The sequence below is a fragment of the Vipera berus genome (assembly GCF_964194415.1).
Source record: "Vipera berus genome assembly, chromosome: 1".
NCBI classification, from domain to species: Eukaryota; Metazoa; Chordata; class Lepidosauria; order Squamata; family Viperidae; genus Vipera; species Vipera berus.
The window spans coordinates 133,341,523-133,476,000 of record NC_138202.1 but is presented as its reverse complement, the minus strand read 5'-3'; the positions used below and the strand labels follow the sequence as shown (position 1 = coordinate 133,476,000).

At 40.7% G+C, this 134,478-nt stretch overlaps 6 protein-coding genes across 11 annotated transcripts in view; 3 read left to right on the top strand and 3 right to left on the bottom strand.

Moving 5' to 3' along the window:
- Nucleotides 1-15,118: 15,118 nt before the first annotated feature.
- Nucleotides 15,119-59,435, top strand: ESYT3 (extended synaptotagmin 3; the record flags this gene model as incomplete). The annotated part of the gene is made up of 23 exons (XM_081328074.1): nucleotides 15,119-15,469; nucleotides 22,770-22,811; nucleotides 24,153-24,287; nucleotides 25,391-25,467; nucleotides 33,470-33,536; nucleotides 33,628-33,717; nucleotides 37,128-37,183; nucleotides 38,412-38,532; nucleotides 39,333-39,506; nucleotides 40,495-40,577; nucleotides 41,890-41,938; nucleotides 43,409-43,498; nucleotides 43,805-43,867; nucleotides 44,948-45,016; nucleotides 46,660-46,725; nucleotides 48,246-48,332; nucleotides 49,606-49,755; nucleotides 53,201-53,697; nucleotides 54,954-55,052; nucleotides 55,623-55,754; nucleotides 57,276-57,381; nucleotides 57,693-57,742; nucleotides 58,666-59,435. The coding sequence occupies 23 exons, from the start codon at nucleotides 15,119-15,121 to the stop codon at nucleotides 58,700-58,702; spliced, it is 2,691 nt and encodes an 896-aa protein (XP_081184200.1). The 3' UTR covers nucleotides 58,703-59,435.
- A 147-nt stretch (nucleotides 59,436-59,582) lies between these two features.
- On the bottom strand, nucleotides 59,583-86,843 carry CEP70 (centrosomal protein 70). 3 transcript variants are annotated; one of them, XM_081327980.1, is made up of 17 exons: nucleotides 86,454-86,843; nucleotides 84,014-84,083; nucleotides 83,334-83,430; nucleotides 80,626-80,755; nucleotides 77,235-77,415; nucleotides 76,712-76,881; nucleotides 69,133-69,192; nucleotides 68,511-68,613; nucleotides 67,714-67,802; nucleotides 67,330-67,401; nucleotides 66,817-66,919; nucleotides 64,749-64,913; nucleotides 63,866-64,012; nucleotides 63,403-63,571; nucleotides 61,969-62,083; nucleotides 60,922-61,001; nucleotides 59,583-59,726 (listed from the first exon to the last, which is right to left on the bottom strand). In XM_081327980.1, exons 2-17 carry the CDS (start codon nucleotides 84,020-84,022, stop codon nucleotides 59,665-59,667), a joined length of 1,752 nt encoding a protein of 583 aa, XP_081184106.1. In that variant the 5' UTR covers nucleotides 84,023-84,083; nucleotides 86,454-86,843; the 3' UTR covers nucleotides 59,583-59,664. The 3 variants fall into 3 exon arrangements, with proteins under 3 accessions (XP_081184106.1, XP_081184105.1, XP_081184107.1); XM_081327979.1 differs by having other exon boundaries at nucleotides 86,512-86,843; XM_081327981.1 differs by having other exon boundaries at nucleotides 59,583-59,723; nucleotides 86,512-86,843.
- A 1,442-nt stretch (nucleotides 86,844-88,285) lies between these two features.
- Nucleotides 88,286-101,633, top strand: FAIM (Fas apoptotic inhibitory molecule). Of its 3 annotated transcripts, XM_081328051.1 has the most exons (6): nucleotides 88,286-88,766; nucleotides 93,630-93,753; nucleotides 96,865-97,093; nucleotides 98,369-98,418; nucleotides 99,668-99,696; nucleotides 100,342-100,492. In XM_081328051.1, exons 2-6 carry the CDS (start codon nucleotides 93,643-93,645, stop codon nucleotides 100,352-100,354), a joined length of 432 nt encoding a protein of 143 aa, XP_081184177.1. In that variant the 5' UTR covers nucleotides 88,286-88,766; nucleotides 93,630-93,642; the 3' UTR covers nucleotides 100,355-100,492. The 3 variants fall into 3 exon arrangements, with proteins under 3 accessions (XP_081184177.1, XP_081184175.1, XP_081184176.1); XM_081328049.1 differs by lacking the exon at nucleotides 99,668-99,696 and having other exon boundaries at nucleotides 100,342-101,633; XM_081328050.1 differs by having other exon boundaries at nucleotides 99,668-100,481.
- Nucleotides 101,634-101,711: 78 nt separating this feature from the next.
- Nucleotides 101,712-115,792, bottom strand: PARP9 (poly(ADP-ribose) polymerase family member 9; the record flags this gene model as incomplete). Its single annotated transcript, XM_081327925.1, has 10 exons — nucleotides 101,712-102,091; nucleotides 102,849-103,020; nucleotides 104,041-104,186; nucleotides 105,241-105,603; nucleotides 106,593-106,668; nucleotides 108,991-109,209; nucleotides 109,289-109,519; nucleotides 109,913-110,730; nucleotides 111,480-111,516; nucleotides 115,769-115,792. 10 exons carry the CDS (start codon nucleotides 115,790-115,792, stop codon nucleotides 101,763-101,765), a joined length of 2,415 nt encoding a protein of 804 aa, XP_081184051.1. The 3' UTR covers nucleotides 101,712-101,762.
- Nucleotides 115,793-119,312: 3,520 nt separating this feature from the next.
- On the top strand, nucleotides 119,313-130,013 carry DTX3L (deltex E3 ubiquitin ligase 3L). 2 transcript variants are annotated; one of them, XM_081327910.1, is made up of 5 exons: nucleotides 119,313-119,537; nucleotides 122,263-122,504; nucleotides 123,153-124,871; nucleotides 127,875-128,092; nucleotides 129,455-130,013. In XM_081327910.1, exons 1-5 carry the CDS (start codon nucleotides 119,348-119,350, stop codon nucleotides 129,522-129,524), a joined length of 2,439 nt encoding a protein of 812 aa, XP_081184036.1. In that variant the 5' UTR covers nucleotides 119,313-119,347; the 3' UTR covers nucleotides 129,525-130,013. The 2 variants fall into 2 exon arrangements, with proteins under 2 accessions (XP_081184036.1, XP_081184037.1); XM_081327911.1 differs by lacking the exons at nucleotides 127,875-128,092; nucleotides 129,455-130,013 and adding an exon at nucleotides 125,087-127,514.
- Nucleotides 130,014-131,114: 1,101 nt separating this feature from the next.
- The window catches only part of LOC308668167 (protein mono-ADP-ribosyltransferase PARP14-like), a 38,273-nt gene continuing 34,909 nt past the window's right edge, over nucleotides 131,115-134,478 (bottom strand). Inside the window, exons 16-17 of the mRNA XM_081327867.1 lie at nucleotides 134,332-134,478; nucleotides 131,115-133,001 (exon numbers count right to left, since the gene is read on the bottom strand). The exon at nucleotides 134,332-134,478 is cut by the window's right edge and continues 28 nt beyond it. Of these exons, the coding sequence (XP_081183993.1) occupies nucleotides 132,715-133,001; nucleotides 134,332-134,478 (434 nt within the window). The 3' untranslated portion in view covers nucleotides 131,115-132,714. The remainder of the gene's footprint in view (nucleotides 133,002-134,331) is intronic.

The window sequence follows — 134,478 nt, the reverse complement described above, 5'->3', positions numbered from 1 at the left end:
TGTTAGAATTACATAATTAGGTGAATTGTACTGCTAACTGCAATTAGCCGCTGAAGTATGGGGTTTGTCTTAAACTATAGGATTATAGGAAGAGAAGAAAAATAAACTAACCTGAATAAAAAATAGATTTAAGCCTTTTTAAATTCTAATGAATAATACCCTAAGGCTGTAAATGTAAGATTCAGACCTGCATTCGTTTTTTTGTACATTGCTTAATTTTCACTTTCAGCGAGAGGCGCTTCATTGAGTGCAGAATACATTAAAGTTTATGAAAGTATCCTTCTACATTTGCTGGTGGTGCTATATTTGCAGTTGTCTACTGACAGGCATTAGCCTATGTTTTGAAGTTGCCATCTTCTATTTGATATGGTGTACCTTCTCTTAGGGACACTGAAAATTTGGCAGTTTATTAGTTATATTTGATGAAAAAAATTCAAAGCTTTTCATACTGAAAATCCAAGTATGAGATTTAAGACATTTCAAGGGCTTGTTCTCATATGGACAGGTTGTACCAAAAGTCGGGCTCCATAAATCAGTTGCAATATTTTGTTTTTTCTTTAGAGAAGGAATTACCGAATTTAGGAATATTCAAAAACCATGCATCAAACAAGGATGTGTTTGGAAGAAAATGGTAAATAATTCAAACATTTGATGTAATTTATATAAAAATTGTTTCTGGGGACTGACCTTTGGTTCACCATGTGGTATACACAATCTGTCTAGAGATATATATACACACACATACATCATTCTTCCATATATTGGAAACCATGTTTTCCTAGCAGTGGAATCCAGCCCATAAGAATAGTGTCACTGCACGCACAGTCTTATTGTGCTGAGATAACCCAGGAGTAAACACAGTAAACAGTGGTCTATATTATATGGTGGTTTATCTTACACTATCTACAATATCATACATCAGGAACAATATACATACACATGTTAATACAGCAGGCTCCAACACACAGCAGTTGCAACAAGAAATGGAAGAGAGAACACATCTACGGAGCCTTCCCTTTTATACAAGGCTCTTAAAGAAATACAGACCCTGCTTGCTCTCAAAGAGACACAGATCCTGCTAAGTCATTCCCATCATTACATCAGTGGTTAGCTTTTAAACATTACCTTGACAAATAGTCTTGCTGGCTGAGACCAAGGTGCATCTTGGCCAGCATTTTTGTTTTGTTTTGTTTTCACAGTGACTATGCCCATGGCCATGCTTTGGGTTGCTGTCAAAGAAAATTTTCGACTCTCCTATCTTCTCTCCCTTTTTGTTATTTGGAAATATGGAGTCTTCAGGAGAGAAAGAATCCCTGTCCTGCGGAGGTAGAGATGCCATGGGCTGGAGAGCAGACCATCTCAATAGTGGCAAATATGCTATGGGACACACTCCCAACCAGAAATACAAAGGGCCCCATCCCACCTTTTCATAACGCTGCAAACACCCCACTATTCTAGAGTCAAAATAGCAGGTAGTCTCAAGATACAGTACTAGAAGGCAAGCTAAGAAAGCAAGCTAAGAGCTCTCTTGTTATCTAAGTAGACTTCCAGATTGAAAATGCCTTTATAAAATAAATAGCTAAGCCATTGGCTATTTGGCTATATATAGCCAAAGCCATTCCATCTGCTGGGACCGTTTACTTCCCGGGAAGATGCTCCAAGCTGTGAGGTCACTGCCTGTTTCACCCACAGCTACAGCATATATTGGAAACAACATTTTCCTAGCAACTGAACTGCCCATCAGCCGGTTGTTGAGGATAATGGACTGAGAATGTGTTATTAATGGGGAAATGGCTTAGATTTTAATACCAGTCACAGTTGGTATTTTACAGTCATCGATTTAACTTGCTTTTATTAAGTGCTCGAGTCCCTTTCATTTGACTCTGTATCTGCCACCTGACTGATGAGCAACAGCTTCTCTTTTAAAAGAAATAACCAGCTGCTTTATGCCTCTTTGAAAGTGGTTCCTCAGCAATATGTGGAGACTTCTTCCTTTGCCTTCCCCATCCAACTAATTTTGAAAGAGTCGCTGTTCTTTTTCCTCTGCTGCCTCCTCCAGCTTCTGTTCACTCTGCTAGAATTAAAGCAAATAGTCTGGCCCTCTAGCTAGAAAGTTTCTCCAACTGTGAAGTATTATGGATTTATTAGGGCAGGGGTGTCAAACTCGATTTCACTGAGGGCCGCATCAGCATTGCAGTTGCCCTCAGGGGGCCGGGTGGGTATGGCCAGGGTGGGCGTGGCCTACTGGGTGGGCGTGGCTAGAGTGCATATGGCCTACTGGGTGGGCGTGGCCAGCTCTACATTGTTCACATCAAGGGTGCCTATGGGGGCCTGGGGAGGAGTGGGACAGATCTGAGGGTCTCTGGCAGGAGGGGGGGTCTCTGGGCCAGGGCCAAGGCAGTGGGGGCCATTCCCTCACTGTTTCCAGGATGGCTTCACGGGCCACATGAAACCACTTCGCGGGCCGGATCCGGCCCCCGGGCCTTGTGTTTGACATGTCTGTATTAGGGCAATGATGAGCTGTTCAAAGCATACAAATTATTCTGAAGCTGTCGCTACCCATTCCTCAGCTTTGACCCTAAAAGTGTTTTTTCACTGGCCAGCACTTAGTCCTCTCATCATCCTGATGTGTTTCAAACGTTTGGAACTGCAGCTGCCCAATATCACAGCTAGCCTATCCCTTCTGAGGACAGCCCTTTAAGTGCATCTGGAGGATAGCAGATGGGGGGACTGTAATTGACTATCGGCCGCGTGGGCTACTTGATTGAATGTTTCTTTCCAGTCTACTAAGTGAACATACAGGCTATAGTTCCAATTTAAAAAGATGTACTTGAATGAACAGGAGTGTGCACAGCAATCGTCTCTCTTTCTGCCTGCCTTTATACTCTAGGCATGTCACAGACCACGGGCTACAAGGGGCCCTATAAGATTGCAAACTTTTAACATTATGTGATTGATACACATTAACTATATTATATTTTTTATGTAGCCCAATATAATTCCTCTTTAGTCTATGGCAGCCCAAGCAAGCCCAAAGGTTGGACACCCATGCTATAGGTTATCTTAAAAAAATCTAAGCAGGAATTTTTCCCCCAGCATGCTATGCCACCATATTGTCCATTGTGGATTTAGCATGACATTGTCAGCCTTATGAGACAAGAAGCACACACAGAACAACCAGCTATATTTTATTGTAAAGCTACATTAATAGAAACTTGCAATTCTGAAAGTGCATTTCTTCCCCCTCTCCCCAGCATCTTTACAGCCAAAAAAACAAAACAAAATGAAGGCAGGTCTCTTCTGAGCTGTTTGCCACATTCCTGCTGCAGGCTCACTTGCCTCTTCTCTGACTTTTGCCTTGGCTGCTGTTCTTCCCCATCTCCTAAGGGCATTCCCACATTACAAGCTTGTTCTGTAACTCTGGCCTTACGAATTGTAACCATGGTTTGTGGGAATCCATTCATCTGTAGTTTATTCAATAAACTATGATTAAATAAAGCATGGGTAGTATTTACAAACCAAAAGAAGGGAGGAGGATTATCACAACTCAAGCGAAAGCCTTTTCTGTGAAATGATTGTGGCTCACAAAGCTTGCCGCTAATGTACATACATGGCTGATTTTTTAAAAAAGCTAGGGCAGATTTGGTTAGTACTTTGACAAGACAACACCAGGAATTCCAAAGGCTGCATGTCAGACTAGGCATTCAAACACCAGAAGGCAAGGGCAAAACAGTTTACACGAAAGGTGGGAACAAAAGTGTTGCACCTCAACATGCAAACCGTATCTTTGTGAATGTACATTGTGCCATCGCATCCATGCATGAAAGGAGTGACGTTTGTGTCACAATGGTGCGACACTGTTTAACTTTTTTGACAAACATATAATCTTGCATGTTGTTCTGTGGTTCTTTGTCAACTGAAATAACCTTTTAAAGGAAGTCTGACATCCAGATGAAAAATTTTGCTTGCTTCTGCTCTCATCACAAGACATTCAAAACCTCATCGTATTCTATTGATTAGGAACTGGCAGTCAGGTTTGTTTTAAGCATCTTAAAAAATAAGTAACTGAAGGCATTTTGTCATCTTGTAGATGGAAGACCAGCCATACCCATAAGAAATAAACTCTGAAGTATATTAATGTGTTAAGTTATTATTGAACACTAGTATGGGAATTCACAGTTATTGCACCAGAAAAAGTTGGGAAGGGAAATAAGCTATGATCCATCCTCCTAAGCAGTTAGCCAGCTCTGTCAGGCTTTGCCTCTCCCCCAGGGATCACCCAATAGCTGCTTTCTTTCTAGAATGGGTTCCCAAATATTTTTGTTTCCATACTTTCCCCACCGCTTTTCTGTTATCCCTTTCTAGGGTGCCTCTTGTTAATGATCTGTAAGCTGCCACACTGAGATTCTTTATTTGTGAAATGGGAGTGTAAGTTATTTAAATAGTAACTAAACAAATAATCCAGTGAACAACCAAAAACGTTGGTTGGTGGGCTAAAGTATGAGGAAGTGAAACCAAGTCCATAGAAAATGAGGCTTAAGGCAAAAGCTTTTCAGATGACCTGTGGTTCATAGCTCAGTATGACTCTAATTTGGCTGCTTTGAGAAACAATTACAAATCTTCAGCTGATTCACAAAAGGCAAATAAAGGACTGGGGTGCCATTTTTAAGACACCAGCTTTAGCTACTACTGGTAAAGTTGGTAGTCATTTTCAGAGCAAAATTCAGAGTGTTTGAACCTTTGAAATCCTGTATGGCTTCGGATTAGTATGCTATCTAGAACAATTGCTCTTGTGGAAATCTGCTGGATGTTAAGATGTATTAAGAAATAAAGAGAATAATTACTCCAGACTGAGATTTTTTTTCCCCAATGTGTCTGTTGGGGGAGGGGTTAATCTCATTTTTAAAATCCCTTCTGTCAGGGATGCTTATCCAGCACTATTTTTAGTATTTTTCTATCTGCATTTAACAATGTTTTTAAAATGTTTTCTAATTTGGGATTTGCAGACGCCTTTTGAGCAAAGATTTTAAATCTATTTTGGTTTGAGTTTTCTTATAACACCATCTTTTATTTTTCTATATAGTTATTACAAAATAAGGATAATATAAAGGACTCTTTGTTTATTAACTAAACCCATTGACCATTCAAGCATTATTTGTTCCTGCACCATTCTTCAGAAACTGGAGTGTTGACTTCTTCAAGTTGATTCATATTAAAATAGTTGTTATATCAGGTGGCCACATCCTATTTGTGCACTTATTATTTCTAAAAATGTATATCTAAAAACCGAATTAAGATGTGAATAAGGTTAAGAAATCTTTTATAAATAATAGCTGCTGCAATTGTAATTCTAACAGTGAACTCTTTTCAAAAAAAATATGTTTTATTAATTTTTTAACATAATCACCTTAATATTCGGTAAACAGTGTGTTGTCAGTTTACATTTAAGAAACATTCACTAACAGTTGATTTCTATAATCTATAATCCACATAATAACTTTACTTGAGTTCCTCTTTTTCCCATAATGTTCTCTTTTACCAACCTTAAGTTAATACAATTCTTGTTGTTTTAATGAAAGATGATGGAGTATAAAGGTTTTCTAATATTTCTACAGATAATAATCACATCAGTATAATATTCCTTTTCTATCTAGTCATTCTGGTTGTCTCATTATAGATCCTGTTTACAGTTCTTGTTTACATTTGTTTTTCCCACAATTTTCAAAACATTCTTACTGGTTAAGATTTTCTCAAAGTTAATTACATTTAAATATTTAAGTCTATTTTTTCTCATGTAAGCCAACCCAATACTTTTACCTATCTTAAGGAATAAATAAAATAAAAGATTCTTTAAGGTAAACAATGCCTTGAAATTCTTTGAAGTACTGCATTTGTCAGAACCATGACATTAAGTTGTCTTTTCCAAATCCAGTATTTCTTGTAACAAATTTTCCACTTGGGTTAAATCATACTTTTTTGTTTTGTTAGGTTCCATCTTTAAGTCTCTATCCTGAAATTTGTATTCAGTTGTCTGTTTTATCTGTTCCTTTTGTTGTTTCCTGGGATTTTTTTTTTTGTTGTAAAGTTAAATTGGAGATGAATTGGTTTATATTTTCAAAGTTATTTTGGATTTCTTTGTGGTTTGAAATTATTGTTATTTGACTTAGTTGCAACATATCATATGTCTCCTCTTGAAAAGTATTTATTTTTCCTTGATAGGTTCTTTCTATAAATCTTTGATTTTCCATGATGACCAAGAATCCAAATTTTCTTTTCTCTGCAAATAGCTTTGGGGTCAGAGTTAAATAGATACTTGTAATCCAGAAAGTTCAAAAAAGTTTTTTTTATTCCCTGAAGTTTGTAAGTCTCACTTTGTCTGCAGCCCAAATTGTTTTCTTTTTTGTCACAGCTGTTCTCTATTGTTAGAGCTTTGAAGGTCACAAGTAGAGATTAGTTTTTTCCAGATTTTGCCAAGTCCTGGATGAAAGCCATAGCTGTTGTAGTCTTTATCCACCACTAGATGTCAGCACTGGTTTATTTTTCAAATTTTCAAAATGAACAAATTGCCTTTAAAATGAGAATCTTAACCATTCAGTAACTTCAAACTTATCCAGATTTAGTTTTATACTCATTTCATTTCATTTCAATACGCTTTGGTCCTCCATAAAAGGTTTAATTCGCTGCTTCCGTTAGTAAAAGGGTGGGGCAAAAATCCCCCTCCTTCACTTTCGGAGGTTTTTTGCTTCTTGGGATTTTTTTTCCTTCAGGAAAGTTGATAAGTAGGATAGAGGAAATCGATGTTCTTACCTAGATTCAAACGCGCTGTTTACAATCAGCTTAAAATAGTGCTTTTGACTTCGGTTGCTTGCAGCTTGGGCTAGACTCTGAAGTTAGGCTAGCCTTTCTCCTGTTGGTTTCTGGAAGGCTTCTCCTGGACTGATCGTGTCAACCGCCATCTCTCTGAGGTCTCCGGGACTTCCTTCCTTCTTTGCCGCCTCTTCGGGGTGGCTTCTGGCCCATTTAGGGTCCCCTAACAGGAAGAAACTCAGCCAAAGGGCATGGAGTCCCAAACCCCTCGACTGCTGCACTGTGCAGTACCGGAAGTTCTAACAGTGAACTTTTATGTAAGCCAATAAACTAGCAACTAAATTGGCACTGAATCAGAACAGGCAGAAAGAAATGTTTGTTCACAAGTGGATAATTGCATGATGCAATTTGCTGTTACCACAGCCAGCAATGTATTGGTAATTTCAAAACATAATTTTGCACATTTATTTTTTATGAAGTGTTTATAATTTGCAAAGATTCCTGCTGGTTAACAATAACAGATGGTATACATGAACATTAAAGTGTCTACAGCAAAAATGTATTTAATTACAAACATTAAAATAAACAATGTAGCAACAAGAACATTCTAATCTAACAGCACAGACAGCATCATCCAGAAGAGCTCTGTTTTCAACAGCTTGCAGTGAGCAAAGCTGGGCTAATATGACTTTTAACAGACAGCCTTTCCAATCCAGGTGCCACTATAAACAAAAATTAGCTTCTCTGGAGCTCATCTTCCTTCACCTAATAAAAGTTTGGAACCTCTTTTGCTTTCCACTGGAATCACAGATCAGACCAGTTAATTCCAGTTGAAATCTTCCTTGCCTTCACTTGTCCATATCAGCAACATAATCCAGTCCAGAGCCATGTCTAAATAATAATAATAATAATAATAATAATAATAATAATAATAATAATAATAATAATAATAATAATAAGAAGAAGAAGAAGAAGAAGAAGAAGAAGAAGAAGAAGAAGAAGAAGAAGAAGAAGAAGAAGAAGAAGTTGGAAGGGACCTTGGAGGTCATCTAGTCCAACCCCCTGCTAAGGCAGGAAACCCTATACCATTTCAGACAAATGGCTGTCCAGTCTCTTCTTAAAAACTTGTGTTGGAGCATTCACCACTTCTGGAGGCAGGTTGTTCCACTGGTTAGTTGTTCTAACTGTCAGGAAGTTTCTCCTTAGTTCTAGGTTGCTTCTCTCCTTGACTAGTTTCCATCCATTGCTTCTTGTCCTGCTTTCAGGTGCTTTGGAGAATAGCTTGGCTCCCTCTTCTTTGTGGCGGCCCCTGAGATATTGGAACACTGCTATCATGTCACCCCTCACCCTTCTCTTCATTAAACTACACATACCCAATTCCAGCAACCGTTCCCTATATGTTTTAGCCTCCAGTCCCCCAATCATCTTTGTTGCTCTTCTCTGTACTCTTTCTAGAGTCTCGACATCTTTTTTACATCGTGGTGACCAAAACTGGATGCAGTATTCCAGGTGTGGCCTTACCAAGGCATTGTAAAGTGGTATTAGTACTTCACGTGATTTTGATTCTATTCCTCTGTTAATGCAGCCTAGCACTGTGTTGGCTTTTTTGGCAGCTGCAGCACACTGCTGGCTCATATTTAAGTGATTGTCCACTAGGACTCCGAGATCCCTCTCACAGTTACTACTGTCGAGCAAGGTACCACCTATACTATACCTGTGCATTTGATTTTTCCTGCCTAAATGCAGAACCTTACTTTTTTCACAATTGAATTTCATTTTGTTAGATAGTGCCCAGTGTTCGAGTCTGTCCAGATCCTCCTGTATCTTAAGCCTATCTTCTGGAGTATTGGCTATTCCTGCCAGCTTGGTGTCATCTGCAAATTTGATGAGTTCCCCATCTATCCCCTCATCCAAATCATTGATGAAGATGTTGAAGAGCACTGGGCCCAGAACAGAGCCCTGGGGCACCCCACTACACACTTCCTTCCATGTAGATGCAGTTTCATTGAGGACCACATGCTGAGTATGGCCTGTCAGCCAGCTACGAATCCATCTGGTGGTGATGCTATCTAACCCACATTTTTCTATCTTATCAAGTAGTAGGTTGTGATCTACTTTATCAAATGCCTTACTGAAATCCAAGTAAATTAAATCTACAGCATTCCTCTGGTCCACTAGTTTTGTCACTTGGTCAAAGAATGCAATAAGGTTTGTCTGGCACGATCTGTTTTTGACAAACCCATGTTGGCTTTTAGTGATAACTTTGTTCACATCAAGGTGTTCGCTGATTTGTTGTTTGATTATCTTTCCCAGAATCTTCCCAGGTATTGAGGTCAGGCTGATAGGTCTGTAGTTTCCTGGATCTGTTTTTCCCCTTTTTTGAAGATGGGAACTACATCAGCTCTCTTCCAGTCCTCTGGTAGTTCCCCAGTGCTCCAGGATCTTTGAAAAATATAGTTCAGTGGTTCTGAGATCACGTCTGCCAGTTCCTTGAGAACCTTGGGGTGTAATCCATCTGGTCCTGGTGATTTGAACTCGTCTAGGCTGGACAGGTGCTCACTTACCATTTTCTTGCCTATCTTAACTTGCGTTTCTATTCTGGTTTTTATGGCACTGGTTTTGGTAGGTTGCACTGTTTTTTCCCTTTGTGTAAAGACAGATGCAAAAAACGAATTAAATAGTTCTGCTTTCTCCCTGTTGCTTGTCACCTTCTTGCCACTTTCCCCCACTAGTGGACCAATCATTTCCTTAACTTTTTTCTTGTTTCTTATATGTTGAAAGAAGCTTTTTTTTTGTTATTTTTGACTTTGGTCGCAAGCCTTAGTTCATTTTGAGCCTTAGCTTCCTTCACTTCATCTTTGCAGGCACGGGCTGTTTGCTGATATTCTGCCTTAGTTACGTGCCCCTCTTTCCACTTCCTATACTTGTCCCTTTTATCTTTCAGTTTGTCAGAGAGTTCTTTATGCAGCCATGCTGGTTTCCTTTGAAAGCTGTTATTTTTCTTCTTTGTTGGTATTGTGCTAGACTGGGCCTTTATTATCTCACTTTTCAAAATTTCCCAAGCTTCTTGAGTTGTTTTCCCCTTTAGGATTTTCATCCATGGAATTCTTCCCAAGGTCTCTCTAAGTTTATTGAAATTAGCTCTTTTAAAGTCCAAGACTCTAGTTTGGCTGTATTCTATTGCTTGTGCTTCCATAATGTTGAATTCCAATATTGCATGATCACTTCCCCCCAAGGTTCCTGTGGCTTTGACACTTTCTATCATTTCATCTCTGTTAGTGAGAATTAAATCCAATATGGCTAATCCCCTAGTTCCCTTCTCTACTTTTTGGGAGAGAAAGTTGTCTGCTAGGTTTGTCAGGAATCTGTTAGATCTTCCACTTGGTGCAGAATTTGTCTCCCAGTTGATATCAGGGTAATTAAAGTCCCCCATTACTATTGTGATGCGCTTCCTACATACCTTAGTTAACTGACTAGCAAAAAGTTCATCTATTTCCTCTGTTTGGTTGGGCGGCCTATAGTATACACCTATGGCAATGTCATTTTTTTCTCCCTTTTATATTGACCCAAATACATTCAAGTTTACAGTTTTCATCATTGTTGTGCTCTATTTCTGTAGAGATAAAGTTATTTCTTATATATAGAGCAACTCCACCTCCTCTTTTGTTTAGTCTATTTCTTTTAAATAATTTAAAACCCTCTAGCTGTGTGTTCCATTTGTGGGTTTCGTCCCACCATGTTTCTGTAATGGCAACAATATCATATCCGCCCTCATTTACCTGAATTTCTAGTTCACCCTGCTTACTGTTCATACTCTGCGCATTGGTGTACAGACATTTGAGTCCTTTATGACTGACCCTGTGTTTACTTGCTACATAACTTGTGTGGTGCCTAAGTTCCCCTAGATCTGATCCTTCTGGTGTTATGCCTTTCCTGCAAGAACCACACTGGGGGGCTGATGGAGAACCTCAGTGAATAAACAACAAAACGCCATCTCTCTTGAGTTCGGCTTTAGTCTGTTTCATCCCACCTAAATCCCAACAGCCTCCAAACATGGGTAAAAGATTATGATCGTATCTCTAACCTCACCTAAAGTGGCAGCACCCATAGGGAAATCATAATTGAATGCACTAAGAATTGGCTAGCTGCTTAAGAAGTACATGTGGTAAACCAAGAAGAGATGAAGTCAGAAATGAACCAATGATGAACGAATGTGGATTGAATACCAACATGCATGATCCATGCAAGATGTTAAGATGGTTTGGTCATATAGAGAGGATTGTAAAACAAAGACATGAAGAGTGAAAGGGTTGAAAGCAACAGCAACCTTTGGTGGGAGATGCGGAAAGGGGAGGCAAGATGGTGGTTACATGTTGCAAATAACATCTTGTCTCTTTTACGTATGCACCAATATTGTACACATATACAAAAGAGATGATCTTTTATTAAATGCATGACTGCCACCTTGGTTGATCTGACTCTCTCTGAAGATGGTGGTGGTAGAATGGAAGGGAAAGAGTGGGAAAGTGAAGGATGGATGGAATTGATGACATCCCAGGCATGCTGGCTGAGGAATTCTGGGAGTTGAAGTGCACAAGTCATAAAAGGGCCAAGTTTGAAGACCCCTGCTTAAAAGGATGAAAAGCAAGAAGGTTAAAGAGCAAAAGGCAGTATATGGAGTGGTATAAGAATTAGTATTTCCTATTTCTTTTTTCCCCCCTACACTCTCAATAACATTGTCTATCCAAAAGGGAAAAGCATGACATGCACTGTTTGTATGCTAGCTCTTTTTAGAAAGATATAAACACAAGTTAATCCAAAAGCCATTTGCCCTATAGCACCATTAAAATATGGAAACCTACCTAGTTATTGTATGCATGGAATGATCTACCGTAATAAAATGCAGGCATTCCAGTTTTGCCAGTTTGCTGAAATGGTTGAGTAAATAATTCAAGTGTACCTTTTCTTTTATTGTATCTAGCACACATTTATTGCTGCCCAAAAATAAATAAGAAGTAGCACCCACAATTAAACTTCCAATATTTACAAATATATTTTAACAATTAGGTTAATGCACCCTGTGCTTCCTTTATAGTCTATATGGGCTGACTACATGAAATAAATAGGGACAGTTACTGTAATCTATCTTTTCTTGCATTTTTTCATTTAAGCACCAGATGGCATTAGGAGCAAAGTAATAAAATACAAAAGTTGGGTTTTTTGTGTGTTTTTTTTTAAATCTAGCATGTTGTTCCAAAGAGAAGTTCTCCCATCTCTTCCTGCATAAGGGAGCCAACAGCCATATTACCATCAAATCCTATAGAACATTGTGGTCTATGAAAGCTACTTCTCTTGCAGTGTAGTTATGGTCTGTCTTCTGTAGTATTCAGCTGTATTTGCATGACACACTGAACCACAACTAGCCACCCACATTATCCTAGTGAATTACACAAGCCTAGTTGCTATGTTTATAGTATGATTCATTGTGACATAGAAATCAAGAAAATCAGGATGAAGACATTTAAGTTAAATTATCTTTTGTTAAGAATATAATCCAGAAACATCAGATTCTTTCAGGAAAGTAAATGGGATTGTATCCCGTTAGTACTTGGAATAGGAGCCTTATCAATAAGTCCCCAGGGTTTAGAACAGACTGAAGGCCATAAAATATTCCAGAAGATGGGAATGGCCAACTACTGCCAACTCCATAGTCAGGTTCATGAGATCAGTAAGAAAACTCAGCTTGAAGATTTTACCTTTGCAGTATTTAACTAGTAACTACCTTTACTTTCACTTTAACTGTGTGAATATTTTGCTGCGTAAAAAAGGCAAGTGACTTAAGGTCATTAATAATAATAATAATATAGTTGGAAGGGACCTTGGAAGTCATCTACTCCAACCCCCTGCTCAGGCAGGAAACCCTATACCATTTCAGACAAATGGCTGTCCAGTCTCTTCCTAAAAACTTCCAGTGTTGGAGCATTCACAGCGTCTGGAGGCAGGTTGTTCCACTGATTAATTGTCCTAACTGTAAGGAAATTTCTCCTTAGTTCTAGGTTGCTTCTCTCCTTGACTAGTTTCCATCCATTGCTTCTTGTCCTGCTCTCAGGTGCTCTGGAGAATAGCTTGACTGCCTCTTCTTTGTGGCAGCCCCTGAGATATTGGAAGACTGCTATCATGTCACCCACTCCTCCTTCTCTTCATTAAACTACACATACCCAATTCCAGCAACCGTTCCTCATATGTTTTAGCCTCCAGTCCCCTAATCATCTTAGGAGAGCTTCATCATGTATTTAAATTCTGCACCTGAGTTTCAGACAGTATTCTAAGCTGCAACCAAACCAATCATGTTTTGGCTTAGTGTTTTGTGCAAACATGTAAAATATGCCATTGCAGGAATTTATAATGCATGCATATAGCTAATATTAAAATGCTCTCAGAATGCTGTGGCTGCAGGTTTGGGATTGACCCAGGAAGAGGGTAACCTACCCAGAAAGATCTGGGCCCAATAGCAGGGAAAGGGCCATTGGAATAACCAGAGGCAGAAGCTACGCTAACAAAATAATCTGAAGGGCCTCATTCCTCCAGAAAATGTGGCTTGGGGTGATTTTGTGTCCCACATAAAATGTTCCACCTGTTTGCTGGTCCAGGACAAGACTTGGTGGGAAGGCAACTTGGAGGCTCATGAATACCTTCAACTGGGATAAACTACTGTTCCAATATAAGAGAATATTTGCCTCTCAGGATTGAACTGTGGAGTCCTTGGCGCCCTCTGAACTTGGTTGCTTGCTTGCAGACATTTTATTACCCAACTAGGTAACATCTTCAGCACGCTGATAATGTAAGCTGCCTGGAATAGCCCCATGCGAGATAGGCAGGAAATTTGACAAACAAATATCTGGTTGGGTAAGAAATGTCTATAAGCAAGCAAACAGCCTCAGAGAGCACCAAGGACTCTCCTAAACTGCTGTAACGGCTCCAGCAATAGGCTTCATAGCACCATCAGGAAGCACAATCGAGTTGCGGAAATGGCTGGGTCTGCCTTTGCAAACTTGTGAAGTACTAATACCACTTTACAATGCTTTGGTAAGGCCACACCTGGAATACTGCATCCAGTTTTGGTCACCACGATGTAAAAAAGATGTTGAGACTCTAGAAAGGGTACAGAGAAGAGCAACAAAGATGATTGGGGGACTGGAGGCTAAAACATATAGGGAACGGTTGCTGGAATTGGGTATGTGTAGTTTAACAAAGAGGGGTGACATGATAGCAGTCTTCCAATATCTCAGGGGCTGCCACAAAGAAGAGGCAGTCAAGCTATTCTCCAAAGCACCCAAAGGCAGGACAAGAAGCAACAGATGGAAACTAATCAAGGAGAGAAGCAACCTAGAACTAAGGAGAAACTTCCTGACAGTTAGAACAATTAACCAGTGGAACAACCTGCCTCCAAAAGTGGTGAATACTCCAACACTGGAAGTTTTTAAGAAGAGACTGGACAGCCATTTGCCTGAAATGGTATAGGGTTTCCTGCCTGAGCAGGGGGTTGGACTAGATGACCTCCAAGGACCCTTCCAACTTCTTCTTCTTCTTCTTCTTCTTCTTCTTTTTCTTCTTCTTCTTATTATTACTATTATTACTATTATTATTATTATTATTATTATTATTATTATTATTATTATTATTATTATTATTATTATTATTATTATTATTATTATTATTATTATTATTATTATTATTATTATTATTGTCCCAAAGGTGCTTTTTCAAGAGGCAACTGGACTTTCTTTGTTTTTCTTTGAAGACGTTTCGCTTCTCATCCAAGAAGAATGACGGGAAGCGAAACGTCTTCAAAGGAAAAAAAAAACAGTCCAGTTGCCTCTTGAAAAAGCACCTTTGGGACGACAACCACGACCTGGATGCCTGAGAACCTCCACAGACAAACCGGCCGAGGCTTTTCCTTTCCGCTTGCGCCGAGGCCCTCTAGGGGGCAACAAAGAGCCTGGCCCGGCCGCTGGGAGAAGGAGAAGGCGGGGCCGAAAATCAGCGGCACACCTGAGCGGGACTTCCCTCGGCCTTGCCGGGGCGGCGCTGAGAGAGGAGGAGGAGGAGGAGGAGGAGGAGGAGGAGAGTCAATGGGCGGCGGCAGCGGCAGCAGCCGCAGCAACAGTAGCAACACCGCGGATGCTCTTCGACGAGCGCTTGGAGCGCCCCGGGCTGCCTGAGGGAGCTGCGTTGAAGGACTGAGCACCTTGCCCGGCCGGCCGGGAGCCGCGTCGTCGTCCTTCGTGGTTTCGCTGGGGCTCCACCTGCCATGCAGCCGGCGGCTGCGGCCGCGGGGCAGGCGGACTCTGCTGCCTCGAGCGCCGCTGAGCTGGAGCCGAGCGAAGACCGACTTTCGCGGTGGGAAGCGAAGCCTCTTCCCCCGCTGCTCCGTGAGCTGAGTGCCTTCGCGGGCCGGGCGGTGCTGTGCCTGGCGCCGGTCTACCTGGCCGGCTACCTGGGGCTCAGTACGATCTGGGTGCTGGTCGGCTTGTTCATCTGGATGTGGTGGAGAAGGAACCGGCGAGAGAAGCAGTCCCGGCTCTTGGCAGCCTTCGGGCTGGCTGAGGATGAGAAGCAAGCGATCAGCCAAGGGATAGCCCTCCAGCAGCTCCCGGCCTGGGTGAGTAGCGCAAAACAGACTTTGGCTCTCACTTTGAGTAGCGCAAAACAGACTTTGGCTCTTACTTTCTGGCCTGAGGAGCTGAGGGGGCTTGCTCTCCAGGGGCAAATGAGCCTCTGGACCTGGTATCTCCAGAAGCTTTCATTGTCTCCCTCTCTGTTGCTTGGTACTGGTATTAAATAGTATCAAGTAGGGAAAACTTACCCCCTCCCACCAAGAAGCCCATGTGACACCTCAGGTTGGGAGACTTGGCAGTGCAATGGTGCTTCTCCATCCTTCTTTTAGGGAGGGGACTTGCCATTCTCCACCGCTGGTTCAGAATTCAGGGGGACAACCTGACAGATAATCAAACACGCATCAAAACCTGTGGAATTATCACAAAACACCTGGCTGTTTTATGCATGTTATTCTTTTATAGCAGGGGTCTTCAAACTTGGCCCTTTTATGAATTGTGGACTTCAACTCCCAGAATTCCTCAGCCAGTGTGCCTGGCTGAGGAATTCTGGGAGTTGAAGTCCACAAGTCATAAAAGGGCCAAGTTTGAAGACCCCTGTTTTATAGTATACCAGCAGTGATAAATATTTCCTTGTGTTATGAACTAGCTAAGGTCATGAGTGGCATAGTCGAATTCTGACTGGGCAGGGCTTCATCCTGATAGTCCATCTGGAGAGAAATACAAAGTCACGGGTGAGATCAAGAACAAAATGAAGCTTGGGCTCTGTGTGACTGGATAAACTATATAGAAGTACAGATTAAGCCTACATTTGCATCAGTTCATATCAGGTATTCTAACAAACACTTTTTAAAACTGCCTTAGGGGTCAAGTCTTTCTGTTTGCTCTGCTCCTCTGTTAAAGGTGAGGAATACTGAGACTGAGTAGGAAATACCTTGTTGTTGTTGTTAGCTGCGAAGTCGTGTCCGACCCATTGCGACCCCATGGACAACGTTCCTCCAGGCCTTCCTGTCCTCTACCATTTTCTGGAGCCCATTTAAGCTCACGCCTACTGCTTCAGTGACTCCCTCCAGCCACCTCATTCTCTGTCGTCCCCTTCTTCTCTTGCCCTCAATCTTTCCCAGCATTAGGCTCTTTCGAGTGAGTCCTTCCTTCTCATTAGGTGGCCAAAGTATTTGAGTTTCAATTTCAGGATCTGGCCTTCTAAAGAGCAGTCAGGGTTGATCTCCTCTAGGACTGACCGGTTTGATCGCCTTGCAGTCCAAGGGACTCGCAGGAGTCTTCTCCAGCACCATAGTTCAAAGGCTTCAATTCTTTGGTGCTCAGCCTTTCTTATGGTCCAACTTTCACTGCCATACATTGCAACTGGGAAGACCATAGCCTTGACTATACGCACTTTTGTTAGCAGGGTGATGTCTCTGCTTTTTAGTGTGCTGTCTAGATTTGCTATTGCTTTGTTCCCCAGGAGCAAGCGTCTTTTAATTTCTTGGCTACAGTCCCCATCTGCAGTGATCTTGGAGCCCAGGAAAATAAAATCTGTCACTACCTCCATTTCTTCCCCATCTATTTGCCAGGAATTGAGAGGGCCGGATGCCATGATCTTGGTTTTCTTAATGTTAAGTTTCAACCCAACTTTTGGACTCTCCTTCTTCACCCGCAACAAGAGGCTCTTCAGTTCCTCTTCACTTTCTGCCATTAGAGTGGTATCAACTGCATATCTTAAAAAGGTAAAGGTAAAGGTGCATGCGTGCTAGTCGTTTCCGACTCTAGGGGCCGGTGCTCATCTCCATTTCAAAGCCAAAGAGCCAGCGCTTGTCCAAGGACGTCTCTGTGGTCATGTGGCCGGCATGACTAGATGCCAAAGGCGCACAGAACGCTGTTACCTTCCCACCGTAGTGGTCCCTATTTTTCTACTTGCATTTTTACGTGCTTTCGAACTGCTAGGTTGGCAGAAGCTGGGACGAGTAACAGGCGCTTACTCTGTTACGCGGCACTCGGGATTTGACCCGCCAAACTGCCGACCTTCTGATCGACAAGCTCAGCATCCTAACCCACTGAGCCACCACGTCCCTTTTGCATATGTTAGGTTGTTAATATTTCTCCCAGCCATCTTAATTCCAACTTTTGATTCATCTAGCCCTGCCTTTCTCATGATGTGCTCTGCATATAAGTTAAATAGGCAGGGTGACAGTATACAGCCTTGCCGGACTCCTTTCCCAATTTTGAACCAATCAGTGGTTCCGTGTCCAGTTCTCACTGTTGCTTCTTGGCCCACATATAGGTTTCTCAGGAGACAAATAAGATGGTCTGGTACTCCCATCTCTTTAAGAACTTGCCACAGTTTGTTGTGATCCACATAATCAAAGGCTTTAGCATAGTCAATGAAGCAGAAGTAGATGTTTTTCTGGAACTCCCTAGCTTTCTCCATGATCCAGCGTATGTTGGCAATTTGATCTCTAGTTCCTCTGCCTCTTCGAAATCCTGCCTGTACTTCTGGTAGTTCTCGATCCACATACTGCTGGAGTCTAGCTTGTAGGATTTTAAGCATAACTTTACTAGCATGTGAAATGAGTGCAATGGTGCGATAGTTTGAACATTCTTTGGCACTGCCTTTCTTTGGAATTGGAATGTAAACTGATCTTTTCCAATCCTGTGGCCACTGTTGAGTTTTCCAAATTTGCTGGCAAATTGAGTGTAGCACTTTTACTGCATTGTCTTTTAAGATTTTGAATAGCTCAGCTGAAATACTGTCACCTCCACTAGCTTTGTTGCTCAGTTTTTTTTTTATTGAAAAGTTTTATCATACATTTTATCTTTGACAGTCCCCCCTACCCCTCCCCTATCCCTCCCTCCTTACCCCTCCCCCCCTCCCCACCCCCCCACCCCGACTTCCCAGAGCTGAGTACAAGGTATAAAAAAGAAAAAAAGAATCATAAACAACCATATGCTAACAACCATAGACTCTAAAATCTATCACTCTCTAGCTCACATAGGATAACTACAAACACTATTAATATAGAATATATGAAAAAAAAACAAAAAAAAAATTTCTCCTTATTCTCCTTATAAATCTCTAGCCAAACTGGGCTATGATCAGAAATAGTTCTTGCACATATCTTCACCTTCTTAATCCTTAAAAAAAAGTCATTAGTCAACAAGCATGACTTGGGACGCGCTAGCTCCAGCCTTGTCCATCTGAACATCCAAAACACCATTCCAATCCCCCATAAAAATAAAAATTTTATAATCCAACTGGGTAAGCTTTGTATGAAATAAACTAAAAAAGTCAACTTGTTGTTGATTAGGAGCATATAATCCAACTAAAAGCATCTTTTTACCTACTAGCAGCAACTCTATCATAACGTATCTTCCATGCTTATCTGCTTCAATTAAGTCCGCTGTTAAAGCACTTTTAAGATAAACAACCACTCCATTTTTCTTATTCATTGCAGAAGCAACAAATTGCGTGCCCAACCTTGAGTTCGATAAATACTTTTGGTCCACAACCCTAATATGCGTTTCTTGCAACCATATAACATCTATCTTGAATTGTTTTAAATATTAAAAAACTTTCTTCCTCTTCTGTGGTGAATTTAGTCCATTAACGTTCCAAGTTAAAAATTTAGTTGCCATGCATATCATCCCAAAGCTCTTGGAGCACTGCTTAAACAGGACTATCTTTTTTAGGCTGTGCTCCTCCCACTACTTGGCTGTAAGTACATTTTGGAAATTCCATAGACTTCTGCTGATCTTGTTCTTTTATTTTTTTTTGATCGTTTTAAAGCAGCACACGTCACCCTCTGCTCTCTAGAATCATCCAAAGAAGTTGTAGCTTGATCTCCTCCAGCACCATTCTCCTCTGTCTGTCCATCTTCAGCCTCTTGGTGTTCTCCTTCTCCAGATCCCTTTGCAGCTTCCAGAAGTGATAGTGGGGTTGCTTTTAAAACGTTATTGTAAAAATCACGCGCCTGCATCACAGTGGTCAAACGGTACCTTTTACCTTCATACATCACCATCAACCCAACTGGAATCTCCCATCTGAACCTTATATCTCGTTGCTTGAGCTCTTGCACTAAAAATGTAAAATCCTTCCTTCTCCTTAAAATCTTTGGAGGAATTTCTTTTAGAACCAAAACTTCTTGATCAGCAATCACGACTTTAGTACCATAAGCAGCTTGAATAACTTCATCTCTAATTTCCCTCTTTACAAAATAAACCACCACATCTCTAGGTAGCTTTCTCTGTCTGGCAATCCATGAATTCACACGAAACACTTTATCCATGCCTCCCTTTATTTCAGATGCTGGCTGACTCAATACTACTTCCAGAGCCTCAGAAATCAGCTGCTTTAGATCTTCCTTAATATTCTCTTTTAAACCTCTGATTCTAACAGCATACTGCATCTGGTAATATTGAGCAAGACTCAATTCTTTGTCCATTTTGTCTCTTAAATCTTCATTTTCCAGTACTTTTGCTTCTAATATGGCATTTTTTTGAGTCAAATCTTCCACTTTTTCATCCAAATCTTCCACACATTCAGCCACTCTATACACTGAAGACAAAATGTCTACCTTCATCACTCTGAACTTCTCTTCCATCCTCTCTTCTATTCTCTCCTCCAATTTCTCCAACTTCTCCTCCATCTTTGCAAATTTATCACCCATTGCTTCCAGAATTACCTGGGCATATTTTCCAAGAGCATCTTGTAAATCCTTCGGTGTCAATACATCAGGAAGAAGCAACGCTTGCAATGATGACTGTTGCACCGGAGAAGTTCCAGCACTCCAAAGAGCTTTTGGAGGAGGTTTAGCCGCCATCTTTACTTTCACTTACTACGCACTTTCACTTTTAAATTTATAAAATCAATTAAGCTAGAAAGCAGCAATAAAAGTCCTCTTCACCTTTTCCTCCTGTACCGCTCTGCCTGCTCCTTTTATTCCATAGTCTTTCCTTCTGGCAGGGGTGGTCGCAAACGCCTGGCTCCGCTCCAGAAATCACGGAGCAGAGACGCTGACCAGCTGGGAGCAGCCCAGGCTACGGGGGAGTTCGATCCTTCAGCCGCCCAAGCTTTAAGCTCAGGCGGCCCCGGAGAACTCAACCCCTACCTGGGGGCTCACCCCCTCCTCTTCTCCCGAGGAGGGGGCTTCAAATCCACCCGAACAGCTGATCGGCGCTGTTTCGGGTGGAAATAACACAGCTGAGCCGCGGGCAGCCCGAAAGGGCTGTCTCCGGCGCCGCGCCGCCACCGGAAGTCTGTTGCTCAGTTTTTCTAAGGCCCACTTCACATTCTAAGGAAATACCTAGAGTACTGTAAATCAGACATGGCTCATCATTTCATTTACTTTGCATTTTTGTTTTGCATTACAAAGCAATCTCGTGTGAATCACTGTACCATTAGAGATGGGTTTCTTTCCTCCTTGCATAGACCAGATACCTGATAAGGTGGAAGTACACTTAATACTAAGATAGGGAACGTGTTTACTCATCAGTGACTTTTGCTTGGTTGATTATATCTTCTCCCATGCAAGCAGACCACAGGTGGTCTCTCCCTCCAAAATTATTGTTGAGGATGTCTGTGGGGTACTGGTCTTGACCTGTAGCATTTGACTGCTTCTTGCAATGGTTCCATCCCTTTAATGACTTTTTTTGCTGAGTAACAGGAAACTCTGGCAGTGAAGAGATTGCCGTTTCTGCTTACACCTGTAATTTTCTCTTGCTTCTGTAACAGATCATGAACAAGAAACTGCCTAGGTTGATTAGAGGCTAACTGTCCATGCAGGCATTCCTATAAAGTAGAGTGGTAATGAAAAATGCCATTTTTTAAAGGGAGACATGGATCTCTAAAACAGGGTGTACCAGTGGTGGGATTCAATTACTGTATTTTTCCATGTATAAGATGCGTTTGGGGATTAATATGCTCAGACTATGCTATATTAACTAGGATCTCTAATTTAGAGAGTGCTTGTACTGTAAGCCAACATACTATTACCATTATGCCTCAACTAAAAAGTATCTGCAGTGTAGGAAGCATACATAATCTTATAACTTTTGGTAATAATACTTTTATTTATGAATTATATTTGTGCTTTCATCATATTTTTAATTTTATTTATTATGTATCAAATTTTAAAGACCTCCACAGAGGGAGCCCTTTCCTTTTCTATAACCAGGGACTTAGTGTGGCATTTTATTCATGAAGTGAATGGAAACTTAGAAGCACAGGGAAATTAATAACATTGATTGTGAAGAACTTCCAATATATGAATATTATTTAGAAAAGTTGTTATTTTTCCCTTTTGTTTTTTTAAAGCTACATAAGTTTGTTTATAATGAGGTATGCTATCTGTGGCACTTAGAAATATTAATTATTATCTAATTGTAATATTTAATACAATTAAAAGCAAAAACATTATCCTCTAATCTTAATTTAGATCAGACTTCCAGTTAATTTTTTTTAAGAATGCATGGCCCTTTTAATTAAGATATTTGATCACAGACTTTAGGAAAAAGCAATTCTACTTACTAGGGTTACCTTAAGATGTAAATACAAAATAGGCCTTTATTGTTGCTCACTTTTTAATAAGTTGCAATGCACAAATTTTATCTGTACAATAAATCTGGTTTACTATGAAGAGTTAGCATAAAGCTAACAAGATGAAATAAATCACTTTATTTCACATTAGCATGAGTGACCAAAATTGAAGGTAAAAAAATCCCAGTATTTAAGTGATCTCCACTCTTAAATGTGTGAGAACTTGGATTGCATGTTAGGGATAATTGTGGGCTTCTATAGATGCCATTGTCGATTCCTGGATAGTTGGTTGACTTACTCCAATTGAGTATTCTCAGAAGAAGAAGCTGTCAGACAGAAGTGTTTTTCAGAAATATTGCTTAATTTACTTTTAACTGGAAGTTTCACAAACTAAATTTTGGGTTTATTTGATTGATTGATTGATTGTTTCTGGAGCAACTAATAATTAACTTCCCATAGAATAAAAAGTAACCCCCTGAACATCAAGATAATAAACAGAAAAACAGAAATTAGTTTGCTTGTATATAAAATGTTGCCTTTTCTAAACGCTATAGCTCTTTCTTTGAGTTGAATTAATCTTGTCTTCCATTTTCAGCATGGAGCTCTGTTTGTAAATGTAATTGTCTCATAATGGATCTAAATCTAAAAATGAACTATATTTTGTAGGGACACTTTTGGTATTGCTATGGAATCATGCTATATAATAGTCCCTTATAATAGTCCTTTGTTAGTCCTATCACTTTACCTGCATCTTGCTTAGTAATTCTCATAATCCATTCAATTTTCACTTGTTTCTTCTTTGCCTTGCTTTACAGGTACACTTCCCAGATGTTGAACGGGTAGAATGGCTGAACAAGGTAAGGCAATGGATATGAAAGGAGCTTTTATCTGATAAGCATAAGGCTGAAATGCTTCTGCTTCAAAGTTTGCTTTGTAACTTGGCTGTTGAATCACCCGTGAATACGCTTGTTTGCTCTAGTTAAGTGGCTGGGGTAAGTTGGGTATCATTTGTATCACGTTCAGGGTTTGCCCTGAAGTTTATTTGATCAGCATTCTCTTCCCGCTGAAGAAAAAAACATTGCCATCTGCCTTTGCCAGGATCCCTCCAAAACAAATTGTGCAGCGATCATTGTTACCAAAACTAACTAGACATAGCATTTATGTTATAATATATGCTCAGCACTGAAAGCTCTTAGGCAGATCTTCGTAAAACTGGTAGTTATTCTATAATCATCTGACTCTTCCTTGCTGGCCCAAATCTACAATATCCTCAGTGTCATTCAAACTACTGTAAACTGACTGGAAAAGTTGTCATCAGCACCAGACTTTGATCTCGTATGACGTATGGAATGAAATGTCCCCATGTCCAAGTAATAAGATTTGCATATTAGATTCGGAGGAAAAGTGAAATATTGAATTACAGGGTCTAATGTTAGGAGTGCATAGCAATAGCGAGAAGAGGGAGAGAGAGAGAGAGCGACTGGCATGAAAATTTTTCAGTACTTTGGGAAATTTTATGCAGCCCAGGGAAATCATGAAGGAATCTAATTCACAACTTAAAGCAGTATTGTCAAACATGTATTTTAAGCTTGAAAATCATTTTTTCTGAATCTTCTAATCTTGTCACAACAATGCAAAATCATAGCTTCCAGTTCTTCAGCTGGTGTTGGCCTTCGTACACATCCAATTCTTCCCAAGAAGCTAGGGTGTTGTGATGTATCTCTGTGTCATAGGTGCGAATCCAAGCAGGGTGGCCTTTTGTAATTGACAGATAGAAACTTTGTCAGTGTGCAGATTTTCTAAGTGTTGTTCAAGATTTTATGAGAGGGTACCTAGTATGCCAATAATCATGGGGTCCACCACCATAATATTTTAGCTTTTATTTTCAGACCTACTTTGTGGTCTTCTTCAATTCTTTTGTCTTCTACTCTACTATCCCCTACTTATTGCCACATCAATTATGCAAGCTTTCTTCTTTTCAGCAGTTAAATCTGGTGTGTAATATGCCGAGACTATCAGTTTGAATTCAAAAATCCCAACAATATTTAACCTGCTTATTTTCATCTAAAGAGTGTGTGTTCTATCACTTGAGAAACATAAAAGACATTTCCAAAATTGGCATTTTGTCTTCAAATAAAAATGGTAAACAATGGTAATGTAGAAGTGGTGATTTTAGCTTTTTGTTGATTTATGAATAGATTGTTGAACAGTTCTGGCCATTTTTTGGAGCAATTATGGAAAAAACATTTAAGGAAATCCTTGAACCAAAAATCAGAGGAAAGAATGAACATCTGAAAACATGTACATTTACTAGAATCCATCTTGGAGATAAGGTAAGGTGATGTCTTTGAAAATGACTGCCACATCCAGACGAGTTTTTTATGAGTGTATTTTCTGTGTTCATTTAGGCTTAAGATAGATCTGGATCCATTTATTAATTTCTGATGATTTGTGATATAATGATTTATGATATTCACTTTATTAATAATAGCTGCAATAAAATGATTCTGTTCAAACCCATTCCTTAAGTTACTCGACTGAAAGATAAAAGTGCAGATAGGGTAATAAAAAATAGATGTTTGTGCAAAAGGATTGTGAACTTTTGTCCATTATATTCAAAATAGGTACTGTATTCTCAGAATCTTTCAGATTGTACTTGGTTGTCCTCAAGATGTTAGTGGTAAAACAATAACAAATAGATGCTGCAACTTTAAAATTTAATTCCTGTTATGGTAGGAGGCAGTACTCTGAACTTTTCTTATGATGTTTTCTCCCACCCTGTTCTGAATATCTAGTTGTTGTCAAGTAGTCTGTATTTATCAGGGTTATCAATGGTTTTTAAAAAAAATCCTCTTTCCATTTATTATTCACTAGTTTTATTAATATAAAAAGAGTAAAGATCCTTTGTTTTGTTATTTTAAAAATGCACAAAATACTATTGAAAGAAAATGTTTTGCATTGTCAATTCAATTACTTAGTTAAGACTTAATTTTGTTCAGTAATCTTAAATTGGAATTGGAATTTCTGTTTTCTTAGGGAGTTTTTAAATTTCGAATTTCTCTCTGTTCAATTCAACAGCTAACATTTCTGGCTGTTTGAATTTTAAAATGCAAAGTTAGTGGCTGCAGTACAGTACAGCCTTTCCTCAAAAGATGCCTCCCAGATGTGTTGGAGAAAAATCTTTGAACTCCCTGGTGACTGGAAATGATACCAGGTTTAGTTGCAATACCTCTGAAGGGTAGCAGATTAGAAAATACTCTGTAATCTTTCTCTCCTGCCCATTGTTTTGTTTTCTTTCTGCAGATTTTTTAAAAATTACAATAGCTCTAGCTTGATGTTTGGCTGTTGTTATATTTGTGCTAAGTTAAATGGGCCTTTCTTATTGATATATTTCTCATTGCTGCATCAGTAATACTATTGCATGCTTTGTTTTCAGTGCCCTAAAATTAAAGGAGTGAAAACCTACACCAAAGAAGTTAATCGAAGACAAGTAATCCTGGACTTGCAGATATGGTAGTATAGAACTGCATTGTTTCCTATGGTTTATCATTGGGAAAGCACAGTGGCGTAGCGTGGGGGGTGCAGGGGGGCCAGCCGCACCGGGCGCAACATCTGGGGGGGTGCATTAGATGCATTTTACTTTAATTACATCAGTATTTTCATAACAAACAATACATGTGCTTAGGGGGTAAGGGTTTCTTTAATCTAGTGGAAGAGACTCGAGTGCTAAAATCCACAGGTTAGGGGGCGCAAATTACTTGCCTTGCCCCGGGTGCTGACAACCCACGCTACGCAACTGGGAAAGCACACAATTGGCTTCCTAATAATCAGTGAACCGTGACTTTTTCTGTGCATCTTGTTGCTAATAGTGATTGCTTTGCTTTTCCTAAAGTGATCAGAATAGAGCTGGAAGGGATCTTGGAGGTCTTCTAGTTTAACCCCCTGCTCAAGCAGGAGACCCTATAGCACTTCAGACAGGTGGCTGTCCAGTCTTTTCTTAAAAAGCTCCAGTGATGAAACATCTACACCTTCTGAAGGCAAACTGTTCCACTGCTTACGGTAGTTGTTTTCACTGTTAGGAAGTTTCCCCTTAATTCCAGCTTGCTTCTCTCCTTGAGTAGTTTCCATCCATTGTTTCTTGTCTTGCCTTCTGGTGCTTTGGAAAACAAGCTGACCCCCTCTTGTTTGTGGCAGCCCCTCAACTACTGGAATACTGCTATCATGTCACCCCTAGTCCTTCTTTTCTCTAGACTGGCCATACCTAATTCCTGCAACCGTTCTTCATACATATTTGTTTCCAGGCCCTTAATCATCTTAGTTCCTCTTCTTTGCATTTTTCCCAAAGTCTCATCATCTTTTTTGTAATGTGGTGACCAAAACTGGACGAGGTATTCCAGGTGTGGTCTTATTAAGGCTTTATAAAATGGTACTAACACTTCGTGTTACTTTGATTCTATGTCTCTATTTATGCAACTAAGGATTGCATAAGCTTTTTTGGCTGCCACCGTACACTGCTGGTTCGTGTTTAAGTGATCTTCCACTAGGACTCTAAGGTCCCCCTCTCAGTTACTATTTTTGAGCCAGATTTCACTCAATCTGTACTTGTGCCTTTGGTTTTTCCTGCTTAGATGTAAAACCTTGCTTTTCTCCACATTAAATTTCATGTGGTTGGATAAGGCCCATTGTCCAAGTCTGTCAAGATTTTTTGGATTCTGAGCTTATCCTCTGGGGTATTGGCTATTCCTGCCAGCTTAGTGTCATCTGCAAATTTGATGAGTTCCCCTTCTATCCTCTCATATAAGACATTTATGAAGTTATTGAAGAGTACTGGGCCTGAGATGAAACCTTGTGGTACCCCACTGCTTACTTCCCTCCATGTAGATGTAGTACCATTAAGGACTACTCATTGAGTATAGTTTGTCAGCCAGTTACAAATCCATCTGGTGGTGAGTCTATCCCACATTTTTCTAGTTTACCAAGAAGTAAGTTGTGGTCTACTTTGTCAAATGCCTACAAATATATTTGATGCTATATGATGCTATAAAAATGAAATAGAGACAACTTATGGTACCACATGGCCTGCAAAGATACATTTAGCATGATGAACATGAGTTTAGAGGGGTGTTTCTCTAAGTGTACAGCATGCAAACAAATGAACAAAGATGAGTGTTTGCTTCAAATGGGGAAACGTAGATTGAGACCATCCAGGAAGGATAATGATTGCAGGCTATATTTATAGGAAAAAATGGGCTGATTGGATGCCTGCAGTTTGTTCAACATAGTCCACGTTTAGCAGAGAATATGCATCTGATTAAACCAAGATGTAATGAATATCTTGAAACAAGAACAGAATCATTTAAAAAAAAATCTTAGGTATGAATATAGCAAAAGTCAGTACTTTTGATGTGGAAAGTTTATTGTGCTTCTGTCTAGAAATAGATTAATGATTGGGCATGTAATTATTAGTAATAAGTAATAATGGTAGTGGCCAATTGCATTTGCCTTGAACTTTGTGCATGTAAGAATCTGTGATATTCTATGTTTATGCCCTTGGGTGCCCTGAATATATAAAAATATAGAACGCAATGAAGCCATGTTTAGCTAAGTACTGCCTGAATGCTTTCAAACCTCCTCTTTATAACATGCATTGTTGACATACTTCAGGAGAGTAATCTATTTGGCTGTAGGAGAAAGCTGGTTTAGCACTGGACAGCTTCTCTTCTGGCTCCTTTTATGAAAAAGTGATATGGGTGTTTTCCCCTGCTTAGAGTTTGAGTGAGAACGTAGTTTTCCATTGCAAATAGACCTGTCTTGTTTGACAGGAATCCACAATCCTGCAGTGATTCACAGAGGATGCCTAGTCAAGGGAAAAGGATTCAAAACCAGCTCATCCAGTTAGGCATCCTGGAGGACACATCTTTGTATGTTGATTGGGAGCAGGTGCTGAGTTCTTCCTCCAGTTCAGAGAAAAAAAGGAGGAGCTATTCAAATCGTCAAGCCACCTTCTTATGCGTTGTCCGGCAATGTGGAAAAAAGTTGCGATATGTTGCGACACGTCACGTGACGTGGCAAGTTTGACACCCGTGCTTTAGACTGTCAGGGATAACAAGATGCATGTTGCTAATAGGAAAATATGGCGGCAACATGACAAACTACCAACATCCTCTTAGAACAGCATTATAGGTCTTTGTTTCTCCATTATTTAGTTTATCGCATTACAATGTTTGCTTATCTTAAGTAGTTTAGATTATGATACAGGCAAGTGCAATATTTATAGCTACCTACAATACATATAAACCTGAGTGTGTTGCTACTTATAATTGACACTCTGTTTGTTTGCTTAATCCCTCAATATTGCCTTGTTCAAATATTGGTGAAAAGTGCCTTCATTACATTCAGTGATCCACAAATTATTATATGGCCACATGATTTATTTCCTTGTTCTCTGTAATGGTAATGTGATCTAATTCTCACTGCTTGAAGATGGAAGATCAAATATGATGGTACTCAGCACATAACTGTCTGTTCAGCGGAATTTACTTTTCATGCAGTCTTATGAAATATGCATGTTTGTTTTGTTGAACCTTTCCTAGAAGAAATTCTTTCTATTATAATGTGGGGTGCATTTCTCCAAGCTTAAGGGTGTGGTTTCTGCAGGCTTGACAGATGTTCCCACCGAATTGTGATTTTCATTGGGAAAGTGAAAATTATTAAATACACAGAGTATAATACTAACAGTTAACAGTGAAAGTTATTTTGCATACTAATAAAAGAGATACAGATATCCTGTCTTTGGAAAAGAATGGAAAAAGTGGGAAGTTTTGCTGCTACGATAATGAAATTAGATGTCTCATTTGAAAGTAGAGTGCTAGCTAGAATTCCTCTATCATGTTTGTCTATTTTCTTATATTTCTTACTCAGAATTCTTGAATTCTAATTTCTTGGATTAAGTGTTAAATTATAATGAAGACATTAAATTTCAGTCAGAGCAGAGCTTGGAGGTTTTCTAGTCCAAACCCCTGCTTAAGCAGGAGACCCTATACCATTAATTAAATATAATTTAATATCCGTTTTTTCCCACCTTACTCACGCTTTGGTTTATTTTTAGCCAGCCAATCAAAGGCTAAGGAAAGATTTATTTATTTAAGAAAATTTGTATGACCGCCCACTGACTCTCAATGACTCTGGCTGGCTTACAAAAAAATAAGAACCCAATATACATACAAACAAAAACAATAATACCCCCCTGCTGTCCCTCTCTGCTTTAGTAGGTTAGGTAGATACAACCAGGAAAACATATCTTGAACATACCTTCAAATATGTTCTTGGCCTGCAAAAGACTTTAAAACCATAGTCTTATATCTAGCAAATGAGGTGGGAACCCAGGTTCATTTCACCGAGGCCTCAATGCCACTTATGCCACTGAAGTATCTCATGCATGTGCCCAGCAGTCTGCCATGTATGACTGCATAATCATGATGTTAGTGGTATGTCTCTTATATTGTAACACAGGAAGTTATTTAAAAAGTAAAAAATCAACATAAATCTAAATGCAGGCACTGGTTTCTGACCAATGTAAGTAGCATGTTATGTGAAACCATTCTCTCCATCCTACTTCATTGGGTAGTTTTGTTTGGCTTATCTTTGTCACTGCGTTTTTTTTTAGTTTTGCCAGCTTTGTTCATTTCTGTCTGCACAGTTTCCCCTGCTCTCTGCACCTGTGTTACTATCTTATCATGTAACCATAGTGAATGTCACATGTCCAGCCATGTTATGGTTTTACTCTGTTTTGTCCTACTAAGTGCGCATGTCTAGAAAAAGTTTTCTCACTTTTATTTTGTATTCTGTCTGATGAGAAGATGTAGTCAGCTAGGAGCTTTTCTTTTGCTTTCCAAGTAAAGTTTTATATACAGTAGAATATGCCTCGGATTTCTTTCTTTGATGTTCACCATGCATCAAATGAACCACGGTTCGTCGCCCTCTGATAGGGAAGTAATTATTTCCCTGACAATCTTCTCCTTTTCCTGCCACTGCTAATTAATCTATTCTGCCCCATCAAGCCATTAAAGCAGGACTGGAAGGCAGAGGTCCAGAGGTGGTTGAAAAGAGTAAGAGGAAAAAGTCCCCTCTGTAAAACTCCACGGCTCGCCACATGTTGAAGTGAAATCGGGCACATTCTCACAGCTTTCCCCAACCTGGCTGTTTATAAATGTATGGATTTTGGTTTTCAGATTGTCAGGCAGCATGGTGTTGCTCAGCTCACATAAATTCATTTTGCATGGTTTGCATGTTGTACAAACCTACCGATTTATACTCTTTTATAACCATTGAATTGTCTCACAAAGGACGAGAGGGAGACCGTAGGCAAAGTTCAGACGTTTATTTAGTTCAGCTCCGGACAGCTGACAGGCAACACAAACCGGCTTTTATAGAGAACTGTCAAAACATTACAACCAATCAGTGAACCGTGCTTTCCCGCCGCTAGGGCGGCAGCCAATAGCCTTGCAGTCTGACAGCTCTGGGGCTGTGTTTTTGGCTGCTAGGGGAATCCTCTCAGCTGAGCGGCCGGCTCAGCTGGAGGACCTGATTGGGGACCGCCGTGCTGACAGCTCCGGCGGCTGTCAGCTGGATCGGTCTTGGCGCGTGCATGTTTGCTCTCGGCAGTTCTTTTGACAGCTGTCACTGTCAATGGCTGCCTGCGGGTTTGCGCGCATGCGTTATTTCTTCCGGCAGCCTTTTGACAGCTGTCAACTGTCAACGGCTGCCGGGTCGGGGTTTCCCTAAGATGTTTGAAGGCTCCCGGGGGTTTGGTATGTATCAACCATGCTTAAAGAAACTTCACCTGGTATGTTGGATAAGCTGCATCACAATCTGATCCAGCATTGGCAAAACGTTTGGTCTAGACTCTAGTGAGACCATTTTAGACATAAACTTAACAGCATTGGGGGAAGGTGCTTTTGAGATAATAAACCAACCTGGGAACTTCCAGATATATGGATTTCAACTCCCAGACCCAACCATGTTAGTAACTTAGTCTCCAGTGGCAGAACTGATGATGTCAGGAGAAATATCTGACCATCTCCATCCTTCCTGTATGGGCCTTTTGACTTAGCACATTTTAAGGTAAGGCAGGGGATGCTGACTTTCTGCCTCATTCTGCACATAGAAAAAGATAGTTGAAAGTTGTGCAATGGGATTAATCAAGCAGAAAACATTACCCTAATCAATGAACTAAGGAGAAAACCATATCCCCACCAAAACTGGCAGGGCAACCTATTTTATATAAACAGGGAACAAATCCCACACTCACTAGTACTGATGATATTACCTACTTGGGTAATGTCCCCAAACAAACAACCAAGTCCAGAGAGCACCAAAGACTCTATAATTATTTATGTTCGTTAGACTTATTTGCACCTTCTTTGTTTGGTTACACAGGCAAACATTATTATTTTTGAAAAATAATCATGTAGTTTCAAAAAAGAAAACAAAATTAGATTTTGCTAATGGACACTGATCACTGAAACATCTTTTACTGTATTGCAAGTACACTTTGGATGGTGTGCTAAAGGAAATTATTACTTCTTGCTGCCTTGGAATAACAAAACAATCTTAAGTAAGGCTTTTTACATTCTAGAAGGCTGTAGGAGCTGAGTAAGCATTCTGTCATCCGGTTAATGCAAAAACAGTTTGACAGCAGAACATGACATCTCTGTTAAACATTTTGATAGCAGAAAGGAACACACAGGAAATGCATATTTAGTTTAAACAGTTCCATGATGTTGTGACATGGGACTAAACTTGACTTAGCTTCTTTCCTGGAAATGCTTCCAATTTTTCACTAAGACATGACAGTGCAATTATTAGCAAAGACTGAAAGTAAAAGTGACTGTAAATAGCTCTGTAACTAGACCAAAACAGAAGAGACCAGGCCAGAAGAGATTTGGAGAAGGCTCTACAGTTCTTGCTATTTATGGGCCTGGCTGTAAGACAATACTACATTTATTACAATGCCTTTGTGTTTTTTGGATTCCCAAATGTTCCTATAACACATTCAAATTTAAATGTTCATACTTGACAAAGATAGAACTGTTTTGTGTGAAGGTTCAGTACGGTTGGGGGACTTGTAACATGGAATTTGTATGGAACAACATATTGGTGATCATATATATATATATATATCGAATCTCAGATAAAGGGTATGACTGACTGATGAGAACATAAGAAGTTCGAAATGATCATCTCAGCCTCCCAAATTCTTTATTAGCAATTTGAATAATTTACACAAATAATGAGCTGTCATAAGTTGACTATATCCTGTGGATAGCCTGCCCTTGGGTTAGGCCAAGCAGGAAAGAAAGAGTTAATTAGCAAGGTGCATTCAAAAGCCTTGACAAATACTTAACACACACACACACACACACACACACACACACACACACATATATATATATATATATATATATATATATATATATATATATATATATATATATATATATTATTTATTTATCCATCTATTTTGCTGTTCAAATGAATTAGTTTTGTTGCCATCAAGCAGCAAGAATATTTATTAGACAACAGTTATTGTTTATCTGCAATATGTTGAAGTCAGCAATATAAACTCATGTGCATGCATACTTGATGTTAGATACAGTTTAAAGATTGGGAACTTTGGTTAACCCCCGAGTGACCTTTCTTAGGTATTTTATGTGTGAACCGCTATTCCTGTTAGAAATTCTCTGCAATATTTAAGCAGCAAGAATAGGAATTATAATTTGCAGAATGCCATTGGAGCCCTATTATTAAGCGGTGTTAATCTTATTTCAGTATAATGCTTGAATCTGAATGAGTCATCATCTTTCTTTGTAATTCCAGAGTGTTTTCTGATTATTGCAATTAGTAAATTCTGTATAGTTTTTCATTAAGGGGTTTTTATGGCAGGAAAAAATAAAAATAATAAGATATTAATGCATGGTATCTTATTACTTAGCAAAAAAGCCAACCAAAGGAGAAAAGTAGATACATTTTCACTGATTCTTGATGTTTGTATGTACGTATGTGTATGTATTTATGCATTCATATATATACTGTATACGTACACAAACATAACATTTATCAAATTTACGAGATTTCCTGAAAGTTACATAGTAATAAAGGAAATTGGGTTAATCTGGCAAATATATTACTTGATATGCCCAAATAAATAATTGAATAAATGTTAAGGTCTTTATTACGCTATGTGTAGCAGAAAAACATTACCATAATAAGAAAATAAAGTACTGTAATAAGTTATCTGCTTCACAAAGCAAATGTGATGTGATATAGTATCTCTGGTCTAAAACTGTATTCATACATGTTCTTATTATGCCTTTTTAATCAGAGTTTATTCTTCATCTCATACTATTACAATACAAGAAATTTCTTTAAAATAATAAGAAAATACAATGATTTGTCTTTTATTTTGTTCTCCCCCCTCCTAATTAATACCCAGCTAATTGAAACACCTTCTCAGTTATATAGGGGATTGTGAAATTCACATGGAGCTCTCCAAGCTTAAAGTAGGAGTGAAAGGACTACAGGTAGGTACAGAACAACTTACGAAACATTTTTCAGATATTTCCTATTTTTTTCCTTCCTGGAAAAAAAATCAACATTATTTTTTTTTTGCAGTTGTATGGAACATTACGAGTAATTCTGGAGCCCCTTCTGACAGATGTACCCTTTTTTGGAGCAGTAACTATGTTTTTTCTACAGAAACCTGTAAGTCAATTCTGATACACCATTATAGAAACAGAAAGAGAACAGCTGGGTTAGACTAACCAGGAGTCTGGTAGCACATTTTCCAGACAACAAATTTTATGAGAAGACTTTTAATTTGTAAGTCAAATTAACAAATTAGCACTCTTCATGTTTTTTTATTTTTTTGCCAATTTAGAAATAGTGTCCTTCCAGGTTAGCACTGCTGATTTACACGTTGGTCTATTATAAAACAAAACATACTGTTTTATAATAGAATTGAGAAACTCCTTATGAAATAAGGAAGATTATTTCTTCTTTCCAAACATCCTTTTAAACAAAGAATACCAAACCAAACAGGAAGATAGCTTTAAAGCATGCCAACTGGATTGTTGCCGAAGGAAGACCAGGAGGCAGCAGGCACAGTTAACAATTTATTTTGGACTCGTGTCCCGGGCGAGGCACCGCCGGGATTCACTCTTATTTATACACGAAACTTTGTAACAAAAAAACAATCAGCTGGCGGTGTTCTCCCTCCACGCGGCGGCAGCCAATCAGGCGAGATCAGCTGTGGCAGCCGCGGCTGTCAACGAGCTGTTGCTGTGGCCAGCTGGCAGCTTTGACAGCTCCGGATGAACTGCGCATGCGCGGCCCAGGCAACCTTGACAGCTGTCAGTGAACTGCGCCTGCGCGGCAGTTTGACAGCTGTCAAAGTCAGCCGCTTGCTGCGCCGGCGGGGGTGAGAGGCGGCAGCCCTTTTGACAGCTGTCAACGGGCTGCCGTGTCTTCCTCACGAACGTGTGAGGAGAATGAACTCGTGTTTCCCTCACGAACGTGTGAGGTGAATAATTAATTTAACAGCCGATATATAACACCAACATACTACCGTTCAGAGATAGTAGTATTTAATAAGTTCGGTTAATTTAACTCCAAATATTTCACTGTAGCTTTTCAAGGAAGTACCCTCCATGATAGCTAGAAATAAAAGTATGAAAACTTTAAGGAATACAATCAGCACTGAAAGAGCAATTTAGAATATTATGTAACCTAGTATAGCCCTTTTTAAAGTAAAATGAAGCCATTTAAAAATAACCCAACATTTAATAGTGTAAGTAAGTATTCAGGTTAACTTTCAAGAACCAAATGGGTTTTCAAGACCCATTTAAATCAATAAACATTAAGCCAAAACACAAGTTCCTTCAGCATGAGTTTCACATATCTGAAACCATTTCTAAAAGGACATATGTGTGCTGCTAGGTTGCCTCAGGGTGAAGATGAGACCGTTCAGGTAAGGCGGACTGCATTACCCCTGCCTCAGTCCATCCCTAACCTATTGAGAAAGTAATTTCTACTCCTATTTTCTTGCTTTGTATTAAAAGAGATTTTGATTTTCTCCATGTAGATGCAAGTAGTGTAAACCAATCTATCTAATGAGTGGATTTCATTCTATCTCATACAACTTCTACTCCTAGTGGTTAGTGTCTCCGCCAAATCCATGGACTATGTTTTCAAGGCTGAACGTTTTAGGTGTCTTTAGTGAAACCATAAAATTTGGGTGCCTCCCTCCCTCCCAAATGTTCAGTACACTGTCACAGCAAACTGCCATACAACTGTAAATTAAAATTGTAAAAGGTAAAGGTAAAGGTTCCCCCGCACATGCGTGCTAGTCATTTCCAGCTCTAGGGGCCGGTGCTCATCTCTGTTTCAAAGCCGAAGAGCCAGCGCTTGTCCGAGGACGACTCCGTGGTCATGTGGCCGGCATGACTAGACGCCAAAGGCGCACGGAACGCTGTTACCTTCCCACCGTAGTGGTCCCTATTTTTCTACTTGCATTTTTACATGCTTTTGAACTGCTAGGTGGGCAGAAGCTAGGACGAGTAACAGGCGCTCACTCTGTTACGCGGCACTCGAGATTCCACACGCCAAACTGCCGACCATCTGATCGACGAGCTCAGCATCCTAACCCACTGAGCCACCGCATCCCTTTAAAATTGTAGTATGGGGGAAAAAAATGTTTCATGTATTTGAACAGTGTCTGGTGAGGGAACTACAGAAGCCAACTAATCTGTAAATCTATCGGTAGTCTATTTCGATTAACATACAGCCTGTGTACCCAAGGTACAGGATGATAAGAAAAAGGCACCATCTGAAACCCTCTATTATCACACCACTATGCATAAGATCACAGCTTTTATATTGTGCTCTAGAGACCTATACATCACTCTGACTTTTCAATTATTTTGTATACAAGGGGAAAAATAGTATTAGTTCCAAAAATTGCTTTGGCTTAAAATTTCTAAGCTTCCTCTCTGCCTCATTGCACTAAAATTAATGTTCACAGTCTTGCATGCTCAAACACCATCTTCACCTATACGCTGTATTTATTTTATTTTTTGTATTTTATTGATTAAATTTCTACATGGCCCATCTCACTTAAGTTACTTTGGGTGCTTTACAGCACAGAATAAAACCATATAAACCCATGAACCAAATTCAAATTGAAAAGAAGAGTTAAGAACAAATTAAAATTTACAAGGAAAAACAAACATCAGTTAAAATTCAGAAGGCTAAAAGCATTGAAAGAGATGCTTTACTGAACTGTAGGATTCGTGGAAGAGGTCTCTGAACCCCTGGTAGTCATCTCCAACCCCATGGAGGAAGCAGGGAAGAAGGTCCTTGCAGTGCTATGTTAATTCAGCACTCAGAATGCATGGTATTCCTAAAACCAGCTATGTGAGTTCTGTCATTAGCAAAGTACATACATCTGACGGACATGTGTCAAGTTTAGAACATTGACACATGCCGATTGTCTCAGCCTTTCATTGCAAGGGCATGAGAAGAATCCAGTCAGAATGACAGGCTCCAGTGAAGGAAATGAACCAAGGTCTTGATGGTGCTTATTCATCTCCTTTGAATGCAAACCATTCAGGTATGTTGCTGCCCTGAGGCTGCCTTGCTAGATGGCTAGTTTTCTTGCTCATGGAACTTGTAGCAGTGGCCAAAATGCCTTTTATAATTGGTGGGTAATAGAAATGACCACACAATTCCTCAAGGCTTGAGTGGTTGACAGTCTGAATTCACTCAGAATGGCCACACAATACTCATCATGCTGAATTAAAATACCATAAACATATCAGATGAATGAAGGATGCTTCATTAGATGCTCTCAAATGTCTGAATCATTTTATTGTATAATTATGGTGATTTTATTATGCTCAATATTCTTGACTTTTTCAATGGCATGCTATAATGCTCTGCATGGAGAAAAGATTGCAGGTTCCTTTCCTGCCATCTCCAATAGGATCTCATGGACCATACGGCTAATTTGATGTAAACAGTCTTCCATGTTCCTGACTTTGACAAATAATTTAAAACCAGTTCTGTTTTCAGTTATTAACCTTGCGTTTTTGTTGTTGGTTTAATTCTTATTGTAGCACTTGGAAATCAATTGGGCAGGGCTAACAAATCTGTTGGATGCTCCAGGCATTAGGTAAGTGCCTCCCTCCAAATGAGTGGGAACAATCTAAATATTAAAGACCCGGTTTAGTGGTTTAGGTGCTGTCATAGGAACCAGGAGACTGTAAGTTCTAGTCCTGCCTTAGGTATGAAAAACCAGCTAGGTGACTTTGGGCCAGTCACACTCAGCCCAGCCCACCTCACAAGGTTATTGTTACAGGGAGAAAGGAGTATTAATTATGTTCACCACCTTGAATTATTTAAAACAACAATACCAAATAAAATATCAAAATGGAGGTTAAATGGAAGAGATGTTATATGGCAATTCTACAACAGGGACAGCTTATTGTGGGTGAGCACAGGACCAATCAAACAGAAGCTATGTCCTTCATAGACATTCTGGCAAGTAGGGATCACACAGAATCTTATACAGTAGATTCTTAGTTTGTTTTGTAATTCTAGTTAGAAATGTCAGGGCCATTTTAGCTATTTGCTTTCTAGTGGGAATTTTTGCTTTCATTGCTACTTTAGCCCCATCAGAACAAAAGTAATGTGTCAATTTGTTAGGGTTAGGAGTTTTGTTGTTTTATATTTACTGATAAAAAAGTAAAAGCTGTTGAAATAAAAGAATTTAATATGAGATGCAAATGGATATACTGGTAGATATACTGCCTGCAAAGTCAGCTGGTGATAAGAGTTCTGGGAGTTGAAAGCCACCATCTTTAAGTTGCCAAGGTTGAAAAACACCGGTATAGTGGTTAAAGCACCAGCCTAGAACCCAGGAGACTGTGAGTTCAAGTCCTGCCTTCAACACAAAGCCAGATGGGGATTGGTCCAGTCCCTCTCTCTTCTAGGAAGAAGACAAGCACAGGCTGCATCTGGAAATCTTGCCAAGAAAACAGCAGGAACTTGTTCAGGCATTTGCCAGTGTCAAGTGGATGTTGAAGGCATTAAATAACTAGCTTGGGCTTATCTGCACCTTGTTTTCTATGTTTTCTTCAGCAGACAAGATATTCTGTCTTAAATGACTTACCTGTCTGTAACAAAGCATCCTAAACTCTCAGGCTGAAAATAAAATTGAGCACGCATCCCTTCTACTCCCCCATCCCTGCATCCCAGATCTCTTGATGGGCAACAGGCATTGGCAGTCTGCTAAGATGGAGTCTACAAATAATACAAGAGTCACAAACTCAGTAGAGCAGTGTGACACACATATACTCTTCCATTTTGTTTTGAATTAAATGTCTCCTTCATTATTTCAGTTTATTGTCAGACTCGCTAATTCAAGATCTCATTGCTTCCCGGCTGGTGTTGCCAAATAGAGTCACCATCCCATTGAAAAAGAACATGAATGTGACTCAGTTGCGGTTTCCAATTCCACGTGTAAGTCTGGGGTCAGAGTTGCTCTTCGTTAGTGAGACGCCTGGCTCAAAATATAGAAAAAAGGATGCTTCTAAAGAGTGAGGCTTACCCCAACTTGTTTGTTCTTTTACACACCTGCAGTACAGTGACACTTAAAGGGGAGATTACAAACTTGCCCCATGTTTGTATTTGAATTAGCACAGCGGAGAGAAAGTTATAGGGCAAAAAATTATCTAATTGTCTTAATTAATAGTCGCTATTTGCCTTTTCATCTCTTTTCAGTCCCTTTCTTTATCCAGAATATCACATAACTTTAAAAAGTTTGGGAAAGCTTCCTTTTGATTAAAAAAAAACCATCCTGATTTGGAGAGAATTTTTGAGCAGACAAAAGCCTGGTGGGAATCAGCTCAGAAGGAATGAAGCTCAGTAAATACGCAGCAGACTTATAATTAGTGCAAGTTTATTTTGGTAAATAATTTTAAAAAGGCATTGTGTGTCTCCCCCTCCTCCTCCAATTCACCAGAGAATCATCAACAGCAAACTTATTGGCTTTTCTTCTTATCCACCACAATAAGAGGCACAAAGAAAGATCGTTAGAGATTGATGTAAGGCTCGTAATAAAAGCAAAATGCAAAATAACAACATAGATTTTTCTAATAAATTTAAATGTTCTGCTGGCAAACCTCATTTAAATTGCTTCTGTGGGTTGTGGTTTGAGACATTCCCCACTTCCCTTTATGATATGTTGATAATACTATATATCAGAGAGATCCCCTGGGGTGAACATTCTACATAATATTTAACAATTATATGTTTTCAAGGGAGTCCTAAGAGTGTATCTTTTAGAAGCCGAAAATCTTGTCCAAAAAGACAACTTCCTTGGGGCAATCAGGGGCAAGTCGGATCCTTATGCTCTCCTTCGAGTCGGTCTGGTGCAACTCCGGAGCAAAACAGTACAAAGAGATCTGAATCCCATCTGGAATGAAATGTTTGAGGTGAAACTTCTCCTTGTTTATTTAGAAACAAAGTGCTGGGGATTATTTGCAATATCACCCACCTCCTGAATCTTATGTAGCAGATTTGAAATGGTACATATCTCAAACAGTGCAAGGGAGAAATGGACAAGGGGGAAAAAAAACAAATTGTTGTGGAGGTTGACTCACATAATGCCAGATCAGGTCCTAATGCTGAAACAGGTCAGTGGTTGGGTCTTGGAGTTTTGCATATATATATATGCCTTCTCCAAATTAAGCCCCACAGAATGTAGGGGAAGTTTTTTTCTCCTTGTGAATAGAGGAATACAGACTATCTGAATGTATTTTTGAAACTAAACATGTTCCAAAAGACTTTTTGTTTCTGTAAATACTTTGAATAAGGAATATAATCAAGTGATTGAGGAAACAGTATTTCAGCAGGAATAGGCAACCAAATACTTTTCAGATATTCTGACTGCAACTCCCAGAATCCCTGAATGTCAGCCATTTTGCTTCATGTCTAAGGGCGTTGTAGTCCTAAGCATCCAAAAGTCATTAAAATATATGTCTTGTTGCCAGCAACAGAAATGGATTAATTACAAACTAATTTACAGGAGTAAACAGTTTACAGGAATAATGGAATACTAATTTACAAAAGGAAAAACCCCCACCCATTTTAAATATTGTCCGCTTTGTCCTGTTGTTCTAAAGAAAGTGAAAGAAAGGCTATTTGAAAGGCTTTTTCATGAAGCTTTTGGAATAACTCTAAGTTCTCTTGAAAAAAGCTTTTCAATTAAACCAGTAAGTATAATAAATTAAAGAATATTTGAAAGTTTTTTGTTGCTGTTTCACCAAGAAGTCTATTTATGCATTAGTGCATGGGTGTCAAACTTGCTGCTTCACGTGATATGTCGCAACGTATTGCGACTTTTTCCCCGCATTGCTGGAGCTGGGGTGGGCATGGCCTCCTAGCTCTTTTGTTACTTAATTTTGCTTTCATTCATTTCAGTTTGTTGTTCATGAAGTACCCGGTCAAGATCTAGAAGTTGATCTTTATGATGAAGATCCAGATAAAGATGATTTTTTGGGCAGGTAAGGAATACAGATTTCCTCTTGTATGTATTTAAAGTTATACTGTGTCTTTTTCTGCCACGTGGCAGCTTAGAGTCAATGGAATTGGTATGGGCATTTCTGTACATTCAGAAACAGCGAATATTTTTGATTTGTGCATAACCTTTCTGAATGCAGGTAGAGTATTGCATGTTTGAATGCTGCTGCTTCCAAAAAAAAGTCATCATAAAGAAGTATAATGTTGGGGATGAATTAATTCCAGCTCATCTTCTGATCTGAGCTTTAAAAGAAGCACAACTTTTGATACAAAAAATATCTATTCCTCCAATGTGTGTTGTACAGTCCCAAGAAAAATTATACCTTTTATTTATCAATATACATGTTGCATATTGAAGTTGAGCCTAAATGGTGCTTTTTCATGTTCTGTTCAAAAAAAGTCACTAAAATATGAGTTGGTTCTGGGCATTTTGTCACTGGCACGTCACCCCAGATTGTTTTATTAGTAAATATGGCACATGCCTATCACCATAACTTGCATGCACATAGCTGTTTTCCACTAAGCCAGTCTTTGCCAGGCATGAAGAATCAGGACCACACATTAGGTTCCGGTTAAGATGATTTATGGTCTACTCCTATACATAAAAATCTAGTCAACTAACAATCAGCACTAAATTGGTTTTACCTAAGAGTTAACAGAATTAAAGGGGAGTCTGGGCTTGGATTGCTTGTTGGAATGTAATGAATTAGGATTGATTTTTTTCTTGACTCTACCCCTGGACCCTGCCTCTTCTTCTCCTACAGTTGTAGAATTTGTAGTGGTTTGTTCCATTGCAATGGAAGAGTCTCTTCTCTTATTAAATATAAATCTTAACAAACCAGAACCTTGCTCAACTTGAATTACTCATGGACTGGGCTGTGGTTTCAAAGAATTCTGACATAGAACATCCAATAGAAATATACAGCGTTACTAGGTTTTGTAAGTGAAGAAACCACTCTACTCTCAGAGAACTCCATGTTTTTCCAGCCTAGGCATATTATATCTATTGAAGAAGAACAATATCAATTATTATTTGTCTACAAAGAGGTTATTTTTTTACAACCTTTATGGTTGCACTAGGCTCAGGATCAAATATCTTCTTTGGGAGCATTCAGTCATTAGAAGCCAGAATATTTCATGGAACTATAGGAGATACCATATTTTTTTTTAAAAAAAGCACAGTTCAGTATAAGGTGCTATAAGCCTCCATAGCACCATATGGTACCTATTCATTATGAAAACAAATACAACTGTCCCAGAGGATTTCCTTTGTGTGACTTTTTATTTTTTTCACAGCTTGGTTATAAACCTTGTAGATGTGATGAAAGACAGAATTGTTGACGAGGTAAGTTTTGTTTTGGCTTAACACGTGTCACAGTAGTTGCTAAAAGGTATGCCTATTTTATGAGTGATCAGCTATAAAAACATTAGGTTTTTACTAAATGTAAATATTAGTAGGACTACTTTTTTCAGGCATTTGAGTTCTCATTGCTGTTACGGGAAATTAGAAATGTATGTATAGGTTGTGAGATAGGAGAGTCTTGTAAAAGCTTCACAGATTAATAGTTTTGTGGTAGCATTGGTTTTCAAGGGAAATTTCATTATACTGAGGGTTTGTGGCACCAACAGGTATGTATGTGTGCAAGTAAACAGATCAAGTGGTGCAAGAATCTTTGCACCATCAAGTAAATGAGTGCACATGTAGTACAATAAGATTACTGATCATATTCTGCTTCTTAAGAGACTAAGTGGATCAATTGAATACTCAGCATTTTGAGAGTATTTAAATGGAGGAGCAATTTGCTTTTGAGTAGAACATGGAGGGGCCAGATAGGTTGCAGCTATCAGCTCTTCAGAGTAGATCAGATCAGGAAACAGACTCCACAGGAACTCTAGGACTATTCTTTTATCAAGACAGGATACAATACAGGTAGTTCTCGACTTACAACTGGTTGCTTAGCAACCATTTGAAATTCTGATTTCCAACAAAAATGCCCATTACAGACAATAAGTTTGCTTAATGACCGTGGGACTTACTTTACAACTGCCATATTCACTTAACAACCACCACAGGAAAGGACATAAAATTGGGCATAGTCATGTGGTGACCTACTTAATAACCAGCACAGCTTACAGCCGTAATGCCAGGCTAAATTATGGTCATGAGTCAAGGACTATCTGTAACAGAATCTTACAGGCCTGATTGTGCTTTAATTGCTCCTCCCTCTTATATCCCATTGAATCAGGAGGAGCCTTTCTAGATCCCATCTTGTTTCCCAGAACGTAAGGAATGTCTTTCAGCTCCCTCCCTCAAGATCCCCAATTCTTTACAGTGGCTGATTGGCTTTCAGGATAAACTAAACAGCACTGCAGAGTTTTGGGGTGAGCTGCAAAACTGAGAAAACATTGAGCGGAGGAGGGGGGGTGGAGGTTGGAACAAGCCCTTTCATAGAATTGCCAAAAAAATTATATTGATGTATCTAAAACGTTGCCAGTCAAACTTGAACAAGACTTTCTAAAAAGGGTGGAGGACTATCCTTTCCTTCTGCAGCATAAAAATAATTTATTTGGGTACTGTCATTGATTGTAAAATTAAGTGCCATCTGTTCTTGTGCCTCAGCAATCATGTTTTTTCCTTTCTAGCTAAACAAATACAGTTAAAAATAACAGGCTTTAAAGTGTATCATCTCAAAGTAGGCCCCATAAAACATCAAGCTAAAGGAGTTCTTCAATTTCTCCTTGAATACAGATCAATATAAAAATACAGTTTTGTGTGTATTTCTGGCACTGATGTGGTTTCTTTCTTTTTGTGAAGTGGTTTCCCTTGAGCAAGATAGCAAGTGGGCATGTCCACTTAAAGCTTGAGTGGTTTTCTCTGGTCACCAATCAAGAGAAACTTAGTGAGGTGAGTGTTTTGTGGGACTTGAGAAGAAATATGTGCTGCAAAACAACTGAAAGAATTCAGAACAAAGAAAGAGCCCAGTATGTCTGCCATCTTGTGTAATTTCTTCTGAGAGCTGTATTTAAACCATCACTGTAGCAGAGTTGCATTGATTGGGAAGGATTTGCATCTTTGTGGAGTTTGGGGTAATATCACACTATTGGGTAATGTTTCTATTACCCTCTAATTATTAGAGGATGGAAGAGGGCCTTGAAATATTTGTAGTGTTCATATGTGTATATTATTTTTTGTGGAATTGTTTGTTTTTAGGATAGGAATGGTCTTGCCACCGGAATGCTCATAGTGTATTTGGACAGTGCTTTAAACCTTCCTGTAAGTAAACACATAAATAAGATTTTCACATATTCTCCCATCACATAAACTTAAATGTATACATGTTTATGTTTTGCTGTTTGTACAAGATGTGATTTGCAGTGGCAAAGCACACCTATATACCTGACATAACTTTTATGCCTTGCTAAGCCAGAATTGGATATAATGCATGACATATATGCCTGGGTAACAAATAACAATATTGTGGGTATAATACAGTTGGAAATTAGGGTTTTAAAAGACAAAGCAGAGAATCAGTGGTATCTCATTAGCAGGACAAGGTAGATGAAAAAGGCTGCAAAGTATTATGAAGTTAACTGATGACATTTTCCCTTTTCTAAGCTTTTCAGAGATTCACCCAGATGTTGCTGATTTATCACTCCCTGCATTCCTAATTACTGATCATGCTACCTGGGACTGCTACTGGTTGTATTTCAGCAACTTCAAGAGAGTCATAAGTTGCCTATTTTGTCCACAATTTATTTAAGTCAGGGGTGTCAAACTGCTGGCCCTTGGGCCAGATGCATCATACCGAAACTCTGCCCAGCCAATTGCCAGGATTGGCAAAAAAGTCGTGATATGTCACAACATGTCACATGACGTTGTGAGTTTGACACCCCTGATTTAAGTGGTCTTGGATCTCCCAACTTATTGACATCAACCACTTGCTGTTTTGTATAATCCAGAATTTTAACTTTGTTTCATTGGTAAATGAACTTTTTTCCTACTAGATGCTTAGCCATGCTAGTTGTTTTCTAGCTGTCTTCTAAGATTATCATTGCTGGCAACATTAGTTCTCCTTTCATTCTGATTAACGTTAGACTGTTTTGGACTGCCCTTCAATTAATTTACTAATTTTGAAGACATATTAAGTTTAAAAAGGAGAAAATAAACTCAAAGCAGCAGAAACTAGAACAGGATCATAAATATACAAAGCCAATCAATCCAGATAAAACAGACCAGATAGAAAATAGTCCTACAAAAATCCTAGGTAAGACATCTGGGGGAAGCAATCCTATACTGTCGTATCACATAATTTTCTGAAACTCCTTTTTCATTCAAAATTCTTTCCTAATGTAGAAAAATCAATTGGAATATTCCAATGGTGAATATGGAGGAAAGAAATACAGAAAAGATAGATATCTCAAGGTAAATGTCTCTTATTTCTGTGTGGGTATTGAACTGAATACATTATGGATTTAACAAATACTAGAAGATTTTTTTAAAAGGGTACTAAATGTAAAAACGGCCAAAGACACGCCCAATGCCAAGATTTGTGTAAAGTTGGAATACAATAGACTAGCCATATGAGTTACAATGGATGTAAAGTTTGGTATAGCATCAGGTGAAGATTTCAATTCTGAGCCAGCCAACCCACTAACTGAAAAATCTAATCTCAGCAACTAGCTAGGCCAGATTATAAGGATCCCTGTGAACAGATGACCTACTTTACCCACCATCATTGGTTAAATGGGGGCTAACTCTCAACTCAGCTAAACTGGGCAGAGCTGTCAGTCTGCTCTCCTCCCTGCTTTTACTAGATGGTCAAGAGGGGCAAGTTGACCTCAGTTGCACCATAAATAGACTGGACATGGGCCCAGGGTAGGCAACCTTGGTTCTTTTATGACTCGTGGACTTCAACTCCCAGAATTCCTGAGCCAGCCATGCTGGCTCAGGAATTCTGAGAGTTGAAGTCCACGAGTCATAAAAGAGCCAAGGTTGCCTACCCTGGGCCCAGCCTTTCTATTTCATACTACATATTTGAAATAAATGTGTAGGTGAAGCACAGCATGTAGAAACAATGTTGAAACAAAGATTAGGCAATCTTTATTTATTTATTGCTATCCATGCTTCCATTATTTTTTACAAATAACTCAAGGCAACAAACCAATCCAACGTATATATGGGGTTTGGCTTTATTTATATCATTTTTCTTTGAACAGTAGTCATCAAAACTCAAGCATAGGGTGAAGTGGAAGGAACCTATGGATGGTTGGGGGCCATTGTGTGAGGATGATTGAGGTGCCAGGTTTTTACTTTTGGTTTTATGGTTTTTTTGTAGTTACATTATTGTTGTAAGCTGCTCAGAGCTGTGTTCTAAGATGGACAGCCATGCAAATATTTTAAATCAATAATATTCAAAATTCAGCAACTGCTTCTCAAATTATGAGATGAATTTAAAATCTTTTGAAGAAATAACACTCATTTTTCTTGTTACTACATTAGGACTAGGCAGGTGATGTTTGTCAGTGCTTCAGCGTCCCATCATTGTAATGCAAATATAACCTGCAATTTAGCCATACACTAATTTCAATTTTCTTTAAGTGTTTTCTTACACTGTCCTCTGGTTTAAGACACAATGCAGTTTCCCTATCCAATTGTGATTTGATCTATGGAATGCAACTTCCATTATCCCCAACCAATCCAGCTATTTTCCAGAATTATTGTGACTGAATGGAGACTCATCTGGCACATCTGATCTGTTCCATATTCAGGAAGAATGATGTATTGGGGTGCATTCAGTATATTTGCAGTGAAAAAACAGCAATATTTGTAATTGTTTTCTATGTGCCAAACACAAATTCTGGCTTTAATTCAAACTTTGCCAAGAATAAATGCTGAATAACATGTAAATACTAAATTTTGATTCATGTTTAGGCTTCTAACCCTTCTTCTGATCTTTTTAAAACAATAGAGTAAATGTTATATCCTTTCTCCCTCTTTTTATTCTCTGGTGAATGTTATCTTGTTATTAATACTGTCTTTTATTTCAAAATTGTAAATTATGGCAGAAGATAGAAAAAGAACCTTCTTCCTTTGTCCTGCTCACAGTGGGCAACAAAACTCACAAGAGCAAGGTAATAGACATCATCATCTTTTTCATAAGGTAAAAAAGAGTTAAAAGAGGTAATTAAAAAAGAGGTAACTAAATTCTGAAAAATTGTTTCAAAAATATCCAAAAAATTTTAAGATTAAAAAAAAAAGGTTGGGGAATCTGAATAGCCCAATAGCCTAAGTAGCATGACCAAAAATGAAGAACACTGCAAGATGGAGTTCAGATCGCTAAAGTTCAAGGCAACAACAACAAAAAAACAGCCCTTGGTGCATACAAATGCTTAGCCCCCACTATGGAGTATCTGGTCCCCCCATGCATTGCTTTAACAAATATCTCCATGTTGGGGTCATTTTTTTTAATCATGAAAAAGCAAAAAACAAACTTTGTAAATAGATGAATAAATCCTCTGAGCCCCTATGTCAGCAACAAGGAGACTGAAAGACCTGTCTGGATTGCCTGGTGGGAGCAGAATCCAACCAGCCCATCAAAATCTCAGCCGTTCTTTGGAAACAAATTATTATTGCTAAAGGGGTGGAAAGGAGACACCCTATTGTTCCACTTTAAATTCAGGATTAATTGATCTGGTCTCAGGATCAACTGTGGCCTTATTAATGGTGTATTTAAACTTTTGCACAAGTGGCAAAGTTATTCCTGTTCCCTCAGGGTCAAAGTAAGCCAGCTTGCTCAGAGCATCATTTACACAAAGATTACTCAATTGTCAGATTTCAGCATGAATATTTAATACAGAATATTTAATACCTCAACTTATGACCACAACTGAGCCCAAAATTTATGTTGCAAAGTGAAACATTTGCTATGTGGCTTTTGCCCCATGTTATGATCTTTCCTGCCAGTTGTTAAGTGAATCACTGCAGTTGTTAAATTAGTAACACAGTTGTCAAGTAAATCTGCCCCCCCCCCCCCCCGATTTTGCTTGTTAGAAGGTCGCAAAAGGTGATCACATCAACCTGGGACACTGCAACTGTCAAAATATGAGTCAGAATATTGCTGCACCGGTTGTAAGTGGTCCTAAGTCATAAGTCACTTTTTTCAGTGCCTTTGTAATTTCAAATGGTCACTAAACAAACTGTTATAAGTCAAAGACTTACCTGTATTCTGTTGTGGATCTGCTAGATAGAAAACAATTCTTTGAATAGCTCTGGTGAAAGAAAATGAAGTGATGGTCAAGGTGATTGATATATAAAGCTTGAGTCATGTCTCCTTTGGGTAGTACAAGTGGTGGCCTTCCAGATGTTGCTGAACTGCAACTGCCAGAATTCCTCCACATAGGCCATACTGGCAGAGACTCAAAGAGTTGTATTTTAGTAAACCTGGGAAGCCAAATGTTCCATCCTGCTAGAGAACAGCTCTGTACACCTAGAACCAGGTCACACTGAACCCAGGAAAACTGAGCTGATGTGAATGCAGAACAGAGCAATTCTAATCCATTTCTAATTAGACAGATTCCTTCGCGAACTGGATTGCAGCCTAAACCTGTTTGATCTAATGTCTCTATGTCAACTCTGGTTTCTTTTTCCTCAGACATGTAATTTCACTAAAGATCCAGCGTGGAGGCAGGCATTCACTTTCTTTGTCCATAGTGCTTCATCTCAGTCTCTTCATTTGGAGGTCAGTTTGTCTTCTCTCCCTAATAAGATTGTGGAACTGGGATTTATACATCTACACTCATGTCCATCACTTGCAGTTATAGCAAGAGAGAAGGAGATTGTTGGGCATGAGTGTGGATTTTCTTTTTCTGTATCTGACCAAAATTTGAGACAGTGCCAGTAGATCTCAAAATAACTGCTTCCAGTGGATTGATTGATTGATTGATTATTTAGTCAGTCAGTCAGTCAGTCAGTTAATCAATCTATGGGGATTGGTGCCCAGTAGGAAAAAAAAACATTTACAGATTAATCATTTGTAGTGAAGTATTAAAAGATATACCTTAATAACCCTGTGACTGATTTGATAGGACATTCCAAAATGTGGACATTCATTTGTCCATTTTGTCTCCTCTTAGTATGCTTTTTTGAGGGGAAAAATACGCATTTATGATGTGTTTGGAAATGTTTTTAATAAGCACATTTCCAGCCAATAATGCAGTCACCCACAGCCATATTCTACAGCAGCAATCCCAAACTTTTTGGCACCAGACACTGGCTTCATGGAAGACAATTTTTCCACGACCTGTGTGTGTGTGTGGGGGGGGGATAGTTTCTCTCACAACCTAGATCCCTTGCTTGCCCACCACTTGCGCAACCTGGTTCCTAACAGGCCATGGACTGGTACTGGTCCACAGCCTGGTGATGGGGACCCCTGTTATACAGGACTTACTATAAATCTGGGTCAGCTATGAAAATATGGATCAATTTTACAAACAACCCAACTTCTATGTATTTTCAAGTGCAGAGTTTGAATCACTTTTGTGAAAATGTAAGTTGCAGCATCTAAAGTACCATGTTGTACTATGGCCCACCCCAGTCTTATTTGGGGAATATTAATTAGTCTTGTTTTTGAAGCTTTTCTTCCAGTGCCTTCAGGCCTTATATTGACTGAATGAGCTGTTAAGTCAGCTTTGAATGCTTTGATAGGTTTCTAGCCGTGCAGATATAATTGATTCTACTCTTATTATTAGAGCTCTCCCATCATGACCATTAGCTTTTCTTCATCCATTAGGAAAGTTAATGTGGTCATTTCCCAAAAAGAGTTTTAAATGGCCCTGTTAATTGGTGAATTTCCTTTCAATATATCTTATCTCAATGCTCCCATGTGAAATGGAGAAATTGCTGCTGATTCGCATAATGGCAGTATACATAATCTGAAAAGGGAAGGTTTAAATCACTGCCAAGAGTTACTTGTCTTGCCTATTTTATACTGCCTTTTGTTTTCCTTGTTCTAGATCAAAGATAAAGAGAAGGAGAATGCCCTTGGAACTTTGGTGATTTCTCTTGCTCGCTTATTAAAGAACCCTGAGATGACACTTGAACAAAATTATCAGTTGGATCATTCTGGTGTGGACAGTTCTGTCAAGCTGAAAATTGTCCTGAGAGTAAGCTTAGCTTTCTTTTATTTTCTCCCCATTGTAATTCTTCCTGTTCTTGTGGGAAATTTTTCTGTGTGTCCCTGAAATTAATATTTTATCCTATGAATTAAGAGATGGTAGTGGCTTTAACATCAGATTTAATATACTAATAATTTGACTAAGTATTTCTCCTAAGTATGATGAGTCTTGGAGAACTATACTGAAACCAAACTTGCATCATATATAGATCTGCATTATCCACGCCAAATGGATTATGCTTCAAAGGTCTCTCTTGATCTTGCCTCTCTATATAAATGTAATGCCATATAAGTGGAATATTTGTTCATAACTAGGGTGGTGGCATGTTAGCAGCTGATAGTTCTTCCCTGGGTCTTATAGAACACTTTACAAATGAAGTTATTTCAGTAACTGATCTTAGTTTTATAAGCAAGCAGTAATTCTGAATACATTTATAGTAATTTTAATTCAAAACAGATTTTTCTGAACCTTGGCTTAATTCGAGATTGATGCAATTGCTGCATTAATTCCTACATGCCTGAATGTTTGTATGCTGAATGTAATTTGTGGACTCTGATTTATATGCTAGGATTTACCATGAGCAAAACTGGACTAAATTACAGTATATCTATAGAGCTATATTTTCTTATAAAGTGACAGATTTCAATGTTTATTAGTGTTTGCATTCCTTCAATGCATGTCATTCTTTTCTATTGCTAATAAATACATATTCCATAAATAGATAGACTGGCTTGAAGAAGAAGCAGCAGAAATTAAAGGAACACTTGAACCTCCTATATTCTCAGCCCCCTTAACATTTTTAAGACTACATTACTGCATGTCTGAAGTTATAATCCTAAAAAGGGTGCCTTAAATCTATTGACCTCCAGAGCCCAAGAAGATGATCATTAGGGGCACCGTAGCGATAAAGTAGAATAGTTGGCTGAAGAGTTTCCAAGTTGGAAAACCTTTTTAAATAAGATGAATGATTAATTTAAAATTGAATTTCTTATTTTGACTACATACACCACCACATTGCTATATTTTAAATTAGAACATTTTCTTTTCCAGGAGATAGATTTTGGACCTTGAAAGAACAGCTATGTAGTTTAGGAGCTGTGGCTTGCACAGTGGTTAGAATGCAGTATTGCAGGCTAGCTCACTGCCAGAGGTTTGACCCTCAGCAGTTCAAGGTTGGCTCAACCTTCCGTCCTTCCAAGATCGGTAAAATAAGGACCCAGATTGTTGGGGGCAATATGCTGATTCTGTAAATTGCTTAGAGAGGGCTGTAAAGCATTGTGAAGTGGTATATAAGTCTATGTACTATTACTATTGTTATTAAGAACATAAGTCTCACAGATTTTCAAAAGAATAATCTTAGGTGGATATGTGATGAATATATTTTCAACATATGATTTGCATTCTTTCCCAAGTGAGCAATTAAACAAGAATTGGTTTGAAGCCAATAACACATATGCACCTGCGTCCAAATTGTTTCTGGGTTTATTTGTATGCTGCAAATTATACAATGGTTTACATTCATATAGCTTTCACACTTAATAAAGTAATTCCTGCTGTTACTTATAATATTCATAAATGGGAAGGATTATAGCAACAATGTTTTCTACCATAATAGAAGAGTTTGTCTTCAGTAAACTAGTATCAAGGCAAAATTCTCTGTAAAAATATCTGATGAAATAATTAAGTATGATACCATCTGCAGGCAAATATCTGCCTGAAGAGATATCTTTTTACTTTAGGCACAGATATTCCACTGAAGTAAAAAAAACATCACCCTTCAATGTAAAGAACAAAAAGCTATATAATTAGTATATAAGATTAAAAAGTAATGGTGTGCTGTGAAGACAACTGTAGCTTTTGTGCAAGTGCAGCAATGAACAGAGAATGACCAGGGATGTTAAGCTGTAAACACAGCATATGCTCTATTTCAGGGGTGTCAAACTCAATTTCATTGAGGGCCGCATCAGCATTGCGGTTGCCCTCAGGGGGCCGGGTGGGCGTGGTCTACTGGGTGGGTGTGGCTAGAGTGCGTATGGCCTACTGGGTGGGCGTGGCCAGCTCTGCATCGTTCACATCAAGGGTGCCTATCGGGGCCTGGGCAGGAGTGGGACAGATCTGAGGGTCTCTGGCAGGAGGAGGGTCTCTGGGCCAGGGCCAAGGCAGTGGGGGCTGTTCCCTCACTGTTTCCAGGATGGCTTCACGGGCCACATGAAACCACTTCACGGGCCGGATCCGGCCCCTGGGCCTTGTGTTTGACATGTCTGCTCTATTTCATATTCATATGTTGGACACTGGAATCCTGCGATTTTTCAATCACTGTGTTCACTGGTGAGGTGAAACCTCTCCTTTTCTAGAATTGGCAGCTAAAGGCCTTCCACTTCTTAGCTAAATTACCCGGAATATGACTAGAAGAAATTCTGCCTTTAGACAAGGATGTGAAGTTTTTTTTCAGGCTGAAAAAACATGGTCCTTGAATGGGGTTTCTGGACTGTATTAACAGTGGATGTTTGTTATGTAGAATAGAATGGGGATGGGGATGGGAACAGAACAGAATAGGAAGGGACCTTGGAGGTCTTCTAGTCCAATCCCCTGCTCAAGCAGGAGAACCTATACCATTTGTCTAGTCTCTTTTTAAAAATCTCCAGTGATGGAGCACCCACAATTTCTGGAGGCAAGCTGTTCCACTGGTTAATTGTCCTCATTGTTAGGAACTTCTCCTTAATTCCAGGTTGCTTCTCTCTTCGATCAGTTTCCAACCATTGTTTCTTGTCCTGCCCCCTGGTGCTTTGGAGAATAACGTGACGCCCTCTTCTTTGTGGCAGCCCCTCAAATACTGGAATACTGCTATCATGTCACCCCTATTTCTTCTTTTCTTTACACTAGCCAAACCCAAGTCCTGCAGCTGTTCTTCATATGTTTTAGTCTCCAGGCCTTTAATCTTCTTAATTGCTCTTCTCTGAACTTTTCCCAAAGTCTCAAAGTTTGTAGTACGGTGACCAAAATTGGTTGCAGTATTTCAGTTGTGGTCTTACTAGGGTTTTATAAAGCGGTACTAGTTCTTCGTGTGATCTTGATTCTATGCCTCTGTGTATACAACGTGTTGGTGTCCCATTTTACGTTATTTATACTTTAGCTTATTGTTTTTATTTTGTTTTTAATTGTTAACTAGTTATGCATTTGAGATGGGTGATGATACTGAATGAATGTATGAATGAATGCATGCATGAATGAGATATATAATGCAATATATTCGTGAGGCCAAATCGGAAACTACATGTTATTTATAATTAACACAATTGCTTACTATGTGTTCAATTTCTCATTTTATCACGCTCAGCATTAACAATTTGGTAGCGGTTTTGAAGGGGTTCTAAAGAGTCTGGTTTTTTAAATAAACAATACGATAATGCTTAACTTCCTTTTTCTGCCTTAGGCTTTGGACTTAGAGGTCCCTGATTCAGAAAACACCAATAATGGGGCTAATGCCTTAAAACAAGTTCCTGCCTCAGCCCCAGAAAAGAATGAAGACCAAAACAAGGCACAGCTGCCACCACCTCGTCCTCCTCCTCCTCCACCACCACCACCAGCAGCATCAGCACCACTACCACCAGTAGAAGTGCCTAAGCCAGTCCAAGGGAACAAAGAATCTGCTGTTCCCGAATGCAGAAATGACAAACAGGAGAGCAATACTAACCCTAATGGAAATGAGACATTGTCAGAGCCCATTGTCATAGAGGCAGTTGCTGGAATCAATGAGCAAGGAGTTACAGGTGGCTTGAACCCCAAATCCTTGACACTTCCAGAGACCACTCGAGTACCCCCAACATTGCCAGCTCTGCAGAGACTCCAGATTGCCCCCAGCCTTGCATCTCTAGGCACAGAAGCCTCTTCAATCATGGATATCACTTGCAGCAATCTGAACCTCAATAAGTAAGTCAGCTGAACATTAGTTGGGCATTCTATTTCACAATTGTATTTGGTAACACAAAACTTGACCTACCTAGCCTAAATACTTACTTCACTCTTCCCTTAATCATTTATAGTATTGCAAATAGGCAGGATGAACTGGGTATACCAGAATATTTGTGCTGAAATTGTAGACATGTGTTATGGAAAAATTGAGGTTCCTAACTATGTCTTGTACAAACTCACAAGTCTCATACGAAAGGCCTTGCATTTCTTAAAATCTGGCCTTTGGATACAACTGGGTAACCTTTTGTTGTTGAAAGCCACACCTTGCGGGTTTTTTGTGAGGAAAGAGCCACAGTGGGTGAAGTTATGACATAAAGTGAATGGGACCATGTGTTATACATGGAAGGAGCTGGTTATTTTGCTTGTGTTTTCTGGGATATAAGTCTTTTATTAAAATTTTCAGGTATTTCCCACCTGAGAATTAGGGAAATGCAATATTGCATTAGAAAAGGGGCTTCAAGAATCACAGACTGCTTATTTCAGGAAGACATCTATATAAATATTACTTTATAATTAAAATTATGGTTCAGTTAGGACGCTGAGCTTGTCGATCAGATCGGCAGTTTGGCGGGTCGAATCCCGAGTGCCGCGTTACAGAGTGAGCGCCTGTTACTCGTCCCAGCTTCTGCCAACCTAGCAGTTAGAAAGCACGTAAAAATGCAAGTAGAAAAACAGGCACCACTACGGTGGGAAGGTAACAGCGTTCCGTGCGCCTTTGGCGTCTAGTCATGCCGGCCACATGACCACGGAGACGTCCTCGGACAACCGCTGGCTCTTCGGCTTTGAAACAGAGATGAACACCGGCCCCTAGAGTTGGAAACGACTAGCACGCATGTGCGGGGGAACCTTTACCTTTTTATAAGAGAATATATAGTTTTTCTTTTAATATTAGTTTGGTTTTGGAGTATACTGTAATACACCAGAGAGAGAAAATGAACTACCACAACTACCAAGAGATATATCTTAGTTGAAATACAGAATGTCTCCTTTGGAAAACAATTTAAAGGCAGTTTAGCTTGTGTACAGTGAAATATACAAGCATCTCTTTCTTTTCTCTGATGGTTTTATTTTTTCCTCTTTGATCTGTTTATAATATTTAAAAAATGTTTAACTCGTCTATGGGATTAGGTTTGGAAGTTTGCCTTTGAAGCAAGCAGGAAGTAGCCGGCTCCTTCAGTCATGAACTTCCTTTAATTAAGTCAATTATCTTGCAGTGGGACACTTTCAGATGTAAGGCCTATGGGAGAGATTCACATCACTGTCCGGTATGCTTCCTTAAGGCAATCTCTCATTGTGTTGGTCAACTCATGCAGGTACAGTAACATTTAGCAATCTATCTCTGTTCATGTTCTGAGAGAAATACCATTCTTTTCAATATTTGGATTCCACATCTTGGGTATAATGGCACTTATTTCACTTAATCTTTGCTTAATGCAGGAGTGTCAAACTCCCAGCTCGCAGGCCAGATGTGTCACGCGGAAGCCGCGCCCACCCCATTGCTGACAGTGGCAAAACAGTCCTGATACGTCGCGCAACGTCACATGACGTCGCGAGTTAGACATGTCTGGCTTAATGGAATGAATATATGCATAGCAGTTTCCCCTTCCAAATTTTACGGATTGGAGGATTCAGAATCTGCAACTATTGTTGGCTGAACGTATTTTAAATTTATATGGTGCTCAGCTCCCAACAATTCTAGGCACTTTACAAATGATTTAAAACATTAAAAACAAGACATTAAAAAAGGCAGGGTTTTTGTGGCTGGTGTTCAAACTCAAGAAAAATAAACAAACTTGCAGCAAGGTTCACCTGACTGAACCTTTTCCTCAGAAGTTTTTCTTACTCTGTTGATTGTAAATATGCTCCCGTTTTCTACCCATAAGAAATTTAGTGCCATGCTCTCGGCACGGAGCATATCCATACGTTCGCATCTACTTACTCCCAGACAAAAGGTGGATAACCCGAAGAAGAACTACTGTGAAGAAAAAGACACTGAATCCTCGGTATGATGAGAAGTAAGTAAATGCTGTAATCACTTTTCTTCTGGCTGAGGCCTAGACGTTGTACCCGATATCCCCATAATGCTTGTTACAAACATGCAATATTCTTTAGGTGATGTAATTAGAGCTGAGTTTAAGTTTTACTTTATTGTTAGTGTCACAGCTTTTCTCTGCTGCCGCTTTCAAAACTTCCAATCCTGGGTGCAAGGTGAAGCAATCTTGAGGTTTTTATATCACCCATGTTTCTTGGATGCAAAACGGATTTGGAGTGACCTATTGCCTTTCGGCTTGAGAAAGAAAGATCACTATCTGGAGATTGTGCAGTAATTAGATAAATGAAAATATCTTCTAAGATGACCTTCTATAATCTAAAATTTTGAATTTGGGAAATCAAAAGCCAGCTGGTTGACTTTGGGCCAGTCACTCTGTCTCAGCCCAACTCAACCCACAGGGCTGCTGTTGTGAGGAAAATAGGAGGAAGAAGGGAGTATTATGTTTGATCACTGCCTTATTTATAAAAAATAATAAACGTAAAATATAAATAAATAGAAATATATTGTATAAAAAAAATCAGAACGTTATTATAATCATTGAGCAGAAATCCAATATAATAAAACTGATACTTAATAAAAACATTCAACCATTTTCATATGAAAGCAAGGGTTTTTTTTTGTTTTTTTATTTTTATTTTAATCCCATTTACGGTATATCCCGCCCTTCTCTGAAGACTCAGGGCGGCTTACAATCTAAGAATCACAAATCAATGTGCTTAGCAATAGCCTTCATTCTATGTATATGCCTGCTTATTCGGGCTTTCGGGGGGGGGCCCAAGCGGCATTATTACAAAGTCAGTTTATTGCCCCCAACAATCTGGGTCCTCATTTTAACCTACCTCGGAAGGATGGAAGGCTGAGTCAACCTTGAGCCTGGTGGGATGCAAACCTGCACTAAGATTACCTCTGCAGAGGATTTACTCACTTCTCTTTCTATCACGGTGTATCTGTGTCATGGAATAATGGAATTTTGGCATGGAATAGGGACTTTAGGACTTTTTGTTACTACAAGGTAATGATGGTTAGCATAGCCAGCCTTAAATCCATAATAACAGACATAACCAGGAAAAAACATGCTTCACAGACTCAGTCACATCTCATCTAATCTATGGGTGCATTGCCTTTGCAATCTGGAAGTGTTTGGAATTTGAGCGGGTCTTACATCTTAGATGTATTTTTTCTAATTGATTTTTTTTTATTACTTTGGTAAAGCTTTAACCTTTCGACATGAGAACAGGGGTCCCCAACCCACAGGCCACTAGCCCACTACTGGGCTACAGCCTGTTCAGAACAGGTCTGCGCATGCAGCAGGCGAGTGTGCATGGGAGTGCAAAGCTCTATTTGAGTGGAGGGTGTGTGCACCTAGCACCCACATGAAACTATCCCCTCTCCACCCCACTGGTCCATCAAGCCAGATAGGTTGGGGGCTGCTGCATTAGAAGATTTCTATTTACATAGCATATACCCTTTTTCATACATTTAGATTTGAATTTAATGATACCTTGGAAGACATTAAGAAACGAGCCTTAGATGTTGCAGTGAAAAACAGAAAGTCACTTATTTCGCATGAAAGGAAAGAACTTGGAAAGGTAAGATACTCTTTAAAATATGCTATTCACATCTTCCCTTTCTCTCCACCCTTACATACTTGAAGTAAGATCTTGTTATACAAATTATTTAGACAATACCTATGGATTGCTCTGTAACTTCAAAATGTTGCTACTCTCTAGAGAAAGCATCTAAAAAGGATATGGAGCGGTATGCAGTAAATAGCAGTACTGTGTTATGAGCTTGCTAGGCAGTTTATACGTGGAAATACACTTTATTTTTTAAAACCATGTACTTGTAACTTAAATATTTGATTAAGCAGCTTAACAGTTCTAAACTTTTCTTTTTAAAGGTGCTGATTGACTTATCAAAGGAAGATTTAGTCAAGGGCTTCTCTCAATGGTATGTTTGGATGGTCAGCACATAAGAAAGTAGCAATGCAAGAGGATTAACTATTAGATCTGGATAGTGCAGAATGGACCGAGCCGAAGAAATAATAATTGCTTATTTCAAGTACTGGTTCCCCTCCCTCCTAAAAGAGGCGATGGAAAAATCTAGGGAGAATTTCACTTCCTATGTTTAGGCTGCACTGTACAATATTCCACCTCTTTGCTTTCTATGATCCAGTAATAACTCAAATCGCAATCTCACCATCAGTTTAATTTTGCTATTGAGAAGATGTTAAGATCTGTAGTGATAAGTATGATCTATTTATGGCCAATCAGTATTTGTCCAAACAGGTTTTTAATACCAACAGAGCAGTAAGGAATCAGAAATTGGGTAGCTCTTCTGGATAAATCAAGGAACTATGGTTTGAGTACTAGTTAGATATGGACTTGGTCCTATAGCTGTGCTGCTTTCACCACTGTCAGTTTTAAAAACTTGATTTCATAAAATAGGGAGGAAGCAAAGTAACATTGAAAACATGAAAAGGACACACACACACACACACACAGAGAGAGCACTCATTCCATTTTGCTGTCAAACAGCCTGAGAATGGTGATGCAATATTTTGAATATTTTAAGTTTAGTGAATCTTGCAAAAGGTCCTGGAACTGGGAAAAAGTATCTGGAAGGCTGTTTTCAATGCAGTGATTTAACTCTACTTTATTCAACTGATAATTTCACCCTCACTAGATAATGCAATCACTTCTAGGACAGACAAGCTGAATTCCATCGGGATTCTTTGGTTCCCTGTCTTATATACATATACACATTTACATGTGTACACACGCAGACAGAAAAGGCAGGGATATACTATAAAGCTAGCTATACTTAGCGGAGAAGTATCTGCTTTAACCCATCATGCCGCCTTTCTTTTACAGGTATCAGTTGACAATAAATGGACAGCCCCAGAGTTGATTCCTTCACACCTGATCAACAGCACACTTCATGTATATTTGGAACTTTGAAGGCGGCAATAAGATTTTGTAAATGTTTATACTTCAATAACGCTTAATTTATTTAATGCATTACTATATTTCTTAAAATTCTGACTTTTTCAAGGGATGAATTTGGCATCATCCTGCATGGTAGAGTTTATAACAGTAAATGTGTACTTGAGGAGTTCCCCAATTGATTGACTAAAGACAGGGGAAATTCTGATGCAGAGTGCTCTGCTTTCCATATTCTCAGGCTTTACTGACCAAGCACTGTTTGTTGCTGCTTAAATTTTCCCTCCCAGCTCTATTCCCCAACACAAAGTGCCACAAGTAAACCAGGGTCCATATCATTTTGAAAGCACATTGACAGGTATGCTAGTTTTGCTTACACAGTGTACTTTTTTAGTCTGTATTGAACCGTCTTTTTCTGGGTGGTGAGGAGACAAAAAAAAAATCCCTCATCCCTGCAGCTAGAGTGGGAGACTCTTCCTTCAAACAGCATTTCCTCACGTTTTATTGAATCCTGTTCTAAAGGATCCTCTGACTGTTTTTGAATGATCCAAGAGATTAAGGAAAGAGGATGGCTGGCAAAGAGGCAAATGCACTAGAATCCAATCATTGCCTTCAATTTTGTACATAAAACAGACCATGTTTTGCATTGTTTATGCCAAACAATCTAATTCAGAAACTGTTTGTCTACATTACAGATGTAATGCGCTTTTAAAGAATAAACTAACTTATGATATAATAGCTGCTTATGACTTATTAACTACCAATATTCTGTTCATTAATACTCCTTATTAATCTGCTTTGAAAACTCGGTCCCTATGCTATTGAAAGCAAATAACAAATCTTCAAGATTCTGTTTAGACATTTTTAATAAAAATATTCAAAAATACATAAGAGGTAGTCAACATGTTAAAAGTTTACATTTAGTTTATATCATTGGACCATCCATTTCAGCTTCTGTACAGCAGGTAATATTTCTGTGAGACTTCTGACTTCTGAAACAAAAGCAATTTTGCACACGTTTTGCCTTTTCAATTCAATGTCACCTATTTTTAGATATCCAATGGAATGCTTAAAATGTATGGCCCTATATTTATACTTTATAGTATAAACTATGTAAAATATGCATTACATTTCAGAAGTAAACTATAAACTAACCAGGCTATAGTTTATCAATGGAAAACTCCAATCTGGAAGTATAGAACCCCACACTCAAAATGACCAGGGTTTACTATACATTCTAAGGATTTCTTAAAATTACATTCATCAGCTTCTGAAACAGATCACACAGTTCAGAAGGGGTTTTTGCTTGCAATATTGCTACACTTCATAAAAGCATGTCCCCAAGGAGGCTGAACATGGCTAGTTCAGGGGTTTTTCCAAGGTCATCTCACCTATATTCACAGTGGACTCCTCCAACGAAAATGGCAGTAAAAACAAGCAACCCTCAGTGGCAATCCAAGGGGAAGTATTTGGGGGTACTGGGAAGTCCTTAAAATGCCTTCAAAGCAAATGCACGGAGCCTCTCAAAAGATGTAGTCACACTGTATCGTTCTCAGCAACATCATGAGAAAATTGTCCTGCTGAATGGTTGGCAATGCTCCTCCCCCCAATAACTAGCCAATGTAAAACAATCCTTATGTAATTACTATGAATTTTGCTGAATAATCCTAAGATCACTTTCTACTTGGTCCTGATAGCAAGAGTAATAATCACATAGGTGTATATTCCAAAAAAGAAGAATGCAAACAGGGAAAAACTATTTAACAGTTATAATTATTTATAATATTACTTTCTAGAGTCCAGGGGTGTCAAACTCGCAACATCACATGACGTGTCATGACGTATCGCAACTTTTTTGCCATTGCCGGCAATGGGTGGGCACGGTTTCGCTATGATGCATCCAGCCCACGGGATGGCAATTTGACACCCCTGTTCTAGACATTACTCAGCAATAGATTTAGGTAGTCTTTGACTGCTGTTCTCAATACTTTTTTGAGGCGGGATATGCAACATTGACTTACAAGGACAATGGATCGTGCCACATAATTATAAATTTCTTTGAGATATATTTCAGAAGACAGCTAAATGTTGCCCTTAAATTCGGGTGAAAACAAAATTCATGTGGAATAATGTACTGAAAGCCCAGGCCCCTCTATCCATTATCATTAATTTGCAGAAAGTGCTTACCCAGAACACGAAGTAAGTTGTCAATAAGAGCATGAAATGCTGGGAAAAAGTCGTCATGTTCTTCTAACTTGTAGATAATGCTGAAAAATATCAATTTTACAAACATCCATTCTCTCCTTTTGTCATTTAAAGAACATGCCCTAATCTTATCACGGTGGTCAACTAATTACAGTTAACTGCAAATTGAGTATGAAACAGCAGTGTGATGTGGCTGTAAAAAGACAAATGTAGTTTTAAACTCAGCAGAAATGTACAGGCAGTCTTCATTCAGCAATCACTCATTCAGTGACCATCTGAAGTTACAATGGCACCGAATGAGGGGACTTATGATTATTCCTTGTACTTGCGGCTGTTGCAGGATTCCTGCAGTCACATGATTGTGATCTGGGCACTTGGCAACTGGCTGGCAATTACGAGGATTGCAATATCCACAGTCATGTGATCACCATTTGTGACCTTTCTTGCCAGTTTCCAACAGGCAGTCAATGGAGAAACCAGCAGAAAGTTGCAAATGATCACATGATCACAGGACACTGTGATTGTGTGGGATTCACCTACTAATGGCAACTGGAACTGCTGCAACTGCAATCATAAATTAGTGTGGCTGTATGACATCTTCCTTTAGGACCAAATCCTTAGGGACAGAGTTGCCGGTCCCAATTAGTATCATTAAGTGAGGACTACCTGTGATATCAAAAGAATACTTAAGCAGAAAAATTAAGCATTCCATTCTCTTCTCCTATGGTCAGGCCTCGCCTAAAGTACCCATACCCACCTTTGGACACCCCATTTTTAAGGAGCACTGTGAGAAAATGGAATACATTCAGAAAAAGGCAAAGAGGATCAAGACACTATAAATTAAGCCCCAAAAAGATCAAAAAAGCCATCTAGGATTTGCCTTGAGTAATATGGGTATGATGGCCATGATAGTGTTCTTCAAATACCCAACAGGATGTCACACCATTCTCTCTCCATTATGAATTTAGAATGTAGGGCTAAAGGCATCTTTGTAAAGCTACTATTAGTTGACTATGAAGCTCTACATACCTTTCAATGTCTTGTGTGCCCAGGAGTTGTTCCACCTGCCAGGCCACATTCTCATTAAACAAATTGCATAGCTTTCCAACAGTGTTCACCAGGACACTAGGTGGTGCTGAGCTATCTATGAAGAAACATTGTATCAGTTTCTGTGCAACATTGCACAATAGGTAAATGGGAGCAAATTAAACAGCAAGCTGTTCGAAATGGTTGCCAACTCAAAACATCCAAACTATGCAAGGTAGGAAAATATTGTGCAAGACAGCACACCAGAGTTTTTAAGGGGAAGGCGAAACTAACAACCCATTAAAATGATTGTGGTACTGATAGTGTAAGGATAAGACCAACAGGATTAACAGAGCAATCCTGGTATTTTGGAGGCCCTGATATTTCACAAGACTGGCTTGGATCATGCCAACAGTATGGGATGGAAGAAAGTTTCTTCCTGTCATTTCTTTATAGGAAGAAAACCTTTCTTTATAGGCAATGAAGAAAAAAGGGCATTTAGAACAGCACTAGGATATTGGAAAGAGAATTAGGACTATGTGTGGAGATTGATTGATTTACCTGAGTAACTGATTGATTGATTAAACTTGTATGGCACCCACCTGGCCTACAGGCAACTCCGGATGGTTTACAAACATTAAAATCCAGTAAACATTAAAACTATAAATAATAATAATTTACAATTAAAAAAGGGAGGGAGGGAGGGAGGGAGGGAGGGAGGGAAGGAAGGAAGGAAGGAAGGAAGGAAGGAAGGAAGGAAGGAAGGAAGGAAGGAAGGAAGGAAGGAAGGAAGGAAGGAAGGAAGGAAGGAAGGAAGGAAGGAAGGAAGATGCATATGGGGAATATATGATGATTTTTAACCTGCTTCCCATTCATCTTTCCACGTTAAAAAATGATGGACTTTTCTGTAAGGTCATAGCGAAGGAGCTATCAGATCTCTTCCAAAGTGTATTTCCAGTCTTTCTTGTGGCCATGTAATACAGTCCTGGGAGCTGCAGAACTATACTGCCTTACATGGGTTTTTTAAATCTGTAACTCTGAAAGAGTCAACAGCAAATCTGTTGCTGCATTTAATGGTCTTTTGCAACATGCTTTGCTGAGCTTGTATATGACCAAACTTTAAATATTAAAATGAAACCAAACAAAATATGTAGAATTCAATATGACTTGGTGCTGTGTCCTCTATTTTATTATTCCATCCTCAACTTTTACTTTACCTCAACATACATTTTCAATTAAATTTAAGATGCAGGAAAAGCATTTCCCTTGGGTAAAGTTTTTATGGCAGCCATTCTCTTCCTGCAAAACTTATGGTAAAGTTATCGTGCCCTTTCAGCCTACAGACCCCTTTCAAAGAACACAGCTGAGCTCTTCCTCATCTCCACATTATCCTGGTCTGACTCTGAGCAGGTCAGAGGAAGAGCAACAGTTTCTTACCTAGTTCTAAGAGGTCACAGAGGTTCCTCATAGCGTTGATCATTTCACCAAGTTTTGTATAAACCTCATTCATTCGAGGGTAAATGCCATTTAGGGTCTTCACATCAAACAGTTTTTGAAAATGACAGACAATGGTATACAAGGTTTGTTGTGAAGGAATCAGACTTTTCTGTAGGGTATAAATAAAGACAAAAGGAGCCCACTGATCATTTCAATCCTGATTAAACGTAATCGAATTCCAGGGATGTATTCTGTCTGAAGCCTAGGATTCTACTAGCGTGTCGTTTTCTAAATAGATAGGCAAATTAAGGTTTGAGATCATTATAAGCCCACATTACATCCATACGAATGAATGTATATGTGCATTCAGGCCTCAAATGACAAACTATTATCATATTATTTCCACATAGGGAACACATTAAACTGATACTTCTGAATAATCAGAACTTTTGAACAAAATTACCTTTTCTTCATTGCCTACTTCTTCAGAGATTTCATCTACTATTTGCTGAAGGTCCTCAACTCTAATACATTCATTGGTATCCTGCATAGTTTTGGTATGCCAAGGAACTAATTGCAGGGAGAGCTTTTTCAGGGACTGGTGCAAGATCTTGAAGGAACAACAACAACAACAAAAAAGACGATGTGTTATTCTTTTGGGCTTTTCAGTGTAAGAATTAAACAGGATGCTGTGGGAAGTTCATTATTAGGCTCCCAGATCCTTCTCCTTGTTTTAAAAACAAAGTATTTCAAATGGGGAGAGAGCGAGAGAGAGAGAGAGAGAGAGAGACTTCACAGGATAAAGCGTAACAAATTCTCTGCTGCAAGGTAAAGGTAAAGGTAAAGGTAAAGGTTCCCCCGCACATGCGTGCTAGTCGTTTCCGACTCTAGGGGCCGGTGCTCATCTCTGTTTCAAAGCCGAAGAGCCAGCGCTTGTCCGAGGACGTCTCCGTGGTCATGTGGCCGGCATGACTAGACGCCAAAGGCGCACGGAACGCTGTTACCTTCCCACCGTAGTGGTCCCTATTTTTCTACTTGCATTTTTACGTGCTTTCGAACTGCTAGGTTGGCAGAAGCTGGGACGAGTAACAGGCGCTCACTCTGTTACGCGGCACTCGGGATTCAACCCGCCAAACTGCCGACCTTCTGATCGACAAGCTCAGCGTCCTAACCCACTGAGCCACCGCGTCCCTACTGCAAGATACATTTGTTATTATTTAACTACTTGCACGTTGAATTTACACTCACTGAAAAGACATGGGGAAAACACAAAGGATGTGCCCTGGAAGAGCCAGGCACAGGGGCAGGTCCCCAGGCTGAAGAGAGCAGTCAAAGAGCACCAGTACCTTCAGGGCCATTAGCTGCTCAGCCCAGATTTCAACCACAGCAGGGAGATGCTCAAATCCACTTCCCTCCTCGGTACAGCTTTTCCCAAGGCCCTTTTTCTGCATGAGTGTTATTAGAGGAGCTCTTCTTGGGCTTCTGATAATAGAGTCAATGCTCGATAATACCTTTAGAGTTAAAACATTAGGGGGAAAAAATCATTATTCACTAATCTTTGTAAAACGTTCCAGACAGTCACATGGCTGGAGTACATCTGAGGAACATTGAGTACAATCCAGTCCTAGTTAAAATTCCAGGTTTAAATGGACAGTTAGGCAAACATTCAACTCTTTCATTGAAATAATAAGATCTAAGACAGCTACACTTCTGTTGGGTTTTGCTCCAACAGCGATTATGATGGACTTCCTCCAGTGAAGTATTTCATAATCAGGCTTCTTCCTACTCACCAACTCCCATACTTATTAATTTTTCACTGTCTGGGAGGTAACATTAAATTATGGTTTGGTTTGCAAGCTTTTTTGGGAGGTAATTTTTACTACGGAGCAAATTCTAGTTCGCACGAGTAATAAAAAATGGTTTAAACTGGAAGAAAGACTAGTAGACATGGAAGTCACAATGTAAAAAGCCAGAAGCATAAATTTGTTTGCACCTGACTAGAATTGATGTGTGGTAGTTTTGTTCTGCCTGCAATACAAATGGTAAGAGAATAGGTGTTCCACACTGCAAATGTTATATTTACTGTAAAGCAACATCAAGGAGGTTACACTGTAGGAAATATGGCATCCCCACATAGAAGTTAGTGTCTTAGCAGTTATCAGAGTTACAATTCTACAATCTGAAAATATATGCTGCCAGCTGGTATAACCCAGTGAGATTATTCTCAATACAATCAAGAAGCATTCAAGAAAAGCTTCAATTCTATTGACGCCAAATGGCATTTTTAGAGGAAAAGGGAGTTAAATTTATTTATTTATTTTTTATTATGGGGACTTATATGCCGCCCTATCTCCCAAAGGACTCAGGGCGGCTAACAACAATAAAAAACCAACAGTACAAAAGTTAAGAAAAAAAATTAAATAGCCCCAAATATTAATTACACAGTTAAAAATTAAAACTTTTAAAAACCCATCATCAATCCAGGTCAGCCTGATGGAAAAGGAACGTCTTGAGGTCGCGGCGAAAGGACCGGAGGTCCGGGGCCATCCGAAGCTCAAGGGGGAGTTGATTCCAAAGGGCTGGCGCTCCCACAGAGAAGGCCCTCCCCCTGGGGGTCGCCAGCCGACATTGTCTGGCCGACGGCACCCTGAGGAGGCCCTCTCTGTGTGAGCGCACTGGGCGATGGGAAGTCGTCCCCGGCAGCAGACGGTCCTGCAGATATCCCGGGCCTAAGCCATGTAGGGCTTTAAAGGTAAGTACCAGCACCTTAAATCTCGCCCGGAAGACAACCGGTAGCCAATGCAGCTCACGCAGGAGGGGTGTAATATGGGAGCATCGGGATGCTCCCATCACTACCCGCGCGGCCACAAGCTTTTAATAAAGGCATATTTTCTGGCTCACTTACACACTTAACTGGGAAAACGTGGCTTCCCGCAATAGGAGGCAGCTCATTGCCTTTTCCTTTCTCTTTCTTGTTTAAATAAGATGTCATATAAATTCAAGGAATTATGATTTGTCAAAATTCAAGTTAGGGAACAAATCAGTAGCAGGAAGCCTACTGTTTTTTTCCCCTGAGAATCAAAAACAAACCACAGTTCTCTGTGTTAAGTGGGCTAGGTTAAATTGGAAGAACCAGGCTTCTCATAACTAATCACAATATCTTCGTAGCCATGAAAGAGGAGGAGAGTAACAAACAGTAAACCTGAGGCCATTCATAGCTCATTCATGACCTAGGAACTTCAACTCCCAGAATAACTGAGCCATGTTGGCTCAGGAATTCTGGAAGTTGAAGTCCATAGGTTGTACATTGCCATAGCTGCCTACCCCTGCACTATACCAATGAGTGAGAAACCTTTTCTTCATTTTATAGTTGTTGTTTTTTTTGCAGAATGTCTGCAACAAAAATCCACTCACCTGTAAATATCTTCTGCAAACTTCCTGCAGCTGGCTTCCTCCCAAACCTTTTTTAAGTTCTCTATTTTCTTTCATGTTTTCTTCTTCACTGCTCTCAAGTGATCTAACAAGCAACCCGAGAGAGGAGAGGGAGAAGCACTAAATAAACTGCTTTATAATCCAGGGCTTATAGAGCAAACATGGAGTCACAAAATCTAAAGTAAACTGTACGGTCGGCATCCATATAAACGTGAAAGATTCCATTCTAATTGTTTCTTAAGGTATTTGTTTTACACAAATCGTAGCTTTCAAAGCTCAGAAAAAAAGTAACAGCACAAATTATAGTTTAAAAAATGGGTTGAGTGGCCCTTGAGTTATACTCCTTGATTTTCTCTTTGGCTGTGCTCCCATTTTGGCTTCCTCCCTTTTAAAGTGTCTAAACCCAAAATCTCAGATCAATAATCATTACACAGGCTCTATTTTTATCCATCTGCAAAACAGGTTAATGATTAATGCTTATTTGAAATACATTACTTGATGTTCTTTAATATTTTCTCCAGCTTCTTCACTTGGTGTTTATAAAATTTTAGTTCTTGCACAGTTGGCCTAAAAGGGAAGAAGAGGGTTCTGTGAAGTTTCACAATGAATAGATTTGTCTTGTAGATTTATTGCTGTTGTTGCTTTTACAAGGCCAGTAACATCCCTGCCAAAAGGATTCACAGATCATGCTTCTGTCGCTCTCAGCAAGTTTATTAAATGGTCATCTATTGCTATGATAACATGAATCAGATAGTTGAAAAGTATCTCGTAGAGATTGTTTGATGTTCAGCATTGAATGTTTTCACACAGAATTTAGGATCCAGGATTTTAATCATATCCATGCATGCATGCTATGCTGAAATTATTTTTCCCACTCACCTAATTTCCATCTCTTTCTTGAGATTAGTATTTTCATGCATAAGCTGTTCATTTCGAGCTTTTGTTTCAATTATTTGTGTCTGGAAAGACTTGGAAATATTTATTACAAACGTTACACTCATACATATGCATGCAAACACAGCACTTTGTCGCTTACCCTAACAATTAAACAGACGATTAATAAGATACTAAAACACTGAAAAACAATGATTTATTTAAAGTTTAACCCAGGGAATCCAAAGTTAATATTATATTTTTTTTAAAAACTCCTTAAAATAACAATTCTAATTATTTAAATCCATTTATTTAACTACTTGAAAATATCGGAAGATATAAAATATAATTTGCAATGCTTTATCTTTCAAATGAAATTGGTAAATAAGAGCAGTAAGATGAATTGCTATATTTGGCAGAATGTTTACAAATAATGGGAAAATGGAGGGAAAAATTAGGAAGATTCTAGTGAAAAGATAGCGGACAGTATGAGTTATGCTACAAAAAATAAATGCTTGCTGAAAAAAGCAAAATGGGTTTTGGATATACATAGTTTATACAAACTATGATGGTAGAGGCTAAATGTAGCTCATGATTGCAGGATAAGGTTCTCCGGGTTCTCTAAGTTTGGTTTCTCATTTGTAGACATTAGTGGGATACGTTTGATGGCTATCAACCAATGCCTTCAGCATAATCCTAATGTGAATCACACTATAATTTACCAACTGGGAAAGTTATAACTTTGTGCCTAGAGGTTGTCCAGATTCCAGATCTACCTCTAAGATTATACAGAGGTTCCTTACCATCAGCAGAGCTTTGTAATTAGCAGTAGCATCTATATTCTTCAAGAATTCATCCTCATCTTTTCCTTCGTCTTGTAAATGATTAGTCTCTTTCTTATATTTCCTATGAAGGAATTGGGTTAAAGTAAGTTTCACTTAAGTGAAAGTACAAAACGGAAGTACAAAACAAACTTTTACATTTAACAGGGTGAATTTGTTTGGCCAAAAAGATGCTTCTTCTTCTTCCATCTACCTTCCCCTCCCCTTTTGCAAGTTGGCTCCAAAGAATTTCAACACAACAACAACAACAACAAAAGCAAAGTCTATTCAAAAAAATGTTGGATGCGATGTAAGGTTGCTATGTCAGCTGCTTGACCCCACTTATTTTAAATGAATTTTTTCATAAATCTCAGTTATGTATTGGGTTGGGATGGGTAACGTGATGTTCCAAATAGTTTTAAAGACCAACTTTCATTAGTCTTTGACAGCATGACTAAGTGATGAAGGCTGATGCAAGTTACAGTCTAAGAGGAGTTGGTGATCCCCCGCTAATATGTCTCTCTTAACTATTTTGGCATCTGAAGTATAACTTTCAGTCATAGGATAAGACCATCAATTGAACAAGACCAACCATTTTACCTACCTTAGTTCTTTTCTTACATGGCTGATCTGAGATTCATAATAATCAATCAGACACCAAATCCTGAAAAAGAAGGGTACCCTAATTTAATATAAATCAACAAATGTTAAACATGGATGATACCTCACTCTGCCCTAAGAATAACTTTTATAAGAAAGAATGTGAATTTGTAGACAAAGTTTAGCTTACTGTACTATCTTTCCTTAGTAGTTTGTTGTATTTTTTTTGCTAGAAGCTGAACTATCAAAGATAACCATTAAGTATAAAGACAACACTTTGCAAGATATATGTATGCCATTGAGAAAGATTAGTTTTGCAGAAAATGTTATCTGTCAGAAAAAAATCCACATTTACAAATCCACTGAGTCGAGAAATTAATAATATTGAATAAGCAGATATAAATGTAACTTAAAACTTCTCTAGTAAAGGTTCCCTTTTTTGTGGAAATGAAATTAAATCCAAACAGTTGCGGGATGAATATGGGCAAGCTAGAGACTCTGTAAATTTTACCCTGTTATTGCTGGTTGTGGCTGATGAACACGATGGGCCAAAACATCTGGAGGGGAAGATAGAAACTGTCTTTTAAAAATATGAAATCTAAAATGGTATTTCCAAGATGCTTTTACCCATCATATTTCTTACTATGTTTCTGGGCTATTTTGTTCATTAACAATTCTATTCAAATTTTGGAATTCTACAGTACTTTTCCATCAACGTATTATGTAAATAATATAAATGAACCCAAACCGTATGAATGTAAGTTTTGTATGTCCCTAAAGAAAGATGTACAATTTAACATGGTAGCAAACACATTGCAGATTTGCAATTAGACTCAGGTGCATTAGCAAAGAAGATGATCTTTGATGTTTGAAAAGATAATGTGAGACCAGAAGGATTCAACCTAGGCTAATTTACATATATTCACTTTTCATCTATAAAGTAGTTTTCTGTCAGTACAATGCCAAGGCTGATCAATATTTCTCTGTGAAATCAAGGGTAAACCATAAATTGAGATAGTTGACTTTTTTTCTTTTATGTACCGTATATACTTGAGTATAAGCCGACTCGAGTATAAGCCGAGACCCCCAATTTCACCCCCCAAAACTGGAAAAAGTTATTGACTCGAGTATAAGCCGATCCGCCGTTCTGCAAGCCTCTGCCGCCAGCAGAGGCTCGATCCGCCATTTTGCAAGCCTGAATACACAGGAATACCCTGTGTGGCCGCGGCTCGTCGGCAGGTCTCCGTTCCTCCTGCCGACCTTTGGGGAGGTTTGGCCGCCTCCCCAAACCTCCCCAAACCTCGGCAGGTCTCCGTTCCTCCTGCCAACCTTTGGGGAGGTTTGGGCGCCTCCCCAAACCTCCCCAAACCTCGGCAGGTCTCCGTTCCTCCTGCCGACCTTTGGGGAGGTTTGGGCGCCTCCCCAAACCTCGGCAGGTCTCCGTTCCTCCTGCCGACCTTTGGGGAGGTTTGGGCGCCTCCCCAAACCTCTGCAGGTCTCCGTTCCTCCGCGCAGACCTGCCGACCTTTGGGGAGGTTTGGGCGCCTCCCCAAACCTCGGCAGGTCTCCGTTCCTCCTGCCGACCTTTGGGGAGGTTTGGGCGCCTCCCCAAACCTCCCCAAACCTCGGCAGGTCTCCGTTCCTCCTGCCGACCTTTGGGGAGGTTTGGGCGCCTCCCCAAACCTCGGCAGGTCTCCGTTCCTCCTGCCGACCTTTGGGGAGGTTTGGGCGCCTCCCCAAACCTCGGCAGGTCTCCGTTCCTCCTGCCGACCTTTGGGGAGGTTTGGGCGCCTCCCCAAACCTCCCCAAACCTCGGCAGGTCTCCGTTCCTCCTGCCGACCTTTGGGGAGGTTTGGGCGCCTCCCCAAACCTCCCCAAACCTCGGCAGGTCTCCGTTCCTCCGCGCAGACCTGGCGACCTTTGGGGAGGTTTGGGCGCCTCCCCAAACCTCGGCAGGTCTCCGTTCCTCCTGCCGACCTTTGGGGAGGTTTGGGCGCCTCCCCAAACCTCCCCAAACCTCGGCAGGTCTCCGTTCCTCCTGCCGACCTTTGGGGAGGTTTGGGCGCCTCCCCAAACCTCGGCAGGTCTCCGTTCCTCCTGCCGACCTTTGGGGAGGTTTGGGCGCCTCCCCAAACCTCGGCAGGTCTCCGTTCCTCCTGCCGACCTTTGGGGAGGTTTGGGCGCCTCCCCAAACCTCCCCAAACCTCGGCAGGTCTCCGTTCTTCCTGCCGACCTTTGGGGAGGTTTGGGCGCCTCCCCAAACCTCCCCAAACCTCGGCAGGTCTCCGTTCCTGTTTGGGGAGGTTTGGGCGCCTCCCCAAACCTCGGCAGGTCTCCGTTCCTCCGCGCAGACCTGCCGACCTTTGGGGAGGTTTGGGCGCCTCCCCAAACGTCCCCAAACCTCGGCAGGTCTCCGTTCCTGTTTGGGGAGGTTTGGGCGCCTCCCCAAACCTCCCCAAACCTCGGCAGGTCTCCGTTCCTCCGCGCAGACCTGCCGACGTTTGGGGAGGTTTGGGCGCCTCCCCAAACCTCCCCAAACCTCGGCAGGTCTCCGTTCCTGTTTGGGGAGGTTTGGGCGCCTCCCCAAACCTCCCCAAACCTCGGCAGGTCTCCGTTCCTCCGCGCAGACCTGCCGACCTTTGGGGAGGTTTGGGCGCCTCCCCAAACCTCCCCAAACCTCGGCAGGTCTCCGTTCCTGTTTGGGGAGGTTTGGGCGCCTCCCCAAACCTCGGCAGGTCTCCGTTCCTCCGCGCAGACCTGCCGACCTTTGGGGAGGTTTGGGCGCCTCCCCAAACGTCCCCAAACCTCGGCAGGTCTCCGTTCCTGTTTGGGGAGGTTTGGGCGCCTCCCCAAACCTCCCCAAACCTCGGCAGGTCTCCGTTCCTCCGCGCAGACCTGCCGACGTTTGGGGAGGTTTGGGCGCCTCCCCAAACCTCCCCAAACCTCGGCAGGTCTCCGTTCCTGTTTGGGGAGGTTTGGGCGCCTCCCCAAACCTCCCCAAACCTCGGCAGGTCTCCGTTCCTCCGCGCAGACCTGCCGACCTTTGGGGAGGTTTGGGCGCCTCCCCAAACCTCCCCAAACCTCGGCAGGTCTCCGTTCCTGTTTGGGGAGGTTTGGGCGCCTCCCCAAACCTCCCCAAACCTCGGCAGGTCTCCGTTCCTCCGCGCAGACCTGCCGACCTTTGGGGAGGTTTGGGCGCCTCCCCAAACGTCCCCAAACCTCGGCAGGTCTCCGTTCCTGTTTGGGGAGGTTTGGGCGCCTCCCCAAACCTCCCCAAACCTCGGCAGGTCTCCGTTCCTCCGCGCAGACCTGCCGACCTTTGGGGAGGTTTGGGCGCCTCCCCAAACGTCCCCAAACCTCGGCAGGTCTCCGTTCCTGTTTGGGGAGGTTTGGGCGCCTCCCCAAACCTCCCCAAACCTCGGCAGGTCTCCGTTCCTGTTTGGGGAGGTTTGGGCGCCTCCCCAAACCTCCCCAAACCTCGGCAGGTCTCCGTTCCTCCGCGCAGACCTGCCGACCTTTGGGGAGGTTTGGGCGCCTCCCCAAACCTACCCAAACCTCGGCAGGTCTCCGTTCTTCCTGCCGACCTTTGGGGAGGTTTGGGCGCCTCCCCAAACCTCCCCAAACGTCGGCAGGTCTGCGCGGAGGAACGGAGACCTGCCGAGGTTTGGGGAGGTTTGGGGAGGCGCCCAAACCTCCCCAAACAGGAACGGAGACCTGCCGAGGTTTGGGGAGGTTTGGGGAGGCGCCCAAACCTCCCCAAACAGGAACGGAGACCTGCCGAGGTTTGGGGAGGTTTGGGGAGGCGCCCAAACCTCCCCAAACGTCGGCAGGTCTGCGCGGAGGAACGGAGACCTGCCGAGGTTTGGGGAGGTTTGGGGAGGCGCCCAAACCTCCCCAAACAGGAACGGAGACCTGCCGAGGTTTGGGGACGTTTGGGGAGGCGCCCAAACCTCCCCAAAGGTCGGCAGGTCTGCGCGGAGGAACGGAGACCTGCCGAGGTTTGGGGAGGCGCCCAAACCTCCCCAAACAGGAACGGAGACCTGCCGAGGTTTGGGGAGGTTTGGGGAGGCGCCCAAACCTCCCCAAAGGTCGGCAGGTCTGCGCGGAGGAACGGAGACCTGCCGAGGTTTGGGGAGGTTTGGGGAGGCGCCCAAACCTCCCCAAACAGGAACGGAGACCTGCCGAGGTTTGGGGAGGTTTGGGGAGGCGCCCAAACCTCCCCAAACGTCGGCAGGTCTGCGCGGAGGAACGGAGACCTGCCGAGGTTTGGGGAGGTTTGGGGAGGCGCCCAAACCTCCCCAAACAGGAACGGAGACCTGCCGAGGTTTGGGGACGTTTGGGGAGGCGCCCAAACCTCCCCAAAGGTCGGCAGGTCTGCGCGGAGGAACGGAGACCTGCCGAGGTTTGGGGAGGCGCCCAAACCTCCCCAAACAGGAACGGAGACCTGCCGAGGTTTGGGGAGGTTTGGGGAGGCGCCCAAACCTCCCCAAAGGTCGGCAGGTCTGCGCGGAGGAACGGAGACCTGCCGAGGTTTGGGGAGGTTTGGGGAGGCGCCCAAACCTCCCCAAACAGGAACGGAGACCTGCCGAGGTTTGGGGAGGTTTGGGGAGGCGCCCAAACCTCCCCAAACGTCGGCAGGTCTGCGCGGAGGAACGGAGACCTGCCGAGGTTTGGGGAGGTTTGGGGAGGCGCCCAAACCTCCCCAAACAGGAACGGAGACCTGCCGAGGTTTGGGGACGTTTGGGGAGGCGCCCAAACCTCCCCAAAGGTCGGCAGGTCTGCGCGGAGGAACGGAGACCTGCCGAGGTTTGGGGAGGCGCCCAAACCTCCCCAAACAGGAACGGAGACCTGCCGAGGTTTGGGGAGGTTTGGGGAGGCGCCCAAACCTCCCCAAAGGTCGGCAGGAAGAACGGAGACCTGCCGAGGTTTGGGGAGGTTTGGGGAGGCGCCCAAACCTCCCCAAAGGTCGGCAGGAGGAACGGAGACCTGCCGAGGTTTGGGGAGGCGCCCAAACCTCCCCAAAGGTCGGCAGGAGGAACGGAGACCTGCCGAGGTTTGGGGAGGCGCCCAAACCTCCCCAAAGGTCGGCAGGAGGAACGGAGACCTGCCGAGGTTTGGGGAGGTTTGGGGAGGCGCCCAAACCTCCCCAAAGGTCGGCAGGAGGAACGGAGACCTGCCGAGGTTTGGGGAGGCGCCCAAACCTCCCCAAAGGTCGCCAGGTCTGCGCGGAGGAACGGAGACCTGCCGAGGTTTGGGGAGGTTTGGGGAGGCGCCCAAACCTCCCCAAAGGTCGGCAGGAGGAACGGAGACCTGCCGAGGTTTGGGGAGGTTTGGGGAGGCGCCCAAACCTCCCCAAAGGTCGGCAGGTCTGCGCGGAGGAACGGAGACCTGCCGAGGTTTGGGGAGGTTTGGGGAGGCGCCCAAACCTCCCCAAACAGGAACGGAGACCTGCCGAGGTTTGGGGAGGTTTGGGGAGGCGCCCAAACCTCCCCAAACAGGAACGGAGACCTGCCGAGGTTTGGGGACGTTTGGGGAGGCGCCCAAACCTCCCCAAAGGTCGGCAGGTCTGCGCGGAGGAACGGAGACCTGCCGAGGTTTGGGGAGGTTTGGGGAGGCGCCCAAACCTCCCCAAACAGGAACGGAGACCTGCCGAGGTTTGGGGACGTTTGGGGAGGCGCCCAAACCTCCCCAAAGGTCGGCAGGTCTGCGCGGAGGAACAGAGACCTGCCGAGGTTTGGGGAGGTTTGGGGAGGCGCCCAAACCTCCCCAAACAGGAACGGAGACCTGCCGAGGTTTGGGGAGGTTTGGGGAGGCGCCCAAACCTCCCCAAACGTCGGCAGGTCTGCGCGGAGGAACGGAGACCTGCCGAGGTTTGGGGAGGTTTGGGGAGGCGCCCAAACCTCCCCAAACAGGAACGGAGACCTGCCGAGGTTTGGGGACGTTTGGGGAGGCGCCCAAACCTCCCCAAAGGTCGGCAGGTCTGCGCGGAGGAACGGAGACCTGCCGAGGTTTGGGGAGGCGCCCAAACCTCCCCAAACAGGAACGGAGACCTGCCGAGGTTTGGGGAGGTTTGGGGAGGCGCCCAAACCTCCCCAAACGTCGGCAGGTCTGCGCGGAGGAACGGAGACCTGCCGAGGTTTGGGGAGGCGCCCAAACCTCCCCAAACAGGAACGGAGACCTGCCGAGGTTTGGGGAGGTTTGGGGAGGCGCCCAAACCTCCCCAAAGGTCGGCAGGAAGAACGGAGACCTGCCGAGGTTTGGGGAGGTTTGGGGAGGCGCCCAAACCTCCCCAAACAGGAACGGAGACCTGCCGAGGTTTGGGGAGGTTTGGGGAGGCGCCCAAACCTCCCCAAAGGTCGGCAGGTCTGCGCGGAGGAACGGAGACCTGCCGAGGTTTGGGGAGGCGCCCAAACCTCCCCAAAGGTCGGCAGGAGGAACGGAGACCTGCCGAGGTTTGGGGAGGTTTGGGGAGGCGCCCAAACCTCCCCAAATGTCGGCAGGAGGAACGGAGACCTGCCGAGGTTTGGGGAGGTTTGGGGAGGCGCCCAAACCTCCCCAAAGGTCGGCAGGAGGAACGGAGACCTGCCGAGGTTTGGGGAGGCGCCCAAACCTCCCCAAACGTCGGCAGGTCTGCGCGGAGGAACGGAGACCTGCCGAGGTTTGGGGAGGCGCCCAAACCTCCCCAAACGTCGGCAAGTCTCCGTTCCTCCGCGCCCTGCCTGCCTGCTTCTTTCCGCTGCGGAAAGAAGCAGGCAGGCAAGGCGCGGAGTTTGGGGAGGTGCGCGCGCACCTCCCCAAACCTCCCCAAACTTCGGCAGGTCTCGGACGGCGGTGGCTTGGGAGAGGTGCGGGCGATCCCGGAAGCACCAAAGCCTCGGCCGCGCACAAGTCCTCGGTAAGTTTTTTTGTTGACTGGAGTATAAGCCGAAGTGGAATTTTTCAGCCCAAAAAGTGGGCTGAAAAATTCGGCTTATACTCAAGTATATACGGTATATTTTACTGGGGTTGTTTGATTTTCATTCTTTTTCTTTATTTGCACATCAAAGCATTTTTTTTAAAAGAAAAAGTACAATGTGCAATGCAGAGAAGAACTACCTAACATGAATTCCTATATTCTTCTGCGGCCACATGCGGCTATACACCACATGACGCATCAGACCACTGCCACCGCTTGCACCAAGAGTCCACATGGCTCTTCATGACGATTGTGCCACTGCCACTGCTCACAGGCCACATGACGTTGCGACTATCGCGCCACTGCTGCCACCCAGCCTGATCGGCGTGATGAGCCACAGAGCCTCTTGCTGCAAGTGGTAGCATCATGATCGGCACAAGTCATGTGGTGTTCTGCCGCGAGCAGCGGCACCAGTGCGATGCGCCACGTGGCATGCAGCCACAAACGGCAAGCAGAAGGTGCAACAGGTGTCAGGGTACGGGAAGCCTGGCTGCAGCGATCCTAACATAAGCGAGTGCGGGGCACGTGGGGCAGATCCAACTCCCCAACCCCACACTAGTTTGATTTTTACATGTGCACTTTGCCCCAAAACTAGGACTTATTTTGAAAACCATGCAGAATTTCTTACTGCTGATCCAAATGAGTCCTTGGAGCCTGCTTACAAAACTGGCGGAACATTTTTTTCTGAGTGGCGATACGCTGCTGCTCTTCCAGACCCAGCTTAGAAATCTCCTTTTGTAAATGGGCAATCGTCCCTTCTTGCTCCTCCAACTGTTTCGCTTGGTGGCGGTACACTGTCTGGGTTCAGAAAACCAGAAAATTGCAAAAGGAAAAAAAAGTACTAGCTGGCCATAGTATCATTTTTAAAGAAAGCATCTGTCTTCTAGCTAGAGAGAACACTTTTCACTTTTTTCTTGCATGCTCATTTAAAGCAGGGGCTTCCAACCTTGGCAACTTAAGACAGCATGGCTCACTGGGGAATTTTGAAGTTGCCAAGGTTGGACACCTCTTATTTGAAGTGTTAACAACCTGCTGCTCTGACATAATGCAATTCAGAATTAGTTCTGTAGCTGCTATCGTTCTTAAAAAGCCTCTCATCTATAATAAACAAACCTTCCCAGAATTTCAAACTCCGAACGGTATTGAAGTACCTGTGAAATTTCATGATCTGTTTGAAGATCTCTGATTTGGTTATGTTGCTGAGAAGCATTAGCTATTGACTCGTCTTCTAGTTGACGTATTTTATGTTTGACATTTTCCACAATAACGTCCAAATCATTAGCTCGTTGTTCCTGTCGGGAAGCCCGACTTCTCTCCAAGCGTAATTCATCTCTAATTAAAAAAACCAAACCAAATAAAAATAAACTTTAACGAAAACAATAGGCTATCCACAAATAAGTTCAAATCAAAAGTAACATAAGAGCGTCCACCTAAAAGACTGTAGCTAGGCTCATACAATTTGCTAAATCACATTTGTTTTAATAATGCTTCTTGAACAAGCTATAATGATTTGGTCCAGAAGTTATAAAGCATGGATTGCAAAAGAAAAAGGCTGGGTTTATTTATGGGGTGTGGGGGTACAATTTGTGGCCCACACGTTGTTTAAATCTATTATAGTCAGTATAGTTTAACAAAATCGGAGATGCATAGGTGGATCTATACATTAACCTAGCTAAAGAAACCACCTTAGAGCTTGGTTCATAGTATTATATGGTATCATCCTGGACAATACATTAAAACCTAGATAGTCTAAGTCATGGGTATCCAACCTTTTGGCTACACTGACTGAAGATGAATTGTCTTGGGCTGCATATAAAATATGTACCATATTTTCCGGTGTATAAGACGACCCGGCGTATAAGACGACCCCCTACTTTTAAGAAGATTTTGAAGGTTTTGTCTTATACGCCGGAAAATACTTACCCGCCGGCCCTCCTGCTGCTCCCGCGCTTCTGCCGGCCCCCAAGGCGCAGTGTTTCCCGGGCGGCAGGCAGCGCCAGAGGGCAGCCGCCACCCCGCCACGGCCGGCGCCCCTCCTGCTTCCCCCCCCAGGCCTTGAACTTCTCCCATTCGGCGCAGGGCGGGGCAGCTCCGCCCGCAGCCTCTTTTTTAGAACTCACGTGCCGCTTCCCTCTCACGGTCGGCCGAGGCGCGCTCGGCCCGGGCTCCCGGTCCCTCTTCCCGGCCGGCTTCCCGCCCTGCCCCTCATGGAGCTGGCCTGGGCGTGCAGCCTCTCGGTGTGGCTGCTTTTCCTGGGCAGCCTGGCGGTGCGGCTCCTGCGCTCCGACCTGTTGCTGAGCCGGCGGCTGCTGCTGCACGTGCACGTGGGGCTGCTGGCCATCCTGCAGGCGCTGGGCCAGGCTGTCCTGCCGCTGCCCCTCAGCACCGCGCTCACGACGGCTGCCTGCTGGCTCGTCTCGGCCAGCACCGCCCGGCGGAAGCGCATCCCCGCGGGGGGAAGAGCGGTGCTGGTGACAGGTGAGTCCGGAAGGAAGCCTGAGGCTACAGCTTTCCCAAGTTGCTGGTCCCCAAAAGTTAGGCTCCCCAAGTCTCCTTCCTTCCCTCTTTGCCCCATGCGAGTTTGCTCGAATGTTGCAGCTGCTGGAAGGCCCCGGCAAACAGGAAGCTAAGCCTATACCTTCAGAACTGCAAAAAGCCACATGGTTCCTCGCGGGGCTTCCCGGAACAAGGGGCCGGCAGCCGCAGCCCCAAGCCAGGCCGAGAAGAGCGGCAGGCACGGGGGAGGAGCGGGGCCAGAGGGGGAAAGCAGGCCCAGGGGGCGTTGCCCCCGCCCCAGGCCAGGCTCCGGGAGAACCTTCAGCACAGGCACGCCCCTCTCGCCTTTGTCCGCCAGCCCGCCTCACTCCCCGGCCTCTCCCAGCGCCTCTGCTGAGCCACTCGCGCGGGAAGCGCCGCTCGGCTTCACGCGGCCCACCCAGCAGTCCCTGGAGAGGCGCACACCACCCCCCCATGAAGGGAAAGGGAAAAAGCGCCTCTCCGCCGCGGCTCCGGGTCCGCGGGCGTGCAGAGGGTGCCGCTCCCTAGCCCCCGCCCCAGGCCAGGCTCCGGGAGAACCTTCAGCACAGGTACGCCCCTCTCGCCTTTGTCCACCAGTCCGCCTCGCTCCCCGGCCTCTCCCAGCGCCTCTGCCAAGCCACTCGCGCGGGAAGCCCCGCTCGGCTTCACGCGGCCCACCCAGCAGTCCCTGGAGAGGCGCACACCACCACCCCCCCATGAAGGGAAAGGGAAAAAGCGCCTCTCCGCCACGGCTCCGGGTCCGCGGGCGTGCAGAGGGCGCCGCTCCCTAGCCCGCGAGTTACCTGCAAAGCTTCGCGTGGGGAGAGCCGCCTGACGCTCCTGCCCAGCCGCGTCCCGGAGCCATGCCGGAGATAGCTCGGTTGCACGGGGCGGCCCGGCTTTGCAAGAAAGTACGCTCGACTGATTTGTTTTTTTTCCGGCGTATAAGACGACTGGGCGTATAAGACGACCCCCCAACTTTTGAGAAGATTTTCAGGGGTTCAAAAGTCGTCTTATACGCCGGAAAATACGGTAATATGTAATATAATTAATGTGTGTAGATTACATAATAATGCTAAAAGTTTATGATCTTGTGGAACCAAATTACTAGCTGCCCAGAGCTGCATGCAACCCATGGGCCACAGAGTGGACACACCTGGTCTAAGTCATGCCTTCTGAAATGCACAACCAGAAGAGAGCATCAGCCTGGACTTACTGCAATAAAGGAAGCTCATCTTGCTGCAAAGAAGCTGCATTGACATTCCTTCCCTTGTAAGAACTCAAGGAAATGAATCCACATTGAAAGTATGGGATTCTGACCCAATGTTAGCTTTTCACAGAATCTCTACTAAATGGCAATCTTTGCAACGATGAGGAGAGCATGCACGGAGTTTACAAAATGCCCCAGCAGAATGGAAAAGCCAAGAAATCTTTAAACCAAACAGAGCGATCAGAAGACGGGGCTAAGTGAAAATGGGAAGTGAGACAATACAATTTTTGTCCCACACACTCTTATTTAGAAACTGTTCTATGAATTCCATCACCTAGACTGGAGTTTCTTCAGGACTTTCTGCCCCTTTCCATGTCTTCCTTGGATTCTTAGTTTTAACTAATCAAAGATTATTATTTTTAAATTGCTATCCAAAGCTTGAAAGCACAAATCAGGGTTCAAACCATCCTCTTTCTTACCTATATGGTGTGCACCTGTGTGTGTGTGTGTGTGTGTGAGAAGAGAGTGTGGTGGGGGGGGAGGGGAGAGAGAGAGAGAGAGAGAGAGAGAGAGAGAGAGAGAGAGAACAGGGTTCCCAACCAGGGGTGCTCGTACCCCCCTGGGGGTGTAAGGGGGTGCGAAAACTTGGGTTTTCAAAATTATAGTGATATGCATAATCCGTTGCCGTTATTTCGAACTTTTGTAAGGGGTACAAGAATATATCAGAAGCGTTCTAGGGGTGCAGAGTATAGAAAAGGTTGAGAGCCGCTGATCTAGAGAACGACATCCAATTGAATTCTAAGAAAATGTATTACCTAAGCTGGTGATTGTCTTCTATCAAGCCACGAATGATTTTTCGTTGACGCTCTGTTTCTTCCATTAGTGTTTTCAGTGCATGCTGTACTGCTTCCGAGGACTGTTTGTCCATAACAATTTTCTCTGTGTCTGGTATTTTAAAAAATACATGCTTTTTAAAATACATTATTTTAAAGCATCTCCCATATCAGCTAGAATGATAAAAGTGTATCATATAAGAGCTGGCAAAAGGAAAATAATTCCAATTACTAATAACAAAGCAAGTGACTTTTATGATACTTTCTATACCGCTGAGTTAGATGGAAAATGCTATTAAAGAACATTCTTTAGGAAATACTATGCTTCATTTACAGTCATGGCCGAAATTGTTGGCACCCCAGAAATTTTTCAAGAAAATCAAGTATTTCTCACAGAAAAGTATTGCAGGAACACATGTTTTGCTATACACAGGTTTATTCCCTTTGTGTGTATTGGAACACAACAAAAAAGGGAGGAAAAAAAGCAAATTGGACATAATGTCAAACAAAACTCCAAAAATGGGCCGGACAAAATTATTGGCACCCTTTCAAAATTGTGGGTAAACAAGATTGTTTCAAGCATGTGATGCTCCTTTAAACTCACCTGGGGCAAGTAACAGGTGTGGGCAATATAAAAATCACACCTGAAAGCAGATAAAAAGGAGAGAAGTTCACTTAGTCTTTGCATTGTGTGTCTGTGTGTGCCACGCTAAGCATGGACAACAGATTTTTCGTCTTATACGCCGGAAAATCAGCAAGCCCGGGAAGGCACGCCCTCCCCTCTCACTGTGGAGGAAGCAGGGCAGGCTGGCGTCTGGCGGGAGCCGGCAGGGCAGTCCTGCGCACGCGTGCGCTCCCCGGCTCCTAAGGAGTCCTCAGGGAGCCATGGCAGGCGCCTCACGCTGTTCCCTCTTGAGGCAGTATCGGCGGAGCCGTCCGGTGTCGGGCGGGAGCCGGCAGTCCTGCGCCCTGCCGGCTAATTATTAATTAGATGATTTAATATGGTGGGAAATAGATAACTTTTAGAAAATAGAACAAGACTATATTCAAATAGATGTTTATTTTGTTTTAGTTTTAATCTTTCGAACATTTTTATTTCAATGTCCAATAAACATTTTGTATCTGCTTCAGGAAGTGCTGGGAGTACTGTGTTCTTTTTCTTTCTGAGCAGCTTAATTTACACAAATGCTATTTTGGTACATCTTAGATGCCTCTGCTCTCAGATCAGTGTGCAGAACGTGCTCAAATAGATGTTTATTTTGAATATTAGAGTCTGTTATGAATTGAGACAAGGGAAACTTTGGTTACCTAAAGCCTGGAAATTATAAATATCAAATGTTTAAATTTGAATATTGATGGGAAACTAAAAATTGGGGAAAAACCAATAACAGGACATTGATTGTTTAAAAAGATTGAATGTAAAAGTAAAAGGGACGCGGTGGCTCAGTGGGTTAGGACGCTGAGCTTGTCGATCAGAAGGTCGGCAGTTTGGCGGGTTGAATCCCGAGTGCCGCGTAACAGAGTGAGCGCCTGTTACTCGTCCCAGCTTCTGCCAACCTAGCAGTTCGAAAGCACGTAAAAATGCAAGTAGAAAAATAGGGACCACTACGGTGGGAAGGTAACAGCGTTCCGTGCGCCCTTGGCATCTAGTCATGCCGGCCACATGACCACGGAGACGTCCTCGGACAAGAGCTGGCTCTTCGGCTTTGAAACGGAGATGAGCACCGGCCCCTAGAGTCGGAAACGACTAGCACGCATGTGCGGGGGAACCTTTACCTTTACCTTAAGCTAAAAATTTATTGATAAATGTAATAATAATGTTTTTACTTAGTTGATATAATGAGAACTGTATTAGCTTAAATACGAGATAGTAGATATTAAGGGGAAAAGAGAGGAAATATTTGATGTTGTAACTTGAGATTTGTACTAAAGATTTTTGTATGTCGTTGAACTATTGATTAGGAGTTAGCAGCCCAATCCCAAGCTGACAAATGAACTACACCATACTCATCAAAATAAGTAGTCCACCCTCAGCAATTTGCAGACATCAACTCTTTAACATTTTCAGCAATGGCTATGCTGTCTGACAAATTCTTGGAGTTATGCATGTTGAGTGTAAGTGACGGTACTTGTATTGCAAAGAGGAAGCCATTCAATTGCAGAAGACTTGGAAGGAGAACTATTTGGCCCTAGTGGAGGATTCTAAATTTGGGAGAAAGAAGTTTGGTTATGGTATTAAGACCTTAACAATGTACAGTGTTATCATCATTCCTTGCTTGAAAAAAAAACTATAAGCATAATTCAAGTATTCACAACTTAGTACTTGTATCTTTTTCAAGCTATAAATATATTTTGTTTTCATGTAATTATATCTCAGCCATTTCATATTGAGGAATGCCCTACATAGTTCTATATGCTAAGGGATCACATTGTGTCCTTTGGGATAGGACCATTTGAGACTGCCCTTAATTAGTGAAAAACCACTTTTCCTATCCTAAATTTCTTACACTGATGGATTACCAATGTTTCTCTTGTATCACATACTGCTCAGAACCATTTGGAGTGGATATGCACAGAAATGTCAGTAATAAATAATATTTTACAAATGAATGAGTACTTAAGTATCTGAATCTTCAGAAGTGCAAGATTCTGATAGTGAATTTAATTTAGTTTAGTAAAGAGTAGGTTACCTGGCACATTTCCGCAACTTCCAGGCATATCAAGGCATACAGGTCTTAAGCCATGTTGTCTTAATAACTTGTTTAAGTTTTCCCATTCTTGCTCTTGCTACAGTGGAAAAAATAGAATGTTTCTCATGTTATAATTACAAAGTATTGCCAGCTTGTTCTCTAATGCAGTCCTCTGCAATTCCTCCTAACACAGAATACAGGATTTGAAGATAGTCATTTGCCATGGAAAAATGCCCACATATGCTGAATGATATAGCCAGCATTGAGTGTGCCTTCTCCGCTTATCTTCATAAAAATAAGAAACAGACTAAAACTGAGCCTTTTTTTCAGAAAGCATGATCAAACCATAAGAACAACAATACATCAAAACAAATGTGTTGATTTTGCATGATAAAATATTGTAGGAATGATTTTCCTATGTTTTCACTATGTGTTTTTCTGTATGACATTCTCTAATAAAAGCTGTACAATAAAATGAGGCACATGTTTGTATCAGTACAGTTGTTCCGTATGCTGACCACCTCCGTATGTTGACCACTTTCATTCAGTCCCTTAGGTGGTTAACCTTTAGAGGTTTTTCTATAACATATTTTGAACTATTGAACTTTTGCTGAAAGTAATTCAATTCTATGTGTCCTTAACATATGCTATTACTTATGCACGGTTCAACAAAAATATACCTCCGTCATAGTAATTTTGAACTCTTGACTTTAGTTGACTGGTGGATAGGATGCCAATCTTTTCTGAAATCTAAAAATGGAAGATGACATAGGAAAAGCAAAAAAATAAAAATTAAACAGCATTGCAGGAGGAAAACTGATCAAAGTTATGCTATGTACTTGTTTTATAGCTCTAGTGTCTCAAATATACAAATATTTAAAAAAAGATATTTGCCAAAAGAAGCCTTCAAAGACGAATCAATTCCTCCCAGATTTTGAAATGAGATTCGCTTAAATACAGGGCCCTTCCCCACTACTGAGTTGAAGCTATCTGTATTGGCATGAAAGCTGTGTTGTCCCCATTATCCAGCTCTACTGTACCTTAGTTTTAAGTCCCCTGACTTCACCCCGTATTAATGGACATAAAGCCATGCAGCATTTGCATTCAGTCTTCAAAATGTCCTTTGAAGCATGTGAGAACCTTTGGTAAGCAAAGGTTCTCACATGTTTCAAAGGATATTTTGAAGACTGAATGCATATTTCTGGAAATAGTTAAGAGCTATTTCAGGGGATTCCAAGCAGGTGCCATGTTTACCCATTGAAGCAACCTCTGGGAGATTCAATCCAAAGTGCTTCACAGTCCTAACAAGTTTCAAAGCCTAATTCAGTACCCTTTTAGGATGCCCTTGAATGGTATCACAAAAGGAGGAAATGTTTCTTTAATACTAAGACAGTAGGCTGTCTTGCTGCCTTACTCATGGCTAAAAGATGAGCTAGACATATCATGTGGATATAGCATAAAAAAATTGTCAAGACATGCTTGCATTGTTGTTCAAAAAAATATATATGGGAAATTATACTTACTATCCCTAAAACTAAACTACCATAGGGATGCTCATTTTTCTTTATAAAAAGAAACAAGTGTTACTTGTGTCTTTCCAAGAATATATTCAAAACTCTTCTGTGACTACCAATGTCAAGCAGGATTGTCCCCACAAGAGATCAAAACAATTTCCAAGCTGATGGGAAAACCTGATTCAAGCAAAAAAATCATTTACAGGTAGTCTTCCACTTATGACCACAATTGAGCCCCAAATTTACGTTGCTAAGTGAAATATTTATAAAGTGAGTTTTGCCCCATTTTACGGCAGTTCTTGCTACAGTTGTTAAGTGAATCATTGCAACCATTAAGGTTGGTAACACGGTTAACTGAATCTGGCTTCCCCATTGCCTTTGCTTCTCAGAAGGTCGCAAATGGTGATCATATGACCCTGGGACACTGCAACCATCATAAATATGAACCAGTTGCCAAGCATCCAAATTTAGATCACATGACCATGGGGATGCTGCAACAGTCGTAAGTGTGGAAAAACAGTCATAAGTCACTTTTTCAATGCCACTGTTAACTTTGAATGGTCAATAAATGAATGGTTTTAAGTCAAGGACTACCTGTACTGTACATTCCTTCTCTACTGGATGACCTGAGATATCAGGATAGGGATAGGTTGCCATGGAGAAACTCTTATGTGGTTGCTAGGAGTACAAAAACCCTGACCTGATGGCTCATAATCAGTCAATCTCTAGGTCTACTGCATGACTCGAACTAAGTACACTCTTAAACATTCCCTTCCACAGTATCACACATATCCCAAATATTTTGAGAAGTCAAACTCAAATGCATTTTTAGGATGGTAGTCCAAGCACCACACCGGTACCTTTGATCACACTGTCTCTGTCAACACAGAAAGTACGGCTTACTACAAGCAGCTATGTCTACATCTGGTGAAAATATTGGACATCTCTCCCCTTAATTAGTGCTGCCTAATATATTACGTGGGACCCATTGGATAACGATGCAAACTGGATCTGGTAACACTGGCGAGACAGGCAAGGATGTTTCGTCAAGGATGTTTCTTCTAAGACTCTAAGGCAGGGGTCTTCAAACTTGGCCCTTTTATGACTTGTGGACTTCAACTCCCAGAATTTCTCAGCCAGGCATGCTGGCTGAGGAATTCTGGGAGTTGAAGTCCACAAGTCATAAAAGGGCCAAGTTTGAAGACCCCTGCTCTAAGGCAAAAGTCCTCAACCTTGGCAACGTTAAGACTTGTGGACTTCACCTCCCAGAATTCCTCAGTCAGCAAAGCTGGCTGAGGAATTCTGGGAATTGAAGTCCACAAGTCTTAACGTTGCCAAGATTGGAGACCCCTGCTCTAAGGAAGGCAGACCCCAGATAGTAAATTGCCCGGGACCCTCAGCAGAGAGCAGAAAAACGGCATGAGTTCATAAAATCTCTTATTATTCTTACGGTTCGATGTGCACGTCTGCTTACGTTCTATCATTAAACATTATAAAACCGCAGTCCTCATCTAATCTATTATTAAACACCGGCAAAAAAAAAAAACACATACACACAACAGACGCTCAAACCTACGACGAGCAAAAGGAACAAAGCTTTACTAACGGACGCCAAGAGGCCTATAAGAAACGCAGCTTGACCGGAGAGGCTGCTTTAAATGTACCCCGGCTCGCCGCCTAGCCCACCAGGCCCTCCTCCGGCTTCAGGCTGCTCGGGGGCTTCTTTCACGCGTCTTCCCCGGTCCGCCTTTCCCTCAGAGGCGCCTTCTCTCCCGCCGCCTCTTTCCGCTCGGCGAAAGGCAAAGGGCGAGAGCTTCCGCGGCCGTTAAAGGCGGGTTCTCAAGCTGAAGTAGAGCCGCCCCTGGGGTTTGGCTTCCAGTCTCCACCTCTTCCCAGCCTGGTTTAGTCCCTTGGCTCTTCGCAAACGGCTGGGCGAGGGAGGGTGGTGGAGAGGAGGAACGCTTGCTTGCAGACGTCCGTACACGAACCTGCCGGTTGTGCCAGGTTGCACGCAAAGCTCAACTGTTCCCTAGGGTGTCCTCTGGACAAATTTAGGAGCCCTAAGAAGTACAATGGTAGTAGGCACGTTACAGGGTCAGTCCCTGACAGCAGCGTCGTCGTCATTTTGGCTGCTGCGGCTCTTAGGCTTTCAACACTCTGCGGGTATTCGATTTAAGGAACGAGGCTGCCTCCAACCTCGCGTCTGGTCCAAAGAAAGGACTGCCTGTAGAGTTATTCTAGGAGTGGTTATTCAAGGAAAAGTTATTCCAATGAGAATAGGGGATACTGGCTGCAACGACTCCATTCCTCCTTAAAATAAATAAAAGAATGCTCTGGGGGGTCTTCAGCCTCCAGAGAAGAGATCTAGCCCGTTAGGCATCAATATCCTCTAATATCCTCTGTACCGTAATTGTTTAATGATCAAAAAGAAAACAGTGGAGGAGGGAACTCATTTCCATTTTTAAGACATGCTTCTCTATACCTGCTGGCAATATCAATAAAATACCACAAAAGAATTTACCAGGATCAGGAAAAAAAGATCCCCATTTTGTACTGCAAACATGACACTAGGCAATTTTTTCTTAGAAAAGTACTCCTCTCCTCCCCCAAACAGGATCCTATTTCTAAAAAGTTTTTTTTTCCTCCAGCGAGCAGCCCATGTTTCATCTGTTGGAGATGTGCAGAGGCCCGTATTTTTATTTATTTTTATCCCACTTTATTAACAAGATTATAACTTCATCCAAAATGTTAACCTAACATGTGCCTGGTTAGTTCTCAACATGATATGCAAAGCCAATTTAGGCAGCTTATGGTTTGATATTTTGGGCAAACTCACTAAATTAGTTGGACTGACTGCTAATTGCAGATTAGCACGTTAGAACCATAGAATGTAAGAGCTGTAAAGAGCTTGAGATCATCTAGTCCAACTTCATTTAGTGCAGGAATCCATTACTACAGCATCCCTAAAAGATAGCCATTCAGACTGTTTAGCAACTCCACTGAAACAGAATCCATCCACATACACACACACTCAAAGTATTTTTTTTTAATTGGCTCTCACCATGTGGATTTCCCCCCCCCCTGATGTCCAGTAAAATCGATTTCCTTGGCAATTTAAACCAATCGTTGCTTGCCCTACCTTCTGGAATAACCAGAAGGTCCAGCATAGAAGCGGAGCCGAAGCGACCCTTGCGAGACTCTGCAGACTTCCTCGGAGTGAGCCCTTCCTTCCCGGAGCAATAGCTCCCCGAAAACACTCGCTGCGATGAACAAGGCAGCCCCGGTGAAGAAGAGCCTTTGAAGGCGGTGTGGGCGGAAAGGAAAGCCCGAAAAGGCACAGAAAGGAGCGCGGGGGGAGCTTTGCTCCGGCGGGAAGCCAGCGAGGCGTTTCCAGAGGCGGCGCTAGGGAGAAGAAGCCCGGCGTTGTTGGCAGAGATGAGCAGGCGCTCGGGCGGGCAGCGGAGGCTCCGGGACGCGTCTCTCGGCCTGGCCCAGCGCGTGTGCGCGCCTGTTGCCAGGGAAGGAGAGATGCGCCGACTGCGCTTTCCAGGCGACGCGCTGGCTTTCCTCTCCCGGGCCGCACCGCCATATTGAGAGTCGCGGGCTCTCAGGAACGTGAAAAGCCCCGCGGGAGGCGCAGCGGGCTTTCTCGGGGAAAGGGGAGAAGCCGCTCCCCCTCCCCCCCTTGGCTGCCCCTTTCTCCTCCTCGGGCTGGGAGACGCGCTACCCTCACCTGAAGCCGGCGGGGCCCTCTCTCCACCTGGACCAGGCCTCGCTTTCGACAGACAAGACAGGCAGGCAGGCAGGCGGGAGGCTCTGTCCCTGAGGCAGGTAGAGCCGGCCTTTTAGACTCCATCTCTCTTGCGGCTTATTTCGGACCGAATTCGCCTGCCCGTTGTTAAACCGGATTCAGAACAGGGTTAGTTAAAGTGGGTCTTCGTTAGTGGTTGGCCATGGTGGAAGTGGGCCGAATGGTCGTTTTCTTCGAAAAACGTCATGGAAGGGGGAGCTTTTTCTTTTCTGCTCCAGGAGGAGTTAATCCGGGTTATGCCAGTATCTAGAAATAGGAGTACAGGTAATCCTCGACTTACAACAGTTCATTTAGTGACCGTTTGAGGTTACAGCGGCACTCTAAAAAGTGACTTAACGATTATTTTTCACACTTCATGACCATTGCATATCTCCAAAGTCATGTGATCAAGATTCAGACACTTGGCAACTGACTCACATTTATGACGGTTGCAGTGTCCTACGGTAATGTGATTACCTTTTGCTACCTTCTGACAAGCAAGTCAACGAGAGAGCCAGATTCACTTAACTGTGTTACTAACTCAACAACTGCAATGATTCACTTAGCAAGTGTGGCAAGAAAAGTCGTAAATTGGGGCAAAGTTCACTTAACAAATATCTCAGCAACAGAAATGTTGAGTTCAATTGTGGTCGTAAATTGAGGACTACCTGTATTTAAACCTCAAATTCTATTCCTGCATAGAAAGGCAAATAGTGGTACGAATGATTCTTTAGGCCACTGTAATTTTTCTCTACAGGAAAATGGTTTTTTCTTTATGGAAGGATGATTGTACCCACACAAGGATTTGTGGCCAGCCTTATTATTTCAGATGAATCAGAAATAAAAAAGAATCACTTTGAAAAATTATTTGGGCTTCCCTTAACTAAAGACACCCAAAGCACATCTATATAGGGAGGCCTGTTCCTCTGATAACCCCTTTTCAGTAATTTTTTAAGAATCCAGAAATATGGGTTGAACAAAGTTAAAATTGACATATTTAGCTGGCTCGTACAGTACTGTAAGCATTAATATTTTGATTCTTAGCTTCTTGTGTGAAGTTAGTTTTTGTGACTTAAATGTATTTGATGGCATATTCTGCAAGTTCAACTGCTTATGGTTTATTGAATAGATCTTATAAGGGCAAACAAGATCAAATCTAATTTGTGATATAGTCACACTGCCATTTCTTTTTTTAATTCACAGTTAATTCCTGGAATTTAATTGAATTTGTTTTGTAGACTATTTTGCTGTAGTTTTCACCAATTGAAACTTAGAGAACTCAGCAAAGAATCCTGTTTAAATTTAAGCATTCCATCAACACAAAGAAATCTAGTAACCTGCACATCACAGAACTGATTGTTGTTTTAGTTCATAGTAGAAAAGTGTTTATACAGGTTCTTGTGAGATATGCCAAAGTCAGAAAAAAGCAGTTTAAAGTGGCTGCTGTGGAAAATGTTTTCTAGCATGAAACATCATTAACTAGAATTCATTTCCACTTTCACTAATTTGACAGAGCATTCTATATTACCCCACTGTGTTGGTCTTTTTAATATAATTTGATAAGTTTCTTCCAAACTTTGAATTACTGCCATCTCACCTTTTATTTCTTAAGGATGTCTATGGAATCCTTCTTCCACTTTAATGGAAAACATGAAAATGCATATAATACTGTGCTTAATCATTTTTTTTAATAGCTTGCCAATTTTCTGCTTATTCATTTATAACTAAAGTAACTTCAAATCATAGGGGAAACTGTGAGTGCTGCTGTAACATCTTCTGTTTTAATCTTATGTCTCTTTTTTAATGTAGTGCTTTGTGTTCTAAAAGTGGCAAGAATGAAAAAGTTAAAGTAAAAACCAGAAGGAAGAGATTGCTGACCATTAACATTAGTTATGATATGTTGGAGCAAGCAGCTTAGAGGTTTCCTATTTTTGTTAAATAACTGAATGATTGTAGCATCATATTGCATTCCTCAGCTGAGGTTCAAGATCTGCTGAGATACAGTTGCAAGAAAAAGTATGTGAACCCTTTGGGATTACGTGGAGTTTTGCATGAATTGGCCATAAAATGCGCTCTAAACGTCATGTAAGTCACAACAATAGAAAAAAACAGTCTGCTTAAAATAATACTACACAAACATTAGCTGTTGTCATGTTTTAATTGAACATAAGATGGAAAAATTTACAGTGCAGGGTGGAAAAAGTATGTGAACCCCTAGCCTAATGACTTCTCCAAGAGCTAATTGGAGCCAGGAGTGAGCCAACCTTGACTCCAATCAGTGTGATGATATTGGATGTGTTGCTGACAACTGTCCTGCCCTTTAAAAACATACACCTGTTTTGGGTTTACTGGTCTCAAGAAGCACTGTCTAATGTGAACCATGCCTCGCAGAAAAGAGCTCTCAGAAGACCTACGATCAAGAATTGTTGACTTGCATGAAGCTGGAAAGGGTTACAAAAGTATCTCCAAAAGCCTTGATGTTCATGTGTCCACGGTAAGACAGACTGTCTACAAATGGAGAAAGTTTAGCACTGTTGCTACTCTCTCTAGGTGTGGTCGTCCTGTAAAAATGACTGCAAGAGCACGGTGCATAATGCTTAATGAGGTAAAGAATCCTAGAGTGTCAGCTAAAGACCTACAGAAATCTCTGTCACATGCTAACATTTTTGTTGACACATCTACAATAAGGAAAACATTAAACAAGAATGGAGTACATGGGAGGACACCACGGAGGAAGCCATTGCTGTCCAAAAAAATATTGCAGCATGTTTGAAGTTTGCAAAAGAGCACCTGGATGTTCCACAGCACTACTGGCAAAATATACTGTGGACAGATGAAACCAAAATTGAGTTGTTTGGGAAAAACACACAACACTATGTGTGGGGGGAAAAAGGCACAGCACACCAACATCAAAATCTCATCCCCACTGTAAAACATGGCAGAGGGAGCATCATGGTTTGGGGCTGCTTTGCTGCCTCAGGGCCTGGACGGATTGTTGTCATTGATGGGAAAATGAATTCCAGAGTTTATCAGGACATTTTGCAGGAAAACATATGACCATCTGTCCGCCAACTGAAGCTCCGCAGAGGATGGGTGATGCAACAGTACAATGACCCAAAGCATACAAGTAATTCAACAAAACAATGGCTTCAACAGAACAGAATATGCCTTCTGGAGTGGCCCAGTCAGAGTCCTGACCTCAACCCGATTGAAATGCTGTGACATGACCTTAAGATAGCGATTCACACCAGACATCCCAAGAATATTGCTACACTGAAACAGTTTTGTGCAGAGGAGTGGTCCAAAATTACTCCAGATCATTATGCAGGTCTGATCTGCAACTACAGGAAATGTTTGGTTGAGGTTATTGCTGCCAAAGGAGGGTCAACCAGTTATTAAGTCCAAAGGTTCACATACTTTTTCCACCATGCACTGTGAATTTTTCCATCTTATGTTCAATTAAAACATGACAACAGCTAATGTTTGTGTAGTATTATTTTAAGCAGACTGTGTTTTTCTATTGTTGTGACTTACATGACGTTTAGAGTGCATTTTATGGCCAATTCATGCAAAACTCCACGTAATCCCAAAGGGTTCACATACTTTTTCTTGTAACTGTATTTTGTACCTTGTATGGTTGTAAATGCTACTGCACAGTTGCAAACATTTTAGGAACAGGTTCGGCCTGCATTTTACGGAATGATTGTAAGTACTGCAGTAACTATTTCTAGGTGAACTGCATTTATGTATCCAAATAATTTCAAACCATTGACAGATTGGCAAGATCAAAAAGTAAAATCAGAATGCTTTTCTCAGCATTCCCCCCCCCCTTCACAGCAAAAGATTTAAAATAGGGGTGATTTGTCATGAACACAATTATTCGAAACATCTGTAACTTAGTTTTTTTTCTTTTTTGCTGTTATTTCTTTCTGCTTTGTTTCTTTGTTTCTTTTTTTGCTGCTAATTGGATTAAAAGCCATTTTGTATGCTATGGCAACTTGGATGGAGAATAACTATGAAGATGTAAGGTAAAATGTACCCCATAGGGTAAGATATATAGAAAGTGCTATTTTTGAAACAAATCTTAGCCAAATATGAATTTGTTTCTTTGTTTGTTTTATATAGTGATATAATCAACAATGACTCCTAGTGGTGAATATCAATAAAAATACCAAATAAAATTCAATAAATACCGTGGTTGTATTAATATGTGGTTCCCTAATTTTTCTATTAGATTTAATATAATGGCTTTTCTTATCAAGATGTTTTGTGGCATTTATCAGAAATGACTCTTATCTGTTACAGTATTTAATTTGATGTTGTAACCATAGGTCTGTCTATCAGAAATACAGAAGAAGGTTTGGATTTAACTGGCTGGGATTGAACACATTATTGTTAACTAATGATATATTATGTTTAATAGTAATTTTGTAAGTTCTACATTTGGCAAATTACAAAGTTACTCAGTTAATCAAACAATATATTTTCTATAGGGTTTAAATAAAAATTGTAAAAAATGGGGTTTTATTTGTTTAAATTATTTTAAACATCTGGGAATAAATATTCCAAGGAATCTTTTAGGCTTAGAACAATTATATGTGTTCATTTTCTGTCTGTAAACTGATTTTGTATCAGTTTATGAACAATGAAATGACTGTATGATTGGGATTTAACTAGGTGTTTAAAAATAAAAAAAATGGCTGAATGATTTTTGCTCTGTATGTAATGTTGTAGTATGTCACTTTTTCTTATTAGGTATAGTAAAATATAACACTGTATGCATATGCCTGAGTGACCAAAACATTTGATAAAAACTAAGTTTATAATTTAAAGAGTTGCATAGAATGTTCTGTAAATGTAATTAAGTTTCCAAAAAGAGAACCTAGCTTAGTTGGAGCCACTTTTAAAGTGTATTTCACTTTCGAATAATTCTGCTTGAAGGAGGTCAAGTGTCCATATTTAAATATTTTGTTCTTGTACGTCTCATTACAGTTACATAGACAGAATGACGGACCTGGTAGCTGTCTGGGAAGTAGGCCTGAGTGATGGTGTTCACAAAATTGAATTTGAACATGGGACCACATCAGGAAAGCGTGTTGTGTATGTAGATGGAAAGGTAGGACATTTACATAAAATGCATTCAGTTCTTTGAAAGACAATTTAACATTTGGTGTATCTAAAATCTGGTTCGCCAAAAGAGTACTTCTGAAGGCAGCTGTTCTAGTTGGTGTTGAGCACGGCTGGGCAATTAATTTTCCCAAGGGACCACATGAGAAACTGGGACTGTTATGGAGAGCCACTGACACTGCCTTGATGCTGCTGACGTCTTGATCCTGCTGATGCTGCGGGCTGGACTTGGACCACCTGCAGGTCAGATGCGGCCTATGGGCTGTAAAATTCCCAGGTCCGGTGTTGAGGATAGGCTTTTCTGGCCATACTTCCAGCTTATTTTCTTATTTCTTTTCTGCTGTAATCTCTCTTAAATCTTTTTCTTTCTATTCCTTTCCCTCCCACTGAGTTAATCCTGTTTTCATTGCCATAAGTAGACTTTGTATGTGAGAAATATGGCCCATACTATGGTCCCTCAATTGTCTTCTCCTATACCAGACATTTGCTTTTGAGCAGAACAACCTTGATCTCTGTGGGAATTTTGAGGCCAAAAGAGAGAGCTATTTCATGAGACTTGTCATTCCTCCGGATCCTTACTGTCATTATTACAATGAGAAAGAGGTTGGTTGCACCATTATCTGATAGATTCAGGTCCTTTGTGGCACTGGGGGGTACTCTACCTCATTTTGGTAAGGGCATACATTAGCACTCGCCGGAGAAGTCACAAAAGACCCCAAAAGAGAATAAGCAAGAGAGCATTTTAACCCACCGATTTCAGGGTAAGTATGAAGGGTCCTTGATAAGTACGAGTGATAGGTATTTATAAACTAAGGTTTCCTTAAAAACTATCACTTGAAATACTATGTACACCACTCTTTACACATACTGAAATGAGTCTTTTAATTACTCCATTTTTATTTGAAATCAAAATTATAGAAGGAGTTTTAAACTAAATATTTCATTAACTTTTTGAAATTGTATTTTATTGCTTTTAGTGGAAAAAGGCTGTGAGATGTTCCAGTGAAAGAAGCAGTAAACAAATATATCGAATAAATAATAGTGTTGAATTGAAGTGAAAAATTTGTTGTTAAAGATAATGCATTTTTATGAAGTATTTTTCTTCTGAACGGATGCTGAGTTTGACTTTTGGCTATTAGAACAATATTTATTCATACCTTTAAACTGATAGATTAATCGGTTTTCTTTGTTAATATTGGCAGGAAAATATACAATATACAGTATTGTATACATATACAATAACCAGTTTGGGAATTCAATTGTTTCTTGAAAACACACATCAGCATAGTGCAAAGAATGAATGCCTCATGGTACTAGAATCTTACTTTCAGTTTTGCTGCAGATGTTATACAGAAAATCATTATTTAAGGTATACAGATGTATACTGGGAAATTGAGAAATGCTGCAGTCATAATAGAGATGAATGAGCAACCAGTTAATTGGAGAGATGGCTTAATTTATCAGATTGCTTTTTAATCATAATTTTTCCTTATCTAATTTCTTTCATTCCATTTTATCATCCCTATTGTACTAGATACTATGTACTACCGTAAGCAGAAAGGAAAGAAAAGGGCATCTTGACAGTACAGTGATTCCTTTCTTTTGGGAACTGAATCTATTTGAACAATCCTATAGGATCAATCCTGGCTGTATTTTCTTTATGTGGGCACATGCAATGGAAGAGGAGACTAGATCTATTTCATTCAAGTGACCAACTAGTACTGTAAATGCTTTTATCCAAATTGTGGCAATGAGTATGAGAGTGGAATTCCAGCTTTCTGTCCCATTTGTCCAAATAAAAAATCAGGTTTAGCTATATTGTTTCCTTTGGTGAGTGCATATTGCTGTAGCATATACTTTTCCTAAATATGATTTGAGGTCTTACCTCTACAACAGCAATAAATGTCATCTCTTCCCCATGCCCAGGCTAAGCTGTATAATACCCAAGATCAAATAATTTATATTACCGAGACAGCGAATCATACAAGTGCCTCTACCCCTCTGCCACTACATTTATTATACAGCAAATTAATTTACTATCCTTTCATAAACTCAGTTCCCTAGCACAACTAAGCTATTGTATATTTGTAGGATTAGTCCTACAAAGAGGGGAAAGTATTCTAAGGCATTTTAGTTTCCAAATGTGTAAATATGAAGTGCATGCAAGTATATTTGAAAGAATGTTCACCAACTGTGTATCCTGGTTACATACATATCTATTCGTCACAATCATTATATTTTTGATATCATAGAATCATAGACTTAAAAGATAACCTAGTCCAACTTCTTCCTCAGTGCAGGATCCAGTAGATCATCCCTAATAGAGACATCCAGGTTCTTTTTAAAGACCTGTAGCAAAGGAGAACTCACCACTTTATGAGGCAGTCTACACTGTTGGCTGATAGTTTGTAGAATCTTGGCATTTAACCTGAATCTTATTCTTGTAGTTTTGTAGTTACATGCAGCTCTGTAATGTGATAGTTTTAAGTCCATTCCCTCTTCTGTGTGACAATCCCTGAGATATTTGAAGGCTGCTATCATGTCTCCCCTCAGTTATCTAAACTTATATACATGTATTTACCTTTCCTGATATAGTTTGTTTTCTTGACTGCATGTGCGGGAGAATGCTTAGGAATTTTTAAAATAATTATAATAATCCTGTGACAGTATTTTAACACCATCAAACAACATCTACCTATCCTAGGTCCTTGGAAGGACTTGATACGCGGATAAAATGCCAAATCCAGTTTAAACATCTCACTGACTGCAACAAACCATAATAATTCACCACGTTATTAAACATCCTCTGAACTTGTTCTTCTGTTGCTCTATGCTTTTGTTTGAAGTGTAAAGTGTCTCAGAAATGGGATACAATCAGGGCAGAATAGCATTTAATAATTAATTCCTGTGACTTGGATTCTATGTTCTTGTTAGGAAATATTACTATACATTAGGATGAAAGGATAATAAGTCTTTTGATTACATCTGATTTGATCAATTTTTTTAATAATAAAACAAAATGTTGAGTGGTTTTGTGGCAGTCAAGTTCAGAATTAAAGTAAAAATATGTTTGTATTAAATGTCTTTTTTTCATCCATAGGAAATAATAAGAAAAGAATGGATGTTTAAATTAGTGGGAAAGGAGACATTTACAGTTGGAGCTGCTAACACAAAGGCTACTATTAATATTGATGCAGTCAGTGGATTTGCATATGAATATACTCTGGAAATAGATGGAAAAAGTCTCAAGAAATATCTGGAGAATCGGTCAAAAACAACAAACACTTGGGTATTACACCTAGATGGTACAGATTTTAGAGTTGTTTTAGGTAAATTAGTTTCCCTGAAGTCTCTTGTATGGTTCATGTACTATTGTAGTTGTATTCTGGCAGTTTCCAAAGTGCATTAATGCTATAACCCATTTATTTGAAATAAAGACTAAGGAAATCTTTATAGAAAATATATGTGGTGGCTTAGAGTTGACAATGTCTTCATGGCACATAATCAAATTACTTATATACCCTTATCCTGGAGACATTCTGGGATTACTACAAGATCTCTAGGATCTGAAAAGGATTTGTTAAATTAGGGTTACTAGCCAAGTAGTTTGTAATTTATTAGCAGTGGTTTACATTTATCTTAACTATGTATTTATTGTTGGCAATGCATTATCTCATAACAAAGTAGAAAACAGCATTACTATAAATCCAGAAAACATGTTGAATATATAAATGTGGCTATGGGGATAACTGAGAATTAAAGATGCTGACTAACAAGCTTGTTTTAAGATAATAGCAGCATGTTGTAAATAAATCTGTGTCTACTGTCAACCTGTACCTGCAATTATATCTTTAAAAAAAGTCACATGCAGCATTCTCTAGCCATTTGCAAATGATAGGAGCCTATCTACTTGCAGAAAGACTACCAGAATCAAAGTCCTTCTTTCAAACAGGCATCAGCTATAGACTTGATAACAGTGCACATTCATCTGCCCCCCCAATTTCAGGAGCCACCATAATTTTCAAAAAGTCACAGCTTCCTTTTAGGCAGTTTTGAATTTTTCAGAAATACTATTTTTAAAGTACTTTTTTTTAAAAAAAACCATGACGTTATATATATATAAGACATCTTTTACATCGAAATGATTGCCCTTTTTCAGATTGAATCCATTTTGCTATTAAATTAATAGGTAGGTAACGTTCTTGCATTCATAGAATAAGCAGGACCTGCAATTGTTACAATTTTGTGTGTTTCAAGGATACCATTCATTTTATTCTTCCTTCCACTGGATTCTTTTTCTTAATATTCTATCAGCATTCTGTGGCCACTTGACATTCTATAGGTTTGCTGTTAACTTTATTTTCTACAAAAGCACTATATTGCAACTATATAAACAGCATTCTTAGAGAACTATCATGTATATAATGAGATTTCATCTGGACCAGAATGCAATTAGAAATACATTTGTAGCATTTTGTAGAACTAAATCAAAATAAAAGACAATGCAAACTGCAGAAGAGCTTTGGTGTGGGTACAACTTTACTTATATTTATGATGTTGAAATTGTATAAAATAATTTATGTAACAATCCTTTTTTTATATAGAGAAAGACACAATGGACGTCTGGTGCAATGGTAAAAAAGTGGAGACAGCGGTATGTAGCATATAAAAACATAATTTCAAGTTAATTATTTTAGTTGAAAATTATTAATCATAGGTTAGAGAGGATATTTAATAGCATCTTTCCTCCCCCTAGAAATGGAGAATTAAGACAAAATAACTGGGACAGCTGAATAACAAGCCACCCTAATGAGTACTATCCTATAAAATTTTAAAGATTATTATGGGTGGGGAACCTGTGGCCTTCCAAATGTTGCTGAAAACTTTCAGCTAACCCGGCCAACAGCCCTACTGATTTTAGATGGTGGAAGTTACAGTTCTGCAGCAGCCTGATATAAAATAGGACATAAATTTAACAATCACGATGGTGTCACAGGTTCATCTTTAGATGATAAAGACAAGAAGGAAGGTAAGCAGAGTCGTATTTTACCATGCAAGAGTGCTGTTGAGCAGATACGAAAGTGCAGCTTTATCTTTACTAGGCTGCTTTTTGTTTACATATCTGTTTTCAGAACTAAATAAGCTAGAACACAAGCTACTGCACTGGCTCTCCAAGTTGATGACTATCTCCAAGTAATGCTGAGTTCACCTCAGCCGCTTTATGAAATTTCACTTTCATTTCTCTTTCCCTTCTCAGTCTTTTTGTCATCAGGTTATTGTTTTCCTTGTAGGGGAGTTTGTACAATGCATCTCTGTTAAGTGAGATGAGTCATTTGGAAGCAAAACTCAGCTTTTCCAAACCGTTGTATCTCCATTCTTTGTTTCACTGCCATACGCTAAATAAATAAATTTTTGTTTCACTATTGAAAGCAGGATTGACTTACCCATTAGGCATAATAGGCAAAGGATCCACAAATATATGAAGTAGAGGATACTTATTTTGGTGCCTTTTAAAAAAATATTTCACCACCTTTTAATAAAAACATGCAAGAAACTCAGAAAACATAACCAACAAACCAATTATCTTGTTTGTAACCATATCTGACAGACATAATTAACTGGCCACAACATTATTATTACAGAATAATGTTTATTATTTACTCCCTGCTTCTTTGTAAAAAAAAAACCACAAAAATATTGAAAATCTTATGGAATGTAATTTTAAGCAAAAATGTATGGGGCTTACAAAAGTCCTCATGTGATCCTGCCTGAAAGTTGTTTTTCCTTTGATCAGGCTACTGCTGCTTCCCCTCGTCTTCCTCTTAGTTTTGCAGTACTCCGTCTCATCTTTAATGTCTCACAACTGGTTCTTTTCCTAAGTTGAGTTTTCTTCTTTCCTTTAGCGGAAAACCATAACCTCCAGACGCCACAAGTATGTCAGTATTGGAAGGCTCCCACTACCTTTGCTACTGCTGGAGCTCCTTTTATCGCTTAGTTTAGTGGTTGGGAGGTGGAAAAAATACAGAGATTCATGCATGTTCTAAAACAGGGACCGATTCCATGGAGAGAGGTTTTTCTGCAGACCAGAGGGGGCCTGGTTTTGTGTGCTGCCTGCATCTCGCAGATGGGGCTTTGCTTGTTTGTGCAGACTGGTTGCTGACATGCTGTGGCCCAGTGTTGGTCCACAGACCTAGAATGCTTATGACTTCCCTCTTCCAGAAGCTTGGCATCAGCTTCCAGATTAAAATACCTCAGAAGAGCAACAGAAGGTTTGCTCTTTCCCAATCTTTTACCACTAAACTTTTACAACAAAATAAATTGGACTTTTCTTTGAGAATTCCATACAGTACATAAAGCAATAAAACAACTGCATGCATACAGTTCAAACTGAATTGGCATCTTTTCTGAAATTCCTAAAATCACGAAAAGTTAAAGGTTACGCTTGTTGTCCTGTTTGTATGCTGCAGCTCTGAATATTTTACGCTTGGTTGAAACTAAAATAATTTGATAGCTAATAAAGGCTCGAAACATTTGAAAATCATTAAGTGGCTTTTTAAATCTTTTTTTTTTTGGTCAGGGTGAGTTTGTAGAAGATGGGACAGAAACACATTTCAGTATTGGAAACCACAACTGTTATATCAAAGCTATCAGCAGTGGGAAGAGAAGGGAAGGAATTCTTCACAGGCTCATTGTGGATGATTGTGAAATTCCAGAAGTCTTGGAATAGCTTTCAGAGACTTGTGCAGATAAAAATATCAGGGATTTCAATTACTGTGGTAATTGACAACATTAATGTGTACTTTGTTCATTTAGTCGGTGATGGATTTTTTTCAAGTTAGAGCATAGAAAATTCACTAGAAAGCCAAATATGTATGTAAAGTTATGTGTAATCTATTTTGTTATATAGGGACACTGAAGGGGAACTGACTAATGTAGAAATTGTTTACTTGAGATATTTTAATAAAATAGTGCAGAATAAAAGAGTCAGTTTGTTCATTTACACATTAGAATGTTTTTTATCCCTGTAAGCATTTTTTTAAAAAAACAAAACCTGATGTCTACTTCAGTGAAAGGCTAAATGTATCTTGTTTAGATTTATGATCAGTGAAATTGATACCAGACATACTGCATGCCTATGAAGTCAACTTTCAGAAAGCTCTTTGTACCATGATTGCTATAAGAGCCCCATAACTACCTTCCCCATGTAGCCATTTCATTCTGTGAGCCTAAGGAGATCTATCTAATCAGGCAAAAATAATAATAATAATAATTAACACCAATTGAACATCCCTGAGTATGGATAGCCAGAAATGGCTGAGGCTCTGCATTAACCATTTGCTTTGGAATGTAAATGCCATGTCAGCTATTGTGCTATATTTTTTTCAGGTTTTGTAAAGACAAGTTTATAATTCTTAAACCTTGATAATTTTGTTTTATTTACAAATATACCTATATGCGTACAGTATTTGCTTTGCATTTATATTTTATACTGCTATTTCAAAGTTTATATTATCCCGATTGCTAATTTTAATTTCTTCTTGTTGCATATGTGTAACCTGAACAGACCCTTTAGCGTATTTTGATTTGATATTGTCTTTTAGCCAATTCTTTTTTGTCTGTATGTACTTTCCTTAACAATCCTGCCATGGTCAATTTAATTTTAGATATTTGAATATCAATTCTTTTGTACTGGCTAATGACCACAGTAAAATTAAGTAAGTAAATATAAAGCATCTCCCCCCCCCCATGTGTTCACATTGCTTAAAATTAGTATTTTAGAATAAGGACTTGTGGCTGCAGTAATTTTGTTTTAAATAAAATGAAGCCATGGTTTTTAGTGCCTTTTTAAAAATAACATTAAAAAATAAGGAGACTTCAAGAACATAGTGTTGCAGGGATTTCTTTTTTCATTGCATTACAGAACTGCCATAAGTTTATTACTTAATCTAACACAGAACTAGTGTCTGTGTTTCAATTAGCATTAAGGCTTCAGAGATTCTAGGATGATGGTTCCAAACTAGCCTTCTGATGAGGGCTCCAAAGCAGAGAACATGTCAGTAAGTACAATGGTAGAGCTTGTTCCCGATTGAAAATGACAAAGATTTCAGGGTTATGAATATCATCAACCACGCTATCGTAGAGTTTCATACTGCTTGCGTTAATTAAAGGTGGTGCTACATAACTCCGATTGCCCCTTGTGTATGACCCTGTGACAACTTCTGCTTCAAACACACAGATCAAATGGTCCATTTCACATTTTTCTCTGGTATCTGCTATAAGTTTCCGGGGGTTCTTTTTAAAATAGATGCCAGCTCCATATTTCTGATCTGAAAAGCAACACAAAATGCAGGCTGTTTTACCATATTTTCATTATAATGGCAATATAAATGACTAGCTGACTGCAGTGTCTTTAGTCTTTCAACCATATACTAGGTAGAAGTATAAGGATTAATTTGACTACACTAATCAAACTTAGGAATCATGCTGAAAATAACCACTATAATAATCACACATAACAATTAGAAATAGAGTAATTAAAGCTGAGATTGGAGAGATGAGCCCCATTGATTCTTAGGCTAGGACGGGAGGCATTATGTAATTGTATTTTGGTACACCAACAAACCACGAGCTAATCTGTTAATTCAAATGGGCAAGAGGTAGAAACCTAGAGTTTATACTCTGGAATATAGACTTATGGTCTGCAGTGGGGAATCAGCTTCTATGTTTGAGGCTGAATTCTTGCTTACCCTCTAGTTTCTAAACTTTCTGCCTAGAATAGCTGAGAAGTGAATTGAGATAAGTATCTGGTAGTCTATTGCCAACTGGATGGGAAGCCCAAGAGGACATAAGAGGCACCACAATGTAGTCTTGTTGTTTAGGTTCCTTACACTTAAAAATGAAAACTCCAATCTTGTTTCTCACCAGTATAGAAATTAAAATTTAACAACCGGTTGTAAAATACCAACTTTTAAGTCATGTTTGTGTTGTTACAAAGGTATTCAGTTTGCACACGAATAGGATATTTAATATGCTGAAAAATAGCCTGTATTTTCTACAGCATTTACAGCAACATATCTGGTTTACCTTGTGATGAGTAAGTTTTCTGAAATCCAGTTTTGCACACCAGGCTACAATACTGAGCAGGGACATGATGGTACAATCTATGGCATACAGGCATTCCAGTATTTCTTCCTTCTATTTTCCTTTTTACTCTTTGGAAAGCAGATTCTAAAAGAGGGTTATGTATTTTCTCTATCTGTAATAAAAAAATGAACAGTTAGGATGTACTCTGTATATTGCCAGTAATGTAATGACTGAATGTAATTTGCCTGCCAACCAGCAGAAATTGCATATTCCAGCAAACCTTTCCTCACACGAGAGATGCTGCCAGGTGTGTCTTCAAGATTCTGGAGGAAATCCAAGTAGTTGAATCAAAGAAACATTGCATTCAAGGATTATCTCTTTTCTGTACAAATGAATCATTGTTCAACCAAGATTTTGTTCCAGAATATGGATTTGTTTTCTGTGAAGTATTAAGCCTGTGTATTTTTTCCAGTCACAATACAAATTAGGTAATTTCTTGTTAGTCATCCTTTTTTAGGTTTGTCATATTAGTTTTAATTACTGGTAGATACATATTTTGGAATTCTGTAGCCTCTTCTGAAATCTAGCTTGAGCTCATAATTTGTAGGAAACTGACACCATTTTATAATTTGCTCAGAGTGATACATTGTCTATTAATTCAAGATCGATGGTTGATTAAACACACACATACACAAGCAACTGCTGTGTTAGATTTACAACTAGTTCCCAATTTTCCATGAGCAGGGAATCCTCAGTTTTATAGGATGCTCCTGATAATGGAAGGGAGAAGGAGGCAAGTTATGCTAACTCCTACAGGCCAATACGACTCCATAAAAGCTTCTGGAGTCCTCCAGAGCTGTATGAAAGATCATGTTTGCAGCTGCAAAATGGGAAACCAGCAAATCAGCTGGATTAAATAATCTTAATTCCCTCAAATTGATTAAATCTTTTTTTTCTTCATGGGAGGCGAACCTGAGATCCAAAATTGACATCATTAGCACTGAACAGTCAGCTGCTTCAAAGAACAGGAGAAGTGGCAACCAGTTAATGCCCAGTTTAACTTGCAGTTTGGATCATGCAGAGACTTTTTCAATGAAACCCTGTAGATTTCAATCTTGTTTGCTTAAGTTTGGCTAATTTGGTACATCTATAATGCAACACAATTTTCTCCTAGCATTATTTTGCTATTCACCTTTAGAACCCGGAGGCCGGCTTTTTCGAGCTGTTTTTCTTTGTTCTTGAATTCTTGAAGGTAAGACTCTATTGGGGTGATTTGATAACAGCATCTGTTTGCCATCTCCAGATCCCCTTCTTGATGAGGATAGCTCTCCAAAGATCCTGGATGCAGATAATACACTGCTTAATAAAAATTAAACCAAGATTTTCATACTGAAAAATAAACTGAAAACTTAAAAGAGTGGGATGATGCTCTTTAATTCCATTTGTTCTATAAAAGAAATAAATTAAATATAGCATAATGCTATGCTATAACACACCCCTAAAAACTTTTGTGTTAACATAAAATGATAAATCAATAAAAATACAGATTTTTTTAAAAAATAAACCAAAGCTAAATAAAATAAAAATAAACTACAACGGCAACTGTAGAAAATTAGAAAATAAAAGTTGAGAGCATACAGTATGTATACAGACACACACACATACTGTACACATGTACACACAAACACACACATTCAAATGAGAAACAATTTAAACACCCATTTGGGGTATTTCTGGCGCGGAACATTTGTGCAAATGATATTTCTAAGATGAAATAAGAAAAAAATAGTTAATATGGCCAACACACGACTAAAATATTTTTTTCATTTAATATATGTTGTTTCAAAGTTTGGATCCTCTGTGAATTCCACTGATATGCTAACAGATATATCAATTTTATTACAATTTGCAGTATGAAGCCAGGCAACCTACAACAGAGCTTAAATATTCTAATGCTGTACTAGTTTATAAGATTTAACAAAAATTGGACAAGAAGCCAACCTCTGGCTTTCTGGAAAAGATGATTGGGTGATTTTCCTAGAGCAGAGCATTGTACAATTCTGTTATTTTAATTTATCTGACTTGGATTTATATTACTTTCTACATTATAAGAATAAAGTCATGATACAAACATTTAAAGATACAACTTATGTCTGTGCAGTTTTGTCCCAGCATTCTGCCCGTCCACTTTGCAAGCATTGGGCAGTTCAGAGTGAGATGCTGAAACAAAACTTTTAAGTTTACTAAAGATTACATAAACTTCTAAAAATGCTGTTTTTAAGGACTAGAAGCCTGCTTTTAACAAGCTAATTAAACCAAGATTTTCTGTGAATTGTTAAAGGTTAGATTAATATCTGTTATCAATGGAATGTGCTCATACAACTCTACGTACCATCCATCTTAAGAGATTCTTGCTTGGCTGTAGACTGTAGCATGAATTCAATTGCGAAGGCTGCATCAATCACAGCTCGGGGAGAACCTTCGATCTCTACGGCTGCCCCTGCTCCACTTACTCTCTCCAGGATGGTAATGCCAAAATGTTGCTGAAGGTGAGACAATTCGAGAGGCTGGACACTGCTCAGGTTTAAAATGTTATGATTCCGTATAACAATCCGTCCAGTTTCCTCAACCAATATGATATCTCTGAGCCACTGTCCTGCTTTCTCCAAAATATCATGGCTGCGTCCTATCAGTTCCACAGAAGGCCCATTTCTATCAAAACCTGGACTGGCTTGGACATCAGCCTGTAGCTCTGCTTAAAAAAAGAAAGAAAAAGGTTTGCACTGCTGAATGATTGCATCCAAATGTAAGCTAACCAGGGGGAAAAGTATGCTGTTAGGTGGCTTGAATGGATAGTTAGGATTAAGACTAGATAGTTCCAAAAAAAGGGATGACCATCAGGAGACTCGAGAAGGAATGAGAATGACCTTAGAACACTGAGATAATTTGGTCATAAAGAGAGAATGACTAAGGATCAAATTGCGAAACAGATGTAAAGAAAAAATGAATTTAGTCAAGAGAAAAGGGAAGCCTTTGGATCAAGTGGATGAAATTCGCAAAAACAAGCTAGGGATTTAAAGAACAACAGGCAGTGTACAAAGTGGTATATTGTTATAATTTTGAGATATTTAACATGATTTCATACAATAAATATCGTACAATTTCTGCAATTTTAAGAAAAAATTCCCCAGGAGCTTCCACTGAGCAAAATCCTGCTTTTAAACAAGATTATATAAGATTAAGAATTAAGAGTTTTTAAGGCTTTCCAGTTTTTAAAATCTAAACTTTAGATTCTAAATGAAATCCCCCGTCCCTGAAATGTTTCCTCCCTCCTATCTTGATAATTTTCACTGGCCCGTCTTTTATCTCACCCACCTTTCAGCTTCTCCTTCTACGTCTGGGTTCTTACAGCATATGAATCCGCAACTTCTTAAACCATTGGTTGCTGACTAAGCCACAGTTAGCTGGGTTCACATTCCATATTAAACTAAAACCCAGCATTTACAAACACAGCAGAGAGGATCACCATCATTGTCAAAAAACGAGGATATTAGATGATGAGTATGTGGGGTATACTGAATCATAAATCACTGTCAACGAAATTGTTTAGTTCCAAATTGTTTAGCTCCCCACTCTTAAGGTTTCAATCATTGGACAGGCTCTTGACAAAAAATCTATTTCAGTTGATTGAACTTAGTTAAGCCAAGAATTCCCATAAATTTTAACCCTCCAATTTATTTTTACCAATTGTGTCAACATTGCTGCAGTCCATCTTTTCTTCTAGTTTGTTCTTCACTGACATAAGCTTGGCACAGAAAGCCTTTAAAAAGGGGGGAAATAATGATTAATCAGCATAATATAGTACCAATTTGGATTTTTTTTGCTCATATAACACCATGGACATTATAGCAAATGGCAATTAGAATAATAAGTTTTCAATGGGATGTGTCTCCCCAATATTGAATGCTTGGTATAGATTGGAAATTCAGTTGGCAAAATCGTGCTTACATACAAAAGAATAAGAAGATACAACTAATGTTAACAGTTTAGCTAACATTTAGAATAGAAGACTGATTTAAGGTTCCAGGATGTATGTGATATGTCCTTTGTAGAAACCAGTAAATAAAATAGTTATTCTCAGTGGACTTTTGCCATTGTTTTCTTGACTGAGATTTTTGGATATCCCAACAAGAAATTCAACTAGCAGGGAAAGGTTTAGAACTCATGCCAAATTCAAAGGATTGTGGCAGACTGTGTGGTGACAACAAGATGTATTGCAATTTCTTTCGAAATTGCACTTCTTTAGCAATGTACAAAATGTTGTTCGAGAAGCTATTTTTATTTGGGCAGGTACCTCTTTTATTATTAAGACTTTAAGTCCATGCTTGGTCTATTAACTTCTTGATTGTTTTTATATAATCCAAGAATGAGAAGGATCTCTAAAATGAACTAATCCAGTTTCTGGCCAATGAAGGAAATCCTCTATTACATGTTGCTAAATTCTTAACCAGCTTTTTAGTGAATGGTGCTAGTGAAAAAGAGATCCTCACTTTCTAAGGCAAGGTATTTTGCAGTCAACAAGTGGTCGGAAGAATAATTTGGGGTTCCAACTCAAACCGGGGCTGTGCAAGAATAAATAAAAATGAGATCCAGACAGTTAATAATGAAAGAAGAACTATTTATTCCTAAAAGCAAAACAGTTTGCATTTAAGGGCCGGCTGCAGAGAAATGGAGTACAGCAGCAGGTTTTTATAGGGGGAGATTGTCCGGGGTGTGAAAGTGTCTGCATGCTGATTCTAGGATGACCCTTGAAGGGCGTGTGTGTATGAGCGTGTATAGGTATGAATTCTCGTCAACATGCAGTTCTGGTGGGAGACCTAATTTAATTAATTCTATTTGTGTTTGCAGACCGTATCCTTTGATATGTGGAATTAGGTCTGGGTAACTTATTTGGAGGTTTGAGGAAGTTTGGGTAAAGGATTTTCCCCGTTTGCTATTTTTACTTGATTAATTTAGTTTCAGGTTGACTACCAGTTATCTAGTGCAGATGCTGACTCTCAGACCATTGTGCATTCTGTTAAAAGTTTTAAGGGGAGATGGAAACAGAATAAAGAATAAAATATATTTGGATATAAAGCTTGTCACAAAGACTATCCTTTTTTTAACCCTTTCTTCTTATTTGAGCTACAGATTCATAACCTATCTTTGAAGAGAAAGAAAACAAAGGTCCTCCATTCAAAAATCAGAAAATGGTTATTACACCATAACCTAATTATCTTTTCTTCAAGCTTCAAGCTCCTCATAGATTTGGCCTCCAAGACACTCACTTCTTTGTTAATATATATACAACATAAAGGTAAAGGTAAAGGTTCCCCCGCACATGCGTGCTAGTCGTTTCCAACTCTAGGGGCCAGTGCTCATCTCCGTTTCAAAGCCGAAGAGCCAGCGCTTGTCCGAGGACGTCTCCGTGGTCATGTGGCCGGCATGACTAGATGCCAAAGGCGCACGGAACGCTGTTACCTTCCCACCGTAGTGGTCCCTATTTTTCTACTTGCATTTTTACGTGCTTTTGAACTGCTAGGTTGGCAGAAGCTGGGACGTGTAACAGGTGCTCACTCTGTTATGCGGCACTCGGGATTCGACCCACCAAACTGCTAACCTTCTGATTGACAAGTTCAGCGCCCTAACCCACTGAGCCACCGCGTCCCTTCTATATACAACATACACCTTAATATATTTAAACTTTTCCTAACCTTGGCTAAAGAGTAGAGACAGAATAAAATTAATCAGTTGAGTTGCTAGACAAATATTCAAGCATAATTTTCAAGGGTTCCAACCAAAAACTGGGCAGCCCTTTGGGATTATATGAGGATTCCTACACTGGGCAGGGAGCTAGACATCCATGGTGTTTTCCAAGCCTCTGATTCTATGGTATTCATAGGATTTAAGTGTCTTAAAAAAAACTCCTACAAAGAACAAAAATATTATCAACGAAAAGCAACTCTCCATCTCATAATAGTGTTACTCATCATAGTGCAAGGAGAGTAACTTGAGTCTCATGGTAATACTGACTGCATAATACCACATGCTTTCCTTAGGCCCCTGTAATCTACCTGCAAGGAAACAGTGTTCAATAACTTACTTCATAAACATCAATGTTGTCCAGAGGTACCACAATGTAGACATCCAGCTTCTTCCCAATTTGTTCCGCTGCAAAGTGCATGATTTCTTCCACCATAATTTCGGCCACCTCATTACTTGGTAAATGTAAACCTTTAATTCCAAGAGGAGGAAAAGCAATGGATGACAACTTCTGTTCCACAGTCTTGGAAAGCCCTTTAGAAATGGCTGTTTTTAATACCTGCAAGCAAGAAATTCAATTATATAAGCTGATTTGCTCCCAAATTCAGATGAATGAAACACTGCAAAGCTAACATCACCTCTTGCCTGTTGCCTTCAATGTAAGGTGGCCAAACCACATGCAGCACGTGCTCACAATCAAGATTGAATCCTTTTGTGTATATGAAACTGGATCTCTCTGATGGAAGTTTCTGTAACTCAGAGGCAAGTTGTTCCTGCATAGCTGGACCTGCCTTTTCCAAAATTGCTCTTGAAACTGTTCCTTGAGAAAGATCATCTTGCATGGTCATAGAATTAATAATTATAGCAGCCTGGAAGAGAGCAATGTAAAATGTGAAACTTTTCATGCCAGGTTCCTACAGACAAGGAATTCCCACACTATTCCATCAACAACAAGAAATCTTAACAATCTCCCCCATCTTCATAAGGACAGGACATATTTCTGCAAGAAAGGTTATGTAAAAGTTTGGGGACTTCCAGCAATAACGTGAGGCATGCATAGAGGGAATATCAGGTATATTCAAACTGAACATCCTGTTGAATAAGTAGCAACAAATTTAATGTTGGATGTGGCCCATGTATCTTCCACATCATATAATTTTCAATAAAGCTACAATGTCTACTGGTTTTCTGCACTGGAATTAAAAAAATATTCTTGGCATGCCAACACATTTACAAGAAACATTATAATCCACAAGACTTACTCGCTGTGTTTCTATACCCCCTTTTTTGATCTGCAGGCAGAGTTCATTGACCCTGATACAGTCAGGAATACCCAACTGAGGCACAATATCATTAACCCCGAGCAGATCTTCGCAAGCCTTTTTCATGACATCAGCTGTGGTCTCATCAATGTTTACAAGGTGGATTTCTTGTAAGTAGCCAAATAATGGAGCAAGTTGAACAAAGTTCCTGATTGTCTGTACAATCACTTGAGCACACCAATCCTGAGGAAAATTGAAGATCCCGGAACTCAGCGCAGGAATGGCCACAGACTTGATATTGTTTTCTGGAGCATTGACGTATTTCAGAACGTTTATTATGGCAGCTTCCAACTTGAGGCAACATTCCTCCTTCTGATCTTCTGACCACCTTGGACCTACCGCATGGATAACCTGTTTACAGGGCAGTCTTCCTCCGCTGGTGACCACAATCTGGCCAGCACTGAGTGGGCCATTCTTTTCAATGAAAAGTTTGCACTGCTCTTCAATTTCTGGCCCGCCAGCTTTCAGGAGAGCAAACGCCAGACCTCCAAAATAGTGCAGGTATTCATTGGCTGCATTCACCAAAGCATCGGCCTCGTGTCTTGTGAGATCATCTACCCAGACAGAAACCTCCACTCCTTCCTTCAGGCTTTTCCTATATACTTCCATGGGATTTCTCATGCTCTTAAGGACGCAGATACAGCCAAACTTCTTCTGAAGAAGGCTGCACAGGTAATTCTCTCTTCTCTTGAGAACTGCATAAACGCTGTTACTGATGGGAATTGATAGCATTTCCTCATCTATCAGAATCCTAATTTCTAGGGAGATAAATGGAAATTAACGTTTGGCGGGTTGTGCAAATTTGTACATACATTCCCACTGTTCATTTTTGAAGATTTTACTCTCTTCTGCCCCCAGGAAAGAAAACTATATCATTTCTGCAGACTGCCATCTTTCCCTAACACAGAGTGATCTTGTGACATTAAGCATTCCCATTTATCAGGCTATTGATACAAAGGAAGTCAGCTGAATGCCAGCAATGGAATTTGCATCTGGAATGGGAAGGGATGTTTGCAATGCCAAGAGCAGATGGATATTCTGTTCACATCTCATAAACAGAGAGCTGCTTATCCCTCAAATCAATAGAGAGTTAAAAAGAGGATCAAAAATATTAAGGAGAATCAAACTTAATGTATTTGCTGATAAAATGGGGGCCCAAGTACAGATATTTTAGATTGCAAAGATTTTGTAACCTATCCCCTTTTTCCTTGCAACACATCTGCCTACTGAGACTTTGTGAGATCCTAGCTTTCTTGATTACTGTTTAGAGGTTGACTCAGCCTAACAAAATGATACAAAACTGCTTAACAGCTATTTTTGCATTACATCGCATGTGAATTAGAGGACTCTGCTAATATTTGGCAGTACATGCATGGTGATGTACATACAACTTGATGATGCAGGATGGAAGTTTTTAGCATGAGAATCTTGAGTACAGAAACCTTGAGAGAAATTATAATTAACCTCAGTGAAAGTTGTATGACTAAAAGACACAAAGACTATTTACCTGCACTGGCTTTTTTAGTAGTCTCAGAACTGGAAGTCTGTGAAAATAATAGCAGAAAATCAGAACAGTCTTTCTTAATGTCTAAGCTAAAGCCATTGGCATTAATGTTTATGAATCCTCAGTTTACTAATCTCTCTTCTGAGACAATTCACTAAAAGCAGACAAAGATTTTAATCCATTATGCTGTACAAACCATATGCTAAGTTGACATACAGGTAGTCCTTGAGTTACGTATGTAATGGAGCCTGGCCATTCCACTCATAACTCAAGGAATGGCATGCCTTGAATATGATCACTCCGTGCTTTCACCCACGCATTTGCTAACTGAATGCATGGTTTGTTAAGTTCACAGGAGGTATCCCAGGTTGGGGAAGACCATGGGGGGGCGCTAGTGATGGAACAGGCCACCTGATTCAGATCACCCAAGGCCTCCCCAGACACATTGAGATACCTCATGCTCCCCACAATTGCTTCCCCCCCCCCCATCCTGCCACTCCTGGTCACTTACCTTGCGAAGATCTAGTAAGCTATCTTGTCTCCTGCTGTTTCCTCTCCAGCCTCTTTGCCGCACAAGATCACAGCACCGAGAACCTTTCACTCTTGGCGCAAAATGTTTGCAAGCTGATGGGAGGCTTTGGGTCAGTGAAACCGCTGCCTCAAAGCATCCGACCAGCTTGCAAACATTTTGAGCGCTGAGACTGGAAGCTCCTGGGGGGGTGTATGACATCGTGTTACTTCAGGCTTCCAGTCTCTGCGCAAAATGTGCTTGAGGAAAGTCCTTTGCCGACAAAAATGGAGGCTAGGAGAGATGCACTCAATCTGGGGCTCTGTTATCATCGGCAAAGGCTTTTTGCAAAGATGGCAAAAGACTTTGCAAATGGAGGGAAGGCTTCGATGATCAGGCCTTCCCTCCATGTGCAAAGCCTTTTGCCACAGTTCTTGTCCAGGCCTCCATTTGTAGAGAACAGAGGTGAGAACAGAGGTGAGATCTTGCGCTACTGATCACACATGATCTTGTGGTACTTAGGCCTCCATTCTCTCTGAATGCACTGAAGGCCTGAATCAGTGAAACAGGCCAAGAAACAAAGGCTCTCTCTAGATCTTTGCAAAGTGGGTATCCACAGGCCTAGTGCCTATGGAGACCTGGCCGGGGGCGGGGGGCAGGGAATAGCCATGGTGAATGTTGCAGCGCCTCTGTGGTTGTTCATAATAAGGGTGAATGACTGCCATGGTGCTGCAACATTCATAATTTCGGGACTTGTTTGTAAACACTAGGGGGCATTTATTGCGTAACTTTGAATGTTCGCTAAGAGAACATACGAGGATTACCTGTATTTATTTATAAGCAAGCCTGACTGAATTTAATGAGCTTTATTTTCTGAATGTACACAGGATGATTCTTTCTCTTTCTTTCTTTCTTTCTTTCTTTCTTTCTTTCTTTCTTTCTTTCTTTCTTTCTTTCTTTCTTTTTCTTTCTTTTCTTTCTCTCTCTCTCTCTCTCTCTCTCTCTCTTTCTTTCTTTCCCTTCCACCCAGATCACTTTGTTTGAGATGGGTGGCCTGGCCATATAAGCTTGATAAAATAAGTATCGATGTCTGTCTGTCTGTCTGTCTGTCTGTCTGTCTGTCTGTCTGTCTGTCTATCTATCTATCTATCTATCTATCTATCTATCTATCTATCTATCTATCTATCTCTAATCTTCATTTCTGCCATGGACCAGTATAAAACAGAAAAAATTACACTCATTTCAATAACACTGAAACTTGCAAAATAGATAAAAGAAAGTAAAAGTTACCATTGCTAACACAATAGTATAATATTAAAACACTAAATTTTGTGTAGAAAAAATATTTACCAATACTGCAAACACAAGGGGGGCTCTGAAGACCAGAAAAGGGTGTAAAAACAGATAAATAATAAAAACAAAACAGGAATTCCAAGTAAGTTCACTCATTTTCAGTAGCCCTAATTATGTTTTTGAATTTTCATTGATACCAGACAAAATCTAGCAACATTGTTTGTCATAAATGGTTTCTTATATGAGAATCAAGAAGACAACTTTTGTTATGACCTATAACACATGCTGCAAAGGAACGCAGTGGCTCAGTGGGTTAGGACGCTGAGCTTGTCGATCAGAAGGTCGGCAGTTTGGCGGGTCGAATCCCGAGTGCCGCATAGCAGAGTGAGCACCTGTTACTCGTCCCAGCTTCTGCCAACCTAGCAGTTCGAAAGCACGTAAAAATGCAAGTAGAAAAAGTAAGTTCACTCATTTTCAGTAATTTAATAATTTAATTTAATAATTTGATTTCTATACCGCCCTTCTCCCGAAGGACTCAGGGTGGTGAACAGGGCAATACACAATAAAAATCTAATACAAAAATTAAAAAACCATTAAACATCATGCCCATAAAATCAATACATATTAAAGTTAAAACTAGTTTTAAAAACCCAACCCCATCCCGTCAGACCAGGCCAGCTTGTTCGAAAAAGAATGTTTTAAGATCGCGCCGGAAGGAGCGAAGGTCGGGGGCCGTCCGGAGCTCAACCGGTAAGCGGTTCCAGAGGTCTGGCCCTAATTATGTTTTTGAATTTTTGAATTTTCATTGATACCAGACAAAATCTAGCAACATTGTTTGTCATAAATGGTTTCTTATATGAGAATCAAGAAGACAACTTTTGTTATGACCTATAACACATGCCGCAAAGGAACGCAGTGGCTCAGTGGGTTAGGACGCTGAGCTTGTTGATCAGAAGGTCGGCAGTTTGGCGGGTCGAATCCTGAGTGCCGCATAGCAGAGTGAGCACCTCGTACTCGTCCCAGCTTCTGCCAACCTAGCAGTTCGAAAGCACGTAAAAATGCAAGTAGAAAAATAGGGACCACTACGGTGGGAAGGTAACAGCGTTCCGTGCGCCTTTGGCGTCTACTCATGCCGGCCACATGACCACAGAGACGTCCTCAGACAAGTGCTGGCTCTTCGGCTTTGAAACGGAGATGAGCACCGGCCCCTAGAGTTGGAAACGACTAGCACGCATGTGCGGGGGAACCTTTACCTTTACCTTATAACACATGCCAATACAGAAAATGTAAGTTTTTCAACCTCACTGGCAACAGGGAAATATAAAAGCATGTGTATGATGATCTCCACAGTATTTCTGCTACATGGACAGGTTCTCATGCAAAATAGCAATAGCAATAGCACTTAGACTTATATACTGCTTCACAATGCTTTACAGCCCTCTCTAAGCAATTTGCAGAGTCAGCATATTACGCCCAACAATCTGGGTACCGACCTTGGAAGGATGGAAGGCTGAGTCAACCTTCCAATAAAAAGAGAAGAAAGAAAAAAAGCAAGCTTAGAAAAGCAAGGGAGGCTAAAGTCATTAACTATCTGCCTGGTTCCTTTCTGGAATAAGCCATGTGAGTTCTAATGTGGGTTGGAGATGTGGGAGGAGAGAGATGCTAATAATAATGCTCACCTGCACACTGCTAGATGCACCCAAGAACCAACACCACACTGGAAGTGGTGACATAGAAAATCCCGCCAAATGTGAAGATGCCAAAAGAGTACTACTAGTGAAGTTCATGGAGTGTGGTTTGACCATCAATTCAGACGTTTACTGTGAAACTTTACAAAAACTCAGACGAGCCATCCATAACAAGTGTCGGAGCATGCTGACCTCCAGTGTGGTGTTGGTTCACGATAATGCTTGCCCGCACACCACTAGACGCACCCAAGAACTTTTGAAGCACTTCCGTTGGGATGTTTTTGATCACCCTCCTATAGCCCAGATTTGGTGCCAAACGACTACTACTAAGGAATTTCAAACCTTCTATGACATTATGACAAGTGCCTCAATTTGAATGGCAATTATGCCATGTTGCAGTTTTCTAACGTGTATAATAAAAGTTCTGTATCTGCGAGTGTCTATCATTGATAACCAAATTGAGGTTTATTTCCGAATTGCCCTCATAGTTTACCATCAGATCTTTCAGTGATAATGCTAATATTTATGCTAGTTACTATAGGTAGCTGAATATGCCATTGATCACAAATGCCAATAAACTTCATTTTTTCTGGTTGGACATTTAATTCCAAGGAGAAATTTAATGTGAATGTGTAATTGGGTCTTTTTAGTGGGGAAAAATTATTTTGGAACACCTTAACACAGTTTGGTCCTTTCACACCAATTTTTCTTAAGCTTCCCCTGCCTTTTCCAAGCTGATGTCCACTGGCCCTTCTTCCATAATTGGCTGGGAATGCTCTGTTTGAAACTTTCTATATACTCACTAGCAAATTCATCATATTCCCCATTTTGATCCTGTTCTTCCTGGTGTCCTTAGTTGTCCTTATTATCTTCTTCCATTTCCCTGGGTTGAGAGCTAGGAACTGCCTTCAACCCACCAGCCACCTCCCTTAGAATCTTTTGGCCCAGTTACTACGGAGATCGTTGCCAGAAACTCCATGCCATTGTCAAGTTGCTCCTTAGCACTTAATTCAGGCCTGAAGAAATAGTAGGCCTTCAGATATGTTGGGCCAGGGTCCACCAGGCCATTGGTTAAAGATGAGCAGTACTGCAATCCAACAAATTCTGGACAACTGAAGATCTCCAGTCTGGCAGAAGAAAAAAATCAGAATACTTGGATCAATTCTCTTAATCTCTGCAAAAAGCGTTTTACTAAATGCATTCTAGTCTTGCTTTAGCCATGAAAGCTGGCTTGGTGACTTTGGGCCATTCATTCTTTCAATCTAACTCATGCCACAGAGTTGTAGTTGTGGGGAAAATGGGAGGAAGAAGGTATGTTGGATATGTCACCACATAGGGTTATTTGTAAAAATAATAAAGGCGGGATACAAATAAATAAATGTAAAAATAATAAATAACAACTGTATTTGGCATGCAGGTAGAATGGGGGGGGCAGACTTGAATAGCAATACCATGCCCACCATCTTGCAGAATTTGACCTTGCTTGTGGGTGCCCTTTTCAAAGGTCATCTCAGTTACTAATACCACCTTCATCTATGTCAAGATATTTAAATTTATAACAGGAACAGTGGGGGTTGTGTAAAGAGTCAGAACACACAGTTATAGCTGATTGATTAAAGAGAGTTAGTTGGCTACTGCATGAGACAATCCAGGCTGTGATTGATTGCTATGAGTGAAAAGGGGGAGTTTCCCTTTTTCCCGCCTTTTTTGCTGTGTGCCCAGTGTGTTCTGTGATTTATCTGATGTTCCTGCTGTGTTGATTTACCTGACTATGCTCCTGTTTGCCTCTTATTTACTGTAAATATACTTATTTATATAAAACCACAAGTTCTTGTCAACATCTCTCATTCCATTTGGATATCGGCTGCATAATTCCCTGACAATCTATATCCTCAACTTCATTAAAAAATGTTTATAAGCATTTCACAAGTCTCCATATTTCTTTGTGGACTGAATCAATTCATTAGCTGCTTCAGTCATTGAAGCAACTCTAGGCAAAGTGCATGAATAAAAGAACAAATTAAAATAGCCTAAACCTAGCCAACAGAAGGCAATATAAGCCACATAAAATTGGGGAAACAACATTACAGGTAGTCCTCAGATTATCATTCAGAAACTGTTCAGATATGATGGCACTGAATGTGTTATGTATTAGGCTTTGTTGGTACACCTAAAGCTTGCATAAGAGTCACCACCAGGAGGCGTTGAACTGTAACTGTTTAGGCGGGAAGCGTTTTCGGCGGGAAACAGAGGTTCAATCCGATTGGTTGGTTGAGTACCTGGCCAGGTACTGGCCAGGTATATATAGGAGTGCAGTTAGCCCTATTCCCCAGTACAGTAACTTCCACCAAATAAAGAGCTGTTATGTTGTAGTCATCGTCTCGGCGTCCTTCCTGCTCTCCAGAACCCACTACACAACAGAATGGATGTGTTCTGTTACAATTGGTTCTTGAATTCTGGCTATCAGTGTCCCCTGGTCATATGATCATGATCCTGGTCCTCAGTGCCAAGCTTGCAATTATGAGGGTTGCAGTGACCTTATGAGTCACATAATCACAATATCTGAGATACCCTGCCAGCTTCCCACAAGCAAGCTAATGGGCAATTCAGTTTTCTTCCAGGACAGACCACAACTAAATGTATTTAACACTAAATAGCAGTAAGCAATTACTTATTTATAACTGGAGCAAAGCAATTTTCAATTCTATTTAAATGCATTTCTAATAAAACCTAAGGGGAAAAGCTTAATGCAGAAAATCACTAAAAGCTAAAATCAAGTGTGGCAGTGTAAGAATTAAAGGCATGATAGGGAAAAAATTTATATGGTGCTGTCAGCCCTTCAAGGTAGACCAGACTAGAAAATCAAAGTTATCAATACTAATGTTACAGTATGGTCCTTATAAGGTTACAATAAAAGTTTCTCGCAAGTCTGGATATGCTTCCCCTTTCTCTTTCTCAGAATACAAGGATCTCATATGCTTTCTCATATTACAGTTTTGCCCCCAACTCAAATTTGCTATTTGATTGTTGTCTTTCTTTATTTTATTTCTTTATTTTATTTTAATTCCATTTATATCCCGCCCTTCTCCGAAGACTCAGGGCGGCTTACAAGCTTAGCAGTAGCCTTCATTCTATGTATATGCCTGCTTATTAGGGCTTTCACACACACCCCAAGCGGCATTATTACAAAGTCAGCTTATTGCCCCCAACAATCTGGGTCCTCATTTTACCTACCTCGGAAGGATGGAAGGCTGAGTCAACCTTGAGCCTGGTGGGATGCGAACCTGCACTAATTGCAGGCAGCTGGTGTTACTTAAGGAGGCATCAGCCCACTGCTCCACCAAGGCTCATTTCTTGAAGCTCTTCCTCCTGTTCCTCAAGTTTATTCCTCCCGCCCATCAGAGGCGCTCCCCCCTTCTATCAGTGCCTAAGCAGGTGCTTCATTTCTCCTAATGCTTAATCCACAACTACATAATACTTCTTATCTCCATTTGCTGCCCTCTGTTCCAGAGCTAGCTGGGAATAAGTCCGTTGAACTCAATGTCTCAGGGTCTTCTTCTCACCAACATTTCAAAAGTAGTTTGCCCCTGCATTCTTCCTGGGGCTGAGAACCCAAGGTCACCCAGCTGGCTTCATGCCTAAGGCAGGAGAAGAAGAACTCAGCCTGATGCTTTAACCTAGGGGTCTTCAAACTTGGCCCTTTTATGACTTGTGGGACTTCAACTCCCAGAATTCCTCAGCCAGCATGCCTGGCTGAGGAATTCTGGGAGTTGAAGTCCACAAGTCGCTTATCTGTGCCGAGATGCGAAAGTATAGGAGTAACCACTCAAAATGGGCAAGAGGAGAAGCACAGAAATAACCATCCCTAGATAGGAAACCCCACTTAAAAAGCCAGGAAAAGAGGCCCTACGCCAGGGGTCTTCAAACTTGGCCCTTTTATGACTTGTGGACTTCAACTCCCAGAATTCCTCAGCCAGACAAGCTGGCTGAGGAATTCTGGGAATTGAAGTCCACAAGTCATAAAAGGGCCAAGTTTGAAGACCCCTGCCCTACGCTACAGGAACACGTTACAACTTAGGGAGGAGCGGAGCGATTTGAAACAGAACCGAAGCGAAGGGCAAAGCTCGCTCGCTGCTTCCCTTCGACCCTCGCCTGAGAATCCCTCCGCCGAAAACTCCGGCTGGAAGCAGCGCCCTTTCAGGCCAGCTGCTGCTCTCTCGGCCAGGCAGTGGGCGGCGCTGGAAACCGGAGCCACAGAGCTGCGCGGGGTGACGTCGCGTCGTGCAAGGGAGGCGTTCTCGCTTTCGGTGGCGCTTGGGCCAGGATCGCTTGCGAAGAAACGAAAGCGAAAGCTAAGCGAAAGCTTCCTTTAGGAAGGGAAAATGGCCGCGGCCAGCTGCGTTACTCCGCTGTTTGTTCAGGTCATCCCTCCCAACATCTTCGCAGAGAAACTGGAGGCTAAGTTGGCCATCCATTTCCAGTCCGCGAAGAAATCCGGCGGCGGCGAATGCAACGTGAGAGTGGAAGACCGCGAACGGGGCATCTATTCCGTGCAGTTCTGGTCGGAAGAAGGTATCCTGCGGGACGAGAAGGGAGCGATCAGGCGGGATTCGTGGCTTTAGTGGGATTTTTGACCTATTGTGGCTATTCCGATAAATTTCACGGTAGCTTGGGAATGACACACTCTGTTAGGACTTTTTAAAAAACAAGATAGTGCAAATAGCAAATGGTGGCGCAGTGGTTAGAATGCAGTAAGTACTGCAGGCTGATATTTGCCCGGCGTTGATTGTTGTGACACGTTGATTTGTGATTAAAATAATCCACACTATAGGCTAGCCCAGGGGTCAGCAACCTGAAACAGTGAAAGAGCCACTCGGAACCGGTTCCCTCACAAAAGGAAAAACTGGGAGCCGCAAAAAATGTGTCCGCATGTGCAGAACAGGGTTTGACTGAAGAGTGGAGCCAAGGCGAGATATGCACCTACCCTGCATATTTGAATTGATTGGTTGAACTTTTTTAGTCCCACTTTTTTTTCCCTTTGGACTGCACATGGCAGAGGACTGGGAGCCGCAGGAGACGCTGAAAGAGCCGCATGGGGCTCCGGACCACGGGTTGCAGACCTGTGGGCTAGCCAGAACATGCTGAGATATAATACGTTTCTAGTTAAACCATGATGTAGAAGTGTGTTGCACGTTCAGAACCAAAATATCAAAAGCATTCGAAGGCATAGAAAGAGCAAAGCCTGTTTTAAATTGTGTGATTGCTTCCAGTACAGAACAGTTCTGATCAAGTTCAGTGATCTTCTGAGACGTCTGCCTGCAGCTGGAGCAAGTGTACTTGGCTTACATCGGAGTTGGGGTTAGGGATAGGGTTAGAGATTGTAGCTCCCCAAATTCCCATGAAAAAGCTTTTGTCAGAAGGGGTAGTGGTGAGCTTTTCGCTTTATTATGGCGTGGATGATCTTAATAATCAGCCGCCTTTTGGTATCATACAGACTAGCATTTGAGAAAGGCCTTTTACAAAATGTTTTGATATGAGACAAACATCCATTGAGGCTTTAACACAGCCACATCCTCTGGAAATGGCAGCATGACTGCTTCAGAGACTTTCTCCAGGAATTTGTACAGGTGTGTTCATGCATTGTGTTTCACATGTTGGCAGCCCCAGCTGAAAGGTTGTCTGGTCCTGAACAGACACAGGAAGCCAACTGGGGATGACCTTCAAAGCAACCACACTAGCTTTGCAAAGGACAAGGTAGCTAGAAGGAGAAATTATTTACACAAGCCAATGAGTGTTGCAAATTCATACTTTCATATGTTTTCCTAGAGGCTACAGACTAGGGAACTTTTTTCTCCCTTATAAGAAATCACTGACCTAGCCATATTTCTCAACTGTGGCAACTTCCAGAGATTTGGATGTCAACTCCCAGACTTCTCAAAAACAGCTGTCCTGCCTGAGGAACTTTGGGAGGCCACATCTCTGGAAGCTGCTAAGTTTGGGGAGCATTGAGGTAAGGGAAAAATTGAGCGAGGTCTCAAACAGTAAAAAGCATTTGAAGGTGGTTGTAAATGTTGATTGCCACTCAAGCCTAAGCTATTTTATGACTCTCCCTTTCCTCCTCCTTCTCCCTCTCCCTCCCAGTAATGGAAATAAATTCTATTAGGAAATTCTAAGATTATTGGATTAGACTGAGACTTATAATGTGGTAGGAATCACAAAAGCTTTTGGTTGCTTTTATGTGATGCTGCCTTATGAGTAACCCACAAATGTCAACATTCGTTTATTATTTAAGGGAAAAGTTCCCTGCATTTTCATGCTGGGCATGGAGAATGGGAACACTATGGAAAGCAACTAACTTCCCAATGACTAGGAATAAATCCATCTTCCAAGTGCATTTATGGTGGAGAAGTTGGAATAATCAGCCAAGCTGCTTTCCAAATGCATGGACTTCCCAAGTTCCTAGCCAGCATGGTTACTGCTGAGAATTCTAGGTCTTGAAGTGGAGAATCTTCAGCTCAGGGAAGACTGCAGAGGTCTAATTTATCTTCTACCTCCATGACCATTTCCTGCAGTGGTCATAGAGGCTGGAATTTAGTCCATGGGGGCCCTGAAATTAAGAGGTGCATCAGGATGTAGAGAGCAATCTTCTCTTTATTAGTCTCTTATAAAATTTGGGCTTATATGAGATTCCAGGCTGCCAGACCAAATTGTTTTGTACACAATTCCATTACCAAGGTAAGTTGAGTTTCACCTTATATAGGTTTTTAAACCTGTCCTCAATATGAAAGATGTAGGACATTGTTTCAATATTTCTGGAGCCTGAGAAGCAGTATGTGTTAGACATGCAAGTTAGATTTCTATAAACTGCAATATTTCTGTAGTATTTCTATAAATTGTGTATCTCTGTGATTGAGTTTCTATAAATTGTGTATCTCTGTGATTGAGTTGATGCAATATGCTAACACTAACCAATTTATTATTGTTTATTTCTCAGTCTTCCTCAAAGAGCGGCTTCGTGTGATGTGTGTACCCGCTTATTTTTATTTTAATTCCATTTATTTTATTTTAATTCCATTTATATCCCGCCCTTCTCCAAAGACTCAGGGCGGCTTACAAGCTTAGCAGTAGCCTTCATTCTATGTATATGCCTGCTTATTAGGGCTTTCACACACACCCCAGCGGCATTATTACAAAGTCAGCTTAATTGCCCCCAACAATCTGGGTCCTTATGGTGTAATAACTAAAAACATAAGACAAATATGTATTTGAATATTCTTTTTTTCTTAACATGCAATAGCAAAGAAGAGCGTGAAGGCCCATCATGGACATAGTATAGAAGTTGGGGGACTAACTCTGGAGATAAGAATTTTGCCAGATTCGGAGTTGGCTGTGGTTGATGCGGCAGAAACAGATTTTACAAACAGTGTGATAAGCTCAGTTTCAACTCCACCTTCTTCAAACTTTTTGCTTCTTCAGAATGATTTTAAAAACAAGCAAGAGAAAATCTATGCAGCTGGTCATGAAAGTGCTAGAAAAAAGGTAAGCCTCTATGTCTGCTTAGTTTAGAATGCTTATGTTAGCTGCCAGCCGTCTCCACATTACAGGTGACCATAGAAAATCCTGAATCTTCAATGTTGTGAGACATTCTATTTTCTATAAATTAATTTTACATAATAATGACATCCTACCAATTAGCAAATTCAAGCCATAGATTTGTTATTTGTTATATATTGTTTGGTATAAGTGGGGGTGCACGGGTATGTGGATGTGCACATCTGTGTATTTATACATGTTGATAAAAGAAAATACAGATGAACAAAACAAGTTTAATTCACAATACCAAAACATTTTTTAAGCTTTTGTTTAAAATAGTTTTTTTATAAAAATTATTAACTTTCTGACTTTCTCCTCTTTATGTATCTGCTAATTTGCAATATTTATAAGCATTTATGCCTCTTTAAAAGCCAAAGTGTAGGAGACTATGTTTGCCATGCTGAAAAGCCTTTTTATTAGAAGCTTCTTCTCCAAGGAATAGGCTGATATCAGAAAATGACTCAAGTGGGAAGGTGCCATCTCACTATGAAATTCTTCACTGTAGAATATGAAGCTTTCTGTTAAATCTGGTATATCATTTTTATCGTACTGGCTCACATTTCTTGTGTGCTCCCCCTTCCTGTTTATTTTTAGATATTTCTTGAGGTTTCTGCCACCTTGAATACTGACTTGCTCACTAAACAGCAGAGAAATCAGGTGACCGCTGTATGTCCTACCTTAAAAATAGAGAGAGCATCAAGTTGTTTTGGTGTTGAAAAGGTGGTGGGACACTACAAGGATATTGAAAAGTTATACTGTCATTTTGAGAAACTCCTTAAAGACCATCGTGGCAGTGAAATTTGGCAACCTAAAAAGCAGGACAATTGTGATGAAGCAAAGGAAGACCACAATTTAGAAGAACTGGCCAAAATGGAAGTTCCTTCAGGTATCTTTGAATATTTTAGACGAGCCTACAAGGAAGAAATTAAAAAAATTGAGGAGACATTCAGTGTAGAATTAGTAATAGGCAACACTGAGAATGGAATCACTTCTGTCTGGTTTGCTTCAATGAAGGTACCAAACCTTGCTAAGAAAGCTCAGGAGGATTTTGTCTTGCTTTTCCAAAAAGTAGCGGGAAATCTAAAACAGGAAACAGTTCCTTTCATTGAGAGCCATGCATGTGAGATGATAGAAAGAAAATACAAACACATTATTATTAAAAAGTACAAGGACACGGCTGTTCTTCAAGGCCCCACCAAGGAAGTTTCAGAGGCAAAGGCATTGTTAAATGAAATGGCAGCAAAGAACTGGAATAAAAAAAATGATCCCCGCATACAGCCATGTAGCATTGAAGTTGACTCTGCAGTATTTGCATTTCTCATACCAAGATTAAGTCAAGACATTAAAGCAATAAACCAGATGTATTGTACTAGAATGGAGACGAGGCATTGTCATGAAGGTCAGTTAGTATGCATCACTTTTATGCCCCAGCCATTTGCATCATCAGATCAATCTTTACTTGCTGCTGAGAATTTTCAGGATCTATACCTGATGTATTTAGAATATCCACAAACAAAAGAAATTCCTTTGAAACCTCTGGAAGATCAGAAAAGAAACCTGATGGAATTCTTGAGCTATTTGCAACATGAACATCCCAAAATACAACTGGCTCTAGATAAATACAACCTGGTCATTTATGGTCTTCCTGAAAACATATTGTCTGCTGAGAAGCAGATCATGAAGTACCTGAATAGTGAGGAATTCGTAGCTGCAAATAGTGAAGCAACAGCCGTTCCTGATTCCAGTCTTGGGGCTGCTACAGGCGCATCCTTTGAGCTGCAAAGTCATCACAAAATGCAGCAGGTTCCTTCCCAGGAACAGCCAGTAGGGAAGGCAACGGAAGGAAATCAGCTCCCAGAGCAAAGAGAGGTCAAGATGAAGTCTCTGAATAGTGAGGAATTCGTAGCTGCAAATAGTGAAGGAACAGCCGTTCCTGATTCCAGTCTCGGGGCTGCTAGAGGCGCCTCCTTTGAGCCGCAGAGTCATCACAAAATCCACCAGGTTCCTTCCCAGGAAAGGCCAGTAGGGAAGGCAACGGAAGTCCAACCAGATGAATGCTGTCCCATTTGCCTGAACACAATCCACCAGAAAGAAGTGCTACCCAAATGCAAGCACGCATTTTGTGCATCCTGCATAAGAATGGCAATGAAATATAAACCAGTCTGCCCTGTGTGCAATGCATTGTATGGGAATATAGAAGGAAATCAGCCCCCAGGAAAAATGGATGTCATCAAAACTGGAATTTCCCTCCCTGGTCATCAGGACTCTGGAACCATCAGTATTACTTACCGTATACCCGATGGCATTCAGACAGTAAGTTTAACAGTATGATGTTTCTGGGCCATAATTAGTCACCCTCTTGAATTTCAGTTTTTTTAAAAAAAATATTTACATTCCAAGGAAATAGTGTAATAGCCATTCAGTTGGGACTGCAAAAGCAAGAGATCTAGAAATCTTTAGAAATCTTCTAAACATCTATGCAGAGGCTAGAGCGGAGTTCATATCGACCTGCCATTATGTCCCTTCAGAGTTGAAGATGCACCAGAAGTGATGGGGCATCCATTGCCAAATATTCTGAACCATGATTATCATAGGAAAGGTAACACAAGTGGTTGATGGGGCTTAATCTCTCTTCCTGTGTTGGTTTCCCAATTCAGATTGCCCACTCCTCTCCTTATCCATTCACCCCACTTCCCCTAATTGTTTGCCTTTTGTACCAAAGATCTTTCTTTTTTTATGGGAAGGCGGTCTTCAGTCTTGGATAGGAGTAAAAGTCTGTCTGCAACCACCTCACCTTATTTGCCATATTTGCTTGAAATGGCAAAGTCTATGTGAAGCAGATATTTTATTGGGTTCTGCTAGAGGCTGGTTTTCTATTTTTTTGGCAGGGAAGCTTCTAGTTTATTTTGAATTAAAATAAACTTTACAGAAATAAAATCAGGAGCCTGATGAGAATACTAAGAGGTATTTTGCTGGCACTGGTGTTCTTGGTGTGGTGCTGTGTTGGGGACACAGATTTATTTGTAGAAAACATCAGCATATGGTGGTGCAGTGGTTAGAATGCAATATTGGAGGCTAACTGCCCACAGCCTAGAGTTTGATCCTGACTGGCTCAAGGTTGACTCAGCCTTACTTCATTCCACGTTCAATAAAATGAGGACCGATTGTTGGGGGCAGTATGCTGACCTTTGTAAACTGCTCAGAGAACGCTGTAAAGCAGAGGTCCCCACCCTTTTGGGCACCAGGAACCAGTTACGTGGAGAGAGGTTTTCCCGCAGACCAGAGGGGACGTGGTTTTGTGTGCTACCTGCATTCCACGGATGGGGCTTTCCTTGTTTGTGCAGACCATTTGCTGGCATGCCACGGCCCAGTACTGGTCCACAGATTGGGGGTTGGGGACCCCTACTGTAAAGCACTATGGGCAGTACATAAGTCTAAGTGCTATTGCTATTTTTATAAGAAATCTTTGGAAGATTTATACAAATCTCCAGTGGACTAGAACCCAGATCTTTTCCTATGTGATGTTGAGAACTTATTTTTATGTGTCTCTAGGGCTGGTCACAAGAACTATATAAATCAGTAAATGAAACCAACAGATTAATAAAGGTAGGGTTGGACACCATTATGTTCTTTTGTCACATCTTAAATTCCTCAGTGGAAGCTTCCTGACCATCCAAAAAGTTCTGAGCATGATCGGTTGGTACAAAAAGCAAACAGATTGGGGTGGGGGTGGGGGTAGTTGAAATATCTACAATGGAATGAAAGGAAGGAAGTGCATTTTTATCTCTGCAGTAAAGGGACAATCTGCTTGAGATTGAAACTAAGAAAAAGTGATCTATCAGTTCGTGTCATACTTGAGGGACCTTCCCAGAAACGTGGCTGGCCCATTGTTGGGAGTCAGATTCTGATTAAGTGGGCTGTAGCTGGGAATGTCCTGTTTTGTAACTTGGTAAGTATGGCTATATAGCTGGATCTGAAGCAGAAAAAGACACTTTGGAACAGAGCGATGGTGGTAGCATGTTGCGCATCTTGGTTCCTCCTTAAAGCAGTTGTGCCTTTTCCTAAGCCAGTGATGGCGAACTATTTGAGCTCAGAGTGTCAAAACTTTGGAAAATTCCAAACTTGACTGTTGGTGTGACACTTCCTCCCACCCCTGTAACAAAAGAGAGTGGCCATTTAGGCACTCTGAACAATAGCACTTGGGAACAATGCTGAGATTGGGTCTGAAGTAGAGGCTTGGACCTCAGCTTCAGTCCTCGTGCCACCACTGGTACTCAAAAAGTCACCTTGCATTGTTCTCCAAAGTACGTGAGTCTTGGGGAATGGTATAATAGCCCATAGCCCTGCACACAGACACCGAATCTGCTATGCACTGCTTACCTTCAGGCAGTGATCTCTTTCTATTGAGAGGACCCCAGGGAGTACCTGATCACACAACACCCTTAAAGTGGCTTCAGAGAATGCTCTTTCATGGCCTCTGCAGCCTCAGTGGAAGCTTGCTCTCTTCTCATCTAATTTTGGGAGGCTCAGAGGCCATACAAGAGCATGGTTTTCTTGCTTGACTTCTGCAAGGTCTGGAGGCTGTTTAGAGCACACCCATTTCTTGCATGGCCTCCACAGCCTTCAGGAACCACATGAGAACAGGGCACGTTTTTTGAGAATTATGGTACCTCGGTACTCATTGTTAATTGGTTCCTGGAGGCTTGATGAGTACCAAATAGATTTTTCCCATAAGGAATAATGTAGTGAGTCACAAGGCAGCCGGCACCAACAAGTTCATTGAATACCAAACAAATCATGAGTACCAGAACAAAATGTTTGCATCAAAATGCACTGAGTTTTGACACAGTCGAATATCAAGGTACCACTGTACTTGTTGTCGGGGTGTTGGTAAATGCTGGCACGTTCCCTCAAGATTTCATGGGATGTCACCTTTGACATGTATGTCAGATTCATCATCACTGTTGTCCTAGGTTCACAAAGCTTGCAGCTCCAGGAAAATTAATGTGTTCAATTTAAGGAGTTGATGACAGCATGCATCAAGGTTATTGTGCCTTGCCGGTGGTGCCTCCTTACTGTTTCTGTAACTCAAGCACAGGGTTTCCCAGGGCTGCACTTCTACCCTGTCAGTGCCAGGAAGAGGCATCGCTTTTTTAAGAGTGTGCTGACAGTGCAGCAAATATGTCCCTGTCCCCTCCCTCCCTCCTGCTACATCTTTTCCACTTCATATCAGAATAGCTACACAACAGTTAGCCTCTTGCAATGAAATCTGGAACAAGCTGCAAATGTTGACATCTGCGACTCTTTCCAAACCAGGAAAGGCATCCTCACCCAGGGAAACCTTTCTATGGAACATTCCGCAAAGCATACTTACCTGACAACAAAGAAGGAAGAGAAATTCTGAAGTTGTTGCAACGGGCCTTCGACCAAAGCTTGATTTTCACAGTGGGCCAGTCGCGAACCACGGGCGCAACTGATGTGGTTACTTGGAATGACATTCATCACAAAACTAGTATATGTGGAGGAGAAAAAGGGTAAGTTCATTATTATTTTTTTTATAGACAAAGAATAACAGATTTCCCCTGATATAATTTTGCATGCAGCTTTGATTATTCTGGAACTTGTCAAGTGTTGATAAAATCCATGTCAGCAGAACAGCTGCCACCAAGCCGAGTGAAGTAAACCTAGGTTTTCATCCCAAAGATATTTTGCTGTCCGTGAAATAGTACAATACAATTGTTTCCTGTTGAGTTCCTTTTAGGTGTATGGGATTACAATACCCATGTTCTGGAAACATGGGATTTGTAATCCAGCATATGCTAGGAATGGTTGATCTAATACAAGGGTCTCCAAACCGGGCAACTTTAACTTGTGGACTTCAGTTCCCAGAATTTCTCAAGCCAGCCATGAGGAGACCCCCCCCCCAATCTAATAATAGCTCATGGCAATCAGTCTTCTCATTCAATCGTAGTAGGAATATCCTTTGTCTACTCACTGGTTCCCTCCCCCCCTTTAAAGTGTTTCAAATATGTTTTGAATGGACTGGGGTAGGGTCTGAAGAGCAGGGAATTCTGAGTGAAGTCCTTTTCCTCAAAGCAAAACTTCCTTTTCCTATCCCAGATTGTGTGAAGGGCGGCGATCTGGGAATGGGAAGTGCATGTAGGCAAAAGGCCTGGAAGAAGTTGGGACGCTTTCCTTCCATGTATTTTCTTAACTTCCCTTAAAATCCAAGCTCCCTACGGGTGCTTCAGCCAATATTGAGCTAGAGGAAGAAAATGTGCTGCCTTGAAAGCCTTGTGGAATGTAGGAGCGCTGGTTTCTACAAAAGGGACCCTGAAGCAAAGCTTCTCTTTCTAAAGCTATCTTAAGTACGGTAAAGTCTGTTTTAAAATATAACTAGATTTTAAAAAAAAAAAGCAATCCTAAAGTGTTTTATTAGCTTCTTGAAGTCCACCAGGCACACTTTATGTGTGCTTCTTAAGGAATTATAATGGTAAATTATTTTCAGTAGAAATTGTAAATATCAGGAAGATCTTTGCATTGTGGCGCCCTTGGTGCTCTCTAAACTTGGTTGTTTTCTTGCAAACGTCTGCAAGAAAACAACCAAACTCAGAAAGCATCAGGAACCCCACAATTCAACCCTGAACTACCAATTTTCTCTCCTGTTAGATCTTTGTATCAGCATAATTACATGCATCGACTTATTCCTTTCTCGTACATCAGTGAAATTAGATTATTTTTTTCTCAAGTATAATTCAAACTGTTAAATTAGTTTATGTATTTGCAAACTAAGTACATTTTTTTAATAGTTCAATTAAGCATCAGATAGTATTATTAAACATTTGTGTTTAGCGCTTCCTTGATTTAAGCAAGTCTCTTTCTTGTCTCTTTTTTAGTTTTGGTTACCCTGATCCTAACTATCTGAAACGTGTTAGAGAAGAGCTGAAGGCAAAAGGAATTGAATGAATATTTTGACTTCTGTGAGCAGTCCAGACTTTCTAGCTTGTCCATATATATATCATTTTAATTTAGCAGAGGAAGATTAATAAAAAATAGCTTTGGCAGTATTCTTTGCCTTTAGAATTTCAGAACAATTGTTAAATTAATGATGTTGTATTTAGAATTATAGATGCAGATTGAAAGAATTGTTAATACTTTTGATCAAAGCTGCAATCCAAAAATATTACATAGAAACAAATTCCATTAATTTCTTCACTGCAGTTGTGTTAACATCAAGCCTAGATATGACTATATGCATGGATAGTTAGTCTCTTATGTTTACAACATTTGATACTTTTTTGAATTTCAACTTGTAATTTCCTTTAAGTCTGTGTCGGAGCTCTTGCCGTGTTGTGAATCTTCAAAATTAAAAGAGAGCTGTTGTGTGTTCTTATATTTTAGCAAAGTACCCATAATATGATAAAATCATATTAAAGCAGGATGGTGGATAAAGAATTTGGCATTATTGGTGTTTCATATCCAATCAGATGAGATTCCCCTACTTTGCCTATTGATTTCCCATCACCTATTCAAAAACATGGTCTAGACCAGGGGTCTCCAACCTTGGTAACTTTAGGACTTGTGGACTTCAACTCCCAAAATTCCTTATGGCTGGCTGAGGAATTCTAGGAGTTAAAATTCAGAAGTCCTAATGTTGCCTGATCTAGACAGTGGCTATGTGAGCCTATCAAACTGAGGAAGGATACTTACTGGGATGTATTCTGGTGCTTGAACACTTTCTTCCAAGAAACTTGTAAAACTACATCATATTCTTACCATTTTCATGTAATTTCTTTACTGACCTCTCCTTTCAGCAACTAAATAGGAATACTGTATTTACTTCCAAGGAAGCAGGCATTTAATTTAAGATGGTGTCCTGCCCTTATGGAAGAGTACAGGAGTAGACAATAAATCAGGGCGGTTGAAAATCTTGCTCCGTGCCTTGCTTCTCTACTTTGTTAGTTTAAAGTTACCAAGTGCAGCTGCAACCAATTCTGGATCTTTAACCACTACACCGCTCTCCTCTTCCAACTTTCAGATTTTGATTTCTCTCTCTGCAGTGATTTATAGGGAAAACATGGCTTGTTTTGATCATGAACTCTCCATTATAGGTAGTGCTCAATTTACAGCCACTCATTTAATGACCTTTCAAATTTACAATATCACTGGAAAAAAGCGATGAGCAGTTCTCACACAACCATCGTACATCCCCGCTGGTCAAGGGATCAAAATTTAGGTGCTTCGCAAATGGTGTGTACTTACAATAGTTGCAGTGTACCAGGGTCACGTGAGTGCTATTTGCAACCTTCCAAGCCAGCTTCTGACAAAAGTCCATTGGGGAAGCCAGATTCATTTAACAACCAGAAGTCACTCAACCGCTGCATTTTCTCGATGACAGTGGCAAAAATATTGTTAAAATCAGGCATGACCCCTTTAGCAGCTGCTTTGCTTAACAACAGAAATTCTGACCCCAGTTGTGATCATAACTCAAGGACTGCCTGTATTTGGCACTTCAAGGCTAATTTTTAATAGGGAATTTAGGACTTGTGTGAGAGTTTGGTGTAGGTGTCCTTTGCTGAAACTACACGATTTCAAGAAAACCATCTCTTTTGTGCCCTAATCGTCAAATTAGAAAAGGAAGGGGGGGGGAATAATCCCCAGTTCAGACACATTGCATCCGAAAGAATTGTTGGCACAAGTGCAAGATGAAACAAATTCCAAGTTTTCTGTAGGGTTACAAGCTTTTCCAAACCCACTGATGGTTCTCCAATGAACATCAGTAGGGCCAATTGAGGAACTGAAAGAACTGGAAGGCCATCCATACTGAACTATGGTTTAAACCATAAATCTTCCCTAAAGCTGTCACTCTTCCTGTAGCCCAAGAACATTCATGAAGACCAAAAACATTTTTGTCAGAAAAAGTTTATTGGACTACTTGACGAGGTAATTCTTAGAAAGATTATAAATACAGGCACTTCAGTATGTAGGCCAAGATAATCCTAGTTAATTAAGACATGGCATCATCTTGCAGGATGAGAGCTGACATCACTTTGTTATATTTATAAATGGCAGTGAGGAAAATCAACCAGAGATAGCAGTTCATTGGAGATAGGAAAATTTCGGCTACCGCTTTCTGACTTGTGAAGTTCATCAGGTAGATACGGCTCTTTCCGGCATTGCCTGAAAACAACTAAAGTTGTTCTATGGCTACTTTGTGAGCTACAAGTCCTTTCAGAAAGGTCACCACCAGCTTTCTGCAGCTGGACTGACCAATTCATGGCTGTAGGGTGAATCTTATTTTTTTCAGTCTGACACAATGTTGTAAAGCACCATTTGGTAGTAATATTTCTCATAAGCCGTTCTCTTCTGCGTACCATAAGCATAGAAGCAATTTAGATTAAGGATGAGATGGAAACTACTACAAATTTTCCCAGCTTTACAGTGGAATTTTGTTTTCTTACTACCTTCTCAAGCAATAATACATATATTTAATAATAATACATGTTATTAATTGTTGCTAACCATTTCTCCAGAAATAATAAAAAATAATCTTGCGCATAATTTGCCTATAACCAGAGGGAAATGCAGTTTTTGGGCAGGCAGAAACAGATGCTGAATGATCCTGGGGAAAAAACAGATAAATTGGTGGAGGACAGGGAAAGTGACATGATAGCAAAGTTCAGAATTTAGAATGGAGAGAACCACCAGAAAAAGAAATTGGAGAAAACGCTGGTTTAGCAGTTTTAAGCATTAGTGTGTACCTGTAGAAAAAACGCTCATTGTTTTCTTTCATTTGAGGTGCAAAATGACTTTCATTGAAACTGAAAGGACACTTTCAAAATCTGATCACTGTTAAGTAGACTTCAAACTGTTCCTTAAGTCGAGGATATATCTTCATTGTATTTACAAGATTGTAACGCTTAGTTCTATTGTTTCCTTCAAATACATTCTCTATGCAGAAAATCATCATGTTCTATCCTCTCTTGAATATCATTTTCTGGCCTCTATTGGATTTTGATTATTTTAGTCTTCCACTCTAGAGAGGAACTAAATACTGAATCGAGATTCAAGTGACAAGTATTTTAAAAAGGTTCGTTCAAATTACTTGCTTTTAACATGAGAAGAAAGGGAAATAAATCATGTTTTGCCTGTTAACCTATCTTCTAAAAGTAATTAGATATTCTGGGTAAGCCTGAGCATCGTGAAAGATAACAAACATTGATGGTCGATTCATGTTGTCAGTTACACTGTCGTATAAGTCAAACCCGCCATTATTTTTGGATGGAGGTATAATCTGTCCTGATCTTCCAATACAATAATCTCCGGTCAACACACGGGCAACGTACATATATTTTCTCCCATTTGCATCTGGCGGGCAGTAAACGTCCTGAGCAGAATAATTTGAGATGACAGCAAAATAGGTCCCATTACCAATTACTGCAGCTGAAACCAAGAAAAAAAGGTATAAAATATAAGATATTGATAAAATAAACAATGCAAAACACCAGTATTTGTATTTCAGCTTTAAGTGATTATTATCTAACAAGTTATATTTCTAAAAGTCACCTATTGTGTTGTTCATTTAGACACACCAAATTGATTGAAACCTGATTTTAGGAAAAGCAAACAGTACATTGTAAGCAGGGAGTTACAAAATTGAGTTGTCACCACTACCACTTTTTGTGAAAAATAAGAACCTGATGGCCTTTTCCATTCTCCTCAAAATCTTTTGCACCCTCAATCCTTCCACTGAACAGAGAGATTCTGAGCATTCAGCAGCCACAATCCTATTCACTCAGAGAATAGAAAAGGAATACTATTTTTCCCCCTGAGCTGACAATAATAAATAAATAAATAAATAAATAAACCTTTATTGTCAAAGTACAACATGTGTACATTGAGATTAGCTGAGCCTCCCCCTGTGCTCTCTCCCCCCAACACACAGTGACAACAAACCATCCCACCACACTATGTGAACCCACTACACCACACACCGGCCTCCCAAGTCAATTCTGCATAAGATTATGTCCCATTTAAAAGCCTAACAGCCCACGGATAAAAGCTATTTTTCAGCCTGTTGGTACGGCTGGCTATATTCCTATATCTCCTACCGGATGGTAGGAGAGTAAAGAGATACCGTCCAGGGTGTGAGTCATCCCTGAGAATCTTCCTCACTCTTGTCATCCAGTGGTGTCAGGGAACAGCCCACAATCTGATTGACCCAAGATTCCCCGAGAGAAAATAAAACTCTTGTGTATGAACTCTTCTCACCACATTGCCCGGTGTGATAATGCAACTGCTTGTCAGAGTCCTCCTCTTTTCTTTGTGTGTTGAGTCTACACAGCTCCCAGAAAGGGGCCATTCAAACTAACCCAGTGTGCCTAAGAGTTTGCAGATGTTTGTAGTTTTTCTCTTATGGCAGTTTTAATACTTTTATGAAATATCTCTTTTATCATTGTTTCAGCCACTTTGATTCTAAATGCCATTTTATAGTAAGTTTTTGTTGCCTTTTAAAGAGGGTTAGGACAGCACAAAGCTCTTCTCTTAGGATTTAAGCTTTACTTTTCTTTTGCCAGTGTATTCCTTTCAGCAAGTCTTTTTTTTCCTGTAGGGATTTTTTAAAAAAAATCAGATTCTTCACTAAACCTTACAGAAGGGAAGGGAGGCAAGGAGAGGGGAGAGGGTGCTGTTGGGCTGTGTAAAAATCTTCATACATCTTTGAAACACAACGCTTTATGTCATATTCCTTTATATCTGCTTAGAAGGATCTTACCATTCTTTCCAGCATAACTGCGGTTAAAGCCAGTCTGGTAAATTGGCACCACGGTGGAAAAGGGAGTCCCATGGAAAAGGATCTTCTCATTGTTTCCATGGCCATTTTGTGTATCTATTTGCTTTTTCTTGACTTGATAGGCTTGCC

What these genes read in the sequence shown, in the direction of transcription:
- FAIM (XM_081328049.1), top strand. Translation starts at nt 93,643, where the DNA reads ATGACGGACCTGGTAGCTGTCTGGGAAGTAGGCCTGAGTGATGGTGTT. An exon ending in TTGTGTATGTAGATGGAAAG is followed by an intron (nt 93,754 to 96,864) that starts GTAGGACATTTA and finishes TTTCATCCATAG; the next exon opens with GAAATAATAAGAAAAGAATG. An exon ending in GTAAAAAAGTGGAGACAGCG is followed by an intron (nt 98,419 to 100,341) that starts GTATGTAGCATA and finishes TTTTTTGGTCAG; the next exon opens with GGTGAGTTTGTAGAAGATGG.
- CEP70 (XM_081327980.1), bottom strand. An exon ending in TTTGCAGAAGATATTTACAG is followed by an intron (nt 64,914 to 66,816) that starts GTGAGTGGATTT and finishes TTAACTCTAAAG; the next exon opens with GTATTATCGAGCATTGACTC. An exon ending in GGCACACAAGACATTGAAAG is followed by an intron (nt 61,002 to 61,968) that starts GTATGTAGAGCT and finishes GATATTTTTCAG; the next exon opens with CATTATCTACAAGTTAGAAG.
- DTX3L (XM_081327910.1), top strand. Translation starts at nt 119,348, where the DNA reads ATGGCCGCGGCCAGCTGCGTTACTCCGCTGTTTGTTCAGGTCATCCCT. An exon ending in ATGAAAGTGCTAGAAAAAAG is followed by an intron (nt 122,505 to 123,152) that starts GTAAGCCTCTAT and finishes GTTTATTTTTAG; the next exon opens with ATATTTCTTGAGGTTTCTGC. An exon ending in TACCCGATGGCATTCAGACA is followed by an intron (nt 124,872 to 127,874) that starts GTAAGTTTAACA and finishes TTTCCAAACCAG; the next exon opens with GAAAGGCATCCTCACCCAGG.